General features: G+C 41.4%; 3 protein-coding genes across 6 annotated transcripts; all 3 read right to left on the bottom strand.

Annotated features, from left to right (window-relative positions):
- Positions 1-21,436: 21,436 nt before the first annotated feature.
- tmem38b (transmembrane protein 38B) lies at positions 21,437-30,809 on the bottom strand. Its single transcript, XM_034122699.1, has 6 exons — positions 30,267-30,809; positions 25,018-25,174; positions 23,973-24,157; positions 23,787-23,874; positions 23,132-23,249; positions 21,437-22,396 (listed from the first exon to the last, which is right to left on the bottom strand). Exons 1-6 carry the CDS (start codon positions 30,388-30,390, stop codon positions 22,106-22,108), a joined length of 963 nt encoding a protein of 320 aa, XP_033978590.1. The 5' UTR covers positions 30,391-30,809; the 3' UTR covers positions 21,437-22,105.
- An 8,505-nt stretch (positions 30,810-39,314) lies between these two features.
- On the bottom strand, positions 39,315-42,514 carry LOC117476294 (heat shock cognate 71 kDa protein-like). The gene is made up of 8 exons (XM_034122700.1): positions 42,305-42,514; positions 42,001-42,206; positions 41,575-41,727; positions 40,945-41,500; positions 40,613-40,815; positions 40,304-40,502; positions 39,950-40,182; positions 39,315-39,768 (listed from the first exon to the last, which is right to left on the bottom strand). The coding sequence occupies exons 1-8, from the start codon at positions 42,507-42,509 to the stop codon at positions 39,688-39,690; spliced, it is 1,836 nt and encodes a 611-aa protein (XP_033978591.1). The 5' UTR covers positions 42,510-42,514; the 3' UTR covers positions 39,315-39,687.
- Positions 42,506-70,375, bottom strand: LOC117476295 (heat shock cognate 71 kDa protein-like). 4 transcript variants are annotated; one of them, XM_034122702.1, is made up of 5 exons: positions 70,308-70,375; positions 70,180-70,216; positions 69,624-69,749; positions 42,885-43,083; positions 42,506-42,762 (listed from the first exon to the last, which is right to left on the bottom strand). In XM_034122702.1, exons 4-5 carry the CDS (start codon positions 43,060-43,062, stop codon positions 42,512-42,514), a joined length of 429 nt encoding a protein of 142 aa, XP_033978593.1. In that variant the 5' UTR covers positions 43,063-43,083; positions 69,624-69,749; positions 70,180-70,216; positions 70,308-70,375; the 3' UTR covers positions 42,506-42,511. The 4 variants fall into 4 exon arrangements, with proteins under 4 accessions (XP_033978593.1, XP_033978594.1, XP_033978595.1 ...); XM_034122703.1 differs by lacking the exons at positions 69,624-69,749; positions 70,180-70,216; positions 70,308-70,375 and adding exons at positions 67,458-67,559; positions 67,808-68,066; XM_034122704.1 differs by lacking the exons at positions 69,624-69,749; positions 70,180-70,216; positions 70,308-70,375 and adding an exon at positions 45,989-46,187.
- Between the last annotated feature and the right edge of the window lie 40,823 nt (positions 70,376-111,198).

Consider the following 111,198-nt stretch of genomic DNA (forward strand, 5'->3'; position numbering starts at 1 on the left):
AAAAGAGGCCTGCTGTTAATTCCAGCTTAATAGTTTGGGTGTATTCATGTTATATCAAATACATTTTGGGGGGTATGCGGTCACCGCTGCCTAGATAGCCGGTTCGAATCCCAAGCCGGCCGAACAGTTCAGGCAATGGAAAAAAGAAAGTAATTCTGTATGTTAAATGAGTAGGGTTTTGTTGTTCCATCTTGGATGTTGTTGTTCCGTGTATTGCAAGGCCTTTTAGGCTGGGCACCATGTGGTGGAAGGTGCTTGAATCAAATGAAATATATAAAACCCTTTTTAATATTAGGTTAAAAGCCATGTCAAGAGTCCAGAAAAAGGTATTTCTAGTGGCTTGGGTTTAACTTTTTGAGTCTTCTTTGTATGCATACAGATAAGTCTGATCGTGCCACAGCAGCTGCCATTTGCTCTATCTTCCTGTGCGACTCATGCGTCCTCTGGCTCCAACACATCATCATGTTACTCATGCCATCCTTTACCACACACAAACACAGACACACAGCATCTTACTCATTTCATCCTAAATACAAGGTCTGCTCAGAACATATTTCATCACACACATGCCATATGAAACGGGCAACAAAACAGAGATGCCGAAGTTCTTCTTTGCTTTCTTTTACATTTATTTTTCTGTGAGCGGCCCACTCTCCTTGAGATTTTTGTCCATGCATATAATGAAAAGGCCGGTATAATAGAAATGTGAGATGCAGTTTCTCCACCCTGCAGAAGTAAAAAAAATCTGTTTTGTGCATTCAAATGTGATCTAAGTCCAGTTATTTTAAATGTCTGTCCTTCCCAAACCATTTTATTGAAATAGGAAACTGTGTATGTGCCATAGAGACATCTGGTACCTGGGTGAGCCTCTCTCCTCAGAACTGTGATGTTTATACATGTCTCTCTGGCATTTCATTATTTGTGATCATCTTTTCTCTCGGGAAGCACATAACATATCTTACAGCGCAACAATGGCAGTGTGAAGGTTGCAAGATGTATCAGAGGAATCTGATTTCTTTCAGGGGAGAAAACATGAGGCTTGTTTTTCTGTCATTTAATTTTGAAACAAAAGCAAAGGTGATTGAGGTGGAATTATAGTAACAAAAGTGGGTTTTTTAGATGAAAAGAGCTGGGTTTTATATTGCCATGTAGACTTTTTATCCCCAAACAATCACATTTCCTTCGTGTTTTGATCTACACCGGTTCTCTGCGGATGACGCTGAATAGCTATTCGACAGCCTGTCTTGGATGACACTTTTTATTGCGACGGAGACAGTGAAAAATAGTTGGTTCCTTGCATTGATGCCTGCCTCGTTCTCTGAGGTGAGCCCCTCGCAATTAGTATGCAACAAAGACACCGCAATGTGGCCGCAATCTAACTAGAGAAAATGAAAGTTGTGGAAAATATGATGTGTTTTCAGAGCCTTGGGAGAAAGGAGCTAATATGCATGTCAGTCAAGCCTACTGGCAGCAGATAAAGCAGAGCAACCATTTTATGCCTGAGAGTGACTAAGATAATGGTGTGAACTAACTGACCAGGGTCCTGTTTTCAGAGTCAGTGACCTCCAAACAGGGATTTATGCAGAGTGAGGGAGTGAGGGAGTGAGGGAGAGAGAACAGTGATTCTCATTTGTCCGAGACGTCATTCAAATCGGGAATGGAGTGACACTTCAATTAACTCCCCGTCCTCAACAAAGTTTACCTTGGTCTTTGGAAAGGTGCAGTATTTCATTTCAACCTGCAGCATTAGCCAATCATATTTCCAATCTCAGACCTGTCACCATGGTGTCGCTGTGCGGCAGCTGGTAGTCATAATGACAATCTATTCTCCGGGAAGTGAAGAGCTGTTTTCCCTCAATTTTCCAAACCAGAGAAACATTGTGTTTTTACTCACTGGTCGCTTCCTCTCATTTTCCTTCTTTATGCTAAATACAGTTTTTGTCTGGCTGTTCTGATAATCCAACTGTTTGTCTACGGACTTTGATTTATGTCCGTTAGTCTATCCTAAGGTCTTTTACTTTTAATACATTTGCTTTTATATTGTTAACAATTTGACAACCTAATTCCTTTTACTGTGTTTTTGTTTGCACCATTATACACCAAAGCAGATTCCTTGTAAAGTATGTGTTAACCTACTTGGTAAACCTGATTTTGATTCTATATGGACAGGTTATTTTTACATGTTTTCTGAAATTATTAAACAACATATTTCCAAGACTTTAAATAAATTGCTCGATTTTCAAGAAGCAAATTTCTTCTTCCAAGCCTCCTGCAGAGTGTGGAGAATGTTTTCTGAATTTAAACACCTTCCACTCTGACTTGAATGATTAAGGTTTTGAAGGAACACAAACTAGGTAATCTCAGGATTTCAGTGAAGCAATGAATATGGACCTGACATAGTTCCAGATGTTGCAGCAGGACGGCTCTGGCCAGCGTCTCCTCCTGCTTCTTGGAGTAAAGCACCAACAGACGACTGAGGAATGCAAACAGATGTTTAGCATTACTGTACGTAGGCCCAGTTTGGCTTGCTTGTCCAATGAAGGATGTCTTGAGGGCTGACAGAGTGTCATTGCCTCCGCTGCAACCAAGGATGTCCACGATGATGGGGTGTGTTGTCTGCTGTTTTAAAAAACATGCCTCCGAAAAACATTACTGCCGTTGAAACATGACTTTGAAGTGCAGCAGTACAGATCTGGACTAGGAGGCCATCGTAAAGCCTTCAACAGATGATCCTGGAATAGGCCTTTGTTTCTTAAAGGGGTAATACATCGATTTTACATATCAAAGTACAATGATTTGTCATGGGAGCTACGACTCAGCCCTGGAAAGCTGTTGTATAATGTTGTCCATGACATTGGCCTGGTCTGCGATACTTCACACATTTAAAAGACACCGTGCGTTAATAACTGGGGGCTCGATGGGTAAACAAGAATAGGAGGGTCTCACTCCAAATGTTTGACTTACTTACAGTATTGGAAGTTTATGATTAGATTTTCTCCATATTTGAACCTTACAAGATACCCCAAAAGTAAAAAAAGCTTGGCTTATAAATATAAATATTTGCATTTTACAGAAGACACCACTTTTCATTTCCCCTCTCCATCCGACAGTCAGTGCAGTCTAATCCAACTGAATTTTTAAGATGCTTTTTTTTTAACGTAATGATCACTGATGAGAGTGAAAATGTTGGAAAACTGAAAGAAAAAAAACGACTCCACATATCGCAAAAATGCATGGTTTTGTTGGGAACTCATTAAGGTTTTGTTTTGGAGATTGCAATAAGCATTTCTCTAACCACATTGTAACATTGTTGTTTTTGTTACCAGGAAGGTCCCCAAGCTATAATATGAACCTGAACCACAATATTTCCCTGAACTAAGTACTTATTTTAACCCAAAGAATGATCTTTCAATAAACCTAAACAAAGCTTAACCATGCATCAAAAGATGTCACAGGCAAATCATTTCCAAGGCATTGACAAACTATGTATTTTGTCATTGAATGTGAGAACTTGTTGGATTGAGTTGATGCCTGGAACAGAACAAAACAAGATAGTCAGAATCACATGAAATTGCAGTTTAAAGACAGGGATTTTATAGAGGAGCACCCTTTTACACATCATTCAGAATGTGTTTTTTATGGTTAAAATGTTCCTGAATATCTTTTTTAAATATGTTTATCCTCTGCTTCCCTACACTCGTATTACTTGTGGTTGAGTCTCACCACAGAGAACAGATGTATGTTGACAATAGCTTTTTATTTTCTAGCCCCGTCGGCTATTTGTCCCTCAAAAAATTAGAACAACTGCTGTGTTATTGTCTCATTTGTACTCTCTCTGTTGGTGGTATCTATTCATTGCACTAAAACATATGAGCCTCCTTTTATTTATTTTATACATTCAAATTAGTGTTTGCACAATAAAGCTTTTAGTGTGAGGAGGTAATGTTGCGAAAAAATCATGCACTCACGACTCTGCTGTGTGTAAAGCTTTTGATGATTTGTTCATATAAGCAACATTTGTACATGAGCAAGTCAAATGTAATATTCAAAATGTCACATCAGAGTCAGTTGAGTAAAGAATGACTGAGTTATTAACCGGCTTTCAAACACAAGACAATCTTGACGTTTTTCCATATGCTTTCTCTGTCTCCACTCTCCTTTCTACTATTCAGCAGCTAACAAATGGCCCTAATTTAATTCATGCATGACAATATGAAATGAAACATACTCATTAATTTAAAATTCTCAAAATGCTTCAACAGGTTTTGTTCTCACTCTCGACATCAGACAACTTTCCTACGTTACATCTGCGTCACCAATGATCAAAAGCCACCGTCAGTCACACACAAATCAAATATTTTCCCCTTTTTTGCATTTTATAGCATAGGCTCATTTCAGCTGATGCCCAAATGACAAATATTATTCCCTTTGTAGCTGTGTGTGGTAGTACATGACTCCTCCATCATTACACACCTTAGACTGTGCATCCATGGTCATGAATATAAATTCAATACCCCATGAAGGAACGTGCCACTACAAAACAGCATCTAATTAGAATATTCATATACTGTATGCCAGGGCGTGCATGAGTAAATATAATCGAGCCATGTAGTGCAAAGGCAAAAGAGGAAACGACAGAGAGGATAAAAACGGTCAGGAGAAGGAGTGATGGAGGCGTCAAGAACTGACAATACTACTGAGCTTAATGAATAAACTACAAAGAAAGAACCAAGTATTTAATGACCACCATCTGTTTACCATGAAGGTTTTTACCTTCTCATTGTACTTCCATTTTGACTTCCTAATTTATAGGTTGTTTTAATTCCATTTCTACCCATTTCAATCTTTAATTGTCAATGAAGCAAATTACATCAAGATACCTTTGTTGTATTTACTTTACTATTAATCTTATCTAACCCTTATCCACCAAAAAGTATTTTTTAACATTACTTTGACGTACAACTAAGTAATGCTTTCATCATTGATGGCAGAACATGTACAGTGCCACCCTAATGCCAAATGATGCCACCTCTGAGTAGAATAACCTGTTCTGGAAATAGCATCTGGCTGGAACATGCAGTGACGCAAACCTAGAAATAAAGCAAGTGGGGAAATGCCCTCGGGTTCAAGGAGTCAGCTAATTCTCTTAAGAGATGAAACCTCAACTTTTTGTTTTGTTTATAGATTTTCACAAGTAATGGTTGTATACTCGTCAATTGTGCTCCTCTAGGTTTGCTCTGGTGGCAGGTGGAGACCAGGCTACACACTTTACAGGTCCAGACTATTTATCCTACTCTCATAAAATTATTTCTGCAGCTAATCTTGAGATATAAATAATTATCATAATTGTGTTGTGGACAATATATTGCCATATAAGGTCACTCAATTTTTGTCTTGAAACAGTTCTAATATGTAAACAGATGTTATAGTTATTGGTTTTAAATATATATATACATTTGTTATTGATTGTTAACTCTTGTGAAAAATGGTTAACATTAGTGTCAAGATAACATGGCCAGTAGTATTAATAACATTTATAGCTTATATTCATCAAAAGTACTTGTTATATATATGAACTAACTAACTTTACTAAATGCAGTATGGCTTTTATTGTGAAACACATAAACCACGGTTAATGTTGTCCCCACGGTTAACCTGGTTATCAGTTACTCAATCAGCTTAAATATTTCTAGGTAAAGAAATACCGTCAAGCTCAGCATGTTAATGTTTGTGGGGGTTAAAGCTAAGTGTTTGTGTCTTGTACGTGGTGATGGCTATACTCAAGCTTTTCGGCGAGGAGGCTCAGACGTGTCACAGGTTTTCCCTGGGTATCAGTCTTCATCAAGTTGAAATGCATAAGTTTAACACCGCTGACCTTCCCCCAGCTAATGACCCTTGTTATCAGACGGCTCCACACCGGCACTTTACACCAGGGAGACAGTATAAACAACAGCCTCGGTTGACCGGTCTTCAATCACTGCTCCATAATGGCGGTTACCTTGGCACAGTGATATCCATCATCATCATCATCCAGCATTTATTCATCATAAGGAATGAGGCATTAGAAACTGCAGAGGGTCATGGCAGAGTGGTGAAAGGGGCTCCCTCTGGTGTGATGGAAAAACCCTAGGAGCTCCATGCTGGGATGGGAAAAATACTTGTCACGATGTGAACAAATATATTTGTGGAAATTGAAGTGTTTCAAAAAAGATTGCCAGAAAATGATAGTAATTTAAGACCTTGTGAAAGTTGTCTGGCGCTCAGAGAACTGTTTTGGTTTGTTTGTTTGTTTGTCTTTCTATCTATGTATCTCTGTCTTTTTCTCTCTTTTGGGACACACTGGTACACCAGCATTTTGAAGAGAGCCCAACAGAATGATGTAATAACCTAATCTCTTTATTCTTTTTTACTGGGAACTTGCATCTTAGGCTAATACTTGTCACGTTAGACTCTTTTAGACTTAGTGTATCTAAATGTAACTAAATAAATAAAGAATTAATTTAGATTTTCGCACAAGAAAATGAGTCCTGATCCATGGAGATGTGTTGAAACAGCATTAAGTGTGGGACTCATAACTGCAAAGAAATCAGTATTTATTGTAACCATGTTGCAGGTGTCGAGGATACAGCAATCCTTAAAACTGAAATGTAATGATCGAACTAAAAAAGGACTCAACTTGTGATGACAGAGCTTTGCAGATCATGAACAACCTGTAAAGGCTTTGTACATTCAGTGTGAAACTGTGCAAACAAGGCTCCGTTTACAGTAAGCAGTGTGCTGACAGTATCTGTGGTAGGTTTACAGGCGGCTCCATAGGGGGCTGTGAAGAGGAGGCTCTGTATCCCACAGGAAGGTTTGGGAGCAGATGGTTGCCTGGGTGTGCGTGCGGGCTCGGTGGCAATCCTTCCTGCCCTTTTTTTTGTGCACGTCACCCTGGCATCACGCAGCTCCTTCGTGGAGGGCAGCTGACAGCCATCACCCACTCATCAGCACCATGTTTGAAGCATGTCCCTGGTGTACGAGGAGGCAGATTAAAACCAGATTGTGGTGGAGGATTTTACGTTTTCAATCATTGATTTGTAAAAATGAAGCCGGATGGTTATGGGAAATCCTGGACTTTCAGATGTGTATGGATTTATTTTGGTTTATATTGAGAATTTTGTTAAGGTATAGCATCCCTAAAAGCCGACCAAAATGGCGATATTGAAAATGTCTTAGCCATCCCTGATTACATTGAATGAGAAGCATTTTTTACATCCATTGTAATTTTTGCTAAAAGCCTAATATGTGAAGCAAAGCTATTGTTATGGGGTTACACAACTAACCTTTGGTTTGAATGTGAGTTGATTAAAATGTGAGTATTAATTACAGATGAAAATAATCCTCATGAAGCTCCATGTGCAACATTTGCCTGACTGATATGGTTAATAATGAGAAAAGGTTGTTGTTAATGCAACTGAACATTACACTCATGTATTTACTCGTATACCTTCAGATACTAAACCTTTTTTAATGGCCAGACTACTTTATTGATAAGGCAATTATCAACATTCTCAACCATTTTGATTTTGATTATCTCCAGGTTGCTGGCAATATAACCAAGAGCCAGCATTGTTCAGAGTCTCCACATGTTGATCGTTCTCAATCACCATGTACAGCCACCTGTTTCCCTGTCCTCTCCAGACGTTTCCTTTTTTGTTGTGTCATACTTCCTCTTCCTGTCCTCATCATCCATCCAAATCCAGTCCTTACTCCTCACCAATATCCATTTCCTCCCTCTGCAAACTCTTCACTTTGTACACACAACAAGAATTATAAACAGATGTTTACCCCAGTATTAAATATCAACTTGACCCAGGCAACACTCAACCTGAATACCTGTGTAAAAGCATTACTAGTCCAGCCAGCGTTGATGTTTGCTGTTTCTACAACATGAAAGGCTCTTTTCCCCTTTCCCTCTTCCTGACTGGTCTCTAATGTATTCTACCCCTCTGGTGGCCTCTAGCCAGGCCCGCTCTTATGTTCCCTAACAATGGAGCAGGAGGAGGTCACTTGATGCCTCCCCACGACTCCGCTTTCTTTTGCTCTCCTCATATTCCTTAAAATGCTGTTTTCCCATCTCTCCTTTCCTCTCCTGTTTTCTGTCTGCTCCCCTCCCCTTTTCATCTTCTCCATAGCCCTCTGGGTGAGGTTGTCCTACCAGGATGTAACTAAGCTCTCTCTCTCTCGCTGTCACGCTCTCTCTCTCAGGAGGAAAGAAAGAGCTGATTCGAGGCACATTAGAGAGGGCAGGTTCCTCAGAGGACACTGTGACTCTTCAACGTAGAGCAACCGGCAGGAATGTGCTCTCCATTGAGAGCATAGGTTAAGAATGCATCTGACTTTCATGAGCAAGGCCAGTTTGCATCCTCACAACGTTACAATACCTTAACTGTAAAGTTTATTAGCCCAAACCACAGTCTTCCTCCAACTGATAATGTCAAAGAAGTCATTTTTTAAATACTGGAAAAATATATTTTTTGCAATTCAGTGTTCTCAGACAACCCTTTCTTTATGAACCTTGCTTGATGTGTGTAATGATGGACACATCAAAGGGCATTTCCAATATTGCTGCCACCATTTTGGAAACAATCTCATGGTATGTAATAGGATTGACCTTTATTGAACCAAAGTTCCTAGCCTTACTATGAAAAAAGCCCTTCACGTAGTCGAGTACATTTGGATCTTTCATTCTACCTTTAAATAAAGTGTCCAGGTAGATCATTATCACAATAGCTGCTGTACTGTATAGCCTCTTTCCGTCAACCAGCCTCTTCAGCAGCTCCTGGCGTCTCACACACTGTATGTGGAGTCAGCAGAGGAACTTGCCATCAAGTCCTGATCGACCTCCCCCAACCCCTCCGCTCCTCCATCCCGGTCCTGGACGCTGCTGGCGGCCATGATGAATGATTCATCCTCCCAGCAGAAAGAGCTGACTCATCGCTGCATTTCAGCTCCATAGTTCCAAAGTGGGCAGGAGCTAGATGGCTTTACCAATAGCCATGCCTTTCTCATCATCTACAGCTACCTTCTTGTTTTGCTGCTGAATATGCAAGATCAGAAAATATATAGCATTGAAATGTAGTGCTGCACTTTCAAGAGAAGCCTTAAAGGTCAATGTATCTCTCTGGGCTGCGGCTAATTACAGTGTGGAGTGTCCATACTATTTTCAAATAGAGGTGTATTTTATCTAATGTCCTGCCGCATGAGATTATTTCTCAATTCAAATGAAGCCGTCTGATATGATCTTTTAATTAAATGGTCATCCCAAAAGCTAAGGTCTCTAAATCGTCAAAAATCTGACTGAAGTCGATGTCTGTCTCTTTGAAGATATTCGTTTGGGAAGTTGGTGCAAACAAATATTCACAAACACTCGCAGTGTGACATTCGGAGATGAAGGACATTTAGTTCTGCTCTGCTGCTGTGGGCTAATGGTCAATAGCAGATTCATTTCCCTCACACTGTACGTGAATGCAGTGTGTGTTTGTGTGTGTCCTTCACTTCCTTCTTTGGCACTTATTATGGACATTTGAAATTCTGTACCAGTTTCTAGATCGAGCAGGGGGGATTACTCATCTGCTTCAGATATTGTGATCCTTGGTGGTGCTTGGCTTTACGGCTGACTTAATGAGAGTGGAAGGCTTTGTTGTTGTGAATTTCTCTATTCATCCAAAGGGGAGGAAAGGTGCTCCACTGAGGAGAAAGGGGGAAAAAATAAGGTAGCTACTCTCAGCTGCTTTTCTCTGTGAAAAGGAATGACAACTAATACCTGAGGGCACTTCCTTATCTCCAGCCTGTCAACACAGACAGGCCATATCATTCAACAGGAGCTTTACTCAACGAGAAAAAGCCATCCACCAATGGGAATAAGCCCTTTCTTGAAAACAGTGGTGCTCTATCTCTTGCTGTGACTCGGTAACCTTTATCATACAGTGTTTATGGAAGAATGGTTCCTCACTCTGCCAAATACTGAGACTTTCTTTCATTTCCTGATTTCAAAGCAAGGCTCTGATGTTCTCGGCTTAGAGGAAACAGGATGAGGTGAGGAGGCAGGAAGTGCATTGTGGGACAATGATGAGATTATTGGAGTGAGGAGAGAAGATCACGTTGAGATTCAAAAGATGTGCTGACCGCAGGTGGTGATATAAATGCGAGTGTGGCTGAGAACGTTGCTCTCTCACACATTTTTCCTTGATCCCTGTTTAAGGATCACAATTTGATGATGCAATTTTAAAGCTCTGCTCTTCTTTCCTGGTGTTTTTGTGCAAAACTTGGAAAGTGGAGAAACATTGTCACTGAATGAGATGATTGAAGTAAAAAAAAGACTGAGAAAGATGCCTTAAGCAGCAAAGACGCAAATGGTAATCAACAACATTTCTTAAAAAATAAAAGTAAAGAAATGAATTCCTCTGGGGAAACTGGATGAAAGGAGCTGTGCACAGAGGTGAAATAACACAAAAATGTGTCCTTTATATTTGTGAAACCCAAGAACAAAACCATCTGAACCAAATCATCCAAACTCCCACTGAACACACATTCATCTAATCTAAAGAAAGTAGATGTTTGCACATGTTGTGGTAATAGTCATATATAAAGAACTGACATTTAGAGACCTTCCTTTTGAAAAAGCAGAGCTCAATGCTGCTGAGCTCTGGCAATTTCCTGATGAAAGACAACCGTCAAGAGAGCCCCCTACCTTCTCCTGACACAAACACAAAAGTGTCTCCCAAGAAGAAATCGATGAGCTTCTGTGGGAGGTGGCGATATGCCACAATCGACTACACAGCCCACTAAATAAGCAGCCACTGGCAGATGATGTTAAATGAGGATGGGAGGAGAAAACCCATTTGGTCACAGCGTTGCTCTGACCCCCTGAGTGCAGGAAATGATTCAAAGATATGAGGTAAAAAGCCAAACAGTCGTACGTGTCCTTCCTGTTGTGGACTGAATTTTGGGTTGATTGATCTTTTATGTACAATGACGGACGGACGGACAGATTGACACCGCCATTTGACAAACTAAAACGCAACGCCTTTCTTTTCATTTGGAATACAACAGTTTAATTTAAATAATGTTTCAAATTTGAGCTTGTGTACTGAAATGAATATTTGAAACATGGCGAAATAGAGCTGTTATACAGCTGACACAGATATCTTTTAAACGTCTTTTTACCTTTCCCCTCTGATACTTTAATTCTTGGTTCTCCCCAGTAACACCAAGTCTTGTGGACTTTGTCTGATAATGACAGTGATGATGAAGTATTGAGGACCTGTAGTCTCCAGAGTTATAAGCAGCTCACATCCACTTGCATCTCGCTCTGATATGATTGGTCGCTGAGTTAATTGTGGAGGTCACGGATGGATGGGGAATTGAACCTCTTCCTTGGAGACCACAAAAACTAGATCACTCAGAAGGAGACGACATCATTAAAAGTATTGCTATAATAATGTAACCATTTCTTTGTTCTTTGTATGATCAGTGATCAAAATTTGAAGTGAATGATATCAACTTTAATTCAGTGATTGAGGCTCGAAAGGAGCTTTGCAAACAATGTTGCTGGGTGGTATGATCTCTTAAATTCCAGTCTGCTTGTATTCATGAGGAATGCTGTATATTTAGGAATTCCTGAATCTTTTCAGACTAACTTTTTTAAACAAATGTATGTACAAGGCTTTTGTTACGCAACATAATTTGCTACTCGACAAGTGACTACACTTTTAGGGAACAAATGCATATTGGTGTGTTGGTTGTGTGCTTGAATACAGCAGTTTTGTTCTAAAGGTTGGCTGTCATGCTTGTTTCTAACGCACTGTCTTTATTTAGTTAACTTACTCTGTGTTTATTTGAATAATAATGAATAGTTGCGTGTTGTTATTGATTTAATGGTTTTGTGTCATGATCAGCTGATTTAGTTTTATTTTTTCATATGTTTTTATAGTAATGATGACATGGATTGGTTGAATACTCGATTCTGATTGGTCAATTTAGGCGCAATCGCCACACACACTTCCTCCTGTCAGTAGCTACTGCTAGTGCTACTGCTACTGACCATGCTACAGATATTAGTGCAAAATCTACAGCTCCTCTACCACAACCATCAGCAACAAGTGGACATGGAGAATTACATGAACTACATGTTGCTAAATACACCGCGGGGCTTAAACAGAAGGGTAGCCATGGCAACATTGCTGCGGGGCTGCTCGGGCTGCTCTTCTTCGCTGCTTTTGGTGTATTTTGGCAGAAGTTACAGCGCCACTTACAGTCCCGGCATATGTACTACAGCGTTTCCAGCGGCCTCGTTTGAACAGACACGTTAAATGAAACGAATGCATGTCAACGGAAGACTTTTTTGAATATGCATACTGTGCATAAATGCAAACGTTCCCGTGTGAGTGGGGCCTTAGATATTTCAGAGATGTTTTATACTCTATAACACACCGCTGCACATTATCCCATACAGAAATGCATTTGAGAATCTAAAACACAAACAAATACAATTGTATTACTAAACTATCTTTTGATATCTTCTTGACTTCATGAAGATTGTCACTGAATTTGAATCAAAATCACACAAAAGACATAGTAAATGTCAAGTCGTGCTTTTAAGAAATACTGATTGACAATTAATTTCATGTCATTGACTTCCTTTTATTTGATCATCAATTCAGTTTTTGTCTGCATATCTGCCTCTCTTTTGATCCAAGGGAGAGCAGAAAGATGAAGAGTTCCTCCAGACACAGAACTGTTCCCGAGATAGTCAAGATTAATGATTGAAAACAAGTGGGCGAAGCTGATAAATAACAACTATAAATACTGATGCTTTATAGAGCTGGTGAAGGATGGAGCTTCGCACATCAATAAGAGCAGCTCATTGTCTAGGCAGTGAAAAGGAAAAATAATTTTGCACTGATTTGAAACTGAATGAGAGCTTCTGATGGTGAAAAGTAAAGGTTACTGCACCTGACATTTTGTCCAAGTGGTCATTTTTTAATTCAAAGCGCATTGAGGGCTGTTATGCTGGTTCTGATTTTAACAACCAGACTATGTGGTTCACTATGCATGGTTGCCCAGTAGCAAAGAATAGCTTATGTTGTTAGAGGATCTTTTCTTTTTTGGTCCCAGAATAGAGGAAATGTTTGTTTTCTCTCCATGATGAGGTTGAGATTAACCTGAAGGTCTCATGTTTCTGTGTCCGCTGAGACTGGATGGGTAGATGTTGGATGCTCCCCAGATGGGTGTCGGGTGTCTGGGATCTCCATCACTATGAGTGTAAGTGGTTGTCTTAGACCAACAGGGATGTCTGTGTGAACATTAGTCGTGACCACGTTCAGAATTAGGCCCTGTTTGAGGAAATGTAGCTTTGTCATTGTCTGAAGGTTTTGCGTTGGTGCTAAGACCTTTTAAAGCTTTACTTTGGAGCGTCAGCATCCTTTTTTTACTGCTAACCTTGCAATCATTGTGACTAAAGACCTTTTGTATTATTTTATGCAAAACGGTTTTAATTCAGACGGTACACTGAAGTACAAAATATTCTCAGTACACTGTCCTTGGCCAAGCTCAATTAAATCTGGATTTATGGGCGACTCAAGCGGGTAGTCCCACTGCAGATAGCTATGGTTTTGATTTATACTTAAACATCACATTTCAGCCTATTGAGAGCAGCATTAGACAGATGTATCCTGCAGGATCAGGCTATTGTGCCGTAGTCCTTGCAGTATCTACATTCTGCCTTGTTTCATTACTGAATATGAAACTATTTTGTATTTTGCATAATTGTGGTGAGCAGAAGGTTTCAATGGAAATGGCTTGGGGTTGGATGTGTGACCTGACACAAGAGTCTTTTTCAACTTGATCATGTTACTATCAACAATATCCGAACAGCATCTGAAGCTGTCCTGGATAAAAGACTTGATGTTTGCCAATAATAACAATACATGTTTTTGTGCTCACTGTTTAGTTATGTATAGAGCTTCAGCACGTAGCTGTTGTAGGTAAAACATAACTTCTTAGTGCAAAAGGATGAATCAAACTGAAGTTACCAACAAACGCATAATAGCTGATCTACACTTCCTCTGGGAAAAGCTACTTTGTTGTTGAAAGATCTTGCCAACAGGCCTCATCTCGATCATAAAATCCAACAACCACTGCAGTTGTTTCATTCTCTCTTGTTGCTCCTAAACTATTAAACATCTTCCCACAAGGTCTCAATCAACTTAATCTGCTCACATCTTTTATAACTGTTTTTTTTCTTTGGCTTTTACTGGATTTTAAAACTTTAGCTCTGTCCCTTGAGGAATAAAAAAACCCAGAAAGAATAATAATGTGTGTTGCTTGAGTGTCCACAGTGGGTGCTCACACTAGCTATTGGAAGCAATGGGAGCTGAGCTATTTATATCTTTTCCATCGTTAGCTTTGTCATAAAGAAGGACAAGTGAAACACACGAGCAGTACTTTGACATGACTGCACTAGATTCTTCAGAGGAGGATTTATTTGTTCACCTGTCAGAGGGAAACAGGTTCTGCCAGATCTTCATCCTGTGTTGGCAGTGAAGTCACTAGCCTTGAAATTAAAAATAAACTTAAGTAAGGTTAAATCAAAACAGCTGTTCTTATACACGACTGTAGACTTGTCACTGCTACATAGATGTTGTAGGTCATTCCAATGATGTTTGGCCTGGTCTTATATTCAGACTGTTGCATTCCTTTCCAGAGGTTGGTCTTGGTGCCAGGGTAAGCTGGAGTAACAGATGGTTGCTGGAGCAAGTCTGGCCTTTCCCCCCCCCCCCCGCCTCTCTCTTTCACTTCCTCACTCTCTCCCTCCTCACAATAACCCCTCTGCTGTTCTCATGGTAACACTATCTGCCAGGTCTGAAGGATTGGATTTGTACAGGACACATGAGCTGCGCCCTGTACCAGCGGTGGACACTCTGCTCCCTCTGCCTCTGTCCTCCTGCACCTCCATTTTTGTCTCCGTCTCTATTGAGTCTTTCATTTCTTCCTCCCTGCTGGCCCAGGATCCCTTTGTCTCCTTTCTCTGTCTCCACCTCTCCTCTGCTCATCTGTCACCGCTGCTTGTTGAGTTCAACGGTGCCTTCTCTTCCTGCTCCTGGTTTTTGTTTCATCATCCACATATTCCAACCATGACTGGGTTTTTATCAGTTAGCGTGTGTAAATCTAACTCCGATCTAATCTCTTGCATCTGCTGCGCTGTTGTTCCTCTATTCTTTGTTTCACTGTATCTTCAAACAGCTTGCCTCCACTGTATCGTGTTCTCCAGACTGTGCTGATAGTCTTATCACAAGGCTGATGATTTCATCTTGGGATACGATCAATCACCTTAAAGGATTGGCTTCTATGTTGGTGTAAGGTTCTTGCTCGTAGTGTTGCTTGGTTGCCTGTTGGTGCTGGGTCTTTTTTTAGGAAGTAAATGAGCGACATACACATGCACAGACCCATACAAACACACTTATAGGGATAACAAATTGAAACAGGCACAGCATGGTGTAGAAAAGACAGACAGCTGCTCTTTGGACCAACTTGGATTTCTGAAACAGTGGCCATCTGTGGCACGCCGATTGAGGGGGTGACCACTCTGAATTCAAAACATCTACAAATCAAGTGAAAGACCACACACACACACACACAAGCCCAGCCCCTGCTCCATCAAAGAAGAAATTCAAATCACGAGAGTTTAGAAAGAGAAGCTAGTTTCCTGCATGTCTTGCCATCTTTCCATCCACAAGGTGAGCTCGCCTTGCTCCCTCTACCTCCTCTATCCCCCTTTCTTCCTCTGACGGCATTGTAAATGGAATGAGTCTGGTTGCATTGCTGTATTACGGTGGGATAAAGTATCAGTGCTGGTAATCTTCCGTGGATTAATGGCTTCTTCTTTATCTGCTGCGGCTGCTCTGCTCAGATGTCTGGCCGGGGCCAGGAGCCTCCTGCTGGAATACTAATGACAGACAGACAGACAGCTCCAGCTCTCCGTGTCCCCAGCCCCAGCCCTGCCCACGGGAGGTGTGTGTGTGTGTGTGTCTGGGTGTGTGGGTTTGAATTAAAGAAAGGGAGCACATATGTGTAAAGTGCATGTGCATGTGCATGTAGATGAAGAGGGCAGACAGCAGAGACAGAGAAGGAGACTGCTGGTGTGCGTACGTGTGTGTACGTGTGTGTGTGTGGGTTTATTCGCCCCCCGACCCTGTCGCCTCCTTTGTGAGGTAGTCGCTGTCCTCCTTGTCCTGGCTGACACCTGCTTTGCATACAGGAGGGGCCAAGCGGAGAGGAGAGGAGGGGCAACGATGGTGAAATGAGGGTCCCCCAGGATGTGAGAGAGAGGGACACGGAGGGGACGGAGGGTGGGAGGGAGGAGATACAGCAGATTAGTAGAAGAAAATAAAGCAGACTGATGGAGCGAGAGAAGAAACCAGAGAGAAAATGGAGAAAGGAACAATAGGAAATATGAACAGATCCCAGCGACTGGGCACTCTTTCCCTTTGAGGCACTGACAGACACTCGTTTTGTAGTAAATAACGTGCTGGAGTGTGTAGTCATTGTGGCGTGGTAGCTTCACTTCCATTCCTTTAGCAAGGTCACATTTACCCCATACAGACCCTGAGCTAAGAATATCTAGTAGGTCCTTTTATGAAAAGGAAAAAGACCAACACTAAACACCATCTGCTTCCTCAGTGAAAGAAGAAAAGAAGAGGAGGGGGAGTGACAGAAGCACACCATGTACCAACTCCTGGTCATGCTTATGTGAACAGAAATGCAGAGGAGAACAAAAGAAGACTGTACGCCCCGAGCGTACCCAATTTCCAAGGAGGCACAGGAACCAATGTTCAGAAGCACCAGCAGAACATCTGACCAGAGTGCAAATGAAACGGCAACATCTGAGGAAACTTCACATCAAACCGTCCTCAAGAATTGAATTACTGTAGAAACAAATGCTTTAAAATAACTAACTATAGTCACAATAATGTGCTCTGAAGTAGCAGACACTGTGCTTTTTAAAAGCCAACATTTTATTCAAAACTGCACCTCACCAGAGATTCACTTTTTCTTTTGAGCAATTTTGAAACTATGACCATAGAAATGACCTCTAAAATTGAATGAAGCATTTCTTTCAGTCTCACTCTCTCCATAAAACATGGATATTGTGAGCATTCAAAACTTGGTATTTGGTTTCTATCCAGGGACCTTGAGCCTGTATTAAAGGTCACTCATACATACAAAACATTAATAAGAAGCACACTTCCACACTTCCTCTCTCTCGGACAGTTTTTTCCTTTCAATGACAAAGAGCGACCATCCTTATTGAGCTGACAGAAATTACAGTTATTAAAAAAAAGAGAAGGTTAGTTTAGTGCAGACAGTTAAGGCCCACTATCAGTAATTGTGAATGGCAGATTATTTAATGCTATTTTTGGGCAGCAGAAATAAGCTGTAAATACAAATGAATCATGTTGTTACCTTTTTATATAGCAAAGTGGTTAGCAAACAGTATCTTATCTTATTCATACATCCAGCCGACACAGTACACAACTATCATTATTTTGGAGTCGTGTTTCTCACCACATGTTTTACAGATGTGCAGAATATTTGACACATCATCGTTTTTTGATGTGATTGAAATAATTGTTTCAACATCTTCTTTCAAATTGTGTTTTCACCAGTTGCAAAATATGTTAAAAAGCTTGCAACTGAAACACAAGTCATATTTGTTTCGTTCAATACCAATAATACCTGTATTGGCATTATACGTACGTACAGTAAAATGGAGATGTATAAAAAAGACCTAAGGCCGCAGTGCCATTGTGAATTTTGTTTTTGTAACCTTAATGTTTCATGTTTAAGTTTCTATAAACCTCAATTAACAAGAATCCTGTAAAAATCCAGTGTAATTTCACAGTCAGTGGCAGTGTATTGAACCAAACCACAGTACACACACCACATTAATATAGTAGCTATTGTATGCTTCCTTAACATGCCAAAATAAAGTGGAAAGTGATGTGCAAGAGTTAAATAGCTAATATAAGTTTAGTAAGTGAAATATCAACTAAAACTCTTTCATTCTCCAGTGTATCTGATTCCTACTCTCCCACTCAAACACAGCCAGCTTTTTGCAGTCACATTAGACCAGCTCCATTTTTTGGGAATTCTCCTCGCAGCTGTTCTTTACAAGTCAGATCTTGAATGTTGGTAGACATTGGCGGCCGCTTGGTTTGGCCTTCAGTGAGAGCTCTGTGAAGGGACTGCTGTGTGAAAGAAATAGAGTGTTCATACAACACCACAGCCTTGTCCTGATGCTCTGATGTGATCATCCTGTTAGTATTTCCCCCTCTCTTTCTCGTTTGCCCTCTATCTGCCTTTCTCCTTCCTTCTGCCTAACTTCCCTAACCGAGTCTTTTCCTGTGTGGTCCCAAGCAGCTTACTTTACTTTCATTTCACTTGAAGAGATAATGAGTTTGATTGCATCAACCGAGTCATTTGACAAAACATTTGATTAGAACGTTACTTTGATCCTTTATTTAATCCCAAAAGGAAGCAGTTGTCAGTACAAATAGTTATCTTCATAAGTTTTGCTGTTACTACTATGAAACTTTCTATTCAGTATTTTTTCGTCCTATTTTTAAGTGATATATCATCAATGGCTCAGAGGGTGCACGCAGTCCCAAAAGAGATCATGTCAGTGTGTTTGGAAAGAGGCCAAACTGTTTCCAGCCTGAGACATCGCGTTTAGACTGAGCTGGAGCAGGTGCACAGCCACAAGCCAGAAGATTGCAGCTAGTTTAACACTTTCACAGTCATTTTAATGGACTGCTGGTGGGAGGTTTGGTGGGGCAAAAATGTCTATGAGAAGACAGAGATTGATTTGAGTTTAAACAAACAAACATTAGAAAAACATTGGCTCATGATAAACAAAGATGAAATGACAGCAGAGGTATGAATGTGTGTGGGTCATGTTTGATTCTTTGGAGAAAGAGAGGAAAACAAAGGGCCTTGGTCTCACTGGTGGTTGGAGGGATTTGGTGAGAGAGCGTGGAGGTGTACATGTGATGTGTGTGTGTGTGTGTGTGTGTGTGTGCGCCCCAGAGCTCTTTGTGCCTTTTTGATGGACTCAGCCTTTGTTGCCTCTCTGAGTCACATGCACCGACACAGAGAAACTAAAGCACACACAAGCAAATCTATGTACAATTTGAAGGTTTTGTTGGATTGTTGGACACACAATCCTTAAAACGCTTATCTTGTTGATTTGTCAAAAAATCTTATTTGATTTTCTCAACATTGGGATGTCATTTTTAGATGTTTTGAAGGTCATTTTTATTTTGTCCAGCACCTCACAACCTAAAATGTCCTCACAAGAATAGTGACCTGTCTATAGTCAATCCTCACAAGCACTGCTAAACCAGACCACACACACACACTCACAAACGTGCAGGCAGCTACCATTGGCTCTGTGAAAAGGGTCCCCTCCTGTCCCCTTCCCTTCTTGCCTGCAGCTGCTGGCCAGCCTGTCAGTTCCCAGGCATCAGGCCATCAGAGATGACGTGTCCTCACGCCACCAAGTGGTAATCGCCTGTCCTGCACCACTCAGCCACTCCATCCTCCAGCAGCTGAAGTTAAGATGCTAGTGTTTATTGCTTTGGGTTAGAAAATCAACTATTGTGCTGAGGGTGAGGGTATAATTAATCAGCAATATGAGGGAGTTAATCTTTACAACAGGTCACAAGTATATTGTAAATATTATGCAGGCAAGCCAGAATTGTAAGCTTGTTTGTTTGCCCATGGCAATTGAGATTAGTCTACTTTATCAAAAAGATCTGTGTATGTACTACCTTTTTGAATGGTGGAACATTATGGACTAAGCTTTAGCACCACAAACAGGCACTGGCATCCTATTCAAGACCAAACATTTATATTTAAACTAAATTAAAAAGATTTCCTAAAATGGCTGGGAAGGTTGCATCAAAATGAATCACAGCGCCCATTTAAATGCTGCTCAAGGGTCTCTTTTGAGTCCAATCATTTTGTTGTTGACATTAAGGAACATCTCTAGAATCTTCCTTTTGAGTCAAATGATACAAAAAATGTTTTAAAGGCAAGAAGAAAACAGCCGCAGACTCAAGTGTCAGACATTCACCCGGCCTCCCAGTATTTAGCCAAGCTGTCTTTCTAACTAGTGTGTGCCAGTGTGCATGTGTGTATGTGTGTGTGTGTTTCTCTGGTGTGGGTTTGTTTGTGGCTAGCATGCCATGGTCTCTGTATGTCTCTGAATAGGTTTAGGACTGTGTGTGCATGCAGTGTCCTTCCAATGTGTGCAGGTTGTGTGTTGTCTGTTTGAAAAGAGGAAAATCTGTTATTTCCCACATCCTTGCTATACCTGTGACCTCTATTCTACTTCTATGTCAGGTGTAGCAACTTGTGCATGCATTGCGGGTATACATTGCATGTCTGCATGTAAACCCGCTTACTTAAGGATTAGTTTTCTACACCTGACAACATGGAAGAAGTCCGGGGATAAAAAAAGAGGCAGAGATGTGCTGTCGAGCAGGTGAAGCTTAGGCGAAAGGAGCAGGGGCTCGACAGTGGGGGGGCTGCTCAGTTCAGTGAGTAATTGTGGAGGGGGTCACACAGGTCTGGACCTCATTAAGAGAATTGTCTGGGAGCTTTCAGGCTCTGAGCTGTCGTCATGTCACCTGCCTTCTTGTCATGGGAGGCAGTGTAAGGAAAACATCGGCTTATTAACGTGTCTTTCATTTTTCCAGGTCACACGGTTCAGCATTAGCAACACACGCTAACACAAAGCAAAAAACACTTTGAGATACAAGCCTGTAACTGACATGCATATATCTGACGTCTGTGGACTTGAGGGGTATGAAAGGCAGGTACCTCATCTCAGCGAATATCCCTTTTGATCGTCTTTGAACGTCTTTTCTCTTCAACATCCCCCTCCTTCCTCTGTTCTTAATTTGTATTCACAAGGGGTTTTTTCTGCCGTCTGAGGATACATAGATGAGAATTGGGGGGGATTTGGGGGATCTCTCTCCAGCAGCGCCTTAAAGAGGCTGAGGTATCAATCAGGTGCTGATGTTACACTGATGCAATGTTTCAGCCTATAGAGGGGGTTACTTCTGGACGCTGAGCCGCTTTATATCAACTACCCAGCAGCTCATTTAGATATCGGTTAACATTATCCTGTGGACAAATGTGCCAAGACAGCTACATGATGTTTGATTCTGCATTAATTAGGAGCTTTCTATCAGGGACTTACACGTTTTAAAATGTTACTAATGATCTGTTTGGTGCTTTACGGTGATGTAATATTGAGTTGAGTCCATGGTAAACAAACTTTCAAAGTCTGTCTGATAAAGCGGAGCGGCTAGAATTTACATACACGTTTTTTTCCAGTGCATTTAAACCTGTTTATTTTCATGCTTTCAAATGTAATTCAGAGCATTCAACAAAGACACAGAATAGAATAAAACAGTTTCTCCATTTGGAAATATATTACATTCAAGGGTGCAATTATTTAGTATAAATAGACTAAAGTGTCATAGAATATATTCTCTTTTCAAAAAAATTCTAGCTTCTAACCATTTCAAAGTAGGAAATATAGCATTTACAAGAAGCTGGAAAAGACACACAGACATTCATAGATCAGAAGGTGCACAGCACTGATCCTCAAACCCAGAGATAAAACTATCAACAGCTCGTACTCATATGAAATATATATTAGAAATTAAGCTACAGATTGTACTGCAAGTGTGCAATCAGCCCAAGGACGGTGTGATGTTCACATCCAACAGCGGTAAATATCACAGTACTTTAAGGACGGGGTGATTATCCCACAATAAGGTGCAGGGTCGGTCGGAGTCAACTCTAAATTAAATAATATTTCAGCAGTCAGATTTCAATTGCATTCTAAGAAATGTATTAGACAAAAACTATTTCTTTCAATAAATGAAAAATAAAACAAAAACATTCAGTCCTGACATGACACGACTGAATCAGAAATGACTCCACAACCCTGCTTAGAGGTGAAAAGGCGCTATGGGGCGGAGGCTGACTAGTTTTTCTTCTTGCTGTGTTTCGTCTGTGCGTTCTCTGACTCGTCTTTGGCTTTGAGCGATCCACTTTGTCCTTTGACAGGAGAGACCGGGGTGTGCTTCCCTGCTCCTTTCTCATTGGACTTTTTGGTTGAGGGCGTCCCGTTGACAGCGCCTTTATCCATGGACGTTTTCTCTACTTCATCGGTGAGAGCCACATAAGAGGAGTGGCCGGAGAAGAGGGTCTTGTAGATGGTCGACTCGATGGCAGCGAATGGAGAAACAGAGGAGCCTGTCAGCATCATTCTTGCCTAAAGGAGATAGAATGTCAAGACAAAACAAATCATTAGGTTGATCAAATATATGTATGTTAGCATCTCAAACATTGAAAGTATCTTCAATGACTTTTCTACTTTCTGATGATCCCTTTCCGGAGACATTTGTCATTTTCATGGATAGCTAATGATATGCTGGTCTAGCTATCATATAAACACATTAAGTAGCACAACATCTGCATCATCAGGAACACAAAGTCATAAATAGGAGGTTTGGACGCTACTCCTTAAAAGTGATGAAATGGCTCAGCGCTAATTTGACAGATCAGAGACGTAGGGAGCTAACAGAATGAGAGTTGAAAGAAGACATGGTAGATTTATCTGTGTCTCAGTCAAGAGCACAAGTTTCCCAGAGAAGAGAAGAGAGGATGATGCAAGCTGATGAAAATGATGCAAAAGCCCCAGCCCTACGGGTAATACTGAGCTAATGTGAGTCACCGCAGCTAAAACTTCAAAAAGCTGAGGGAGAAAGGTCATATCAAAGACAAGATGCCACAGCATAGGAGTAAGCTACAGCACCAAACATTTGTTATTCCTGACTTTAAATCAAGTTATAAACAAATAACGGCAATAAATGGTTTTCTTTGTCAGGGGTCAGCAAGTGGCCCAGAATACACCTTCCTGTTGTGTATATGAATCAGTACCACATAGGCTGTTTATCTTAAAGGTCAAAGTGTTGGTTATGGGCTACTCTAAATATTCCACACTGACCTTGTTGACTACGGTGAAGACGGTGTAGATGAGCATCAGGTGGCGCTTCTTCAGAGGCAGGTAGTGGGTCTGCTGCAGAGCAAACAGCACCGCCCCTATCAGGGTGATCTTAGTGGGGCTGAACAGACATGCAATAACAGAAGGGTTATGATATAATACTTTAAAACATACTAAGAAGAGATCACAGCTTATACATTTGAATGATTAAAAGCAAATGACCTATACCAGAGACACACATTATCACGATGAATGTACATGGCCTCCCCTTAACCATCAAATCATATTTTAATACGTAATTCCTCATACTACCGCCAGGGGTCCCCACAGACCCTCAGAGCAATACTCATATCTCATAGCTGTTTTGTTCTATAATTAAATTGTCATGACTTGTCAATCAGTTTGTTCCTAATAAAAACTATGTATAATATGTATTGGGGTATGTTTTTTGGTTTTTAGGTAACATTAGTTACGCAACTAATAATGTTTTGAGAAGAAATAAGCTATTATTTTGTAATGGTGGTTGTTTATAACAGTTGTTTATTTAGACCCTAATCTGTAGTACTCAGTATGAGCAGCTAAATAATCAAAATGTTATATCTTGTTTTCTTAATCCACGCTAAAACAAAAATGTAAAAGAGTCATATAGGAGACTTACTAAGACATTTTGAGGAGCTCATTAGTCTCCGGTTTCCAAACGCCTCGAACAAGCTGCTCAAAATTACTTATCAGACCACCTCCAGCACCTAGTGGGGGTAGAAAAGACACCTGGTTGATACAGATTATTAATTATTTGTATATAATACATCTAAAAGTCCGACTGCATGCACCCTCAGCTACTGACCTTTAGCCCACCCGATGGCAATCATCACCAGCATACTGTCATTGTATTTGTTGTGTGCCTGGATGACCCCCCCCAGCACCTTCCACGTCCGGGTCACTTCCTTCATCCCCGTCAGCACCAGCCTGAGAGGCAGCAGGGCGGCACAGCAGTACACCAGGTCCACAGGGCAGTAAAACACCAGGTACCTGCAGAGACACATGACTCACATTCAGAGTGGACACACACATCTCAGATAACTGCTGTGTGCAAACTATGAGTTCATTAAACATGTTGACAGTGTCACCTGACAGTTTCTGTCAAATACCTGAGTTCATAAGACTATTAAACGCCTGAACTTTTTAAAGAACATTCATAAACATTCATCTGACCATCCCCCCCCCCCTTTTCTGTGTTTGTTTGTCTCTTTACGTATTTTCTTCGTTTTTGTTACTCTCTCTGTCAAAGCGTCTTTGAGTTGATAGAAAAGCGCTATATAAGTGTCATGTATTATTATTATTATCATCTGTTTGCATCTTGCTAATTATTTATCTAATATATCATATTCCATTTACTTTTATAGACTCTTCTTGCACTATTTCTATTGTATTTGTATTTACTTGCACATCTCAAAACATTCTCTTGCACTATTTTATCTGTTTTATTTGTTCTATGTCCTATATATATTCATGTTGCACGGCTGGAGGAGCCTGTACCTTTTTCATTGCCATATCTACACTGTAGCTAATGTGCAAATGACCATAAAGCCATGAATTGAATTGAAATGAATTCACCAGCAGAGGGTGCTGTGTAGTTTCTGAGGAGACTGTGATAATATGTGCCACCACTAGAGGGAACCAAAGGCTTTATTTTAGGACATGGGAACTCTACAATAACCTCTCTGTTTCATCAAAGCCTTCCACATTACATGCTTCCTTTACAGGCAATTAAGTTGTTTCCTATTTCTTCACAAGTGAACCTTTTCTTCTAAGTTGAAAAGGGTCCTTTGAATAATCGTTCTGCTCTGTTCTCTACCTCCTATACTGTTTTTCAGACTCAAGATATTTACCAGGTGATGGAAGCGAGCAGAACGCTGGTGCTGTTGGACAGAGGAGCAACAACGGGCTCGGCCAGCATGATGGCAGACAGCACTGCCCCCCCGAAACAGAAGAGCATGGAGCTGAACCAGCAGGCCAGGGGGCTGACTCTGGAGAGCTGGAGGACGCCTGCATGAGAACACAAGTATGATTATCAGTACTGTGATGCAGAGTTCATTCAGTCCCCCATATGTGTTATCATTTCCATCAATAAGGTATTAGCATTCCTCCTGGGTCTGAAGTTACTAACACACTGCAATTACCGTTGTTGTTGATGTTGAATGGTTTCCAAAATAAGCACCTAACAGTCTTCACTGTAATTATGGGATTTAAATAATGACAGTAATGATGCCTGAGAGACTGGCTTTTTTTAGGGTAGACTTAAAGGCCATTTCTGCAGCCCTCAGTTCTGTTGTCGGGGTATTAGAGGTAGACGTGGAGTTTCATACTTTTGGCCTTTAGATTCCAAGATTGACGGCGAAGATTAGCTGGTTTTAGGCTCTCGTTAGCCAGTGTCTCGTAGCACAGAACGCATACTGGCGAAGGCTCATCTTCAGTGCCTGTGTAGTTAAATCCCAGTTCCAAGTAGTTCCCATTGTATTTTCTCTTAATCTTCCCTTTCTTTGTTTTTTTCTGCAGAATCTGGCTTGTAGACGCCTCCGACTCACTCTCATTATCTTCATTAACGGTAACGTTAACCTCTTTTCTCTTCAGAGAACCTGATGCTAGCCACCGATCCATGTTTGTGGTGTTGCACGCGCACACGTAACCATGGGTAACCAGTGGTGAAATTAAGTGTTGTCCATAATTAACAATAACAAATATCTGCGTTTTAACACTACGTTTATACAGTATATGTACTTATTTTTACAGTTTGCATATGAGGTGAACTGCGAAAATCGTTGATAATAAATAGTGGATTCTATTTCGCTTTTTTTTTTTTACGGACCACCTGCAGTACGGTCTGCGAACCACAGTATGAGAACTGCTGCTCTAGATCACACATTATTGCATGTAGTAAAAAAACACAAAACAAAACAACGGTACAAAGGTAAACTGGCAAAAAAGATCCTAAGCACAAACTGCCACAAACACTCTAGTCATAAACAGATTAAATGAACAACTATACATTGTGCAACTGAGCTTTGTTCTCCCAATCCCTGGAACTGTATAAATATTAACTAGTTAGAGGGAACAAATACAGATATTTGTCAAGCGCAGTTACAATATTTGCCTACAGTTCAAAGTGCACAGACTTGACATTTACAGTTACAACCATATCAGTTCTCTGCTGATATCTATCATCGGCTCAATGTTCCCTCTGTTACAACCATGATCAAAAGAACACTGTATTACTTATACAACTGGAAACTGATATAATGCTACTTCTGTAATCTTCACTATGAAGGGAAGGTTTGTTGTAACTATTAGGTGTCATACAGTAACAGGCTCTGAACAAATCACAACACCGAGAAATGTTCTATACTTGTATAACTTTATCTACTTTTCAGAGATGGACAAATAAGACTGACTTCTCTAACTCTAACAAATGAATGCCGCCAACATGCACTTAGATATACAATTAACCTTAGACAGGTACTTCTCAGTCAACCCTGAACCACTTGTCCCCGGTCACTACGGCCACACACAGGTCCATACAGGTAATCTGAGGATTACATACAGATTATAGACTCCTGCAGAGAGATCTGTAAACCAGGAGGATTTATAGCTCAATCTGCTTCCTCTGCAGACTCCCAGTGGATTCACTCTGCACACTTTCCCTTTTAACCTGGTTCTCACTCACTGAATACAGATTAATAGTGAAGCTGTTTAATTTACCACTCATTTAATTACAAAAAAGACAATTGAAACTACAGCTTCAAAGTTGCTAATGGAAGACATTTAACAATATTATCATTTTGTACAGTCATGATGCTAAAATAGAATGGCAAACTAACTGTCATATACTAAATGTACCAATACAACAATGTAACATTACTTATTTATAGGTAAGAGATGTGCTTTCAAAATCTAAGTTAGTTAACCAAACTCAAAAGTACTAGTTATGCAGATACTACATCGCACACAGACACAATCATTAACAAGGCTACATTTTTAAACATTTTGGCATACAACCCCATTAAAAGTATGCCAAATGAGCAATTAGCCGTAACTGTTTGCAGTGTGTCCATTCATCTTCTAACAACCATCACTGGATGACTTTGATCATGAAAAGAAACGTTAAAATGGGACGAATCTCTTGAAAGTTCTTGAGAATTTTTTTTTCTTCTTTGAGTTCTATTAATCCTAATGATTTTTTGTTTAATCTGAGACCATGATATCCTCTGAAAGGGTAGGTCACACTGTATCAAAAAGTATGTGTTTTGTATCTCGGGTCAGATTTGACTGAGCACCATTTTCTTTTAAACTGCAGCAATCATGTGCGAAGAGTTTTAAAGTACCTTTTACTGCTGCGGCTCTAACTACTGATGTTACTGGGTGGGCCAAACTAAAGTTACTAACTTCTCCTTTTAAGCACAACGGTTTGCATCTGTCCCTTTACCATCACAGTGCCTTGACCTCATGTCTCTCCCTCACACACCCTTTCAACTCTCCATGGGTGTGCGCCCCTCATAGTTTTTCCATTCACCAAAATGAACTAATGATGAGTGATATAAAGATCAATGTGGCTGCAGCTCGGAGTGGGCATTGCATGCAACCTCAGCATCAAAAACAGTGAAGTATCACTGTTAACTGATTTTGAATTACGACTTCCACAATGACACAACCAGACAGTGTTTCTCTTGTGTGCACATGAAGTCTGATGTAACAAACGTTATCTACCACAGTTAGAAGAGGAGGAAGTTTGAAAAAATATATATATGCACACGAATGTCAGAACAGGAAAGAGTGGTTATAAAATATGCAGAGTGTCTGGCCCCCTGACTGAATCTTTCCCTTCTGTGAGAGCCGCAGCCTACATAAATGCCAAGTATCAGTTCACAAGTGCAGCATAGTAAACAGCGTCGCTGTGTCATCACTATTTGTTCCTGAGCAAAACAAACTGCTGCAGTCCGAGTTAGCACCTCTCAATATATTGACAATGAAACTCGATATCTTCTTATATTGTAATATGGCCTTGGTGTGGTCTTTTCCTGTTATTAAAGGTGGCATTCCAGTAAAGAGATGTCATTTATTAGTGTGTTGTAGCTGTTTTATTAGTTGTCTCTAACCACTTAGTATCGATTATTATCATAAATAAACTCATTGTGTAAATATGTTGTAAAGGCACAAAGGTCAACTCTTCAGTATCGTCACTAAATTGATTTTCCCCACATCTCCAGCCACTACTTTGCTTACGTTTTTCACTGACATATAATACACTGCTCTGACATGCTGGGCTTCAAACACACCTCTACCGATCCCAGATCTGGTTTCCTACTTTGCATGGAAGGAGACTCATTTAAAAGTCAAATTTAAGGAATACAGGCCAAGAACACCACAGCTGTCATACTGGTTGTATTTTTAATTCCTGTTAACCTCTCAAGTGAGAACATCGAGAGCTGGCTGTCTCGTGTCAGTACACAGAAATGAAAACAAACCAAAGATAGTTCCCTTTTTGGAAATGTCTCTCTTCGGAGATGTAAACAAACGCAATTGTTGTAATCTGAGAACAGTTTTTGCATTTGAAGTCATTTTAAATGAGGGCAAAGGTATCGTATAATGGAATAGTTACTGTGCATGAATTCATTTGTCATGCATCTTTACAAACTAACACTGCCTTGTCTTGTAAATGAGAAAAAGTGTAGTTGTTGTCCAAGTCTGAACCACTACAGCGTTTCTCCTGCTGCCAGACGAACTGACACACAAGCCTGTAAAAAGGGCATCCCTCCTCTGTTCTGAAACCTGATAGCCAGATAAGGAACAAGTGGCTTATTTCTGGTTATTTTTGGCCTTGTAGAAGGGAACCACTGACTGACATATAACCACAGCTCCTCTTCCACGTCCCTGTCCTCCTGATTTTTTTACACAGGATTTCACAGCAATATTTAGAAATCCCAAAATAACTTTGTAGTGACAGAGTATCATAAACGTGTAAAAAGATCTGGCAAGCTCTCACACTGCACTCCAAAGCCGGAAGGGAAGATCTAACACAGGATGTTGAGAAGAAAGAGAGGGCTGAGGGATTTATGCATTCCTAGCCTTCTTTGGGAAAAGGAGAACTTGAGTGTTCTGTGTCTTGACTTGTTTTATTGAATCTCTTTTGAAATGATCCTGAGATTTAAAACGTTATATTGCTATCCTGTCCGTAAAGTGGATTACGTGTTGTGTTTGCTGATCTCTGACATATTGTTTCTACTGTCAGTGTTTCTCTCTCAGCTACATAAAGATAGATGGGTGCAGAGGATGTAGGGCTAAAGGGTCACGAGGGCAGATGCTTTGTGGGGCAAGTTCCAAAATAGACTGTAAATTTACAGCGGACTACAATTGACTGTGAGTGTGGAAAATGGACTCCATGTGCAGTTAAAGTCCACCTGTTCCTGTAGACATTATCTCAGTGACATAACATAGGGCTCACTATCTGCCTTTAGCAGACGCTGATACAATCAACTGTGGCTGGGTAGCAGTTTGTGCTCTAAAATAAGATTAGTTTATTAACTACACCATTTAATGTTCATAATTATAATGGGATTAAAAAACTTTACAAAGATTGTTTTTTGTATCTGTTGTTTGTAGTGCTTGCTGAATACTATTTCACAATACAGAGAGGTGTTATTATTTACTTAGGACACCATTATGGTAACAACTGTCATTATACAAAGTAATAATGAATAAAACATAAATGCCATAGGCTAATATGAGTCATGTAGCTTGTAATAACTGCTAATATCATGAATGTATGTCCTTTTATATTACAAGAACATAAGAAAGGTAAGGTTCGGATTCTAGGCACAAATGTAATATATAAAAAAATTTCATTTGAATTTAACACCCTCTGAGTGTAGGCCTATTGACATTTAGGTTACAAAACAAACTCCCTAGTGGCTGCGTGGCATGACGGTGGGCTGTTTAAAATACCAGGATATAGCTATAGGTCTATTATCGAGGTTTCACCAGGTCAAACTTTGGCAAAAGTGGAAAGGCAACTTGGAACAACTTGGTGAACACTTTTAAAGTTGTGACAGTTAAAACACACTTGAACTTTAGGTCATACTCTTACCTGGCTGCTCCCTCAGAGCCATGATTGACACGATATAGTGCGCCATGTCAAAGTAAGGAAACATGGACAAGTTGGCCAGTCCGTGGGACAGCTCGTCCAAATGCAGCACCTCCAACAAATCCATAATCCTGTAAACTGTAAAACTATTCAGTAATAGGATAGGAAACTACTCTAGTTAATCCCAGCGAGAGAGTTGAAGTTGAAAAAGGGCACCGGTCCAACTCAGAGCATCAGGGCTTCTGTGTGCGGCCGAGTTGCTTGCGGACGGTTAGCTGAACGACGCTCGTCGCCGGGCAACAGACGTGTACAACGTGTAACGCTCGCGGACGGTCATCATGGGTGTTACCGTCTGTGCAGATACCTGTGGGAGTTCCTGCATCGACGACGTTGTCATCGGCGCATAGCCGGAATTCCTGCCCCGTATTCCACCAGTGATGGGGCGGGTGGAGCCAGAGCGGCTCTCTGATTGGAGGAGCGAGAGCAATGTGAGCCAATCACGTGTCACAATGTGGCTTTGTGAGGAGATGCTAACACAAAAACAGAACCGCGGTTGGATATAGCTGATATATACAACATAGTTTCACTAGAGACAATCAAATACTTACCGTTTAATGACAGAGAGAAAAACAATGATATTTCTTAGCTCCTCCGTGCCATCCTACCAATTTTAGCATTTTTCCTAAAATAATAATAAATAAATAAAATGTGTCCAATGTGGCAATAGGTTTTTGATGTGCCATAAATTGATTTTATGAAAAAATATGTTTTAATAGCTTCCTTGTCATGTGACCCAGTGACTCTAAAACCATACTAGATAGTATTACTGCTCTGGACAAATATGACATGGTCTAATTTGTTTGAATGTAGGACTTTTTCTAATTTAATTGAATATTTTAATGGAAATGTTGCAGTTTTTGATTGAAAAGTCTTGGTTGTTTCATTGTGACAAAGTGATTTCAAATCTATGCAGCATTGAGTGACTACACCGGACGAGTAGGATGCATATGTCATTGGATTTTAGTACTTTATTTTTATTTTATATGAATATTTTTAGGACAATTCAGCATTGTTTTGTTGAAAGGTCCCATGCATCTATAACTTAAAACAACTGTGTGGGCAGTGTGACTCATGAAACATATTTATTATAACTTGTTTGTTAAGCAGAATTTTCATTAACATGGGCAAGTTAGAAAAAAATTGTAATTCAAACGGTATTGTATCAAGCATCTGTTTTGCCTAACATGAAAATATGAGGATGAGAGGAAATGCAGAAAAGATAGTCATAATTACTTTGTCTGTTTTCCCCCATTGGGTCATATTTCTCCTTTGTTTGCCAGCACAGTAGAGGTGTTGACATATATACCAGTTTCCCCATGTTTTTGCAATAACATGTAAAAACAAGTTTGACCGAAATTATGTCAGAGCCAAAAGTGTGGTTTTATAATACATTTACATTAAAATTGTACATTTTATTAAACCAAAAGTGGCAAAACATTGGCCGAAGTTGCAACGTTGGTTGTTGTCTACTTGACATCATTTGATATAAAAAAAACAGCAAGTGGCTTTGTGCATTACAAGCAAATATCAGCTAGTGTTCTGGCCAGCATGAGCATGACACCTGGTGGTGGCTCGATATTAGTTTTTTTCTTCTTTTTCTGACAAAAAAATGTGCCCTTGAATTACAATTCAATCATATCCAATAATAATTGTTTTGTGCGCAGTTTTTTTGCAGTAACTCCACCTGCTATTTAGACACTGAAACATTCATCCTTACATTCCTGGATAAAGCCTTTTTTCGCTAGTAAAAAAATCTGCACATACACTTTTGAAATATGAAAATAATAGTTGTGATCTAGGAGTCAAAATAGTGCAATGTGAAAAAGGGTATTTTAAAGTTATACTAAGACCTGTAATGTGAAGTGACAGCCACTAGATGGAAGCAGTCAAACATCAATTACATGCATCACTTGAAGTAGTCATGTCTTCGCTCACATCTTTCTGTAACATATTCAGCAGCAACACTCTGATCATCTTTATATCATATTCATATTTCATGTTATTTTATTAAAACATAATTTTCCGAAGGTGAACACATGCAAACGATTTTCAAAAAATATATGGTTAAAGTGGACCTATCATGCTATATTTAAATTATATATTGTAGGGCCATACCTATATAAGGTATATTTATATGTTTCTGTTTTCAAAATACCAAACAGATCATGCATTTTAGCCATGCCTCATTTCGCTCTATTTGCTGTTCTCCAGCCCTGTTTTTGCAGGGGGCTGATTCTGTGAGCTGCAGCTGACCACGCCCCCCTGCAGGAGAGGGGAGCGTGGCGTGCACTGCTCTGATCAAGTCAGAAGAGGGGGAGAAAAATAGATCTCCGTCCTCCGTGTTTTATTATAGCCTATTATTATATAGAGTCGTTATTCATTTGTTTTAAAGCTCAATAAATAACAAAGAAGACCTTTGACCGGCACTTTTCTAATTTTGTCCGGAAGATTTAAACTTTAACGGACATCTTGACCGGCGAAAGAAAACCTAACTGATACTCTGCCGCACGGTCCCCTCGTTCCTTGGAAGAGGCGGAGAGGTGGGTGTTTGTCATCTGCTGGTGGACTAACCGGAGAGAATTACAGTACTTGCCTCGACGGGGAGGGATTGCATTGAATTAAAGCAGCAGGAGCAAACGCTTGCCTCGGGGAGGGAGAAAAAAAGCCACAGCGGAGAATAAACAGAAGGGTAACCATGGTAACCATGCGCAGGAAGTCTTCTTCGCTGCTTTTGTGGCAGACTACAGCGCCACTTACAGGCCTGGCATATGTACTACAGCGTCTCCAGCGCTTTCGAGCGGCAATGGCCGGCCGTGGCCCAACCCCACATTCCCCTGATAGGTGCAGAGTTGGCCCAATAGCCGTAGCGCCACCGTCCTGACGTCAGGACAGTGTTCAAATCTGGATCAGTTTTTATCAGATCCGTTGCAGCCCCTTTTTTAGAGATTTGGGTATGGAGGAAAATAGAGAGGGTTGTGTTTTCTGACACTTGGTGAGTTGCCTGGAACACCGGGGACACATATTCATGTATAAAAGACATACAAAAGTGCATTTTGCATGATAGGTCCCCTTTAAGGTAAGATGGCGCCTGCCCATTAAGGGCTTTGTAGGCGAGAAGAATAATTTTAAATTCTATCCTGTGTTCTATAGGGAGCCAGTACAGCCAGAACAGGAGTAATGTGGTCCCTTTTCCTAACTCTGGTTAGTACACGAGCTGCAGCATTTTGAATCAGCTGAAGCGACTTAACTGACTTCTTGGGACACCCTGATAATAAAGAGTTACAATAATCCAGCCTTGAAGTAACAAATGCATGGACTAATTTCTCTGCATCGTTTTGAGGCAAGATATGCCTGATTGCAATGTTACGTAGATGGAAGTAGGCGGTCCTTGAAATTGATTTTATGTGGGCGTTAAGGGATAAATCCTGATCAAATATAACACCAAGATTCCTTACAGTCTCACTGGAGGCCAAATTAATGCCATCCATAGTTAGTATATCTTTAGATAATTTGTTTCGTAGATTCTAAATGTACAGAATGATTCCTTATAATATTGCCTAACGGAAGCATATATAATGTGAACAAAATAGGTCCAAGCACTGAGCCCTGTGGCACTCCATGGCTAACTTTGGTCTGCATGGAAGATTCATCGTTGACACATACAAACTGAGAGCGTTCAGATAGATTGGACCTAAACCAGCCTAAAGCAGTTCCCTGTATGCCAACTAAGTGCTCTAGTCTTTGCAATAGGATATAATGGTCGATAGTATCAAATGCAGCACTGAGATCGAGCAAAACAAGAATAGAGACAAGTCCTTTGTCTGAGGCTATTAGAAGGTCATTTGTGACTTTAACCAGAGCTGTCTCTGTGCTATGATGTGTTCTAAAGCCAGACTGAAAATCTTCAAATAAATCATTGTTTTTTAAGTAATCACATAACTGTTTTGCGACTGCTTTCTCAAGAATTTTTGAGAGGAACGGAAGATTAGAAATAGGTCTATAGTTGGCTAAAACCTCTGGATCGAGGTTGTGCTTTTTAAGAAGCGGTTTTATCACTGCTACTTTGAATGATTGTGGAACATAGCCTGATAATAAAGACATATTCATAATATTTAATAAAGAAGTGCTAAATAATGGAAAAACGTCCTTTAACAGCTTAGTTGGAATCGGGTCTAAGATACACGTTGATGGTTTAGAAGAGAGAATCATTGAATTTAATTGTTCAAGGTTTATGGCTGAAAAGCATTCTAATTTACTATCTAGTGTAATATTAGAACTTACGTTTCCGGGAGCTGTTGATAACACTATACTGGTCAAAGGCAAGAGGTCATTAATTTGGTTTCTAATAGTAACAATTTTATCGTTAAAAAAGCACATAAAATCATTACTACTGAGTGCTATGGGAATAGAAGGCTCAATAGAGCTGTGGCTCTCTCTCTCTGGCTGTCAGCCTGGCTACAGTGCTGAAAAGAAATCTTGCATTATTCTTATTCTCATCTATTATTGAAGAGTAGTAAGCTGCTCTCGCTTTACGCAGTGCTTTCTTATATTCATTGAGAGTAATATGCCAAATTAAACGAGATTCTTCAAGTTTAGTGGAACGCCATATCCTTTCAAGTTGTCTCAACTTTTGCTTTATTTTGCGGGTTTCGGCATTATGCCATGGAGCTAGTCTATGTTGTTTTATTTTCTTCTTTTTCAAAGGAGCAACAGAGTCTAATTTTATTCGCAGCACATCTGTAGCACTATCACAATATGATCAATTTGGGGTGGTGTACATTTTGTATAAGTTTCCTCCCTTACATGCAGACATGCTATCGAGTTAAGTATTGGTGGAATCTCTTCCTTAAATTTGGCTATCGCACTAACAGATAGGTTTCTGCTGCAGGAACTTTTGACTAATGGTTTGTAGTCTAGTAACAGTACTTCAAAAGTTACTAAGAAATGGTCGGATAAAGCAGGATTATGCGGTTCGACCAATAGTTGCTCAATTTCAATACCATAAATCAGAACAAGGTCGAGAGTGTGATTATAACAGTGGGTTGGTTTATTTACACTCTGACGGAAACCAACAGAATCTAATATAGAGTTAAATGCAACAGTAAGGCTATTTTTATCATCGTCAACATGAATATTAAAGTCACCTACGATAATTACTTTATCTGTTTTAAGTACCAAAGTTGATAAAAACTCAGAGAATTCTGATAAGAATTCTGAATAAGGACCTGGTGCACGGTACACTGTAACAAATAAGATTGGCTGCAAAGTTTTCCAGGTCGGATGCGTAAGACTAAAAACAAGACTTTCAAAGGAGGTATAATTTAATTTTGGTTTAGTATTGATAAGTAAATTTGAGTCAAAGATGGCTGCAACTCCACCTCCTCGGCCTGTGCCTCGAGCAATATGAGTATTGGTATGGCTGGGTGGAGTGGCCTCATTTATGCTGACATATTCTTCATGTCTCAACCAAGTTTCAGTGAGACAGGATATATCAATATTATAATCTGATATTAAATAATTTACCAATATTGCTTTAGATGCTAGAGATCTTATGTTTAAGAGACCACATTTAATCTTCCTGTTTTGTTGCACTGTAGTAGTTGTTACATTTACTTTTATTAGGTTATTATGTATGACACCTCTATTAGGTTTTACCTTAAATTGTCCTTGGGCAGACACACACACCGTTAATATTGGGTATTTTATTGGGTTCGGAATTCCTATGGATGACTGCCCAGGAGAGAGCGCAGAGAAGCGTGTAAGACTGCGACTCCGTCTCCTGGTCTCAACTCCAGTTTGTCATGGATTACGTCCACAAAGCCCTGAAATGTTTGCCGAAATGAGATTTGCACCTTCCAAAGTAGGATGAATGCCGTCTCTCTTAATTAGACCAGGTTTTCCCCAGAAGGCTGTCCAATTATTTACGAAGCCCACATCGTTTGCTGGGCACCACCAAGACAACCAGCGCTGAAATGATGACATGCGGCTATACATGTCGTCATTGATCAGATTGGGGAGGGGACCAGAGAAAATTACGGTGTCCGACATTGTTTTAGCATAACTACACACTGACGCCACATTAACTTTGGTGCATTCTGATTGGCGTAAACGAACATCATTACCACTGACGTGAATAACAATCCTACTGTATTTACGTTTATTTTTAGCCAGTAGTTTAAGATGCGCCTCAACGTCGCCCGCTCTGGCCCCCGGAATGCATGTGACTGTGGAGGCTTTGGTCTCTAAGTTCACGTGTCTCATAACAGAGCTACCAATAACCAGAGTTGGCTTCTCAGCGGGTGCCTCGCTGAGTGGGGAATATCTGTTAGATACGTGAACGGGTTGGTGGGGACCTGCGGGTTTCGCGTTATGCCCCTTCTGAACAGTCACCCAGTCTCCCTGCTGCTCGGGAGTTGTCGGGGGACGGCTAGTAGGAGCTACCTTTTGCCGGTCCGCACCGACTAAGATGGGCTTTACTGTAGCTGAGTTACTTTCTAAAATGCGGAGCCGGGCTTCTATGGCTATGATTCCCGCCTCCAACCTAACAACTATACTACATTTAACACATGTATCGGTACCAGTAAAGGAGGTAGGGGAATAACCAAACATGAGACAGGTAGAGCAGGAAATAGCACCGGATGGTAGGGAAAGAGCCATCTATCAAGCTAAAGTAGCTACCGTTAGCAAACCCGAAAAGAGTGTAGGCAACTGTGGAGTTACAGTCGCTAAGAAAAGGAGAGTTGTGAGTGCTTAATCTGTAGTAACATGTGATTACAACGTCAGGCAGTTGCCGTGAACAAGAGTTTTAAAACGATCGATTTAGCAGCAGCAGAACAGGCACACAGGATACCCGGAGGTGACAACAACAACCGGAAGTTACAACACGCTTACCGCAATAGTGAGGGTCCGTTTATAAATGGTTCTTAATGATTAATAAAGTGTTTACAACCTAATTCATAACCTAATTATAAACCCTTTATGAATCCTTTATAAGGGTAGTCTTATTGTAAAGTGGTACCAATTACTTTGTGTCATTTTTATAATAATTTCAGCTGAACTATCACACATGCTAGCAATACATTTCAAAGGTGTTAATCTCAATTGGAAGAGAAACATGTTAAAACTGTTCCATCTCAATACGAAAAACACAGTCTAACTCAATGAACAAACACCTATACCATTTCCAGTTTTTTAAACAGATAGTAGCAATGTTAAAATATTCTTTGTACATAAATGCTTATTTGTATGTCTGTTTTGTGTCTGTGTGTCTGTCGATTGTTCCACAGGAATATATTCCACTTCCTGTATATGTAGCTGCTACACCAGACTTTCAGAGAAACCTGTTTTTGGAGAGTATTGTAATAACTAAACTGCCATGGATTTATTTTTAATACACAATTGGCACTATCAGTTCTCATTCAGTTGTGTCGACAGATGGTGGGGACTGTTTAAGAGTAACCTAAGACATTTCACGGTGGGGTTAAAACAAAAAGAGGAAACAAACTGAATTAGGCGCCACACGTGATGGAAAGTTAAAAAAATTCTATGATTCTGCCTTACAACAAGATAGCTCAAGATCAGCAAAACATATCTGTGCCGTTGTTTGTATGTCTTGAAGTTGAAAATCCTGATACATTTTCCATGACAGTCACTTATTGGTATCATATGAACAGCAGAAGGACTTTCCCTCAGCAACGACATTGCATCTTAATTTAAACACAAAGTAATACAACGAGTGAATTAAAATATACACTACTATGAAAAGACAGCCAGAGCTCTTAGTTCAAAAACAAGGAATGGCCTGGATATAATGTAAACAGACACGACCGTCATCGGCCAGATCACAGACGATGACGAGACGGCGTACAGAGAGGAGGTCGAAAACCTGACATCTTGGTGCCAGGATAACAACCTCCATCTCAACATCAGCAAAACAAAGGAGCTGATTGTGGACTACAGGAAGCAGCAGGGAGAGGGACACGCCCCCATCGCCATCAATGGGACTACGGTGGAGAGAGTCAAAAGCTTCAGGTTCCTTGGGGTCCACATCACTGAGGACCTGACATGGTCTCTTCACACCACCACCATCACCAAGAAAGCTCGACAGCGGCTCTTCTTCCTCCGCAGGTTGAGGAGGTTCAAAATGGATTCCAGGATACTCTGCAACTTCTACAGGTGCACGATAGAGAGTATCCTCACTGGCAGCATGACGGCCTGGTACGGCAGCTGCACCGACCTCGATCGTAAGGCTTTACAGAGGGTGGTGAAAACTGCACAGCACATCACCAGGACGGAGCTGCCATCCATGGAGGACCTTTACTCCCAGCGGCTCAGGAAGAAATCACTACGGATTATCAAAGACCCCCATCACCCCAGCCACAAACTGTTCTTTCTGTTGCCGTCTGGCAGACGTTACCGCAGCATCCTGGCAAGGACAAGAAGATTCGGAGACAGTTTCTTCCCGCGGGCAGTGAGACTGTTAAAAAATTGAACTGTTGAAACAACATCAAACATTCATCTGCTACTCAGTAGTATGTATCTAATACCTAATATATATCATTCCAATAACTTGTATATAGACTCGTACTGCACTATTCCACATCATAACTTTATTTCATTTTTATAACTATTATTATTTTTGTGTTGCTCATGCTCTTATTGTTATTATGTTATGTTATTATGTTGCATTGTTGGAGAAGCCTGTGACATAAGATTTTCAACTGCATAATTACTCTGTAGCTATGTCAGATTGACAATAAAGAACCTTGAACCTTGAACCTATGTGCATTTTACCTACAGTATGTGCATAATGTAGAACTGTTATGCATGTAATGAGTAGCAGAGTGAACAACTTATTTTCCCTACTTCTCCTTTTTCCTCTTCTTCTTCTTCTTCTCCTTCTTAAATGGTTTATTCAGATATGTAATGTGATTAAAATAGTAAATAATAAAAATAACCACACAGTAGATTATGCAAATCAGAATCCCATTGGTGATCTTTATTGATTAAATGCTTAAACACCACTGATAAAAAGGCATGTATTTGTCTACCTCGTGTAAATCATAATTTGAGAGAGAAATAATTAAGACAACAAACAGACTTTAATTATTTCTTATGTGACTGAGTATTTTCATTGATTCATAATGTTAATCAAAACAATCCCATGATCTTCAGTTTATTAGATGTGTATTTCTGTCTATATAGCTTTAATGGCAATAAGCGTTTGTTGGGATCTGAGATGAAGACACTGTCTGCCTTGTTTTTAGTCGACCTCCTCGATGGTAGGGCCAGAGGAGGAGCCGCCTCCAGCTCCACCAGGGAAACCTCCAGGCATTCCTCCTGGCATCCCACCTGGCATCCCATCCTAGTATAGCTTGGAGATGATGGGGTTGCACACCTTTTCTAGTTCCTTCTGCTGATGATCGTACTCATCCTTCTCTGCCGTCTATGTAACAGAGGGAACAAAACATTTGTTGTCAGATATTACTTTTTAGATTTGTACATGGTTGTCTGCATGAACATTATCTGGAAGGGAAGTGATTGCTTCACAAAGTGCACGAACCACTGCTTTCACAATGCCAGCCAAAGAGGAACTTGTGAATCATGGTTCAGTCAACAGTATATACCTGATTTCTGTCGACCCAGGCAATGACTTCGTTGCACTTTTCTACGATGGTCTTTTTGTCCTCAGGGCTGATCTTGTCTTGGAGCTTCTCGTCCTCCACGGTGCTCTTCATGTTGAAGGCCAGAGACTCGAGTGAGTTCTTGGCTGTGACCTTTTCTCTCTGTATCTCGTCCTCAGCCTTGAACTGCTCAGCCTCCTGCACCATCTGCTCAATGTCCTCCTTGCTCAACCGCCCTATGGAGGAATACATTACAAAGCTATTTACCTTGCATGGAATCGTTTTTTATTCACCATGTTCAAGCGCAGTATTATTTCAGCTTTTGTGCTTTATCAGTGTTTAATATGGTTACCATACCTTTGTCATTGGTGATGGTGATCTTGTTCTCTTTTGCAGTGCTTTTGTCCACCGCAGACACATTTAGAATGCCATTGAGATCAATGTCAAAGGTAACTTCAATCTGAGGGACTTCTCTGGGAGAAGGTGGAATACCATTCAGCTCAAACTTGCCCAATATGTTATTGTCCTTGGCCATGGCTCTCTCACCTTCACAAACCTGAAACATTTAGATTCTGTCAGTGAACACTTTCAAGAGTAATGTAATAAACTGGGACAATGGATGGGGAACTGGTATTTGTTTAGACCATAACTGCAATGTCTCTCTACCTGAATAAGTACACCAGGCTGATTGTCTGAATTAGTGGTAAAGGTCTGGGCTTGCTTGGTGGGGACAGTGGTGTTCCTTTTGATAAGGACAGTCATTACTCCTCCAACGGTCTCAATTCCCAGGGACAGGGGTGTGACATCCAGCAGGAGCAGGTCCAGTCCATTCTCAGACTCATCACCAGCCATAATGGCTGCTTGCACAGCTGTTTCCAAATGACAACAGGAACAAATTAATATAAACCATGTAATCATGTTTGAACAACACATGTTATACTAAAATAGAAATATGACTGGACAATGTTTATAAATGTAAATGCTGTAGAGATACCCACATGCACCATAAGCCACAGCCTCATCCGGGTTGATGCTCTTATTCAGTTCACGTCCATCAAAAAGATCCTGCAGCAGCTTTTGAATCTTGGGTATACGAGTGGAGCCACCCACCAGGACAATGTCATGGATCTGTCCCTTGTCCATCTTGGCATCCCTCAGGGCCTTTTCCACGGGCTCGAGGGTTCCACGGAACAGGTCTGCGTTGAGCTCTTCAAAACATGCTCTGGTGATGGAAGTGTAGAAATCTGCTCCTTCGTAAAGGGATTCGATCTCAATGCTGGCCTGAGTGCTGCTGGACAAGGTGCGTTTGGCACGCTCGCAGGCTGTGCGCAGACGACGCACAGCTCGCTTGTTGTCGTTGATTTCTTTTTTGAACTTGCGCTTGAACTCAGCAATGAAGTGGTTAACCATGCGGTTGTCGAAGTCCTCACCACCCAAGTGAGTGTCACCGGCTGTGGACTTGACCTCAAAGATGCCATCCTCAATGATCAGGATTGACACATCAAAAGTACCACCTCCAAGGTCAAAGATAAGGACATTACGTTCACCGCCAAACTGAAATAAATGGCAAATATTATTAAAGGTATTCCATGAAAGAGATTAAGGTCCACATTTTATTATTTAGTTACCTTGTTGTCCAGGCCATAAGCAATGGCTGCAGCAGAGGGTTCATTGATGATGCGCACCACATTCAGGCCAGCAATGGTCCCAGCATCTTTGGTGGCTTGACGCTGGGAGTCATTGAAGTGAGAAGGAACTGTGATAACTGCATTATTCACAGCCTGTAAAGACAGGAGAACATTAAGTTAACAAAAAGCATATGTGTGTTTAAACTAGTGTACTTTTTACAATTCTGTCTGTGGTTTAAGACACTTAAAAATACTTTTTCTCACAATGTCTTGTGATTCAGAGGGAATTGCTTTGATTCTGAGGTTATGGGAACAAATGTTATTATTAAAAATGTTTCCTGACGGTCGAAGAATGTCACCTCTTATCTCCATACACTGGAGAATCGGTCATTTTGAGAAGAGGGTCATACACTTATTGTCATTTACCTCGCCGAGATAAGCCTCAGAGATTTCCTTCATCTTGGTGAGGACCATCGAGGAAACCACCTCGGGGAAGAAGCTCTTGATCTCCCCCTTGTATTCAACCTCCATCTTGGGCTTGGTTGCATCATTCACAACCTTGAAGGGCCAGTACTTCATATCTGACTGCACTACAGGATCGTCAAACTTACGACCGATCAGGCGCTTAGCATCTAAAGGACATTAAAGTGAAATACATCTCTGTAAGTCATATATTCATTGAGCATCAATGATTCTGAAGCTATTGCTTTGTTGGTGTTGCTGTCCTTACCAAATACAGTGTTGGTTGGGTTCATGGCCACCTGGTTCTTCGCGGCATCTCCAATCAGCCTCTCAGTGTCTGTGAAGGCCACATAGCTGGGTGTGGTCCTGTTTCCTTGGTCATTAGCAATGATCACCACTTTGCCATGCTGGAAGATGCCCACACAGGAATATGTGGTGCCCAGATCAATGCCAACTATTGGTCCTTTAGACATCTTCAATAAAAGAAAATAGATACAAGAAATGTGATGTGAAATGCGAGCCAGGCAATGTCTTCGTTGCACTTTTCTACGATGGTCTTTTTGTCCTCAGGGCTGATCTTGTCTTGGAGCTTCTCGTCCTCCACGGTGAAGGCCAGAGACTCGAGTGAGTTCTTGGCTGTGACCTTTTCTCTCTGTATCTCGTCCTTAGCCTTGAATTGCTCAGCCTCCTGCACCATCTGCTCAATGTCCTCCTTGCTCAACCGCCCTATGGAGGAATACATTACAAAGCTATTTACCTTGCATGGAATCGTTTTTTATTCACCATGTTCAAGCGCAGTATTATTTCAGCTTTTGTGCTTTATCAGTGTTTAATATGGTTACCTATACCTTTGTCATTGGTGATGGTGATCTTGTTCTCTTTTCCAGTGCTTTTGTCCACCGGAGACACATTTAGAATGCCATTGGCATCAATGTCAAAGGTGTCTTCAATCTGAGGGACTCCTCTGGGAGAAGGTGGAATACCGGTCAGCTCAAACTTGCCCAATATGTTATTGTCCTTGGTCATGGCTCTCTCACCTTCAAAAACCTGAAACATTTAGATTCTGTCAGTGAACACTTTCAAGAGTAATGTAATAAACTGGGACAATGGATGGGGAACTGGTATTTGTGAAACATGTGTTTCTATCCCTGTTACATAAGTCCAGATGCAGGCCACGTGAGGCTAGCAGGGATGTGGCACCCATTTTGTACGTAGTGGCCTAAACCATCTTCTGACACTGGAGACCCAATGACTGGACCATGTAACACTACCCTTTAATTCCCTCTCCAAACCCCTTCCCTCTCCACTCCCTGAGCCACAGTTAGGCTGGTGAAATGTGATGTACTGATCCTGGGATAGTGATCAGTGTGACTATATTCCAACAGCTGGCTCCAAATAGCTTACAGTAACTATAATTGGCATCAGTATATGGCAATGAATGAAAGGTCACTCGTGAACAGGTCATTAATCAGTGCCTAATATACAAGATTTGCCAGGTTTCCTTAAAAAATTATGTATACAACATAATACAATCAGAGAAGTACAGTCTTGAGGTGCAGTAAAGGCCCAGACACACCAGGCCGATATCGTCCGTCTTCGGTTGTCTGGCGACAAAGCGTGCCCTGTCGCCCAAAGTCAATTTGGTGTGTCCCGAACCCTCGGCCGTGACACGCCTTATTTGGCCTTTCACGGTCGACACACGGCCGATTCAACATGTTGAATCGGCCATTTGTCGGACACAAGCTATCGGGCCAAGAAACCACTCTGATCAGCTGTTCAGCTAGCAAATGAGAAGTGAAACGGAAGTGAGGGACGTAAACAAACGATTTAAGAAGGCACAGGACAGCAGCTAAACCCCAGCAGGTGATACTTAAAGACATCAAATATAGCCCTTAAATGTCCTCTCTTACCGCCCACACATAGCAGGGACATCTCTGATATCGGCGGGAGCGTCCCCGGCTGTCCTCTGCTGAGAGCTCCGTGATTTGTTTGGTCAAGTCCGGTTTTTCATCTCATCGGTTTATTTGTCAGTATAAAGTTGCAGTAGTCTCAAGTACCTCAACATTGTCCTTAAGTACAGTGTCTAAGTAAATGAGATACTGTCTACTGCTGTTCATTTACCTATTGTGAGTCGCCTCGGATAAAAGCATCACATGGAAATGTAAATTTAGCAAGAAGTGGCCATTATTACATTACATACATTACTACATTGCTGACTCAATAAACTACACACCCGCCAGAACACTGCGATCATCAGATGCAGGTCTATTAACTGAGATTTCATAGTATGTCTGCACTTTATGTGCTCATTTCATCATTCATGTATTTTTATATTCTAAAACATGTTTTCGATGGATGAGAGTGAAAATGGAACGCACACGCTATTTGTTGTTTGTTTAGATCAGTCTGTTCTTCTTCTCTGTCTTCCGGTTGTTGCCTATTTTGAATGACGAATACACACTACCGCCGCCTGCTGGTAAGGAGAGTTATTGCCACTCACGCATGCGCAGTTCGTACGTGCTCGGCTGAAGTCTTTGTGGTGTGTTCCAGTGCGACACATGGCCAAGACGCAGGAGAACTCGCCGATGCAACAGTCGATGTCGGCGAGTTCTCTGGTGACTGCCTGGTGTGTCAGGGCCTTAACTGTCACGACTGGAGGGCAAGGTACACAGGACCCAAATGCAGAATATCCAAATTCAAAATACTTTATTGCAAAACTAGCAACAAAGTAAAATAAGGCAAGGCAAAAACACAAAAATCCCTCTGAACAAAAAACTTCCAACAACATCAATAATCTCACAAAGACAGACAGAAAAACCAGAACTTAAATGCACACAAACTAATCAACTGAACAGGACACAGTGAGGGCACCAGGTGCACACAATCAGCAGTAACAGACAAGACGGGAGGGGGAACACAGAGACAGGAAACCAAAGACAGAACTAGACATGACAAAAACACAACACAGACAGATCGTGACAGGAACAACATGTTCAACACACTCTCACTCCATAAACGTCCAGGAGCGACGCTTGGTCAGGGTCCCGAGGCGTGCAGTTGGGACGCTCCTAGGCTCCTTCAGCTTCATAAACAGACGCAAATAGCTTTCAACTGATTGCAATGTATTCCCATCTGCGGCGGGATTTGACGCTCATGGAAGCACGGCATTCGTTTGTGTCGGAGGCTGTTAACCAGTTAAACCCCACGGGGGCAAAACGCAACATCTTGCAAGAAACAGCGTCTGAGGGCTTCTTAATATTTAACAAACTATGAATGTGTCATACCCACTTAATGGGAAGAAACTCAGCTATCAGACAATATTAACCGTTTTTAGCTAAACGAAACAAAAGGGTAATAACAAAGGCTCTGAATTAGCCCTGAGCGAAGAAATGCTAACGCACTTAGCACAGAACTCAAGGTAAAATACCCTTATTACTTATCGGATCTGCACAAAAAAGATATCGATTAGCAAGCTGAGATTCCACAGATTCCAGACATATAAGTATCATCAGAACTCGCGGCCAAACTACAAGAAACAACAACAAAGAAATGTGCTTTACGGAGCCAAAACGGCTAAAAACGTCTTACCTTAGCTGTTGTTCTGTTCAATGGCATTAAAACGAGAAAAACGCTGCTGAAGGTTAATCCATCATCATATTTATGGCAATAAACATAGTTTTCTATAGAGTGTAACATAGCTTTCGGTTTGGGCAAACTGCGTGCGCATCACTCTCAATCCTCATTGGTAATGTTTTTTTTTCGCTGGCTGAGAGAGGACGCTGGCGTAGACTGTTCGCCGCTTCTCCAGCTGCACCTAGTAGTGTTTTTGTTTGTTTGTCTGTTTGTCGTTCTTTTGCCGGCTCTAACTGTTGGCCTCTTACTCAGCCGTGTATCTCATATCTTCACGTTTTATGTGAACACGTCTTTACACCCAATTCCTCTGATCTCTTACCTGTATGCAGCAGCTGCTACACCAGCTCCTGTAGCTAGCTGTAGCAGTTAGCTGTAGCAGCTACTCCGGCTCCAGGCTAGGTGATCTCTGCTTTCTTGTCATCTCCCGACGGATTGCTCTGTCCTGCCTTCCCTGCGTGCCCCGACTCTGGACTACCCGTCGCCGACCTTCGATCACTCATTGCCGACTCTACCCTGTGCCATCATTACCACTGAGTGCTCGACAAACCCACGGCCGCCACTGCACAACTGGTTACTCTCAATAGTTGTATCATGCAACCTCTATGCTTAGCAGTCATCAACAAGCTTGGGCTGTTACGTAGCAGACCCCAGTACATCCATAGAGGCTCCCAGGCATAGGTTTGTTGTCGCTGGGTCGGAGCCTCTCTCCAGCTGGTCCTGCACGTGCACCGTCCCTGGCTGACGGGTGATCCAGATATGTTCTGTGGAGGGTAGCCGAGGCCCCAGCCGAAGAGATGCAGATCCACATTGCTCCTTGGTGACTTTAACATCCATGTCGACTCCAGTACATGCCCCTTCGCCTCTGAATTTCTCTCACTTCTCGACTGCTTCAACATCACACAGCACGTCCAAGGTCCCACCCACACCAAAGGTCACACGCTGGACCTAGTGTGCTCTATAGGCACCCCTCCCTCCCATCTCCAGTGCCTGGACCTAGCTGTTGCCGACCACCTTGCCATACTCTTTACTGTTCCTGTCCCTCTGCTCACTCAGCGTGCCAAACGCACCATCACATTCAGGAACACCAAAACACTGAGTGCACCAGCCCTGACCAGCACGATAGCAGCCCACCTAGCCTCCATTCCCCTTACCACCACAGTGGATGGCCTGGTTGCTTGCTACAACTCAGCTCTATCCCTCAGCCTTGACTCTCTAGCCCCCCTCAAAACCCGGACTGTCTCCTTCACCCGTTCGGCCCCTTGGTTCACCACTGAACTCCGCGCCCTGAAGGCTTCTGGTCGTCGGCTAGAGAGACTCAAAACAAGAACTGGCCTCACCGTCCACCGCAAAGCATACCAGGACCATGTAAAGGCCTACAAAGAAGCCCTCTCCCTGGCTAGGTCTTCGTACTACTCCACTCTCATTGGCATCCAACAATCCCAACCGAGAATGCTGTTCTCAACCATAAACCGGCTTCTCCGCCCCCTGGACCCACCCCATCCTCCAGGTGCTCTCGATCTCTGCTCGAAGTTTCTGGATTTCTTCCAGGCCAAAGTTGATTCCATCCATCAGCATCTTCTGGTGCCTGGCCCCCCCCTACTCCAATCACACCCCAGCTGCAAGGTATTAATCGTCCACCTAGGTGTTGCCTCTCCACCTTCTCCCCGGTGGATGTCATCCAAATTGCCAAGCTGGTCACTAAAGCCAAGACAAGACCTGCTCTCTCGACCCCATGTCCACAGCCTTGGTCAAGGCAGCTCTATCCACCATCTGCCCCATCATTGTTGACATTGTGAACTTGTCCCTGTCTTCTGGCACAGTCCCACCCTGCCTCAAAACTGCCTCAGTCTCTCCAATCCTGAAGAAGCCTGGCTTGGACCCGGAGGACCTCAACAACCACCGGCCGATCTCAAACCTCCCATTCCTGAGCAAGATCTTGGGAAGAGCAGTTACCGCACAACTGCAACACCACATGACATTTCATGAGCTCTACGAACCCCTCCAGTCTGGCTTCAGACCCCATCACAGTACTGAGACTGCCCTCATTAAAATCACTAATGACCTCCTCATCGCATCTGATTCTGGCCTCATCAGTATTCTCATCCTCCTGGACCTCTCCGCTGCCTTTGACACAATATCCCATAGCATCCTCCTCAGCCGCCTGTCAGACTACCTTGGCCTCAGTCACACAGCTCTTGCCTGGTTCGAGTCCTACCTCTCTAACAGGACTCACTTAGTTTCCAACAGTGACTGCAGCTCCCCTCTGGCCCCAGTTAACCAAGGTGTACCTCAAGGCTCTGTGCTTGGACCCCTCCTATTCACCATCTACATGCTCCCACTTGGTCAAATCATCCGCCAACATGGTCTCAGCTTCCACTCGTATGCCGATGACACACAGCTCTGTTTCTGCACCAAACCGTCCACACAGCTCCCACCTCTTTCCCTTGTCAAAGTCAACACGGCACATGGAGTAGTCGCATTTATAAATTCACAGGCATTTACATTTTCTCCAATCAGGAAAATTAAGATTCAGAGTAGTCTGTTGAAACCACACATAACGTACCAAGTAGGGTTAACAAACATGTCTACAGGATTGAGTACAAATGAACACACACCCCATGACTGTGAATTTGTCTCCCAAAAAGATCTCAAGATAAGATTTGATTTAGAGATAGAGGCTTTGGACAAGCCAGATCTCACTTTATATAGTGATGGCTGTTGTTACAAGGGAGACGACGGAAATGTGGCCTCCTATGCAGTAGTCCAGCAGGAGGGAGACACGATACAGGTCATAGAAGCAGAAATCATCTCCCAGCCTGCTTCGGCCCAACTGGCAGAAGTTGTGGCACTCACCAAAGCTTTGGAGCATGCAGAGAGACAAAGAGTCAATATCTATACAGATTCAGCATATGCCTATGGAGCAGTGCATATAGACGGACCACAGTGGATCAGAAGAAGGTTCCTAACATCTGCTAAAACACCAGTAAAACATGCTGAAGCGCTAAAACTCCTGCTAACATCTGTACTGTTGCCATCACAAGTAGCAGTGATGAAATGCAAAGGACATCAAACATTGGACAATGCAATATCCAGAGGAAATGATGCAGCAGACAAAGCAGCAAAGCAGGCAGGAGAGTACAGCAAGCAAATGATATGTACGAAGGCCAATACTCAAGAAGAGTTAACCACCGAACACATCATAGACATGCAGAAATATGCTGGAGTGTATGAACAGAATCAATGGAGTCAGAAAGGAGCAAAAGAAGTAGATGGCCTATGGAGAGCCCACGATGGCCGTTTAGTCGCACCTGCAAAGTTATGCCACCTGCTAATAGAACAATCACATGGTCCCACTCATGTAGGCAAAGCAAGAACAACAAAAGACATTGAACAACAGTGGTGGCATCCTTACATGAAAGACATGGTTGAAAACTTTGTAAACGACTGTGACACTTGCAATGCATTTAATGTAAGAAAGCCATACAAATGCCCAATGGGAAGATATCCAGTCCCAGAAGCCCCATTCAAAGACATTTGTATTGATTACACAGACATGGGAGCAGAGAATGTAGTTAGAGGGTTTAGGTATATGTTGGTAATGATTGATCGTTATACCAGATGGATTGAAGCCATTCCCAGTAAGAAAGAAGATGCAAAGACAGTCATTAAGTGGCTTAAAACAGAACTTATACCCCGCTATGGAGTGCCAAAGATAATAAGGTCAGACAATGGCTCACATTTCACAAGCAAACATTTGGAGGAAGTAGAGTTATATTTTGGTATAATTCATAAGTTTGGGTCAGCATACCACCCACAGTCTCAGGGTATTGTAGAAAGAGCAAACCGAACATTAAAAGGGAAAATTGCAAAGGTCACTTTTGGTACAAAAATCAAATGGGTTGATGCTTTGCCTTTGGCACTCATGTCAATGAGATCATCTCAGGGTGCTAAAACACATCTTTCGCCCCATGAGTTGTTGACTGGTAGGCCAATGCCTGGTCCTCCTAGAGAAGGAGGGAGTGGCCCAGCCTTAGATATCAGACAAATTGAAGTTGATGAATATGTCAGGGCTCTGAGTAACATTATCCAAGTTTTGTCTACACAGGTTCAAAGAACTGCAGAGAAACCAGACGAAGCACCAGAAGAGACTCCTCTACAGCCAGGTGATTGGGTGAGGTTGAAAGTTCACAAAAGAAAGTGGGCTGAACCCAGGTGGACTGGACCGTGGGAAGTTGTTGAAAGAACTTCACACTCCGGATAAAAGGTAAAAAAGGAGCAAATTGGCACCACCTGACACATTGTCGCCCTGCACTGGCACCTTCCAGAAAGCTCTCGGAAGTTAGGACTGATTTGGCAGAGCTGGAACAAAACGATAAATAAAAATCAGATCAAGAGACATTCAGATAGAAACAGCTCAAAAGACCAATTGTCTTTAGATTATAGATTGATCACTAAAGCAGAATAACTATTTCTGTTTTTCATCTGAAACCTATTTTTGTTGTGCACAAAAAAAAGTAGTCCAGGATTTTGTTTTTTATTTCTGTGTCTGTTATTTTTGAACTCATCATTATAGAACTCTGTAACTGATATAACCATGGATAAAATTGATGAAATGCCATTGAAAAAGTCAAAGCAATTAAGGGGCCCCCTAGGGATAAGAATTGTGATATCATTGTTAGTTGTATTCATTACCATTGGCATCTTTCTGATTGGGTGGGGAGTACAGCATCGTGAAAAACCCGAATCAATTTCTGAACTCGTAGAAAGTGCCAATAACACTAACAAAACTCAAGCTGTGATCCAGAAACTTCCATTTATCCCCAGAGCCAAAAGATCCGCTGAGCCGCAAAGGGAGATGTTAGAAATACTCATTCCAAGAGGTGAAGCAGTTACGGTCAGTCTTGATGTGTGTGATGTGGTTGTTTGTGGAGATTTGTATGACAAAACAGGCCATGACGTTTATGGGTGCATCCATGCTTGGGGACGGCCAGATGATAATTCATGGTGTCCCAGTTCAGAGAAGGTATATTGGAGTGCTAGGGCTGAAGGAAATAACAATCCCCCTGGTTTGGCGTTTAGGTCTCAGCTATCCTTTTCCAAAGGTCGCCATAGTGGAGATATGAGCAAACATAATCCAATAATAATTGCTTTTAAAAGTGAACTCACTCCCGTCTTTAAGAAAAAGGGAGATGTCACTGCATTTCACTTAATGATAGGGATAGAAGTTCCTGGAAAAGACCCAATGGGATCTATTTTAGTGAAAATTATTGAACCCCCAGCTGATGTAATCCCTGATCTCGCCCCACCCTACACTGCATCCTTTCTCCAGCCAAAACCAGAAGTACCCCCTGCTAAATCCGAGAACAATCCACTGGTCACCTATCTGAGTACGACTTCTATACAGAAAGTCATAGCAGTAGAAACGGGATACGAGGACACAAATTCCTGGTTAGACTGGGTTGTGTATTCTGTTAAGCAGAGCAATATGGCGGACTGTCTGGCCTGTGCGGCTGCTCGACCAAGTTTGGGAACAGTACCATTTCCATTTAACGCCCACAATAACCCACGAGGACAGATCTGTATGTACAAACTCTATGGACAAAAATCCCCAGCAGATTGTGTTGACATTTCTCAAAATGGTAAACAATAATGACATTCCACCTGCCTTCACGTCTTACGAGGGACTTTATGATTGCATCACAAGGAACTACCTAAAAGGTACTGAAGTAGGAACTCTTAAGTGGTGCAATTCTACAAAGGTTGTAATGAACCAGGAGTTTCTCCCAGGCATAGCTATCCCCATTACCCAGTTTCCCAGAGCAGATGTGTGGTGGTATTGCAGCACTAAAACCTTGTACCCAGTTTTACCACAGGATTGGACGGGGACCTGTGCTATGGTACAGCTAGTGATGCCTTTTTATGCAGTACCAATGACGGCCGAGCAAATGATAAGAATGGCACTCCAACCCAAAGCAACCAGGGCCAAAAGGTCAGCCCCTAGAGGGAGTTTTGATTCCACTGTGTACATGGACAGCATAGGGGTGCCCAGGGGAGTACCAGACGAGTTTAAAGCTAGAAACCAGATCTTCGCAGGATTGGAATCCATTTTCCTTTGGCCCACCGTAAATAAGAATGTTGACTGGATTAACTATATCTACTACAATCAGCAGAGGTTCATAAATCACTCTTTAGACGCGCTTAGGGGACTACATGAACAACTGGACAAGACCAGCATCATGTCTTTACAGAACAGAATGGCTCTAGACATGATTCTGGCAGAAAAAGGGGGTGTGTGCGAAATCTTCGGAACATTATGTTGTACTTTCATCGCAAATAATACATCACCTGACGGATCAGTAACAAAGGCACTGAAGAGACTCGCTGTTTTGAGTAAGGAGATGGCAGACAATAGTGGGATAGGGCAAAACCCCTTAGGAGATTTCTTTGATGGTCTGCTGGGAAAATACAAGAATCTCGTACTGAGTGGACTGATGTCTATCTCAGGTGTGGTCGTGATATTGGCACTGTGTTGTTGTTGTTGCTCAACATGCATCCGCACTTTTGCAAACCGACTGGTTAATGGGGCCCTCAACCAGGAATACACTAGGGGTCAATATCTCATGAGGGGACCGTTTCAAATACTAGCAGAACAAGACAACCCACCCCCATACACAGATATAGATGAAAATGATGAGTTTGTTTGAATGATGTTAAATGATAGGGATGTTCAGAGATGAGATTGTTCAATGAATGTCCAGCTGAGCTGATACTTTAAATGATGAAATCATGTGAAAAAGTGAACCAGCTGCAATACTAAAATGGAGTGAATCCATTTCAATTTACTTTACACTATTCCAAGATAGTTTACTTTTTATTTACTTTATACCATTCCTACACCAAGTTTTGTGTTTTTTCTTTTTCTTTACACTATTCTAAAATAGTTTATTTTTTTATGTTTTATACTGTTATTAGTGATGCGATTTTTAAATTGTATGTTTATTATGCTTTGTATAACAAGTGCCTTAACAACTGAATGTGGTATGGGAACGGTTTCTGTGAAAGGAGGGAGTAAGAAATGTTCTAATACCACAAGTTGCTGCTATTTTAAAAAGTGATATTGAATGATTAAAACTAGAAGTTATGCACAAGGGAAAACTTTTATGTTTGAAGACCAGCCAAAGTATTTTTTGTATTTGTTGTATTTTTTGTATTTTTGATGATGGTTATTTAAACCATTCCATTCTGATTGTATGTTTTTGATATGAGTTATGTACTATGCAAAGTTCAGATGAAGAACTCATTAATTTTAGTATTGTGTTCACACCTTAAAAGGTGTGAAAGGAGGGATTGTTAGAAATTAAAATCAATGTTTAATAGCATAATTTAGACTAAAACATATCGTCAGTTTAAAAGCTGTTTTATTGTGGAAAAATCCGGAAGTTCTCAGGAAATCTCAATGCCAAGCTTTTATTCTGAAAATCCTTCATATCCGGACAGTATGTAGAATGTAGCTAACAATGTGTTTTCTGAATGTAAAGTGAAAATGACATGGAGTGTTGCACACCAAAACCTACGGACTTTAACACTACATCTATAGACGTCGAGATATTATTACTGCTGAATATTAAATGAAGGTACAGTTGATCGTAGAGTGTTTTCACATACGAGAGTAGCTATGACGTCAGAGGGAGTTATCGTAAATGAGAACTGTGCCGTAGAGGTGTTTCTAGAACTTCTAAACTAACTATTACAGCTGTTTATAAGGTATTAAATAGAAAGTCATGACAGAGATAAGGAGGAGAAAAGGCTTAAGGAAGTAGGCAGGGAATACAGAATGTTGAAATCCTCTGTTTCACGCGATATCGAACCAATGCAGAGGAGGAGGGCGGTCCCACTATCTGCACAGCGGGAGAGAACAAGAAAAGTATAAAGGAAATCGGAAAGTACAACCCGGCCTCTTTTCTACGCTGCAGCTCCCTGGGAACATCACCGGCTTTGTCTCTTCCTTACCTTATGCTTGTTCTTTAACCACGTTACTTAATTAAAGTACCAATTTGAACCTTTTCAGAGACTCCATTAGTCTCATTATTTTAAGTTTCTTTCCTGGGAGCGAGAAGATCACGATTTATCAACAGCTTTCAGTTTTGGCGGCAGTTCCTGTTTGTCTAGAAGTCTTGTCATCAGGGCAGAGTTAACTACGGCAGATATGTCATATTTAATGCAGCCGAAACGTGCCGTTATGTGATGACTTTCAAAAAGAAAAGCAAGCACAATCGGAATAATGTATTATTTAATTGTTTTATACAGTCTATGGTTGCTACAGAGGATTGTGGGTAATGTAATGTCTTCGGCCATCCAAAACTCATAGAAAACGAGTTGTTTCTCAGAATTGAAGGGGAACACGTGACAAAAGCATTGTACACACACTAAAACCTATCAATGTCGTTTAATTAACAAGGATAATCTGGTGTTTTTGAGTTGATGAGTAGTGGAGATATCACTGTCAAATAAATCGACAGTAAGGGGAATACTTACTTCCGGGTGTACAATTCTCCGTTATCCAATGGGAATGGACGCTCACATTGCCTTTAACAGCCTCCGACACAAACGAATGCCGTGCTTCCCTAAGCGTCAAATACCGACGCCGATGGGAATACATTGCAATCAGTTGAAAGCTCTTTGCGTCCGTTTATGAAGCTGAAGGAGCCTCGGCGCGTCACAACTGGACGCCACGGGATCCTGACCAAGCGTCGCTCCTGGACGCTTAGGGAGTGAGAGTGTGTTGGTAATGGGCAGAGGTGGGACCAAGTCATTGTTTTGCAAGTCCGAGTCAAGTCTCAAGTCTTTGCGCTCAAGTCCGAGTCAAGTCTCAAGTCTTTGCACTCAAGTCCGAGTCAAGTCTCAAGTCAGGATGGTAAAGTTCAAGTCAAGTCCAAGTCCTAAACTTTGACAAAACGAGTCTTAAACAAGTCCTTATGTGCTTTTCAACAAATGTAATGACATCGATCAACAGAATAATACTTAATAATCAAACTGCTCTTTATTAGTCACATTAATAATTTAATAATCCATTTTCTCTCTGCTGGTAAAGTAACGTGTTTTTCTTCTATTGTAAGAGGGATCAGTAAGGTAAGGCTACCGTGACGGTTTGATTCAGAAGGAGTTTAATGTATAAGATCCCTGATGTTGAGGTGACCAGAATGTTTATTTCCACTGTGGACAACATGTTATAAGGGACCCACTTCTATCTTTATGCAAGGGATAATGTGCAGCGAGCCAGTCTCTATGGGGAAAAGAACACCTGAATCTAGATCCCTCTGCAGGTGGTACTTTAACTGTATTTTGATGCTAATACTTTTGTACTTTTACTTGTAACATTTTGAATGCAGGATCTTTTATTGTAACCGAGTATTCCTACACTCTGGTACTGTTACTCAAGTACAAGATCTGAACTTCTCCCACCTCTGTCACAGTTCTGCTCCATCATTCACCAGTAGTTTTCCATTCACCTGTCTCACCTGTTAACCACACCCACGTTTTTGCTCACTCTCTTTCTCTTCTGCACCCATTAGCTTTACTGCCAGTATTTAAACCCTCACCAGACACACACCCATTGCCAGATCGTACTTTGTCTTCATGCTAGTCTTTCACGCGTTTGTCACCAGATTGCCCACCCGGTTCCGACCCTGCCTGTCCCTGACCTGCCTGCTCTGCCTGTTCCCTGATCCTGCCTGTCCCTGGACTATCCTGCCTTGCCTGCTGTCTGACCCTGCCTGTACCTACGTTGACCGCCTCGCCTGCTCCCTGACCCTCTGCCCGGCCCTGACTCACCTTCTGCCCGCTGTCCTCTGGTTCGTCGGCCTGCACATCATCCGGCTGATACTGTTCTGCTGGTATTCCTCTGCTCTGGTAGTATTACCAATAAAGTACATTACCAATACTCCTTGGTTTCTCGAGTGCTGCATTTGGGTCCTTCATAAGATCGTGACAGAACGATCTGGCCAGAACATGGACCCAGCGCACTCCTCTTCACCTAAAGACCGTTTCGAGAGAGTTGAGGACGCTCTCCAGAGGCAGGAAGCCTCGATAGCCTCCCTGGCCACCGAGGCTCATCATGCTAACTCTACACACGACCAGACTCTAACCTATTTAGCTGCGCAGCTACAGCAGCTAACGGCTACTGTGCAGCAGCTAGCGGCGGCAGTAGGGGCTGCTCCAGCGCCTCTTCCCATGCCGCCGGCACCCGCTTCTGCATTCTCTCCGATGGGATTTACCCCAGAGCCTCGGGTGGGAACTCCGGAGCGTTACGCCGGGGAACCGGAGGGCTGCAGCCCGTTTCTTACTAACTGTTCTATCCTGTTCGCGCTGCAGCCACACACTTTCGCTTCTGAAGCAGCTCGTGTGGCGTTCACGGTCAATCATCTGACTGGGAAAGCCCGACTGTGGGGCACAGCTGAATGGGAGCGGCAGACACCCGCCTGCTCTTCTTTCCCCGCTTTTTCCGCGGAGCTGCGCAAGGTGTTTGGACCCGTGTCTGTGGGTCCAGACGCTGCAGGAGGATTACTGAGCCTGAGCCAGGGTAATGGATCTGTGGTGGATTATGCTATTGGGTTTCGCACCAAGGGCCGCCTCAGCAACTGGAATTCTGAAGCCCAGTGTGACGCCTATCTGCGTGGCTTGGCGGCTTACATTAAAGATGAGCTGGTGTCTTTTGATCTGCCCAACTCACTGGATGGGCTGATTGAGCTGACTTCCCGCATGGATCGGCGCATCCAGACACGGAGACGGGAGCGACGATCGGAGGGAGTTCAACATGCATGGGCGCCCCGACATCCGGGTTCGACTGGGACTCCTCCCCTCACTCCAGAGCCGCAACCAGGGGGTGATGAGCCCATGCAGGTGGGTCGCACCAGCCTCACCTTGGAGGAACGTGAACATCGCAGACGAGGTAACCTATGTCTCTACTGCGGCCGGGCCGGCCATTTTGTTTCTCGCTGCCCGGTAAAAGGCAAGGCTCAGCAGTAATGGGGAACATACTGGTGAGCCAAACCCCTGGATTTGTTCCCGCTCAGAGACCATTGAGCCACGCCAGGTTGCTATTACCGGATAGCTCTCAGGCTCTTGCAGTTTTTATTGACTCTGGTTCGGACGCGAGTATTATGGACGAAGAGCTTATGCTGCAGTTGGGAATAGACCGGGTTCCCTTATCTCGCCCAGTTCCAGCCAGCGCCTTAGACGGTCACCTGCTGGGGACAGTGACTCATCAGACTGTACCTGTTCACATGCTCCTGTCCGGGAACCATCACGAAACTATTCAGTTTCATGTTCTCCGGTCTCCACATATCCCGCTTATCCTGGGTTACCCATGGCTCCGCCGCCACAACCCTAACATTGACTGGGAGACGGGAGCCATTTTGGGGTGGAGCCCCTCTTGTCATCAGATCTGTCTGAAACAGGCTGCCGCGCCTCAGCGTTCGGTGAACCCCAGCCAAGTTCCGGATGTTACAGGGGTTCCACCGGAATATCTGGACTTTAAGGAAGTATTCAGCAAGACGAGGGCTACTTCCCTACCACCACACCGGCCTTACGACTGTGCCATCGACCTACATCCCGGTACCAGCCCTCCCAGGGGTCGATTGTACTCCCTGTCTGCTCCGGAAAGAGTTTCCATGGAGACGTACATCAATAACTCTCTGGCGGCTGGGATTATTCGCCCTTCCTCATCACCCGCTGGAGCGGGGTTCTTCTTTGTGGAGAAGAAGGACAAGACCCTAAGGCCCTGTATCGACTTTCGGGGTCTTAATGACATTACTGTAAAAAATCGATACCCACTGCCTCTTATCTCCTCTGCATTCGAGTTGCTGCAGGGAGCAACCATATTCACCAAGCTGGACTTGCGTAACGCGTACCACTTGGTACGTATTCGCGAGGGGGATGAGTGGAAGACCGCCTTCAACACTGCCTCGGGGCACTACGAGTATCTGGTGATGCCTTTTGGACTTACCAACGCCCCTGCAGTATTCCAGGCGTTGGTAAATGACGTGCTCCGTGACATGTTGGACCGACACGTATTTATTTACTTGGATGACATCCTGATATTTTCCAAGACTCTGAAGGAACACGTGCACCACGTCCAGGCGGTTCTCAAGAGGTTGCTGGAGAACTCACTGTTTGTTAAAACGGAGAAGTGTGAGTTTCACACATCCTCTGTCTCTTTTCTGGGATACATCGTGGGACAGGGGAGCATTGAGATGGATCCCTCCAAGGTCGATGCAGTCACTTCCTGGCCGGTTCCAGACTCCCGGAAGCGGCTACAACAGTTCCTCGGGTTCGCCAACTTCTACCGGAGGTTCATTCGTGGATACAGCACCTTGGCCGTTCCACTCACAGCCCTGACCTCCTCTAAGGTTATGTTCCAGTGGTCCTCCTCGGCTGAGGAGGCGTTCCAGAACCTTAAGGCCAGGTTTACCTCCGCCCCCATCCTCCGAGTACCCGATCCTGAAAGACAATTTGTTTTGGAGGTGGATGCTTCTGATATGGGGGTGGGGGCCATCCTGTCTCAGCGAGCAACAGACAGCCAAAAACTCCATCCCTGTGCTTTCTTTTCGAGGCGTTTGACACCAGCGGAAAGAAACTATGATGTTGGAAACCGGGAGCTGCTAGCAGTGAAGTTGGCTCTGGAGGAGTGGCGCCACTGGCTCGAGGGGACCAGTCAACCTTTCCTGGTGTGGACCGACCACAAGAATTTGGAATACATCCGGTCGGCCCGCAGACTGAATTCCCGACAGGCTAGATGGGCCCTATTTTTCACTCGGTTCAATTTCTCCCTCTCCTACCGCCCTGGTTCTCGGAACATTAAGGCTGACGCTCTGTCTCGTCAGTTTGGGGAGGGAGGTAACATTCCCAGAGGCTCAGACACCATCCTTCCGACTCCTCAGCTCGTCGCCGCCCTTACCTGGGAAGTGGAGGAGAGGGTCAAGGCCGCCCTGGATGACCAGCCGGGACCCAGTGCCTGTCCTCCGAACCGCCTGTTCGTTCCGCAGATGTTGAGGTCTGATGTTATCCAGTGGGCCCACAACTCCAGACTCACCTGCCATCCTGGTATCCAACGTACCCGGGAGGTAGTCCAGCAAAGGTTCTGGTGGGCAACACTTAAGGAGGACACCAGGGAATTTGTTAATGCCTGCCCTGTGTGCAATCAACACAAGTCTTCTCACCAAGCTCCTGCTGGTCTCCTACAACCTCTGCCTATCCCTCATCGCCCCTGGTCCCACATTTCTCTGGACTTTGTTACTGGTCTGCCACCGTCCAACGGGCACACTGCCATTTTGACGGTGGTAGACCGGTTCAGTAAGATGGCTCATTTTGTGCCGATACCCAAGCTCCCCTCAGCTAAAGAGACGGCGGAGCTGGTCCTGCTCCATGTGTTCCGGCTCCATGGGCTACCTACCGATGTGGTTTCCGATCGTGGTCCCCAATTTACCTCGGTGTTCTGGAGGGAATTCTGCACGCTCATTGGGGCCACGGTCAGTCTGTCTTCCGGTTTCCATCCTCAGTCCAACGGTCAGACCGAAAGGAAGAACCAGGAGATGGAGACGGCTTTACGTTGTATAGTCTCCAAGCACCCAGCGGCCTGGGCTAAACAACTGCTCTGGGTCGAGTACGCCCACAACACTTTGATCAGTTCGGCCACCAAGCTGTCCCCATTTCAGTGTGCATACGGGTTCCAACCCCCTCTGTTTCCGGCCCTGGAGAGGGAGGTTACCTGTCCGTCCGTTCAGGCTTTCATTCGTCGCTGTCGCCAGACCTGGAATCAAGCCCGGATAACTCTTGTTCGTTCGGCCAACCGGTACGCCTCCTCTGCCAACCGCCGACGTTCCAAGGCACCCGTCTACCAGGTGGGCCAAAAGGTATGGCTGTCCACCCAGGATATTCCTTTACGGGTGGAGTCGAAAAAGCTTGCACCGAGGTTCATTGGACCATTTGAGATTATAAGGATAATCAATCCCGCAGCAGTAAGGCTAAGACTGCCTCGGACTCTGCGGGTCCATCCCACCTTTCATGTTTCCAGGATCAAACCTGTCCGAGAGAGTGCACTGGTTCCTGCGGTCCCTCCTCCACCACCCCCCCGGATGATTGACGGCGGACCTACGTACACTTTCCATCGACTGCTTCGTTCCCGTCGCAGAGGGAGAGGAGTCCAGTACCTGGTAGACTGGGAGGGTTACGGCCCTGAGGAGAGGTCTTGGGTTCCAGCTCGTCATGTGTTGGACCCCCGGCTCATCAGAGAGTTCCATCAGCGCAATCCCGAGCAACCTTCTAAGGCCATCACATCGACGGGCAGAGACACTAGGAGAGTCTCTCCACATACTGTCAGCTCTTCCGAGGAGGACAGTGAGGGGCCTGCTTCTGATGAGGACGCCGATTCCCACAGGGGGCAGGAGAAGGAGGCCGAAAGAACTTTTTCAGATGAGTACTAACCCCACCTCCCACCCTCCTCTGTAGATTAGTGTTTAGGGACGTCAGGAGCCGTCCATTAAGGGGGGGGTTCTGTCACAGTTCTGCTCCATCATTCACCAGTAGTTTTCCATTCACCTGTCTCACCTGTTAACCACACCCACGTTTTTGCTCACTCTCTTTCTCTTCTGCACCCATTAGCTTTACTGCCAGTATTTAAACCCTCACCAGACACACACCCATTGCCAGATCGTACTTTGTCTTCATGCTAGTCTTTCACGCGTTTGTCACCAGATTGCCCACCCGGTTCCGACCCTGCCTGTCCCTGACCTGCCTGCTCTGCCTGTTCCCTGATCCTGCCTGTCCCTGGACTATCCTGCCTTGCCTGCTGTCTGACCCTGCCTGTACCTACGTTGACCGCCTCGCCTGCTCCCTGACCCTCTGCCCGGCCCTGACTCACCTTCTGCCCGCTGTCCTCTGGTTCGTCGGCCTGCACATCATCCGGCTGATACTGTTCTGCTGGTATTCCTCTGCTCTGGTAGTATTACCAATAAAGTACATTACCAATACTCCTTGGTTTCTCGAGTGCTGCATTTGGGTCCTTCATAAGATCGTGACAACCTCTGGCAATAAATCCTGAGTGGTTACCAAAAAAAAAACCCTGCTCTGAAGGTTATTTTCATTTTACAAATCCTGCACTCAGCTTTGCTTTCTCCAATATCATTGAAATGCAGCCAGATACTGCTCCTTTTTTTGGTTTTCGCAAATTTCTTGACTTTTTCCGACGCGCTTGCATTTAAATCCGGCTCCCCGTCTCCCCGTCGCTCTGTGTATCTGGCCTGTACCACTACACCTGCTGTCTTTGGAGCGTCTGCCCCCCACCCTTCTTTCACATAATGGTATGATCCTAGTGTGTCCTCGCATATGATTGGCCACATGGTGGCTCAGCAAAATAAAGTCCCGCCCCTGCCTGCATGGATTCTCAGCAAGAGTTGCAGCGGCTGAAGATTCTGCTCTCCCCGACGGGAGTCTGCTTTTCAAGCGGCATCTCGCGATCGGTGTGTTGGAGACCCCTGAATTAAATTATCAAGTCACCTCAAGTCAGAAGGCTCAAGTCCAAGTCAAGTCCCGAGTCATTGGTGTCCAAGTCGAGTCGCAAGTGTTTTGTGATTTTGTCAAGTCGAGTCCAAAGTCATCAAATTGGTAACTCGAGTCTGACTCGAGTCCAAGTCATGTGACTCAAGTCCACACCTCTGGTAATGGGGGAGTTGTGCCAAGTGTGAATCTTTTGAATATTGGCCGCCCAATAGTATGCCAGAAGGTTAGGTAGAGCAAGGCCACCATCTTCTTTAGTCCTTTGTAGGACAGAATATTTTACCCTTGGGGTCTTTCCTGCCCAAATAAAAGATTAAATAGTCTTGTCTAAGTCCTTAAAAAAAGATTTGGGGAGGAATAATGGTAAACATTGAAAAAGGAATGAGAATCTGGGAAGCACATTCATTTTGATTGAATTGATTCTACCTACAATCGACAGAGGGAGAGAGTTCCAGCGCTGTAGGTCAGATTTAACCTCCTTCACCAACTTCAAAACTTTATGCTTATGAAGTGAGGGGAGACTATGCGAAATATTAATGCCCAGGTACCGGAAACTAGAGGAGGCCAAATGAAAAGGCAGCCTCTGGGCCGGAATCTGTTTTGCCGCAAGATTAAGAGGGAAGCATTCGCTCTTACTGATGTTCAACTTGTATCCTGAAAAGGAACCAAACGTTTGTAAAACGTCAAGAATCCCATTAATACTGGCCGTAGGGTTCGAGACATAGAGCAGCAAATCATCCGCGTACAGCGAAACCCTGTGTTCAACCCCATTCCTATAGATACCTTTAAAAGCTGGTGAGTTTCTAAGAATTATGGAAAGTGGCTCGATTGCAATAGCAAACAGTAAAGGCGACAGGGGACAGCCTTGGCGGCAACCGCGTTGTAAAGGGAAACATTTGGATTGAGTGCAGTTGGTAGTCACACTAGCTGTAGGAGCACTATACAACAATTGAATCCATGAAATATATCTTTGACCAAAACCAAACTTGTCAAGAGCTGAAAATAAATAACCCCACTCCACTCGGTCAAAAGCCTTCTCCGCATCCATAGAGATGACTATTTCAGCCTCTTGTGTGCTAGACTTAGACATTATAATATTAAGGAGACGACGAATATTTGAGGACAACTGTCTACCCCTTATGAAGCCAGTTTGATCACCCGAAATAATGTTTGGTAAACAGGGGTCCAGACGGCTAGCCAGTGTCTTAGCCAATAGCTTTATGTCAGAGTTGAGCAAACTAATAGGTCTCCAGCTGTTACATTCTGCTGGATCTTTGTTTTTCTTTGGAATGAGTGAAATTGATGCTTGAGTTACGGATGGAGGAAGGGAACCACGCTCTAAGGAGTCATTGAACATATCCAATAGCAAGGGAGCCAGTTGATCAGAGAATTTCTTTAAAAAGTCAGCTGGGAAGCCGTCCGGGCCCAGTGCCTTGCCATTCTGTATTAATTTGAGACTGTCTGTAACCTCCTTTAAACCGAGTGGAGCATCTAGATTCCTTTTACTTGTTTCGTTGATCATAGGGAAGTCCAAATTATCCAAAAATTGTTTCATTGAGATGTTGTCAGGTGGAGCCTCTGATTGGTAAAGATTAGAATAGTACGAAGCGAAAACATTATTTATCTCCTTTGGGTCTGTAACTATTGTATGGGGGGGATTTGCGAATTTGTGTAATAAAACGTGAGGCAGATTGATGCTTTAGTTGTAACGCTAGCAGTCGGCTGGCCCTGTCCCCATATTCATAATTGGTACTCTTTGTGCGCCTTAAAACAAACTCTGCTTTGTTTGTGGAAATAAGATCAAATTCAGTTTGGAGCTTGAGTCTCTCCGTCTGAAGAGCGGGACTAGGAGAAGAGGGGTTCTGTCTGTCAATTTGTAGAATTGCTTCCATCAGCTCAAGTTGTCTCTGTATTCGCTGCTTATGTTCCCTGGCACTGTAAGAGATAATTTCACCGTGAATTACTGCTTTACAGGTTTCCCACAGGAGGGAAGGAGAAGTCGAGTCAGATTTGTTATTTAGGATAAAGAGCCTAATTTTCTCAGAAATAAATTCGCAGAATTTCTTAGAAGATAATAACCCTGTATTCAATCTCCACTTTGAGCGCTGTCCACTTTTAGGAAGCAATTCCAAGTCTAATAAAAGGGGGGCATGGTCTGATATGACTATTGCTGAGTATTCACATAATTTCACTGAAGGAAGGAGTATTTTGTCTAAAAAAAAATAATCAATGCGAGAATATGTTTGATGAACATGGGAATAGAATGAAAACTCTTTTGCTGTTGGGTGGCTGAATCGCCACGTATCCACACAAACGATTTGGTCTACAAGTGTCATAAGAGCTCTAGCCGTACTAGATGGGGTTAGGTTTTTTGGCTTGGATAAATCAAGGGCAGGATTAACAACCAAGTTAAGATCTCCCCCCAAAATAAGGTGGTGTGAATCCAGGCATGGGATTAATGAGAATAAGGACGTCATACAATTAGGACAACTCCAATTAGGGGCATAGACGCAAACCATAATAACAGGAGTTTGGAGCAATACACCCACGACTATAATGTAACGCCCATTTGTATCAGAAATACACTTTTCTAAAGAGAACTGTAGTCGTTTGTGTAGTAAAATTGCTGTACCTCTGGAACGGCTATTGAAGCTGGAGTGGAACACTTGTCCGACCCAGGGTTTCCGCAGTCTGGTGTGGTCACAGACACGCAGGTGGGTCTCTTGCAGAAAAGCAATGTCCGTCGTCAAATCCTTAAGATGTGAGAATCAGAGGTGTGGACTCGAGTCACATGACTTGGACTCGAGTCAGACTCGAGTCACCAATTTGATGACTTTGGACTCGACTTGACAAAATCACAAAACACTTGCGACTCGACTTGGACTTGAACACCAATGACTCGGGACTTGACTTGGACTTGAGCCTTCTGACTTGAGGTGACTTGATAATTTAATTCAGGGGTCTCCAACACGCCGATCGCGAGATGCCGCTAGAAGAGCAGACTCCCGTCGGGGAGAGCAGAATCTTCAGCCGCTGCAACTCTTGCTCAAAGAAAATCAGTAATATCTTTAAAAACGACAAGTCCTTTTATATTAGCTGTGCACCGTTATGGTGTATAACGTATTTTTTTTCGGATTTCACATCAACAGTAAGTCCGGTTAACTAAAATGTCCGTGCGGAACAATACCCCCAACCCATAGATCCGTGGGTGAATAATGTCAATCACCATTAACGGACGTGACGTTGTGCGATTGCGTTGCCTGGCAACGCAATCGCACAACGTCACGTCCGTTAATTCCACATCCACACTAGTCTATGATCCACACACATGGATTAACTTCGATTTAATACATTAATGTAGCCTTTGTTTCTAATAAAAGAGGTGTCGACCAGCTAGGACAACAAGAAAATCAAGTGTGACGATTAAAAAATAAATTAAAAACATATCATTTTGACAATAAAAACCGACCAATAGGCGCGGTAGACCATTTGCTTGGCACTTCCGGGTATTTCTCCACTGGTTGGGCCATGTTAACAATACCGTGTAACTGTCACGTTTGAAGGGACGAAACCGTGACATATTCACGTCTCCCAGCATGGTAGATCGTCACATGTTCACGTCTTGCCGTGATACCGGGTTGGTTTTCTGACACTTGGTGAGTTCCCTGGAACACCGGGGACACATATTCATGTATAAAAGACGTACAAAAGTGCATTTTGCATGATAGGTCCCCTTTAACGTCTATGTCCGTGTAGCTTCAGCTCGGTTATAGAAATAAAAATAACTTAAGTGAAAAACAAGATTCAGAGGGTGTAAGTGGACAGAGTCCTGATCAGTGGCGGCCGTGACTTTTATACCTAGGCCCTCTGACCCCCCTTCCCTAGAAATAAAAGAAGAGTTATTACGTCTCCGCGTATACTTCAGCGGAATATCAAAACAGCGGCCCAGGGTGCAAAACGCATCAATGACAGCGACCCTCTACCACACAAAACAACACCATTTATATAAACACCTATCATGACAGGGCACCCACAGCCAAGTAACAATTAAAAATGAATTAAGTCGGCACGTCGGCCAACATTGAAAATGACTTAGGCCTACCTTTGATGATCAATTCACTTAAACACAAAGTCCATCCTCCTGTCCTTTTGGATGAAGCACTTGATGGCGGGTCATGCAGCTGATCCTTTGCCACTCCAGTTTATCATTGTAACTCAATCTTGAAAATGACTCGGTTAATAATTTCGCAACGATGTCATCACTATCACTGAAATGAACCATCATGAATGAACTTATGCTAATCATAAATCTATCGATCATAAATCTATCGATTAGATTTATGATTCGAAAATAATAAAAGTAGGGTAGACATGTGGATATTATCCGGCTGAACAAAACGTGCATTTATCTAACAGGTTCGTTTTCCACAGACCTTATTTCGAGCTATTACATCCATGAAAAATCCCATTGCTTTTCTGTCGAGGGAACCCGAGCGCAGCTTACTTCCGGGTTTTAGGACGCGTCACTGCACCACTTGCACCACCTCACAGTGGGCGGAACTTGTCATAAAGTCCGCGAAAATAAAGCCCACCCATTTAGAGGGAAGATATGATTGGTCAATTGTACTGTCATTTGACATTACTCTCTCATTGAGTTACTATAGCTGGCCCTCTGTGAATGTACAGAGCGACCAACAAGCTCTCCCGTCTTCACAGTAACTCGCAGAGACGGCATTTAACCCTTCACATTCAGCAATAATATTCGTGGGTCAATTTGACCCACTGCATGTTTAATTATCCAAAAATTGTCAGAAGCCCCAAAATCCATATTTTCTTTTGTACATAGTTTGTACCTTTTATTACTATCAATGAAATCAATATTTAGTGCAATTGTGTTATTCACCTCTCACAGATCATGGTTCCATTAGAATAAGTCACTCGTTTTTCACAAAACATATACATTCAAACACGTTTTTCTATTTTCTTTTTTACATTGGAAAAACCTTGATATAAAATACATTAGTTTTGCATAACATAACATTTTTTAAATTACTTTTAAAATGTTCCAACTTTTTTTCCAATTGGTTGATGTTGTGTGTGTGTGTGTGTGTGTGTGTGTGTGTGTGTGTGTGTGTGTGTGTGTGTGTGTGTGTGTGTGTGTGTGTGTGTGTGTGTGTGTGTGTGTGTGTGTGTGTGTGTGTGTGTGTGTGTGTGTGTGTGTGTGTGTCCACTTTCACTGCCGGGTCAGATTGACCCGAATACCATCTCTGTGATATAGACATGTAGGGGGGGGTTCCAAATGCATGACATGAACCATTTTCATTTTACTTGTTTATTGCACTAATTAAGGTAAGGAGAAGAAGTTTCATACAAAAAAAATGCTTGAAAGTATTTTTCGTAGATTTTCAAACTTTCAAACGGGTCAATTTGACCCTGAATGTAACAGCAGGGTTAATCGCCATGTAGGTTCTCTTTTATTGCACACTCAAGACAATATCAATAACAGCATCACGCTGTCCCAGGTGTGTCGTATGCATGTAAATAGAAGTTAACATTTTCAATATCGAATAAAGTGTCAGTAGTATCAAAACATATATATATATATATATAATAACAATATAATAACAATAGGTAGGCTCAGCAGCAGACACACCTTAGTGCAAAGTGAAGTGTCAGTATTAATAACAGTGGCATATATATAAAATCACAATAATACAAAATTAACTGTCCCAGGTGTAGGCAATTTGGGGTGAAGTGTCTTGCCCAGGGACACAACGACATGCTGACTGCAGTGGGGTTTGAACCTGTGCTCCCCTGATCCGAACACCAACGCACCAGACAGATCACCAGACAGATCGCCTAGTAGGTTGTCAACAGAGACAACATTGGACATGGTGCAGACAGGGACAGTGTACAAAATGCAGGTGTAAAGTAGAAGATAAGATAGCATCAAATAGCTGACGCTCAAAGTGCCCTTATTTGTTTTTTATATTTCTTTAGAGTGCTTAATGTACGCTTGAACTTTTTCCAAAAATGATACGTTTTCTTACCGGAAGTCATGTGACCTCTAGCCCGGATGTTTATGAGAGAGTGAAAAGGGCGCTAAAAGTGTAAACGATGTATTTTCACGGTGTTTCATAATTGTACCAAGAAGGAAATAAACGTGATTAGTGGACATCAGTTCGATGCGTAACGTTCTTTCAAGACCAGAGTAGTTACAGTGTGTTTGTACGTACTTTTGCGTTTGGATGGTTGAATAGGAGACGAGAAAGTGCTGCTGTTGTGATCCGGAGGGGAAAGCTCACTTGTTTCCAATCCAGAGAGTTGTCCTGCCTCGCCTGAAACACACGATTAGTGCCATGAGTTAGTGAAGCAAATTACAGAAAACATTACACACTTATTCACAAGTCAAAAACGTTTTCATAGCGGCCGAGAATGATGTTATTAGCCATGCTAGGCTGAACTGGCTAGCAGTGTTAGCCAGTTCTGGCTAGCATGGCTAGCTCGATCTACTGAGCAAATAAAAGTACATCTGAGACCAGTATTGTGCAGATTAAAACAGTGCAGTGCATGTAGTTTATTTTACCTTCGTAGTAGTCGTCGTTGGACAATTCACAGGCCACTGAATCCGCCGTTTCACCACAAGTGCCGGAGATTAATGAGGGTCTGTGTCCGAGCAGAGCATCCAATCGATCATACAATTTACGGGTCTTCCGGCCGTTACCACTCTTGTTATTATGGTCTTTTATTTGTTTGTAGTCCTGCTTTAGTTTCTTTATTTTGTCCCGGCATGAGTGTGCGCTGTGGAAGATTCCCATGTCGGCTAACTTTACCCAACAACGCTGATACATTTTGCAGTTGGAAGTAGAGAGCTGCTGGATCCCATCCTCCGAGTAAATCGCCAGACGTGCCGACACATCCTCATCACTCCACCGCTCCGATGATTTTCGTTTTCTTATTGTTGCCATAATAACTGCTTTCACAAAAGTACTCTCGTTGGTGCGCTGGGCTAGTAATAATGCCAGCAAATACAATGGCGGCCTTCAAAAAAAAATCAGAGACTCACGGGGCGTGGTTTGCATTCCACACAGCCAATCACACGTATGAACTTTTTTCTCCCGCGTAAGTCCCTGCTCTCTAGCAGGGACTGAAAACGGCGTAAAAATGGTTCTGATGAACTAATTTAGTTCCTGGGGCTTTTTGGTGTGAATGCAAATATATTGTAGTTCTGATGAACTATTGTGGGAAAAGTACTCCGGTGTGAAAGCGCTAATTGTCCATTTGATTCTTCCATTTCGAACGAAATGGACCAATCCGTGGAGCCATTACGTTACGTCCGCGGATTATTTTTCCGAAATAAGGTCCCATGGACCGGAAGTAGATGGGCATGACTTCGCCACTCCAGCTACTTTCCTTACTATGGAGTTGGCAACACTGCAGTTGGGATCGCGGCGAAATTCTCTCTGCAGACCCATTCGTTTATCAACCTTTTTCTTACTCAATATCAAGCCACACTTATTGTTTTTACTTCGGCTGTTGTGTGTGCTCAGGATGAGTTTGGCTGTGTTTGGCTGTGTATCGCTAACAAGGAAACAACACCTCCACGGAGCTCAGCGCGATTCACAACGTCCCGACCAATCAGAGCACACTGGGACTCACAGGGAGGGTGGGGGCTGGAGCTATTGGAGCTACAACGAGCCGTTAAAGGCAGAGAGTGAAATTCAGTGAATACACGTAGTTTACAGAGATGCTCTATGAGAAACCAATGTGAGTTTGGAAAATTGCACAATATAAATCTATTCTAGTAGACCTCAACAATGGAATTATGATCAGTGGAAATGGCCATGACATGGGCCCTTTAAGAAGCCTCCAGAAATGATTGCTGTTTCATTTTTAATACAAAGATATCTAGTTTTAACCAGGACAAATGTTTTTTTTTGCTAGTATAAGCATGTTTCCAGACTACAGCCTGTGCCAAATTGAATATCTGGGCGTCAATAATGCGGCTTGCATGTGGATGAACCCTTACTTTCAGCCTTTTCTCTTTGCCAAAACAGACTCATCAGTTTAAGAGATACAATTGATAAACATATTTAGTCAAATGTATTAAATGTAGGAATTTATTAGCAGAGGATTTTTGAATTACAACTAAAATTAATTTAAATTTGTCAAAACACTGATCTATCAGCAGTCAATTGGCTCTTGGGCCTGAAACAACAATGCAGCAGGCAAATAACTACAACGTTAAAGTAAAGTAAAAATAGATAAATAAAATTACAAATCACAAAATCACACCTATAGGAACCAATCAAGTCAATGTTGTTCAACAAAGGCAATTAGTATAGCTTACAGCTGTTATATATACTTTAAATATCCTAAAAGAGAGACAAAAACAATCAAACCTGTGGTGGCCATGGCTGCAGGAGATGTGGAAGAGCTCCAACTTGTAGATATGTTGCAGGTTGCTGTTTCAGGTTGGATATGAAGCAAGGCGTAGCAGGACAGGATGCAGAACTGCGTCAGAGCCTCTGTGGGCGAGGGAGAATTAGCGCATTACATCCATAAGGGTGGAGTTCTACCAACGAGGGGGGGAATCTATCAGGATGCGGACTACAACAAAAGGCAGTGGGAAGCACATGTATCCCACATTCTAAATAAATAGAAATTTGAAAAATATATATTTGAAATCTAAGGGGGTTGCTGTTAATTTGTCTATGACGTGGCTTTGCTCTAATAATCCCACCAGTCTCTTAATTATACTGCCTTCCCAATACATAGAAATGTTGCTTGCTTGCTCAAAATGCCCCAGTTTCTCTCCCATGTGTTATGCAGTGCAGTCCCTTTCCTGCAACACCAAGAGAAATGCTCATGCTGGTAGAGCATGAGTTTGATTTGGTAAAAATATTTCAGCTTCCTTTAGTAAAAAAATAGACTCAGAGCTGTTGATAAAACACTGACCTCATCTCCACTGCTCTTTGCCTCTGCGTCTACTGAGCTGTAGAAATAATTGTTTAATTAAAATATTGTTTCAAACAAAGGCAATACAATAGGCATTAAAGATGAATATTATATAAAAACATATTTACCAATTGGAACAGCTATTTCCACATCAGGATCCTTCGGTCTGAGGAAAATCAGAAGTTAGATAGTCCAGCTGAAGGGATTTTAATATAATATACAGAAAACCATTGTTTTTACAGATGAGAGTCTGATTTGTTGATCACTAACCTTGGCTTGTCACTCGAACAGCTACATTTTTTGGCTGTGTTTGGGGAAAACACAAAAATATGGCTTGTGACCCCTCAAAATAAAGTCCTATATACTTTTAATAAAGATTGTTTATTTATGAGGAATACAAGAGGGGAAAGAGATCATAAGAAAATAAATAAATAAAGACAAAACTCAGGGAAAGATCAAACATATCTTTGTGTAACAGAAATATGAGTTTTCTTTCTTTTAGCTGTTAATTCTGAGATATATCTTAGGGTACTGATCCCAATGTTAGAAGCCTTTTCTTTAGTGCTCTTCAATGGGGCGGTATACTATGGTTGGAATGGCACAATATAGATAGAGAACACTTCCAAAAATGGCCCAATAAAATGTAAAGATAACAACTAGTACATGAATAAAAGTAGGTATTCATAAATCTCAATGCAGATTCAAAGTCATCCTGTTCACTTTAGCGCCTTAGATGGACTGAAAATCCGGCCTGCGATTTAGTGGGCAGGATTAGAAGTATCCGCAGTGGGACTACACCAGAAGCTTAGTCTTGGGGTGACTGTTTTCCATAACTTCTGGAAAAACAAGTGGAAAATGCAAACTTGTCTCAACCTCCCAGATGTTTCCTGTGTAGAGGAGTTAGCCATTCAAAGGCCGGGCATATCTGCTAAACACTCACCGTATTCCAAAACTCTGTCATAGTCTGGTAGGAGAGAACAGAGAGGAAACAAATGAGAAGCAGATTTACCCACTGACACACTTCACAGAGCACTCATGATATGAGAGCTATTCAGCACTTTGAGGGCTTCAGTCATCCATCTAGTCATTAGCCAGTTTGGTGCCAGTGCCAATTTATATGCCAGCTAAAATGACTGCGGTCAAGCCAGCATCCGCGTTATCCTATGCATTACGGTAGCGGTCTGGAAAAACTGCCTTCAAAATAAAAGTGCTTACTCGGTCAATAACAATTATACCAAACATATTAAAATATGTACTATATAGGCCTAATGTGATCAATAATAATGTAAGACAAACTACGTATAACTACCACATTATAACTAACTACCACATTATAACTGACTGAATGTAAAACTTAAAGAGTTTCAAAATAAAAGACCTTTGAAGTCTCATATATGAGCTATCATCCCTCTGTTTTTAGATGAGATTAAAACAAAAACTGTCCAGTATCAAATACTAATATCATTTCAGGGTGATAGCAGGACACCCCATCTAGTCACTCAAGGAGAATCAGGACAATCTGATGTAGAGTTTCAAAATAAAATACCTTTGAAGTCTCATATATGAGCTATCATCCCTCTGTTTTTAGATGAGAATAAAACAAAGACTGTCCAGTATCAAATACTAATATCACTTCAGGGTGATAGCAGGACACCCCATCTAGTCACTCAGATAAAATCAGGACAATCTGATGTGGAGTTTCAAAATAAAAGACCTTTGAAGTCTCATATATGAGCTATCATCCCTCTGTTTTTACATAACAGTAAAACAAAAACTGTCCAGTATCAAAGATTTATTTCACTTCAGGGTGATAGCAGGACACCCCATCTAGTCACTCAGATAAAATCAGGACAATCTTAGGGTTACCTTATTATCAGTGATACTAAAAATATTGTAAATGTTCTTGTACTGTAAGTGTAGTGTATCAAAAACACATATATTTCTTGCAAGTGTATTTAAGAATAGGAAGTTAACATATCATATCAGTGCCCCTAAAAATATACCTAATGGTATATAGGACATAAGACGGAGTGTCTTAGGAAAAACAGTCTGCTTGGCACCCATTAATATGCATTTTATGTCAGTTTCAGCTCATGGAAGATAGTGCATTCTAGGAACTGGAGGGACTCCACACCCACATTTTTTTCAAAAATTAAAAGATTCAAAAGTTTTTTGTCATGTGTACATAAAGAAAAACATTTCTGAAGCAATAACCCTCTACAACTTGTCATCCCTGGCCAGCAGATAACTCCCAGCACCATACATTGTTTGATCCGTCTGCTACATTGTACTTACAGTACATCGTACATGCAGTGCATACTTTTGAGAATTTAAAATGTATTCTTGTCTGTTCTATAGTGTGCATTTAGATGTAGATACTCTTATTTTACAGTGAATATGGATATTTTTGCTTTAACCTTTCATTCTCTTCTATTTACACTATATTTTTTCCAATTTTTTTCGGGGTGATAGCTCATATATGAGACTTCAAAGGTCTTTTATTTTGAAACTCTACATCAGATTGTCCTGATTCTCCATGAGTGACTAGATGGGGTGTCCTGCTATCACCCTGAAGTGAAATAAGTATTTGATACTGGACAGTTTTTGTTTGATTCTCATCTAAAAACAGAGGGATGATAGCTCATATATATGAAACTTCAAATGACTTTTATTTTTGAAACTCTACATCAGATTGTCCTGATTCTCCCTGTGTGACTAGATGGGGTGTCCTGCTATCACCCTGAAGTGAAATAAGTATTTGATACTGGACAGTCTTTGTTTTATTCTCATCTAAAAACAGAGGGATGATAGCTCATATATGAGACTTCAAAGGTATTTTATTTTGAAACTCTACATCAGATTGTCCTGATTCTCCTTGAGTGACTAGATGGGGTGTCCTGCTATCACCCTCAAGTGATATTAGTATTTGATACTGGACAGTTTTTGTTTTAATCTCATCTAAAAACAGAGGGATGATAGCTCATATATGAGACTTCAAAGGTCTTTTATTTTGAAACTCTTTAAGTTTTACATTCAGTCAGTTATAATGTGGTAGTTAGTTATAATGTGGTAGTTATACGTAGTTTGTCTTACATTATTATTGATCACATTAGGCCTATATAGTACATATTTTAATATGTTTGGTATAATTGTTATTGACCGAGTAAGCACTTTTATTTTGAAGGTAGTTTTTCCAGACCGCTACCGTAATGCATAGGATATTCGCGCACCGCAAAACAACGCGGATGCTGGCTTGACTGTGTTTTCCGAAGTGGAGGCTGGCTTGACCGCAGTCTTAAACTGGTGAGTATCTAACTCATTGTTTTTTATGTAAAGGTTGTAGTGATCACTAATTAACTGGGTTACATAATTCACTCATGGAACTACAGGTTGGGGGTATTGTTCCGCACACACAAATGTTGACTGTACCTCCTGTGTACTTACTGCGTGTCCTCCCTTTCGCTTTCTCTTCTCTTCTCGGGCTGCGACCCGACAGCATGTCCATTTCTGCTGCTCATTAAAGTACAGATTTGCACCTTCGATGCACCGCCTCCGACTCCTATCTCACGGCACTACATTGGTGACCCTGACATAAGTCTCGCGAAGTATCCGAGACTGAACCGAACACGGCAAAAAGCACAGCTTTTCTCGAAATGCCGGAGATTCTTGAAGACGTCCGTGGCTGCCACGTGCACACGGACTGAGGCTCGGTGCGCCCCACGGAATGGCTTCGGATGGCGCCCATGCCTTCATCGGCCCGTGGGTGGCGCGCTTCGGGACCCTGTCTGGCCTCTTCCCTCGCCTCGGTGGTTTCGGACGTCGCCCATGCCTTCATCGGCCCGTGGGTGGCGCGCTTCGGGACCCTGCCTGGCCTCACCTCTAACCGCGGCTCACGGTTCGCCTCGACGGCGGCTTCGGACGGCGCCCCGTCTGGCCTCTCCCCTGTCCACGGCTCCCTCCTCCCGGGGACACGGCTCCTTCCTCCCGAGAACTTCGTACCCGCCGCCGCTGTGCCTTCGCCTGCGGCCAGGCAGCGCTCCTCCCTGCTGGGGACCACCGGGATATTCACGCCTGTCCCCACGTCGCAACACAGCGACCCTGCTTTCTGCGGCCCCCTGACGTCGGCCCGTTCCGGCCCGCCGCCCACCCCCCAGTGGGGATGCCCTCGCCCTCGTTGGGGCCCCTACCCTCTCCTGCGGCCCCCTTCCGACGGCCCTTTCCATGGCCCGGCCCTCGCCTGCGGCCCCACCCTCCTCGGCCCCTGTGGTGCTTCCTCCCGGACGCGAGGATTGTGTCCATGGTTGAATTCTGGGGGGGGTTGTGTAGTGATCACTAATTAACTGGGTTACATAATTCACTCATGGAACTACAGGTTGGGGCTATTGTTCCGCACGGACACAAATGTTGACTGTACCTCCTGTGTACTTACTGCGTGTCCTCCATTTCGCTTTCTCTTCTCTTCTCGGGCTGCGACCCGACAGCATGTCCATTTCTGCTGCTCATTAAAGTACAGATTTGCACCTTCGATGCACCGCCTCCGACTCCTATCTCACGGCACTACAAGGTTCAATAACACATTACCATAATGGTATAAGAACTCAACATTAAACACTGTATATTTCTACTTGAATACCTTTGTTTATCTCTTGTGTATTCTGTAGATTGCTCCGACCTGTCAATGTATTAAGGGCTTCTGTGTGCGGCCGAGTTGCTTGCGGATGGTTAGCTGAACGACGCTCGTCGCCGGGCAACAGACGTGTCGCTCGCGGACGGTCATCATGGGTGTTACCGTCTGTGCAGATACCTGTGGGAGTTCCTGCATCGACGACGCTGTCATCGGCGCATAGCCGGAATTCCTGCCCCGTATTCCACCAGTGATGGGGCGGGTGGAGCCAGAGCGGCTCTCTGATTGGAGGAGCGAGAGCAATGTGAGCCAATCACGTGTCACAATGTGGCTTTGTGAGGAGATGCTAACACAAAAACAGAACCGCGGTTAAGGTTGGATATATGCCTGATATTGGCTGTCAACATAGTTTCACTAGAGACAATCAAATACTTAACGTTTAATGACAGAGAGAAAAACAATGATATTTCTTAGCTCCTCCGTGCCATCCTACCAATTTTAGCATTTTTCCTAAAATAATAATAAATAAATAAAATGTGTCCAATGTGGCAATAGGTTTTTGATGTGCCATAAATTGATTTTATAAAAAAATATGTTGTAATAGCTTCCTTGTCATGTGACCTAGTGACTCTAAAACCATACTAGATAGTATTACTGCTCTGGACAAATATGACAGTCTAATTTGTTTGAATGCAGGACTTTTTCTAATTTAAATTAATATTTTAATGGAAATGTTGCAGTTTTTGATTGAAAAGTCTTGGTTGTTTCATTGTGACAAAGTGATTTCAAATATATGCAGCATTGAGTGCAGTGGCGACTGGCCATTAGGGGCAGGTGGGGCACAGCCCCACCTAGTGTCAGCAGAAAGTATTACAAATAATGATTACAAAAAATGCAAAAAAAAAATTAAAAAAAATATTAAATATATTTTAAGATCATGGTTAATAATCTGATTCGTCTGTACATTGCTGTTTTAGTCTGTGTTCTTCTAATTAGTGTCTACATTGTGTGCCTATTGAGCTGTTTAGAGCCATGTGGGACAAAACCTGATCATGCCCCTCCCTCTCACTGTCTAAGTGAACAGTGACTGTAAAAACTACACTGCGCACGCTCAGAGTATTTTCCTATTTAATGTGTGTGGCAAAAAAATAATGACCATTGGGGCACTGAGCTGCCATCCCCACCATACGTCATCTCACATAATTCAGAGCTGATTGGCTGTAAGTATGTGTGCCGCGAAAAGTGTGGTGTGTGAAGAGGAGACGAGAGAGCTGCAGTGACGCGTCCTAAAACCCGGAAGTAAGCTGCGCATGGCTTCCCTCGACAAAAAAGCAATGAGATTTCTCCATAGGATTTTAGAAAATAGCTTGAAATAAGATCTGTGGGAAACGTACCTGTTAGATAAATGCACGTTTTGTTCAGCCGGATAATATCCACATGTCTACCCTACTTTTATAATTTTTTAATCATAAATCTATCGATTAGATTTATGATAGACTTTTGAAACTAGGAGGACTTTTACAAAAAAGTAATAGAATTCTTTGTCCAGATGGTCCAGATGTACAAATGGACTTCATCTTCAAGTCAAGGTAAGACCGCAATTTTATTGAAAATGGGATCTTACTAAGAGAGAACAATTCAATATTTAAATGATAAAATTAAATTTTTTGGGTATCCTTTTGTTGAACTGTCTGTTTAAAATTAATCGAAGCATCAGACAAAAAAAGCTTTTGAAAATAATATTATATTTTGGTTTAGGTCAAAATATAATATTTGTAAACCTGAAGAGTCAGTGCCAGTGCCTCACCAGAACCTCACTGCACGTCACTGCAGAAGCTTATATATAGACATCTAAGTTTTTTGTGCCCCACCACTTTTGTACATATAAAAACGCCACTGATTGAGTGACTACACCGGACGAGTAGGATGCATATGTCATTGGATTTTAGTACTTTTATTTTATATGAATATTTTTAGGACAATTCAGCATTGTTTTGTTGAAAGGTCCCATGCATCTATAACTTAAAGGGGACCTATCATGCAAAATGCACTTTTGTACGTCTTTTATACATGAATATGTGTCCCCGTTGTTCCAGGGAACTCACCAAGTGTCAGAAAACACAACCCTCTCTATTTTTCTCCATACCCAAATCTCTAAAAAAGGGGCTGCAACGGATCTGATACAGACTGATACAGATTTGAACACTGTCCTGACGTCAGGACAGTGGCGCTACGGCTATTGGGCCAACTCCACCAATCAGGAGGAGACAGCCACGGCCATTGCCGTTCGAAAGCGCTGGAAACGCTGTAGTACATATGCCAGGCCTGTAGATGGTGCTGTTCTCACATAATCTGCCCTTGCAAAAACAGAGCTAAAAAAATGTCAAATTGAGCAAAATGAGGCATGGCTAAAATGCATGATCTGTTTGGTATTTTGAAAAAAAAAGAGTATAAATATGCCTTATATAGGTATGGTCCTATACTATATTATTAAAATATAGCATGATAGGTCCACTTTAAAACAAATGTGTGGGCACTGCAGTGTGGCTCATAAAACATATTTATTATAATTTGTTTGTTAAGCAGAATTTTCATTAACATGGGCAAGTTAGAAAACAGGTATTAAAAATAAAAATAAATTGTAATTCAAACGGTATTGTAACATTAAGAAAGCATCTGTTTTGCCTAACATGAAAATATGAGGATGAGAGGAAATGCAGAAAAGATAGTCATAATTACTTTGTCTGTTTTCCCACATTGGGTCATATTTCTCCTTTGTTTGCCAGTACAGTAGAGGTGTCGACATATATACCAGTTTCCCCATGTTTTTGCAATAACATGTAAAAATAGGTTTGACAGAAATTACGTCAGAGCCAAAAGTGTGGTTTAATACATTTACATTAAAATTGTACATTTTATTAAACCAAACGTGGCAAAACATTGGCCGAAGTTGCAACGTTGGTTGTTGTCTACTTGACATAATTTGATATAAAAAAAAAACAGCAAGTGGCTTTGTGCATTACAAGCAAATGTCAGCTAGTGTTCTGGCCAGCATGAGCATGACACCTGGTGGTGGCTCGATATTAGTTTTTTTCTTCTTTTTCTGACAAAAAAAAATGTGCCCTTGAATTACAATTCAATCATATCCAATAATAATTGTTTTGTGCGCAGTTTTTTTGCAGTAACTCCACCTGCTATTTAGACACTGAAACATTCATCCTTACATTTCTGGATAAAGCCTTTTTTCGCTAGTAAAAAAAATCTGCACATACACTTTTCAAATATGAAAATAATAGTCGTGATCTAGGAGTCAAAATAGTGCAATGTGAAAAAGGGTATTTTAAAGTTATACTAAGACCTGTAATGTGAAGTGACAGCCACTAGATGGAAGCAGTCAAACATCAATTACATGCATCACTTGAAGTAGTCATGTCTTCTCTCACATCTTTCTGTAACATATTCAGCAGCAACACTCTGATCATCTTTATATCATATTCATATTTCATGTTCTTTTATTAAAACATAATTTTCCGAAGGTGAACACATGCAAAAGATTTTCAAAAAAGACATGGTTAATATTTAAAAACACATTTGTAATTACTGAGGTGGGGAACAGTGAACATAATGGTATGACCTTTAACTACAAAAAGCCATTGTGCCACTTATTAAGACTCTAATGGAAACTTCCTATTATAAATGATGTAATTCGAAAGCCATGATTAACATGAACTGATAACATAGACATGGCACAATACCTAACATGGCCAGGTGATGATGTAACATATTTAACATCTCAGTGAAACTCCACCTGAGACCGCTCCTGTGTTTGTGTTGGTATCCGGCAGGGTGCTGAGATGTGTATCAGCTTGTTGAAACCCTCTGACTGTCGACATTGAAAGCTGTACATTATTACTAAGGCCTACATTTCAGATATCACCCATCTATATACTGTGACACCTCCCATAAATATATTATAGGGCTGTGTGTCCATCAGGGTCAAGGCTCAGTGCTTGTCAATGTTTTCAACACTCACACACACACACACACACACACACACACACACACACTCTCCACTCCCTCAGAGCACTTCTCATCAGTATTCTCCCAGTGGTGCCGGATAAAACTGTGTCCGCAGCGCCGACAGAACGGGGACAGCCTCTCATTCCTTGGATTTCTGGGGCCCACCTCAAAGACCCAGAGGCCAACACTGAGAATTTCAGAACAACTGAAATCTTTATTCAATTAAGTCTGTGGCGGCCAAGCCTGTCACAAGTGTGTTACCCTCTGGCTCAAACCCCACAGTGCTGTCTTCTCAGGGGAATTCGGGCTGGGTTAAAGCCAAATGAGGTTTGGTGCTTCTAATGAACATGGAGAGTTTGCTGATCTTGGAACAAATAATGTTCTATTCTAGTTAAACAATAAAAGGTCAAAATGATTAAATGAAATGTCAAAGAAGTGCTGACTAATATAACTGGAAGAATGTTGGCATGTGTGCATGGAAAATTTGATTTCTGTTCAATATTCTTCCACTTCAAAACGGTAAGAAGAAGTAGTCAAGAATACATTTTTCATCCATCTGATAAATGTAGCCAACATTAGTTCTTCTTTTAGCTCTGTTTTGGTCTACACCAACTAAACAGCAATATATTGCTACTTACTTACTAAATACTGTTCTAGATGTATTATTATATTTATATCACAAGCTAGTTGATAACGTTGTCCACCTGCCCTTTGGTGCTGGGCTAATGGTAGCTTCAGTGTATTTGTAATGCATTTGTAAACATTGATGCCTATGAGAGGGGAAATTTAACCTAAATGTCACGAGAGACCCCTTTCGCTTAGTCACCTGTTCCATTGGTGATATAAATATCGATTTGCAGCTTTAAAAGACATGTTTTAGTATTAGTATGCTTTTCTGCACTGAGGAATACAGTGTTGTTTCGTAAAATACAGCCTCATTGTCGTCATTGCTTAACAGACGAGAGCTGCCTGTCATGGTTATCTTGATTAATTTACCTGTCTGTTGGAATGAATGGTTTAGCAATCATTAGCTTTTACTTCTAAGTTTTTCTTTTGAAGAGAGAAGATGGTAGAAGCAGGACATAAGCCACACCTAAGATGACAAAGACAGAATGAGTAATCATGAATGTGCCACACATCTGTTCTGACTCCACTTTTGTTCAGGTGTTGTGACGTTAATGCGAAATTCCCCTGAAAATGTTACCTACAGTATTACACGCAACCAATCAACTGACACAAGACAAATTACCTTTTTTTTCAAACAGATAAAAAATGTCCATGAAGCTCCCCGCTGTTCTGCATGTTTTCTAGCAACAGAAAGAATTCCTGGGGTTGGTGAGCAAGATGCAGTATACCAGCCCATCAATCAAACTGAACCGCTGAGCAGATCCATTATTGTGTGTACGTGTCTTTTTTGCTCTGCAGTGAATAACTTTCCAAGTAAACTTGTGAGGACAGAATTTCTCCCAGCATCACTGCAAAAAGTCAAGCAGAAGATCGGGGTCATATTTTCTCAATTATTTCAACAACGTATAAACAACCTATATTCAAAAGATGGACAGAGCAAATGTGTCTTTAAGTTATTGCTATGTTTTCTCATTAACTGGTTCCCATTTTCAACCCTAACCGAGCTCCCATCTGAAACTTGATTCTGAGATTGCTTCACAGCTGTGGTGGGTTTCTCCTCCGCGCATTCTTGGACTCTTGAGAATCACTCATTCAAGTGACTTTTAATTATAGCTTGAAACCCTAATCTTCCAAAACTGCCAGCTTATGTTTCTGCAAACAATTATTCTTCACAGTTGAACCCTGTTGTCGATGAAGGATGAGTTCAGCACAATCCTTTAGTTCCCTGCTCAGGACAGATGAAAATGTCTCCTTAAAGACAGTCAATATAATATTGATGTTGAACTCAGCATTACCACTAAAGTGACGGAAAGGAACTAAGGAACTTTTGTTACTTTATACTTCTACTGTGTTGCTCTTCAGAGGGAAATATTTAATCACTAGTTCCCAACCATTTGGCTCATGACTAGTTTTGGTTTGTAGTAATTTATTTAGATGTCTATGGGTTTTGAGCTGTTCCACCAAAGAGAAATCTTCCCTCAGAACTTCTCAAACACTTTCATAAATATTCCTAAATATCAAGGGCCAAAAAAGACAAAATCATTTTTCATTACAAAGTAGAGATGAGACACAGACATTTTTTTTTATTCGTGACATTAGAATTTTTTGTCTAAAATGTGAGTAGTACTTTCACCAATGTTATGAATAAAAAAATCATCAGACCTAACTCTGAAAGCCAGAGTGAGATAAACAACCATGCAAAGATTTGTCTACATCAACATCTACTTTGGAGCGTGACTGAGGCCCTCTGATGCGTCACCTTGAAACACCCATCCCCAGCAACACTGCTTAAAACAGAAACTAACCCTAAATTGCCTTGGAATAACCAGTGACATTTTTGTGGTTGGCTAAATATGTCAAGCGATGGAGACATGACACCAGTCATATAGGGTTACAGCTGTGGGTAAGGGGCGGTTATATTGGACGTGTTACCTGGTTGTGTTTGTTGCCACTGAACTTTCTCAACACAAACACACATGCAATCCCTGTTGGGATCAATTTACCTAAGAGGAATAATGCTAATAGCAACAATGTTCTAAATATAAACACAAAGACTCCCAGAGTGATGATGCTTTATTTGTTTCAGCAGTGTGACAGACTCCTGAGGTTCCTCTCACACCCATGAGTCTCACGATCTAGCTGCCTCAGCAGACACAAAGGAGTTACACAAAGACTCACTTGTCTTATCCTTAACACCATGTTTATATGAAAACAGAGGTATTGCCTTTTTATAATGATGAAAAGGGTCAAAAGGGGTTTAGGATCAGTTACTTCAAGTAATCACACCCCTTCCCCCTCTCTTCTGGGCACATCCAGCTGAATAAAACCACTGCAGCTAGTTTAACCAGACAGTCAATAGCAGCATTGATCTGGCTTGCATTAACATTGATTTCACATACTTAAAGTGAAAGTGTAAATGAGGATACACCACTCCTGAGCTATAGCCACAAGCATATACTGATCATATAATCCTTTTACTCACACTAATGAGACACAAGTATTGGATTTTTTCGCTCTCTAAAATAACATTTTAAAAGCCTTTGAACCATGTTCAGCAATACCATTTTAGTTGAAGTACATACCACTAACACTATCTAAAATATATCCTTTTATAAGTGTCTTTTTTTAAAACAAAAGATATATCTATGCATTGCTTATTTGCATTCCAGATTGTAATGTTATAATACTATATTGCTATTTCAATCTTTCAGTCATTTCATCTGAGGCGTATCTTCGGCTGTGTTGACGTAGAAAAAAAGAGCCACTGTAGGCTGGTTGCATGAACAGAAGGGCTGACTTTGCATTATGTATATGTGTGTGAGAAAACCTACAGTGTTTATTGTGGACAGTCTGTGTAAATGTATGCGTAAATAGCCCACCTAGCTTTGGGCTGGGACAAACAAAAGGCAGTCCTGAAGAAGATAACCAGGATAAACCACAACTAATTTATCATCTCCAGCATAATCAATATAAGGCTGCAGTAGTAGACTGGATTTGGTTCTTTGCCTGACTGAGTATAAACATTAGACTCTCCACATAAAAATATCCATTAGGGAAGAATACTCGAGGTGCTGAGGTTAACCAAATCTGTTTGTGCTTCTGGTTAAAGCTGCATTATTTCAGAATTTTACATTTATAATGGATTAGCCCAACAATGTGTTGTACTCCATTTCAACACACTATTTTGGTTTTAAGGCTTTAGTAACTTTAGATTTTTGTGGAAGGCAACCATATTCAGTTTAAGCCCTCTAAAGGCCCTCTATACACTATGTGCCCAGAACCAAAACATTAGAATACCAAGTTAGCGTCCAGCTTTTGAACTGGGAAGCATCTATAGCTAAATAACAACAGTATCACTTACTGTACGAATATTATCTACGATGTTCTGCTCTGTTGGACTTATTTCGGTTACCTGATATTTAGTTTTTCTTCTCATTTTTACTCAATTACTTTCCTCCGATAGGCACATGACATTTAGTTGGGTACAGTCTTTTTATTCATTATTTTTTCTAACTTTATCAGATGATAATATGTCAAGTGATTGATTATATACTGTACATTAATGTAGCTTTACATCGAATGTGTGTAGTTGTTTCCTAATTATAGCTGTATCAATACATTTGAAGTTAAGCTGCAAATCCTCTCACTGACACGAAATGTACCTAACAATGCTCTCAGGTCACAAAGGCTCAGAGTTTACCATTCCCTGAAATTGTGACACATGGAAAAATGAAGTGTACAGCACATTAAATGTACATATAGAAGGGCAGTCAGTGAGTCATGTTGTTGTTTTCGGCCTCAGGAAACTAGATGTATGTGGGACATTGGCTGCCTCTGGGCCTGGCTGGAAAAACCTCTCACCCTTGAGACCTTTCCACAGTGTTGTCAGCTGCCAACTACACACACACGCAAAAACACACACACGCACACACAGTAACAAACACACAAACCACCTAGAGACATAAATGCACTGAATTCTATCCACAGCATCCTTAACCAAGTGTGTTTGCTGGTGTGTGTCAGTCTGACCACACAACGACGCAGTGGCTGGCGTCACTGTGTGGTAAATTAGAAGTCATGTTATAAACAGATTATTTTAGTCTCTGATTATGTGCGCACCAAATGATGGCTTAGTTTAAACACCAGGGACTCTGCCCAAGTGTTCTCTCTTTGATTACACAGAGGACGTCTGGATGATAATTATTATACTAAAGAAAGTTGCACCATTTCCAGAATGGATAAAGATATCACTAAATTGTCTGCTTTTTCTTTTGTATGCAATATAAACTTTTGTTGAAATTGACAATGTCTTGGTGTAAATTTGCTGATTACATGTACTCAAATAAACTCAGTACTTGCACTTAACATACTGTAGGTCTCTCCATAATACAATATATGACTTTATATCTCTTCACTACTTTTCAAAGATTAATATTGTACCTTAAGTAAAGCTATAGTTATTAGTCACTTCTCAGATAAGGATCTTACAAAAAAGAACATGATAGAATACATATAACACAAAAAAGGAGCGACTTTTTGGCCCCCATCTCATGTTTCAGATGTACAGTGAGTTGTGTTTAATATGGAGACAATTTCCCTCAGATATTGGTTTTAGTTCACATTTCACCAAAAAGGCAGAGATTCAGTCTAAAGCCGAAACATGTATTCAAAATGTGTTTTTATTTCCTGCCTGAATAATTATTTTAAGACCCGTCATTTATCTTAAGACCATTAGGAAGGGACCCAACCACTAATTTGGAGACCTCTTGACAACTTCATTCAAATGCTACAAAAGTAAAATGCTTTTGAATTAATGCACTGGTATACTAATAATATAATATATAGTAATATATCAGTCAAAGTGGCCATTTGTCTACATAATAGTATTTTAACTTTTTATACTTGAAGTACATTGTTTGTTTAGATTTGTTACTTAAGTTAAGGGTCTGAGTATGTATTTGGTACTAATGTAAGGAACATTTTGAGAGGTTATAATGGATTTCCCATGGGTGTCCGGAGTGCACCATCAGGTTTTCTCAAGGTTTCCCTTTCTGTTTCCCTTTCCGTCTTTCTCCGGATGCAGCCACAGTTTCTCCATACAACCAGGAAATGAAGTGTGTTACATTCTCCTGTGTGTCTCACCAGAGTAAGGCTAAGGATTACACACAGAACAGCTCAGTTTTTCTGTTGGACCCCTTCCAGCAATCAAACAAATACACCTCTGCATGCATCATACCCTCAGATGCTGGAGAAGGGTGGAGGGTGAACTACACCCTCTTTACAAACCTCATAAACACACATGCACTTTCTCTTTGCTGCCAGGCTACACCGTATCATTTTGGGAAAGCCGAATATGGGTGTTGTCTGTTTCTTGTGAAACCACGCCACACAGATGGTTAGAAAAATGGCTGTGGCAATACCTTAATAGAAACTATGACTGTTTATGTTAGTCAGCAAGAGTTCAGTGAAAAGACATGTGGCGATTAAAAAGAATTGGCATCACCAAAATTACATGATGTGTATCCTCCAGTGTGTGTGCACCTCTACTCTTTGGAAATGAGGTAGTAAGACAGGGTTACAAATAAACCTGGAGGCTTAACAAGATGGTATGTGTAAGGGTGAGAGGGAAAGCAGGACATAAAACTCACTCTGGTATTATGGAGGTCAAGCCAGTGTTGACCTTTCCCATTGACCTTTAACTTGTTGACCGTCAGTGAGAGAAGATGACCCCGACATTGCACCCTTTGTATGTTTGTAGGCCAATTCGTTCCCGTGAGCAAGATAAAGATTGTAACACTTAAAATGTATATGTAAACTGTTGTCCAGTCAAATGTAATCATAGGCATTTACAGTTAGCTATGATGCACAGGTTTGTACTATGAAGCATCTGCAAAACTACAGTAGGCTATATAGTGTGTGTTAATTTAACATTACAATGAAACAACGGAAAGAAAAGGGTATGTTTTTTTCTAAACGTAAGTTTAGTAAGAACAGTAACATTAGAGTAAATCCAAACTATACAAACAAGCTTGTTTAAGCTGTTTCATGTGTAGTACGAGAAGAAGAAAAACATGTTCAACCCTTCTTGTGGTGCTACTAGTTTATTTATCTTTCTCTCTGATAATCTGGCCAATTCATCTGGTCTGTATTCCGGTGATCAATCTCTCCTCTCTCTCCTAAAATCACCATTAACAGGGTGTCAGACTGCAGGTCAATTAAAACAGCGAAACCCACTGAGAGTCTGCCAAAGGCTCTGCCGCTAGCTGTTTGCTTTTTTTTGCTAAAAAAGAGGTGTTTGTGTGTCAGTGAATGCAAGGATCCACTGTGGGAAAACTGGCAATGTTTTGCACTTACTGGAAATATGTGGGCTTCCTGTGTGAAACTAAAGGCCAAGGCCCAACTAAGGCATTGCAAAGCTTGCTGTCAAGGACACTCTGAATGAATTATCTCCTTAAGCCTGAGTGGCAAACACATGTTTATGAATGATTGCAATAAAAATCGTGTTGCATTATTTGCTTGAGTGTATAATCAAAACATCACCCCCATGTTATCAACATAATTCAAAATTCTGCCTACAATAATGCGCTTTATTTACTCTCTTTGCATTTCAAGTCCCACTAATTTCCCGTGCTGCTTCAGACAGGCATTTAGATTAATCAAGCCTGACTTGAGCGGTTGTCGTGCTGAGGAGGAATGCTTCTCTTGACTCTCTTCGTGTTTGAGGATAATTGGTACTGATTACCGCCTCTTGCTGTGTGTACTCACTGCTCAATGATGGGGAATGGCTCAAACACACAGATGCTCACAAACACATAGACACACTTTGTTTTCCCCCAAAAGAAACACTCAAAGACAAAGGTGCATACTTGCAGATACACACGGTTTCCCCCATTATCTGCTCCAGGACATACCTGTAGGGGAGGAGGCTTGTTTATTTGAGCTGCTGCGTCTCTTGAAGACATTCCAGTGTGGTTTTCCCACGCTGAGGGTGGTACTGGGAGCTGGTGAGGGTGATGGAGGTGGATGGGCTTGGGGCAGAGGCCTCTTGGACATTGTGTTGATAGTTGAAAGAGCCTTGTCTGGCCGCCAGGATACATAACACACATTCCTAGGAGACATGTCCAGGCATGTTAAAAAAAATACTGTAATGCAAGGACACACACACTTTCTCACTGATGTAATAGTTTAGTAAAGGGAATCTTTTTTTTTTGCATGTGTGTTTTTGGAAGAAGGGATTTAAAAGCAGCAGGATTAGTGTTGTTTTTCACTTTTAAGTCTCAAATCAACACACTGCATCTAAAAACAGATGCAAGATGCTGCTTTGCTCGGCTTGAGAAGAGGGCAGCAACAGTGTAGCTATACAAAAAAAGAAAAAAAGGCAGGATAATCCGGCTATCATTAGATACACAAGAAAGAAAAACACAAGTGAGCTGCCCTGAACTGTGTGGCTCCAAAATAGATCTTATCAACAAGGCCAGACAAGACTGACGGAAGAAGAAAAAACTCTTTACTGTCTATTTATGCATAGACGTGCATGAGCTCACACACATACTCAGTTCGCTGTTAAGGCCCGCTCTAGCATCCCCAAAGCTCCTATTGTCAACGTTTATCAGCAAGCAGCGCTTTGGTGAAACAAGACTCCCCAGACATCAGAGGGCCAAAGCAGCAAAGCAGGACCCCCCCCCCCCTCTTTCTTTCTCACCCTCAGCTGCCAGGGAGGGGCCGCCCTGTGCCCTGATTTATACCCTGCAGGTGTCTGGCATGTTCATGTGGATGCATGGATAACTCCATGCACGTGTATTGTCCGAACAAATCGCCCCTTTCAGAGAATTTCACTATTTCTATAAGGCAGTGAAGTGAAACACTGAGATGAATGCTTCACACTTGGAGTCCGCTCCATTAAATGTTCACTGTAAAGCTCCAGGATCCTCTTTCTGCTCTGCAAAGGCAAATCGATTTAGGGTTAGGGTTAGTAGACACTGCACAAAGCACATTATAAATATCTCTAGAGGCCAAACACCATTGTACATAAGCGGCTATTTACCTCATTAAGGTCTTTATTATATTTTCTAGTAAATAGGTATACATAAACAGCAGAGCCAGTGAGTTTTTGTTTCTGTAATCCAACTATAGCCATGTTTTCTTATAGCACAAGACAAAATCATCTCCCTTTGTGCACTGAAAGAGATATACTGTTCAGCAACGCACTCCAAAAGTGTTTTCTGCGCTGATTTTGGAAAATATATGGTAGAAAATAAACACCTTTAAGGACAACAAGAACAGATTCAGAGAGGACAGCAACACACAAACATTTGCTTTTTTCCCTTAAATCTAAAAGAAATGTATTGGTTGATTTGTTTTGATTTCTTAACAATGCCTTGTTTCATACAGCAGTTCTCCCCTCTGTGATTCGGTTCCTGCGTGAACCAACCCCTCAATCCCCCCCTCTGTCCCTCAAACACAACCTCAGAGTCTCTTCTTTCATTTTCCCAGAAGGATAGTCTTGATAAAGGGTATACTATTAGAAAAGATGGAGAAAAGAGAGATGGGATGATAAGAAAGAAAGGCAGTGGGGTTGGGGGGTGGAAGGAAGGAGGGGTGCAGGTCAATGCAAAGTGCTGAATCAGCTCTTCCTAACACCCATCACACGATCTATTCCCGAGTTTCCCCAGGGAGCAGTTATGTTCTCAAGGCTCCGCGCTCTATATAACGGGAACATTCATTGGACAGGCAGCACTTAGTGACGGAGATCACATTACCGGGCCGTCAAAATACGTGGAAGAAAGGCTCCATGTCACTGCTCATGTATGTAACAATGAGACAAAGCATGAGAAAAGTTGAGGCCCATGTGCTTTTAAACATTAAGATCTGAACATCCCTGAGGGTGGAAATGATGGCCCTGTGATAGCTGGTGAGCTGCATGTGAATGTCTGTGAGGTAATAGGGCAGGCTGGTGGGATGTTGTTTTTAGCTGTGTCACCATGCCGTGTTATTTCCATCCGTACCAAAAGGACAGTGTGATCTTAAGTCAAACACCCTTAAATATAATAATGTCGTTCCACATCTGTCAAAACAGTGCTGTTTATCCCCATATTCAGCCCACTCAGTGCATCTCGACGTTGAAACAATAGAGAGAAACCAGTAGAAGGTCAAGGCTGTCACCACTTAAAGCCAGCTGAGCTGAATAAACCTCAGACAAACTGATGCTCCGATATGCCTCAGACCACCGCTTCTAATCGGCTGACAGGAAGGAAGCTGAAGAATACCAGGAAGTGAGGTTCACTTGAAATACCCACCGGCTGCACTGGCCTTGGTTGCTGGCGGCATGAAACATGAACAATTCTGACTGCTGTTGCTAAGCAACGCTGATTAAGTTTAATCACCGAGAGACCTTTATCTGCGGGCGACGGCACAGTGCGCCCTGCCCTTTGGAGAGGTCACTCAAGATCGTGTGTGTGAAGTCATGATAGGCTGATGTGTATCTGAGGATCACAACATCAGTTAATTGCCTTTTTTTTTTTTACTCCTATACAATACTTTATTCCACTCTGATAAAAGGATGGGTGATACGGATAAATCTGCTGTCATTGTAAATTAAATGTTGTATTTTGAAATCAATATGTATTGTGGTATAATGTATTTTCTAGAAATCCAATCTAGGAGCCAGCTTTTTAGCTTTAAGACGAGACTTCGGCAAAAGGTCTTATGTACTCACCTGATGGCTAAATATTGTGTTAAAAGCTGTGTGATGAAAAAAAACAGCATCCTCACCTATACTGTATGTAGAGAGAAAGGCATTTTTGGAAACTCCATTACTCTTGTTTGACAGTTTATGAGGTGAAATCTTCTGCGAGACATTGAGGGGGACTATCAATTTAAGGGGAAAGTTTGATCCCTCACAGAAACTAAATAAATGCTCACAAACCTGGAACAAAGTCGATATATAAGCTTGTTTTGAAAAAGCGATCAAAGTAGTCTCAGCATTTTTAGTACCAGCAGCTACATGTTGGATGTTCAGTAAAACACAAAGCACAGTACCTGAAGCAATGAGGAACATGTGCCAAACCGATACTGGACACAGCAGCTGGCAGTTAGCTGCTAAACTTTGATTATTATTTCTGTTTGATAGAGGGGTTGATTTGCAAAATTTAAAAATAAATAATGCATCTAGGTTTTGAAAAAATAGATAAAATATTTTGGCTTCTAATAGAATATTATACAAACCAGAAATGCATAACTGAGCGCAGGCACACGCAGAACAATGCTACCTATTATATCTTATGAGAACAGGTATTGCTTGTCCCTTGGGCTTTGTTTTAATTATACATTTTTCAAAATCTCATCTATGAAGATTGCCTGCAACTCCACAACATGTTTCTCACAATCAGCACACCATCTCACTTTTCTTTCTCCCACACTCTCCCTTTGTCTCTGTGCTTTCCTTCCTATCTCCTGTTGAATCTGCTTTCTCTTTTTTCTCCGCCTGTCATTGTTGTGTGTCTGCCTCACCTTTCTGCCTCAGTCTCCCTCTCCCTCCTTATATGGAAACAACAGGTAAAAGCTCTTCTTACAGTCCCCTGACTCTACAGAAGGGGGAGAGAGAGACGGGAGAGAGAGCAGAGATGTTATACATAGAGGCCATAAATGATTTATTACAGGTTTGACATGTGTTCACTTTATATTCCTCTCCCACAGGGTAATACGTTATCTTGTACATCTTATGTAAACGTGGAGGAATAGAAGAGATGCAGGGTAGGAAAGATGAAGCAAAGCAATGGATACACAGTTTAAGTCTTCAGTGGGGAAATACAGAAATACTTGAATATAGAATCAGGTTTATTAAAAGGTAGGTTTACACATACGAGGAATTTGACTTGATGTCATGGTGCATACATAAAAAATAACATTAAAAAATATTTTAAAAATATAGCAGTATTTACATAGAAATAGAATGGAATGAAAAAGGAATACAATTCGGCAGTAATAAAAAGAAAACAGATATTGTGTACATACATCTATAGTGAAGCAAAACAAGTATAAAGACTACAAAAAACAATCAAATGGACAAATCAAATTCCTACATTATAAATGAACACCTTTCAGGGTTTTCTCAAGGTTTTCTTTTAAGAATAAAGCATTCATTTATTAAACTTTAGGTAGTTTATTCTGAAGGTTTCTATGGCATCATAAGCATTGTGGTTTTGTATTTCGCTATAGCAGCGCCTGCACCACTATGTCATCAATTACATTTCCTGTGTGTTACCAGGAAGAACGAGACTCACATACATAAACAAACTGGGCCACAGGACAAGAAAAGACAGCCCACAAAACCATGGCAGATATTAATCAAACCCCTGATACGAGGAGACAGATGGCAGGATGCACGGATGCGTGTTAGACAGCTGAGACTGTCATACTTCTTTGACGTAAAACTTCCCAGGTGTTGCCTCCTGGGCTTCATTGAGGGAGGCACAGTGGGCACATTTTTCGGCGTGTGTGTGTTTGTTTAGATGTGCGTCTGTCTGAGGGTAAACCGATGCTTTCATGTGAGTGTTTTTTCTACACTCAGGTTTCGGTGCCAGTGTACAAGTGTACGTGTCATGTCATGCCTTCGTCAAAGTGAGCGTTCGCAGTTAATCTCACGCTGGGCCTCAAAGCAGTTGGCAAGGAGAGAGACAAAGGGAAGTTCTTTAAAAGCTGAAGCAGCTCTGGCGTGTGCATTCCTCTCATACCAAGTGCCAGCCAACGCCAAAATTAAACAAAGAAAGGATATCGTTTACCTATTGTGTGCTTATTCAGGAAGACACATTAAGGCAAATCAATGATGCCATAAATAACTGTATATGAGTATAAATTCATGCTCACTTGATTATACATTGACAGTGAATGCTGTATTGAAATATTCTCAAGTCCAGTTCAATTAAGCTGCTTTTTTATAATAATGTGCCCTTTTACATCGTCCATCTTTGTATCTTTTTGTCGTTTGATGATAATCGCTTGGCAGATTTATGGCTTACACAAGCACTCAACAGATTTAGCATTTTTAAAAGGGATTCAAAAGAGGTGCAGCCAACCAGATATGTTAAATTTGTTTTATTCTTGCCAAATGTGGCTCCTACATTACCCACAATGTTGTGACATCACTTGAGGCCACATTGGCAGAGTTCCCCTTTAACTCTGAGATACAGTAACACTTTTATCAGTGATTTATTTTAATTTTCAAGTTACAGCTTTTCCCCTTTGGATTCGATGTTTTTTTAAATAAATGTCAGTTATATTATTATGCATTTAAAATGCTAATTTGCAGTCATCTCACTTAGTCATTCATGTATCTCATGAGCAATTTAAAGCCCTAAGTTTGTGCTCATGTGAGTCAGCACACCAGCTCATAAAAATGCATTGTCTGAGTCTGCAATGTCATTCATTTGCATTTTGTTCATCACCAACACACTGGTAAATGATTGATGAACAAACACTTGAACAATGAGGGAAGTGTGTGTGGGGAAAACAATGGGTTTTCATTTCAGACTAATGTGGGCTTGATCTGACCGGACCTTGAAGAGAAGTAACTGTCATTTACTGGCATCACACCGACAGGAAGCAGATTACTGACGGATCCCGTTTCAGTTCCCCTGGAAGCTCAAAAGCAGGAAGTCAGACTGATAAGCAAGAGTAGCCACAGACAAGGGAACAACTGTAAAACATATCAGTAAAGAGGACCACATACTGAAACACACAATTGTATACACACCACATGACTAGCCTTGGACTGTGTGAATGAAACATGATTTATGATACAAAAAAGGCTTGCAATGTTTTCTTTTGTGTGCAACACCCGTAAATGAGCTTATTGTTTCACTGTCTGCGGAAAAACAACAGACTCTGCAGATTCCTCATTACAACCTAAATGTATCACATTTCCATAAAAATGTTTTCTCATCAAAAAAGCTGGATGGAAACAAAGGAGAGTATTCTGTACTTGCAAACTGAGCTGAACTGCAACATCGCTGTTCGAAACTATAAATGCATACTGGCACATAATTAGATACTCCTGGTATAAATCAAAGAGAAGCACCAAGAAAATGTTCAATGACAACTCAGTGGCCTAATTTGAGACTGAAAAGGGGAACAAATAGTACATCTCTAAATGGAACATGTATTATCTCGAGCAGCAGGCTGGTAGTTTGGTATTTTTATACAATGGGAGACTCTTCCTGTCTTTCTGCAGCATTCCAGAGCTGTGGGATGGATGACACACGGCTCAGGATGTCCTGCGGGTAGCGATCCTTCCTAAAGGAAAGAAGATGAAATGTCAACATGTGATGGTAATTTTTTTTGCACCGGGGATGGGAAACCAGTATCATGTGTTACTATGTTTTTTAAACAATTCTGGGGGCCAATCTGTAAAAGGTCAAAGCCAACAGTTTAATATTGATTGTCAAGCTTTACATTTCTCCAGATGACAAAGCGATAGCTAGAGTCGTACTTGGCATTTAGCCTTTCCAAAATCAAATAGACTACATATGACAGTAAGTGCTCTATAAGTAGCAATCAAAAGCATATCCAGCTTACTACCCTAGTAGCAATCAATGACAACATAATGAACTAAATTAGTTTGTGGTTGAAGAAAAAAATTTCACCTTCACAACTATCATATTCACTGTGTAATATTTCCCATTTGTGTTGACTTTCAGGATGCTATCAGAGTTTAAAGCACTTTTTTTAGGTGATAAACATTGGCCGTTGCCAACTGAGAAGCCCATTTTTTCAAGAGGTAAATCTGCCACCATTATCATTGTAAACCACATTTGTTCCGTTTGAATACTTGGACATTTTAAATAATTTTCCCAGAACACCAAAGGATGAGGTTGTGTGCAGGAATGTGTGTGTATGCACAAACATAATTATTCTGCTGTTGATCCTCAAGTACAGAGCACTTCAAGTTCAGTGATTTCAATTGGATCCAAATAGTTCTGCAACCCCAACCCAGCAGCGCCGTGAAAATCTAATGACTAATCCAGTGGTCATCCTTCTGCCCAAACTCTCTCTCTCTCTCTCTCTCTCTCACACACACACACACACACACACACACACACACACACACACACACACACACACACACACACACACACACACACACACACACACACACACACACACACACACCACACACACACACACACACACACACACACGTTCCCCTCAACACCGCAAACAGAGCATAGCCAATTAAGTAAGATGAGCAGCAAAGCTTGGGGTTACTGGAAGCACACAAAAGGCTTTTGTCAAACAGCCCCAAACTGACACACACTGGTTGAATGTATGTGAAAAGATTAACCATGCATACATTACTATGTAGCCAGCAACCATTATGGACTTGTGATTCACTCACAGTTTTCCTCTTTCTATATCTTTGTGCTGCTTTCCAGTAAACTCTCTCAGACCAATTATTTTGAGAACTGAAGCATGTGCAAAGAGTGCCTAAAACCCACCAGAGGTTGGTATAGTTTATTCAAATGCCAGAGTTTGACAAACTGAAGTTGGAGAGAAAACCGAGGATATTATGCAGAGGGGGAAATAGACCGAATTGGACAAAGACTGACCCCTCAAACAGCAGAAAAAAAAATCATTGTTCAAGCAGAAAAGAATCATTATTAAATGAGACAAAGAAGAGGAAAAGAAAAGGAAAACAGAAAGACAGGACAGAGGAGCGGGCATGTCTTGACTCATTCAGACAGACAATGGTTGAACGACACAGTGTCTAACCTGGTAATAATTGAACATATTGTGTTTTTGTTAGCACAGAAAACCAGAAAAGATGAGTGTGACACAAGAAGATAGGATTATGTTTGGATTGTTCTTACTGTTTATACGTGGGAATTCATATGTTTTATATTTAAATATAGAATAATTAGTAAAGTCAATACAGCCATAGATGTGGATTAAATAGTTAAGACAATATCAGTTGTGTATACTATAAATAATTAACTAGTTCTGTGTCATGCAAATACCTTCATTTAAGTATTTAGTATTGCATTTAGTATTCACCCTGTTGCTTTTTAAGATAATTCATCTTTAACCTTGATGCCACCAAGCTCACAAAATGCATACATGTAAACAGATGCCGACATGCATGCAAATGAAGACAGTTGTTTTGATTCCTTCACACTCCCCAATTCAATATCATGCTCCAGTCTGCAAAGGGCTGTATGAATTTGAATAATTCATCAGCAGGGAGAGTTGCTTTTCTTCACCTTTTCAAACATACACACACACACACACACACACACACACACACACACACACACACACACACACACACACACACACACACACACACACACACACACACACACACACACACACACACACACACACACACACACACACACACACACACACACACACACACACACACATACACACACACATGAATCCCATGCCGCCATGCAATCCTCAACGGCAACCCTATCACTTCTCGATGAATTCATCAAACCTGTACAAGAGCAACAAGATGGTTCAAAGGCTTACTTACCTTTCAAGAAAACATATTCCTTTTCTGAGAATGAATATGACTAAAGATTATAACAAGTCGGCTAAACTGACATGCTGTGATGTGTGGTATATAAAGGAGAGGTTTTGACATTTTTTGAAAACACATTATTTTCACCAAGAACGCAAATAAGGCCTGTTTTCCAATATTTCAAAAAAGAGCAGGTAGCGTTAATAATTATATAATTTACTTGTGTGTATAGTGTGTAATTGTTTAAAACGCAACAAACGTATATCTGCCATTCATTGACAATCGATAGATAATACAAAAAAAAGTCTCACACAAACTCAAACATCCAGTGAATTTTTAACGTGAAGCATCAATGAAAACAAATAGCTTCTCTTCATCTGAGCGCATGAACACATACTGAATTCACCAAAACATTAATGAACAACAACACACCACAGAGGCATACATTATTGAACATGTTTCTGATACAGGACCATGTGAAACACGAATCAGTGTGAAAAGTTCAAGAAAACATAGGAGGAGACACGTTCAAATCCTCTCTATTATTTGTGAGATATTTACAGGGAGATGTTGCATCCGTGCCCTTCAGAGAGTTTGACATTTCTCGAGTTCCTTGCCTTTTCAGTGCAGGATGAAGGAAAAAAGGGTTTAGTGGTTCGCTCCCTGTTTCTTCTTCTGAAGGTGACAGCGTCAGCGTGGAATGCAATCTAATCATCACCGTTGGGAGAAATTTGTTCGGGACAAAACAGTCATTACACTTTCCCTTGCTGGAGATAGTTTCCGTGTGTGTGTGTGTGTGTGTGTGTGTGTGTGTGTGTGTGTGTGTGTGTGTGTGTGTGTGTGTGTGTGTGTGTGTGTGTGTGTGTGTGTGTGTGTGTGTGTGTGTGTGTGTGTGTGTGTGTGTGTGTGTGTGTGTGTGTGTGTGTGTGTGTGTGTGTGTGTGTGTGTGTGTGTGTGTGTGTGTGTGTGTGTGTGTGTGTGTGTGTGTGCAGCAGGTGTTTGCTTTTCTCTCCTGAACTGAGGATTTAAACATTGGACAAGAGTATTTCTGAGAACATTGATCAAGCACGACAGGATTAAGATGTAAGCATCTTATGAGATTTATACCTCTGGAGTGTTCTCCCCCGTTGAGCTTAAAACAAAAAATTCAAAGGAGGATTTTGGTGGTGTTGTACCATTAGAGGATTTTCCAATATTGTACTCATTGCTAAGATGCTGCTCTTTGAAATTGGCTAAAAACGTCCTTACATAATGGCCCGACACATGTGTCTAAATGGGATGATAATACGGGAGTCTCTGTTTATTTAGTAAATGAATAATGTCAGTGCTTTCTGCATTACATATACTGTACTTGGATGAGGATTACTTTCTTCTAGTAGCAGTCTGTTTTCCTATTTCTTTAATTGTTCTTAAAATAGGACTATTCTTTTGAATAAATCTCCATGAAAGTGGCTAAGATTAATAATTTAAATAATTCACTCACATTCAAGTACAAATTATTCCAGCCTTGTTTCTTTATTCTGCTAAATTGACTACTTCTGTATAACACCAAAACAAGTGTTATTTCATGAAGAACAAGAACACATTCATTTGATATTTTTGCTGTAACTATTGTCGCTTAATGAACCTAAATTATATTATAGAGGGAGGCGTGTGGTGCAGTGGTTTGTGTGTTGGTTTTCTGATCAGGTGGTCACAGGTTCAAACCCCACTGCTGTCAGCATGTCGTTGAGTCCCTGGGCAAGACACTTTACCTCAAATTGCTCCTGTGGGGATTTGCCACAGTATTGAGTATGTAAGTCGCTTTGGATAAAAGCGTCTAACAAGTGACATGTAATGTAAACATTAAAAGTTTGCTGTCTTGAAAAGCATCACAAACTCAAAAGAACATGTCAATGTGTGGAGTGGACTATCTGAAGGCCGAACTTGAACCTATTAATCGACCATTAAGTTGTTCATACGATTCAAAGTGTGTACATTTGGGACCTAAAACAAGACTTGTCCTACCGTTTAATGAAGTACAGCCTTAAACTATCAAAAAGTCAATATGTTTCCTCATCCATGAGTTGTTAAAACAATTAAGGAGAGTTTTTTGTCCCCTTCCCAAACAGCATTGTCAGTCTCTTTGTCTTTGGATCGTCTATTATTGCTGCGGGCCGGTGTAATTGCACAGAGCGCCACTTTCTGATTCAGCACTTCCTCCGTTAGAAAAGCAATCAGGATTGTCCCCCAGCGATCCGCTTTATTGCTCCACTCTCTCCGTCTTATTTCAGATGATGTGAAGGGAAACACCGAACAATGTTCAGTTATGCTCTGAGGCCAAATCAGGCGGAGGATTTTTCTCCATCTTGTTGAATCATTGTGTCAACTCTCCGTCTGCAGGGCACATCCTCGCTGCTGAGGTTTGCACAACAGGAAGATGTTTTCTATTGTCTCATTACTCAGGATTGTCTTTTGTTTTCTTCCTTTCTCTTGTCCTTTTTCTCCTTTCTATCTTTCAATCTGCTCTGCTTTCGTCTTGCTGTTCAATTCATTAATTTGTTTCTTTTATTAGGTGTTTACTGATTCACATACACTTATTTTTGTACAATAAACCTGCTGAATTAAATTCATTCGAAGGGTAGAGTACCGACAAACAGATTCAGCCTATAGGTTTGTAAAGTGTAATTAAGTGTTACAAAACTAAAAATACAAGTGATAGTGTATACATATCAATATCGCATTAATTAAATAAACATTATAAATGTATTCCATCACGTCTGTGAGATTTACTGTGTCTGATACTGTTGGCTCATTTTATTGATTATGTCTGGAGAGCAAATCCAGCCCCCAAGTACAAATCTGCCCCATTTGTCTATTTTAGCTCATAAACAAAGCAGACAAATTGATTAAAGGGTTTATTTTTATTTTTTAACTAGGGTATACACTTAGTCTGCAGGCAGATGAACATAAATATTTATTTAAGCACAGCAAATATGTATTGACAATGAGAGTAATTGAGAGGGTTTCAAAGAAACAAGAGCTAGAAATGTGCTAACTGTCAGCAGGCTAGTTTGGTGGCTAACAGGGACAATGAGTTCACACATTTTGCTTAAAATACCAATTTGTTCCCATTTTATATTTAAAGATATGCGGTGAAATATTATTGAGTGCAACACAACTATGCTTGAGATTCCTCCATATTGGATTTTCTGGCTTTCTGATCCCTCAAAGGTCATTATTGTCAACACTGCTGAGTGAACGGCATACATAAAGTTGATCTTTATGCAATGATGAAAGAAGTATTACTTTGCCCCTATAAGCAAATCCCCTGATTTCATTCAATATAATTAATTAAATCCAAATGATTCTCCTGTCCCCAAAAATTACCACATTTTTTGGATCCTGTAATTGTTACCTTAAGACTTTACGACACAAACCGTGATCATTTTGTAGCACACCTACAAACCAGTATCACCATGAATGTCATTTTCTGGTATTTATCTTAATTGTCTAACTCTACATTCTCTGCCCTCATGTTGTCAAGCCTAATCCCACTGCCTCCAGAATAAACTGCCATTAGTTCCCATGTCTGATCATTTGAATAACTCCCAAACTGAGTGTCAGGAAGAGATAGAGAAAATTGCAGACGTTGAGATGGGACACAAAGGAATGAACAGTAGCCAAACATTTGCTACTGCAGAAATCCCAAACTAAGCACTCTAAAAAGACTAATAGAGCCAGAAAACCCTGCACCTGTGTCTGTCCTGTCAACAGATGACAAGCCGTCAGTGATCTCTGTTGTGATAGGGCTTAGCAGACACACACACAAAAAAACACACAGAAACCAGACAGGAATTTCTGGTCCCCCCCTAGACAGGTGCTTATTAAGCCCTTCTATTCTTCTTCTTCTGGTGCCCTACTTGGCAGAGGTCAAGAGACTGAATATGAGAGGAAAAATCAAGATAGAAAGAGAGATGAAGATTTCTCGCAGACCACCCACAACCGTCCTCAGGATTCCTCTTTTTTGGGACATGTCGAAAAGTGGGACATCTCGCCCTAATTTCCCCCCCAAACAGTTTGGCAACTGTTTGTATTGCAAACACCGTACTGCTCTGTTTGGGACAAATACGCAATGAATGTAGTTTTTTATTCACTAGCTGACAGCAGATAAAACCACAGCTTTTTTAACTCTCAAAGTTTCCTGGGAAGCTGTTTGGGAATTCCCAAATAGATGGAAGGAAATCCATAGAGTTTAAAACCAGATTAAAGGATTCAAAATGTTATGTTTGGTTATTTATATATTTTGAATAATGCTGCATACAGGACACAACCTTTTTTTTTAAATCGTCTCCCATTCTTAGTGAAAATAACTCTGAAACAAACCTCTGTTTTGCTGAGTCTGAAACAAGCTCTGCTTTCAATATTCCTGCTATTGTTGTGGTTTCCCTTCGCCCCCTTGTTACTCTGTAAGCTGTTTGATATGTGAGGCCAAAGCACTCTGGGGTTTTTTGTGGTGGTTATTGATGGAGAATGGTATGCTTTTTATGATTTAAGTACGCATGAGATTGTGTGGGAGCAAGGATGGCACTTCCTCTGTGGCTAGATGGGATGTTTCTGGTCGTTATTTATTCTGTGGCCTTTTCTTTCCTCCTTACGCAAGCAGCATCAGTTTGTGAAATGACAGCGGCAAAAAAAAACAGAACCATTTCGTTTTTTTTATTTTAAATGTTACATTACACTGTGTGTGTGTTTTTTCTTGACTCGCGTGCTTCATAGGAAAGCTTTAAAGCTTGTTTGCCCTCATATAGTATGCTGCTGTACTTTACAGCCCTCATTAAGCTTGGTTGGGTGGTTACTGTAACTCATTAAATTCTTGTTTGGCATGGCCCAGTGCGTGTGTATGGACCCACAAAGGGATTCGATCTACTTGGCACAAAGTGATAAGATGAGCAGAAACAGAAGGTAGATAAAATAGTGCACGTTTGCTCCGTTATGGTGCTGCACTTTATAGGAATAGTTTGACATTTAAAGAATTACACTAATGCGCTTACTTCTCAAGAGTTACATAAAAAGATTGCTCTCATGGGTGTGAGCTAAATATGTCTAGGAGCTACCGATTAGCTCAACCTAGCATAAAGACCAGAAACAGAAAAACAGCTAGTCTGGCTTTGTCCAAAGTAGTTAACTATACCAAAGCTTTGATTCTCCTACTTCTCTAGCATGACCTGACCTTAAATGGAGGCATGTGGTATTAATCTTCTCATCTAACTGTCATTAAGAAAGCATAATCTCCCAAAATGCCCAACTATTCCTTTATATATGTTTTTCATATAGTCTAACAAAATGCATCGAGTAAAAACAGAACCCTGTGGACTGTTTTCCTATACTGAGTTATTCTTATCATCACCAGTGTTATAACACTTTAGTAGTAGCACTGCTTGTTGTTGTTAGTATATTCAACTGTAATTATTTGTATGCCTCATTTCAGTCTGAGTTTCGTCCTATTAGAGCTTATCTCCCTCCTCATCTCTTTCTCCTTCGCCACACATAATTATTAATCACCACATTTTAATTTAGCACCACAAACTCTGACCTCCTTTCTGTGTCTGATAATAACTCTGAGAGTGAGCAGGTGCTCTCATCATCCTAATGCACTGGCTGGTAATGCGATCTCCTGTGTAGACGGGATGTAAGCGAACGGTTTTTCCCCCGTCATCTCTTCAAATCCCATGGGTCAAAAATATGCTCATCTGAATTATTCAAATGGATATATAAGTCTGAATGATTCACCATCAGGACTATTCATTTTGGTTACTTCGTTGTTACATTTCTCTCTTTTTGTCTGTAAGAAGAAACTTTCCACCCCATAATTATCATACCCATGCCCAACATGACTAACACGCTGCATAAAACCACAAACCCCCGTCAGTGCTGAAGAGCCGCTCCACCTCCTGCTCTCTGTGTCTCTGCTGTAACAAAACACGGCAGATAAGCATGCCTCTTATCTGCTGCCTCTTGTGTTCAAGTCTGCAGGATTATGTGTTCATGTGTGTGGTCAACCATCATCAGTGTAATGGTACTGAGTGCCAGATGTGCCCCTCTTACATTATAGATGATTGGCAAACATAAGGTCTGCCCGGGGTCTCCGCATTAATGTCACTTCTTTGTCCGGGTCTTAGATCTACTGCGGCTTAGTGGCTGTTTTAATATATTTAATGTCTTAATCCATCTATGGTAACCTTTACCCTGTATGGAGTCTTTCAATTTCATTCAGACCCTTTTATGTGTGGCATGGCACTTATTTGAGTCTTCATCATTCATTTTTTAATTACTTTAAGTTTACATCATATCATATCTTCTCCGCAAAGACTTATCTGTGTCATTGTTCGGTTCTCTTCTCTGTGGGGGCACTCATTTGATACATGAACCATTGTCTGTTTAAGACCAGAGTATTGGCCTGTCAACAGCGAGGGTAAAATATGTGTGTTTGTTGTATGAAAGCTAGCGTAGATGCTAAAAAAATCTGATTATATCATACAGTGAAAATTGTTTGAATAGGTGCAGATTTGTAACACATTTTTTTGTTGTAGTTGTGTAAATATAGACAGGGAATTATGAGTATTCATAAAAATCAATCAAAGATAAAGGGGCGCGGTCATGAAAACAATAACATACACAATTCTCCCTTTTGACTTCAGATTTCTTCTCATGGAAGAAGGCAGGATATGAGATGTACAGAGCAGATATGTATGCTGAAGCAGACACAAAAAAAATGCTGATCCTTTCCTTTCATCCTGTCCCCTAACCCAGTGTTTCCTATCTTCAGCTGCTATCGTCTCTCTTTGAATTGGCGGGGCAGGTGTTTGGGTGCAACAGAGGTTAATGCATCATTCTTCCATCTCCTCTGAGACCCGTATCCACAGCCCTGTTTCATGCCATTAAAAAGTCATCGTGATTATTGCACACACACACGCACAGCCATTCACACACACTGTTATCACATTTCATGTCCATTTAATTAAACTATAAAGGAATGTGATCGTTCAAAATAAATATAATCTTTTTGACTAATAATATAATGTTTTAAATGTAGAAAGGTCTCTATTATTCCTGAGTTTGTTGATCATTCTGGCTTTTTCTGAACATAACACCAGTTTGCTCGAGATCTACTTGAAATCCAATTAATCAAATCTATTCAATCAAAAAATGTAAAATACTGATTATATTTGATATCTATCATGTATAGGTATTTCATTTAAAGACTATTTTTAGAACAGTACATCTGTTGTTGATGAGGGTGATGATATTAATCAGTATAAAGCTGATCATTATAGCAATCGAGATATTCCTATCCCAGCTGCTCGTAAGCAAGATGCAGGAAGATGGTGATGGCTGATTTGAATGCTGATGAGACGACCTACTGAGAGAGGGAATGATTGGAGATGCTTCTCTCTGTGTGAAACTTGGAAATGCAAATCAGGTTTACCAATCATGACAGGATTACTGGAAGGAAGCATAACTATGGACATATTTCCTCTTCATTAACAATCTACTGTGGTTTACACTGCAAACATATTTGTTTTTACCCATGCCTGGCCCAAAATATTTGATTGCACCAGGCTGCTGCACTGTAATAACCCTGACATATTGATTTCCTTGGAATGTATTTAATATTAATGCCACTTGGGCTGTGTTTTTCTCATACAGGCTGTATTTTGAGACAGCAGTGTAGTTTTGCAACAAGGCAAAATATAGCAGTGAGATGTTACAGATCTTGTTTTTTAGCTTATGCTGTTGCAAATGAAATAAGGACTATTTGTGTTTATGCATTTGAAACAAGCTTTATATCAATGCAGTTGTATATTTTATAAAAATGTAAGATCTTGCTCAATGTTTCCCATCTAGTTGACCTTACCTGGTTTCCCTGTTTCAACACTGACGTTGTTGTTCTGAGCTTGTACACAAAGACTCCGCTGAGGAGCCACATGCATGCTTGACTTAACCTGAACCCTTTGTCTCTGGCTCTGGTTCAACACACAAATGTAAGTGAGTGAGGAATCAGTGGACTGACAGGTTTCCTGCAACTCGAGCTGACTTTGGCTAACAAGTGTGGAATTTCAAGGTTTCGTTGCATTCGGCTGACAACATATGAAATGTTGCACATGCCTCATACTGATCTCAGAAGTAGAGTTTCCATTTTCCAAATTGTTTCATTTGGGCACAGTAAAGGGCTAAAAAAAAGGGCTCTAATGAAAAATGTTACAATATCTGAAAGAGTAGTAATTGGAGATGGCCATTTCACAATGTTTTAGCAACGTAACAATACCAAAACGCTCTGATGTATCTGTAACCTAGTGGAGGTTACCTTACAGTATATGTAGCACAGTCAAACGCATGTATGCCGAAAAACCGGTCATTGTAAGAAAGAAAAAATAAACTCTGCTAAACTTAGAATAACAACCACGAGTGCACTTCCAGACAGACATAAAGTTGTGATAAGACACAGCACGTAACCGCAGCCCCTGAATAAAACGAGAAGTAAAGCTATCCAAATCTGCATTTTTCATCTCTGTTCCCTAGACAGGAGTTATTTCTGAAAACATGACTGGCTATTTTTACATACTGAAAATGTCACCGACTTGTTTACTGATCTCTCTGTCCCACTTCACGGCACACCCTCTCCTCTCTCCTTCTCTATCCCACTCAGTCTGTGTTTTAAACCACAGATTTAACAAGCAAAGATTACGAAGTAAGCAGATCACACCCAGTTTCTGACTTTATAAGATGTGTGTCTTTTCTACATCTGCTGTTATAATTACAGTACATAGCAATCTGCATTGACTCCCTCTAACAGTTCTCTGTATTTCTCATTGTACTTCTTCTAAACTTGGCAAATATTTAATCCACCATGATTGTTTGTGGAACAACACTCTACAAACAACCAGGAAGCAAACAATAAATATGAAGGTCTATTGGATCCTATTAAATCATTTGGTCCTTTCACATGCTGAAAAATGTTGATGTGCTTTTACTCCTCACAGTTCAGACCTTGAAGGCCCAAATTTGAAAGCTTTTTTAAATTCCCCATTTCTTTCAATTTGTCGAAGTCTGACAAGCATGTCTTTAACATCCTGCACTCTACCAAACAAATGCACAAAAGGGAAAATAATACCAGAATGTGAGAATCATGACCATTTGCACACAATCATCGCAGACATATGACCTCTCTGCTCACAATGTCTGGATGGCACAGGTGTACATATGGCGTCTGCAGAGAATATGCTGTAACTATCAATGGCATTTAAACTGATTCTGAATGTTTTTTGATCAAATATTTTTACATTTAAAGTGCTCAAATAGTTATATAGTAATTCAGTGACATAAATCGGTCATAAGAATGATGTACTTCCAACATATATCCCAGCCATTTCCCCTACTATTAACAATCAATACAAGAATATAAAACATTGTAAGAACATTTTACAACGTGATCTTGGCAATTGTGAGTAAAGGATTCAGATGTATGCAAAATAAATTTCTAGTTGACGGTGTGAGCTGGTAAAGATATTTACAGATATCCATCATTACAAAGCTAGCAAGCTACATTTCGGCATGCAATATCTCAAATAGTGTGCACAAGGAGAACAGGCGCTCACACCATTAAGTCCAAATTATCAGGAGAGATTCATTTTTAGCCAAAAACAAGCTTAAATTCATCAACCAATTAAAAAAAATTAGGTGTTAGCAAATAATACAGCAAGAGTGAAGATTTTATAAAGGATAAAAAGGAATATCAATGTGCACGCCCAAACCAGAAGTGTGCATTCACTCATAAAAGACAAGCACAGTCTGCAGAGAAACAACCATGTTTAGTTCACACATAAAGAGTGAGAAGGCTGTTAACCACAACTCTTTTCAGAACAGCGCTCTCGCCTTTGGTGTTTGACATGATATAAAGACATGTGACCTCCGGGAGGTCGTCAGAGGGTGGAGGGACGAGGCAAACAAGAGAGGGGGGTGAAGTCTGGAGCAAACGTGCGTCTGGGAACTAAGTGTGATTCACACGCTACTCATCCCTATCCAGCTCTGCGCTATACAGAGCCCCGGGCACTTCACTGAGAGGGGGGCTTTGTTAGGAGTCCTCTGGGTGTTTGTGAGTGAGAGTTTTAAAAGACCTCCTGTGAATCAACAACTGTACATTTCATTTTCTGACTAATCAGCGGTTCATCGTTCATTCATTCATTTACTCTCTTCTTTGTCAGACTCAAAACAGCCTGCAGGAAGAAAACACTTTAAGTGAAGTCTGCTGGTATGCCCAAGAACCGATCATAACAAGACACTGAAAGCTATGATCTCAGCTTTCCCTCTTGTACGTGTTTTATTTAACAGAAGCTAGTGCAAAATTAGAAAGTTGTTCCCTTGCAATGTTTCGTTAAACACGTGGCAGTAAGTGGAGGAGCGTAAACGTTGAAGAGGGATGTTATTATCCACAAAAGAGGCACCGGTACAAACCTCTTTGATGAGACCTGAAAGTGACAACACAGTCACAAAGCTCACAACTCCATGCCAACTACATCATTCACACCTTTCAAATTATTGTTTAATGAAAGCCTTTTTTGCAACGACAAGCGTTTAAAAAACACCCTTAGGATGCTGTGTTAAATTCAAAATACAGATATTAGAGGATTGAGGAAGATTATGGAATCTTTGCTAGAATCATTTTATCACTGTATCCTTTGATACATTCATCTTCATTCAGACAAAACTGGCAGGTTTAATTCTTTAATAACAGGCCACTTAATGGATAAGTATGTGTGAGAGAAGCTGAGAAAGTGAGATGGACAGAGAGAGAGTGAACATCCAGTCAGTCAAAGTGACATTGACACGATTAACTGTAATCACAACAGTGAGGAGGATCAATCTTCTGGGAACCTGTGAAGCAGACAGCGGGAGACTGCAGGGTCAGTCCATGGAGCAATGTTTGTGGAAATTAGAGATGGCTTATGGAAGTCAACCCTTCTATTGGCCGACACCTCGCTGCATTTCCTGTTAGATAGCATTTTGAACACTGAATTAGTTAGTGTATAAAACTTGGAGGGACAATCCTTCTCCCCTTTAGGGAACTAGTTTTATTTAGTAATGATGTGTTTACTCTCTTCGCTTGTACAGTAGGACTGTGAGGTCAATAAACCTGGAGTTGGGTCAATGAATAGCCCATTGTTTCACATCAAGAGAAACAACATAATTTAATTTTTTTCAAAAGACTCATTCCACCACTTTTTTTTTAGCCATGTTTTCTGCTGATGCATTCTGGGAAAGACTCCACTCTTCTGTCACAAGAGAAAGAAGGTAGAGAAAATGATTAAAATATTGTAGTTTGTGGATACACAAATATTTTCAATCGTTATAAGGAATAATGTACGACGAATGAAATTATGTGCAACATTAGTCATTCAAGTGACTTAAACCATTGCGTTACATAAAAAGAGCATATGGTAACGTGCTGTATACTGTAGGTTATTTAGTATTATGTTCTTAATGTATTCATTATGTTATTATTCCTTTAGATTTAAACATTTGCATGTTAAAACTAATGATGTTTCTAAGGTTATCACGGCCTTTCCTACCATATCAGCAAAGCATCCAATTAAACTTAACAAAACTCTGTTGCATGTTGCTGAGAGTCATAACTCTGGAGAGGATCTGCTGAAAGTCAGATTGGTTTTACTTCATTTGCTTCTTCAGCCGGTTCTAAAATCTAACCATATATTACATTTTACACAGAAAGCAAAGATAGCATTATAGCAAAAACAATCATAGTGAAACAAATCCCTCTCTCTTTGGTTTATAATTTGGCTCAGGAGGCTTGGGTTACCTCTAGGCTGATATGGCCCAACGCTGTAACAAGTCATTTGCTGCTCTAAACACATTGCCATAGCTCATTTAAAGGCATCTGACAAGTGTTTAACCACAGATACTTTAGATTTGTGCAGATGACCAGAGCTCTCTCAATGTGTTCAGCAGAGGGAACCCCCTCTGAGATAGGATGGCTCGGGCTAACTTGTCCAAATTATCTAAGCCAACCATGAACCCATGAACTCACACACTTCCAGTGCAGTATGATCGCTGAGGCCTGACCTGGGCATCTGTAGAGAGCTAATGTATCTGGCAGATGGCTCTATGTGTGTGTGTTGGTGTGTGTGGGCATCTGTGAAAACTATGCTAACATTTGGTGTGTGTTCATGTGTTTTAAGTATTCAAGCAGAGCTGCAGCCACATACCAGGACAAACAGGTCAATGGTGTGCAATAGGTATTAGCGCAGTTTGGGTGTGAGCCAGATGAGCAGCCAATCACAAGCTGACCAGCTGGTATGTGTTTATATCCTCGTCACAGACATGTCCGCCTGATTGCAAAAATATATCAGCTTTGACCCTGCAGACTTAGTTGCGATTTTACCTTCTGATCAGACACTTTCACAGGAGATGTCTTATCATCCTGTATGCATTTATTCAGTAAATAATTAAGTGTTATACCATGGCTGCAGAAAATGCCCTGCTCTGGTTGGTCAGCAGGTTGGACAACTCAAATACAGCTTGGGTCTGTATACTGTTTAATATCAGTATGACAGGTATATAGAATTTCAAATAGGAAAATTACAAATTTGAAGTTTTCTTTTAGTGATATTTTCTTGCATGATTATGTTTAAAGGACACAACACCCTGTAATCCCTATACACACTAACACTGTGCTTACTCAATAGCATTTAACCTGAAGCAATCTGCATCCTAAATGCTCCACTGGTTGTATAAACAAGCACACACACATTACGTTGTCACTTGTTACTGCTTGAGCCATATCATTGCATTATTGTTATTTTGTTACTAAATTGTGATAGTGTGTTTCTGACACTCTTTGTTGTGTGCACATGTGATTTTATGTTTTGTTGCTCTCAAACTAATTCTAAATCGACTCTGATTTTGATACGGCAATATATTATTTTTTGAAGAAACAAAACATGTTTTTGTTCTGTCATTTGTAGAGCTGGAGCCAGGGGGACAAATTGTGGTTTTAGTGTAAGTTACCTGCTGTATTATTATATCTAATAGTAGAAGAAGATACTGTGCCTGGCAGCTGTTTGCCATGCTAAGCTAATTTTGTCCTGCTTATCACACGTACATGAGAGAGATTCATATAACTCAATAAAAAGCAAAAAGTCAATTTCCAAGAAGATAGACTACTGCTTTAATTTTAATATTTAAACCCCTGACTTCTTTAACATGTATTTCATGTTTTGTTTTTGTTAGTTTCATGTCCTCAAAAGCCCTGAAAGTGCTCAAACGTTCACTATACATTCCCTATGGTGACCGTTGGAGACAATAAACAAGAAACCCTCTTTTAAAGCTCTATTAAACAGCAGGTTACCATAGCAACAATGCTAAACTACAATACTACACTAACCTAACTATGGCCCGCAAGCAGAATATCAAACATGGATAATGATTTAAACACAGCCTTTCTTATACCTTAATGTACTCTGAGGTGTCTAGAGGTGAGGTTTATATAGAAAATAATGGATGCGTCTACTTCTGTAAAATATTTCAATAGTATAGTTCATTATCTAACTTTGAAACATACAGTGTCCTCTACTATTATGAGTAATCCAGGTAAATTAAGGTGAGATGACGTAAAAAGATCCCTCAATCTCTGTAAACAAATTATGTGTTCTATTGATGGGGAAGGGTTTGTGTGCGTTTCGTAATCAGAGGGTTAGCCTGTAGGGACAGGTAGAGGAATGCAACCATGGAGGCAGTGGAGGAATATCGTCATCTGTGTAGGTGATAGAAAGTATACAGGGTGGGTTTATATGGGTGTGTGTGTATATGTGTGTGAGGTGCGGCGCGGCTCAGGGTTGCCTTATCTTTGCATTCCTAACTACACCAACTCCTCTACACGACTGCCATGGCAACCCAGTAGAGGAAAGGCCCTAAATCTGACACCCACCTCTCTCTTTTTGACACACACACACACACACACACCCACCCACCCACACACACACACACACACACCCACGCACGCACGCACGCACACACACACACACACACACACACACACACACACACACACACACACACACACACACACACACACACACACACACACACACACACACACACACACAAGTAATTCCTGGTGCCTGGCTCCCAGAGGCATACAGTTACACGAGGTTACCTTTGAATGTTGAGGTTTTAAGAGGGACGACCTGTGGAGAAGAAAGTGAGTCCTGAGGGGGCTGGTGTACATTCAGCCCCTCTCGCTCTTTGTAGTGTTTCCGACAAGCAGTAAACAGGTTGACTGCAAACAGTGGTTCTTTCCCTCTTTCATCTTTCATTTCAAACACTTATTGTCACTTGAACTTTAAAAGTTGAGCTTTTTTATTTTTCTGCGCGAGAATCTGAGATAAGCATTGAGTTTCTAATGGGAAGTCTAATGTCTCCGGTGACTGACTAAAAGAGTGTTCTTCACATGCAGGCCAAATGCAAACAAATACCTTTTGGTGTCGTGACAGGATATATTTTATGGGGCCTCCTGTGGTAATGGGAAGTTGCACACAGAAACAGACAGAAACCTGAGCATTACAAGACCTGGTTTGTCAATTAGCCCAAACAAAACAGTTAGAGGGCAAAACTCTGAACTTCTCCTTTTTGTTGTAGATATTTCCAGAGTAAAGCTCATGCAACATGGCCAGAAAACAAATCTCAGTGAACAGATAAACATACATATTTTTCAATATAAGATGCATGTAACAAAAGCGTGACTGAATACAGCTGGCAAATCTGGTTTTCCTCCCTCTCAGAAACAGAGACATTTTAATGTTTTGTTGAAGGTTGATGACCACACAGCATTTATAAAGACTTTGTGTATCATTTAAAAAAGTTCTGCTTAGTGAATATTTCTGATACACATTTTGAAAAAAGCCTTCTTAAATTAATAAACTGTAAGAAAAAATACTTCTTCTATATAGTCAGTTTAATTCTGATATTGACTCTAAGCCAAACTTTTATTCATAACAACGGGGAACCATTCTGAGCAGACTCATATTATTCTACTCATAGTGGCTGACAGTAGACTATGAAAGAGAGGTAGTGTCCTATCTGACCTGAGTAATGCCTTCAATCATCACAAGAGGTCTATTTCTTGCTACTTTGCATTAAAACCAACTTATCTCCTGTCTGAAATTAATTTGAGATGATTGTCCGTTTTAATAATTCAAAGAAAGGAGAGTAGGTACTGCCGTTTGAACGCTGGCAAAGCAGGTGTAGAATCTAAAGCCTATACTGATCTTTCTAGGCAACATTGGATCAATCTATTTCAAACATTGAATATTCAAGCATTTAATTTACCTTATCTTTTATGTTATTGGTTATATTGCAGAGGAGCATCAGGATATTACATATATCTTATAGAGTTGTCGAAGCGCTGCTCATATTTCAGCATCCTGACGTTGTATCTGGGACCTGCGCAGTTTATCATTGCCAACATCATTTTCATGTTGCAGTGCACAGAGGTACAGGGATGCTGCCACCATTACAGGCTCTGTCACACAAACTCACAGCTGTCGACAGCATGTCACCAAACTGCTAATTCATCAGTGTACTGTACATAGTGTGGCAGATTCAAATTAAGTGGCTCTGATTCCCTTCATAATTTAAGGAAGCACTATACAATATGAGGAACTCCAAATGTTTTATTGGACACAGCCTGACAGCTTCAGCTTCATGCAAGCACAAGCGAGAAGCATATTGCAGACCAAAGGCATCTTTAATTTATCAGTAATAATGTATAGATATTTCATGGTAAGGTAATTGGAGTATAGCACATGCTGATCATGGAAGAAACTAGCCATCTTTTTTTACCAACACTTTTTTCGCCATTGTGATTTTCTTCTATGCAATTCATACTGAAGACATAATGAGGGAAAATGTCTTCCAACACTGCAGTGTCCATAAGTAACCCCCCCCCTCCCGCTGCGCTCCTCTAATTTGAATGTTCCCACAACATCTTAACACTAAAATCTCAGCCTGTACTGGAAGATTTATCTCAGTGTGTCTCGAAAACAGTTTTATATGACAGCCTTTCCTCTGAGCGAACAGAGTGACACCCCATGTAGTTAACAAGGGAATTCTTAGAAAAATCACATCAATATTAGAACATGGTATGCCACTTCCAGCATGAATTTATATA

The sequence above is a fragment of the Trematomus bernacchii genome, unplaced genomic scaffold, assembly GCF_902827165.1.
Source record: "Trematomus bernacchii unplaced genomic scaffold, fTreBer1.1, whole genome shotgun sequence".
Classification (NCBI taxonomy): domain Eukaryota; kingdom Metazoa; phylum Chordata; class Actinopteri; order Perciformes; family Nototheniidae; genus Trematomus; species Trematomus bernacchii.

Excerpts from the sequence above, each read along its gene's own strand:
- tmem38b (XM_034122699.1), bottom strand. The coding sequence starts at position 30,390 with ATGGATTTGTTGGAGGTGCTGCATTTGGACGAGCTGTCCCACGGACTG. Across the intron at positions 25,175-30,266 it reads GGCTCTGAGGGAGCAGCCAG|GCGTCCTCCAGCTCTCCAGA; the intron begins GTAAGAGTATGA and ends GTTCTCATGCAG. Across the intron at positions 23,250-23,786 it reads GAGCTCCTCAAAATGTCTTA|CCCCACTAAGATCACCCTGA; the intron begins GTAAGTCTCCTA and ends ATGTCTGTTCAG.
- LOC117476294 (XM_034122700.1), bottom strand. The coding sequence starts at position 42,509 with ATGTCTAAAGGACCAATAGTTGGCATTGATCTGGGCACCACATATTCC. Across the intron at positions 41,728-42,000 it reads CTGAGGCTTATCTCGGCGAG|GCTGTGAATAATGCAGTTAT; the intron begins GTAAATGACAAT and ends CTGTCTTTACAG. Across the intron at positions 40,816-40,944 it reads GGCTGTGGCTTATGGTGCAT|CTGTGCAAGCAGCCATTATG; the intron begins GTGGGTATCTCT and ends ATTTGGAAACAG.
- LOC117476295 (XM_034122701.1), bottom strand. The coding sequence starts at position 43,092 with ATGTTTCAGGTTTTTGAAGGTGAGAGAGCCATGACCAAGGACAATAAC. Across the intron at positions 42,763-42,884 it reads CACCATCACCAATGACAAAG|GGCGGTTGAGCAAGGAGGAC; the intron begins GTATAGGTAACC and ends ATTCCTCCATAG.